Source organism: Melospiza georgiana, chromosome 4, assembly GCF_028018845.1.
Source record: "Melospiza georgiana isolate bMelGeo1 chromosome 4, bMelGeo1.pri, whole genome shotgun sequence".
Lineage (NCBI taxonomy): Eukaryota > Metazoa > Chordata > Aves > Passeriformes > Passerellidae > Melospiza > Melospiza georgiana.
In genome coordinates this window covers 60,186,688-60,330,866 of record NC_080433.1, presented here as the reverse complement: position 1 = coordinate 60,330,866, position 144,179 = coordinate 60,186,688, and positions in this window count along the sequence as shown.

Genomic DNA, 144,179 nt, shown 5'->3' with positions numbered 1-144,179 from the left:
GGAAAACAATGAGACAGACCTCTTGCCTGGACTACCTCTAATGCTGCTGCCTTCCTTGAGAATTAGAGCAGTGCTCATGATCTCATTCACTTTTTCCACTTCATCTGTTTCCACCTCTCACTTTTATCAGTTAGCTATGGTTTAAAGAATGCTTTGATCTGAGGAATTTTCAGCAAAGTGTTATTTTCTGTACAGTAGGAAAGAACATTGTGAGAAGGAGAGAGATCTTTGGCTGCTCTGTCAAACACTGAAAACCAATGGACACCAAAACTGGGGTCAGCTTTAAACCCCTATTTGTTTGAGCCAGAATATTATCAAATCTTAAGGAGCCAGTTGCCCTTAGAAATTATCAATGGTTAATATTGCCAAGTTAATTAACTCACTATATTATCTGACTTATTGAACTAATCTCTGGGTCTTCCATTTGTTGAGCAAACTAGCCCATGACAATGAAAGAATGAAATAGCTTACTAGGAAAAGCAAACCTTTTAACATTTTTCTCATGTAAAGTACAGAATTCTTTCACATCTGCCCTCCTCGTAATGACTCTGAAAAAAAGTGATAGCATGGAGACTCTGTGTTCTTTCATTTCTACTCTAGATATGATGAGAGATGAACTGAAGTCTACAAAACTATTGCAAAAATATGGGCACCATAGTCGTTAGCTTTTTTTTTATCTTCAGCTATGAAAGAAGCATGCTGGAGAAAGGAAAGGATTTGAACACTAAACAAACTAGAAGATACCTAAAATTCATTCCAGATGATTCTCTGCAGCAAAAAGCAAAGCAGTCACATCTTGCTTGAAAGGAGAGGTAGACTCAGCTAAGCCATGGAAAATAGGAAATACCATAAACCCCTGCCAGGCCTGAGGGCTCTCTTGCTTGGTCTTGAGGAGATTTCAGCTGATGTCAGTTATCAACAAAGAAGGGAAATAGGGATTTCAAGAGATTTTTCAAAGTTTGTTGGTTTCTGGGGTAAAGAGGGTAAACTGTGAATTAATCACGAGGCAGAACTTCAACTATACTAATTAGGTAATAGAAAAATTTTATTCAACATTCCTTAATATTCCATTCTCATATATCAAGAACAATTATTTAGCACCTCTAATTTTGCTTCTTAGTTTAAGTCTTTGCTAAATCAAGAGCCAGATTTCCTTTAAAAAAATCCATCTTCATGATTATACAATTAAACATCTGGACAATTTCAAGACTTTTCAAAACACCTTAATATTATTCTTTTTCTTAGTAAGCAAAGATTTTATAAGAAAGAAAGAGAGCAATAAGAGAGTAAGAAAGAAAACTTCATAAGTATGATTTGAATCACAATCACTTTTGAATTCAAAAGTATTAGGAAGTTAATTTATGAGCATTCTTTGCTGCATGGCTGATTCAAAACAGAAGGCTAACAAAATATTTTTAGTTGCTCTTTAACACACACGTGCAATAGCTGAGGTTTTTCTGCTGCCTTTTGGCTTGAGATGGCTTCTGACTCTTCATACTCTGGCTAAAACATGTAACATTTGTCAGCTGGACTTTTCAGAGCCTAAATTAAAATATGCTCCCTTAGTTTTCAGAAACCATGGGAACAAATCCTTGTGAGAATATTCAAATTTAAAGCATTAACCTTTGAGGACAAAATTGTTCTGATCAGTTGACTGATATCAGTATAATTCATTAGTGGCCATGTTTTGTGCCTAACATTGTATTGTATGTTACCAGAAGATAAAGCTATGATATATTCTTCCACCTAGTCAAAAAAACCCAGTTTTTCATAATTTTTACACCCTCTGTGGGTTTCCTGTGGACTGCTGTTTCCCTTATTCTGTTGTTACAGCAAACAAAGAAGGAGTGACAGTGTGTCATAGAAGAATGGAGGAGAAGAATGCAGGCGACAGATTTTATCACTTACTGCTTCTCAGCAAATGATTAAAAAAAGGCACATTTTAATCAGATTTTCTTACTTTAACTGAAAGTAGCTTTTGATCTACTACTATTACCCTTATTAATAATACTTTATTAATTTGCTTGTCTACAACATTCTGAAGTGTTTTGTGGATTCATTGTTGGTACAATATATCTATGAAATATTTGTCCCTCTTGTTATTTACATTGGTGATTATTTCTTGCATTGTATAAAAAAATTGTATGCATATAAAGGTTGCAATCTCCCAAGTTTCAATTTGTAAATTGCTATAGGTATAAAAAATCTGAAATTTTTCTAAAGTTCATGGAAGGATTGTGTACTGAACATATGTATGTAGCTTAACATTAAACATCTGTGATGTATACATGCAGAGAATAATTAATAATAATAATTATAGAGGCTGTTCTTGTTGAAAAAGATAAATTAATGCTTTTCTTATGTGATTAATCTAATCTATTTTAGCTATTTACTTTATAATGAGATGAATTTGTTATTTTGATTCATCTCCATTTACAGTAAGGGAACTGTAGATGACCAGCTAAGCTCTAGAAGTCAGGTGTTTTACATCAGATGAATTTCAGTCTCAAACACTGGTTTCTCCAGTTTCTGACAGGAATGCATAATTTTTTGGTGTGAATGGCTTTGAAAAATATAATTCTGCTGCCTTTATACAGTTGTCCTATAAACACTGTTTTTGATCAGATATGTAACCCGTTTTACTACAGCTAAGGTTCCATTTGCAGCATCTAATCTCCTAGAATATAAACCATGGCCTTCCCAGCGCAAAATTATCATTTTTTAGTCTTGACCTTTTCACAGCACTCCTATTTCTGTGGCAGAAACACATCCAGAGTACTAATAGCCCACATATTCCATAAATTTTCTCCTTTCTTTGTGTTTAGATTGTTTCAGGCTACCATGTGAAAAGACAGAGAGAGTAAAATTTTTCCATATTTTTACTTGCATATTTATCAACCATAAATCTCCCAAAAATGCTTTGGCTACTGTTATACCTTCTGTGGGATAAAATCATCGTATTTCCCTTTTAATTTCATACTGAACGTCATATAAAACTCACTCTGAATACCCACGTATCTTATGTGCAATACAAGTCATTTTTCTTTGCATCAATCTGGTGGCTGCCTCTTCAGAGAGTAGAGAATTAAACTTAGTTATCTTAGAGTCTATGCTGCCTTCATGACGCTGACTCATCAGCTGGCATTATCTAGTTGGGAGAGCTGTGGGAGTTAAAACATAAATGGAGAATAAAATAATGGAGAAAAAATGCAAATTTAAGATTATATTTCATAGGAAGTAATTTCATAGGACTGGAAATGGCTCTATGCTCTAAATCTGTAATAACAACTTTAAAGCCATATGCTGTGTTGAATCTATACCTCTCACATCTTGCATTAGGGCTGAAATGTGAGATGCTTGAATGTATAAAGGCTTGAAATTTGACTTTTTAAAAAGTCAACATACTTCCTTAAATTATAATTATATTATCAAGGTTCACAAAGGGCTGAGTTAGCTGAATCGTTCTGGAATACAGGGACTTGTATACTTTTTGTTCCTGACTATAATTCCTAAACAGCCAGTAAGAGTTTATAAAGCTCTTCTTCTTTTATGACCAGAAAATACCCAGAGACTAAGATCTCTGCCATTGCCTTAGTAAAGTCATAAAATGATGAACAAACAATATCATGTCACTGATAATCATCCATAAAAGAAAAAAAAGTCCACCCAAAAAGACAGCAACTCAAACAAAAAACCCCAAAACACAGTAAAAAAGGAGTTATAAAAAGAGGGAAAGAGATATACAATGTGAAATAATTTGGCTCCTCTAAGAAGTTATATTTAAAAGGAAAGAGAAGAAAGATAAGAAAAACAGTGAAAAATAGTTATGGAAAACAACAAAGTAATCACAACAAGGTGCCTTGATAATGCCTTGCAATTTCTTCACTGTGATGTTGTATCAATACAAGAGTACATAAGGTCGTGTAGGGATGACATATTGCAAATATGTTGTAATTCTCTGTGACTATTAATTGACTTAATCATCTCTTCAGCTCTTCACTGTTATATACCACTCAGTAAGGTATTCAAAGCAATGAATGTCTTCTAATATCCTTTAAAATTTCACACTCTGTGTGCTCAGTTGTTTTTCAGATCACTCTTTACAGGGCTATTTCTGGAATGAATTGCCTTGATGCTTAGGAGAAAAAAATGCAGTTCACTTCTTATTTTATAAAGCCATGATCACATGAAATTTAGGCAAGAATTGGCAGAGCAGGGAAAAAGTACTTGAAGGGAGTTTTAATTTTTTTTTTTATCTCAAGGGGCAGCTCTATTTTAATTGGAGACATTCATTAGAAAAAACTAGAATTAATGGCATTAAGCATAGCACATTCTTTAAAAATCTCTTATACTTGTTATAATTTGAATTCATGGACCTAAGAGAAAAAAATTATTCTTCTGAAGCCCACAAAACAAAACACTCATGATCAAAATTATCCATGAGAATTATTTGTATCCCATGAGCATTTAGAAATCTAGAAGTATTCCATTTGTTTCAACAAAATAAATTGGTACTGGTCTAAGTGGTGACAGATAATGGAGCCATATGCTCAACAGAGTAAGAATAACTCGGGCAGAGAATTTCCTGCCAATGACTTACCCATTCTCTCATTTGCAGTGATCTTGGTGGGAAACAGAAGCTGAGTAACATCCAAACTAACAGATGTCTCTCAAGAAGTGGCCTTTTCTATACTTAGCAGATCTACAGTTCAGAGCACAGTAATCCCTCTGCATCACAGACAAATGTGGTATTTAATCCCCTTCCTTTGCATGGATATAACAAACAGCACAACCAGGAAATATTCTTTTGTCACTAATCAATAATCCTCTTCAAAATTGCATATCATTACTATTCCAGCTTCAGAATGAGAGGAAGATTTATCATTTTCTTGTCTGCAAATACCTGTTTAAAACAGTGCTTTGCTTACATTTTGCCTTCCTAGCAGAAGACATAACTTAGCCATTGCTGCCATAAAATACTTCTCATTGATGCAAATGATATCAAGACTAAGTTTTATATTTTTGCCACAGCAGAGCTTTCTAAATTGATATTTAGTCTCCTGAAAAAAACCCCCAACTTTCAAAATTATTGATAAGCTATTAACTTGTATGGACAATATGGCTTAGATTACAGATGTACATTTAAGTGTTAATAAAAAATCATTCTTAGAAATATTTATAACAGATAGGTTAATAATTTTTGCTGTAATAGAAAAATAGGTTCCCTGGCTGAGAAGATAGTGTGGTTTCTAACGACAAGATGAATTCTCTTCCACAGAAGGAGACACAGTGTAAGCATCAAGACAGTTTAAGGGTATATATATAAATACATATATAACTATCTATCTATCTATCTATCTATCTATCTATCTATCTATCTATCTATATCAGAAACAACTTCATTTCAGTTAGACAATCTATCACGTGGCTGGAATACTGGTTTTTACATATGGAGCGAATAAACAAAGAGGGAAATTAAGTTTTTGGGAGCCCTTTACATATGTCCTATCACAGAAACTTGATATTTATTTTGTTTTTATAACCATTAAAAATGGAAAATTATAATAAACACAATTTTACAGTAGAAAATCCTTAGCAAGAAAAACTACAATGCAAATTACAGTGAAAAATCCTATCAGCTCTGCTTATCATTCAGTGTTGGTTCCTAAATCCTTTCAACAGTAATGAAAGGGTTGTACACACGTAACTGGGAGAATTCAAACCTTATAATTTGTTGATTACTTTTTTTATGGTCTTCAACATTTCTGTAAATTTTATTTGGGATGTATAATTATAAAAGCAATTTTCTCTTCAGTAGTAAATACTTCAGTGAAGCAATACTCTTACATTATGTTTCATTATTATTACAATAGAAATGCAGCAAATCCAGGCCTGTAATCTGCCAAAGTTGGTTTTAAATATGACTGAAACTGCCAAGATATATTAAATTAACTAACTTTCTGTGGATGTTTTATTTTTCCCCTTTATTATCCCCTTTATTTTTAGTTATCTGAAAAACAGGATTTTGTTTTGGTTTATATACCAAAACCTGGGGGACTCATTATCAAATTTCCTTTACACTGATTCAGAATACATCCAACTATGATACATGACTAAATGTGCACTTTCCAAAATAATCCTCCATATTTTATGTCACAGCAACTATGACTTTGTTTCTCGTGGTAAGTCATAGCACTAGGAGTTCCTGTTAGACACAAACTGTATTTTGAATGCAGAAATAGAAAATCTGTAAATTGCCTTGTCAAGACTCATAAATCATCTGCCATCCAAAGCGTGTAACTCACGTGCACTGTTCTTCCTTTGTGCTTTGAAACACACTCTGTGTTTCCTAAAAAAAAAAAAAAAAGGCAAAAAAAGGTTTAGACATAGCATCCATTTATAGAGTAGATGAAAATTATTGAGGAAGTCGTGGACAATGAAACATCAGACATAAACAAGGACAAGGGAAACTGCAGCTGACTCAACTGGTACTGTCAAGTTTAGCATCAACATGCCAGGAGCTCAAGAGAATTTTCACTGACTGTACAATGAACTTTGTCACTGTTCAATCTCTGTGTGCAACACACACCTAATTACATTTGTATGTCACTATTTTAATTGCACTCCAAGTCCACCATTCTGACAGGCAGAAATTATCAGAATGTGCGAATGTGGTAGGGACATGCTTATTTATTCTGGAAGAAGCCCTTTACCACAAAATTTGAAAGACATAACTCCCTGTGCCAATTATCAGCCCATTCTGGATCTCTTCTGTTAAAGGAGAACATTCAAGATAAAGTTAACTTCCACTGGGCTTTGGTAAAGGCAAAAGCACAGTTAAGACTGAATGGCAATTATGAATAGCATTGCCTGCCTGAGTGTGAAAACTCTGCTTACATTTGGACCACCCCATATTATTCTAATTTCAATATAAGCTGCATGATATAAAAACATTAGTGATTAACATTTACTCTGTGCAGGACACCTGGCTGCAGGAAAGACAGAGGTGAAGGGCAAAGCCTTAGGGAAATATTGTGGCACAGGAACTTAGCTGGCATCTGATTTTTACCTCGGACCAATGAAAGTGTGAATTATCAACACATACACTGTTGCATGATAATGTGCAATGATGATGTAACTGTGAGTAAAAGAACAAGATGCCAGAGAGGCACCTCATCCATATTTCTTTAGGAAATTTATCTTATGTCTGCTGTTTGTGTACATGTCAGATGTCAGTTAGGATATTGTCACCTCTCTTAGCATTTCCTTGCCAGCATTAGGGAGAACGACCCAGGTGTCTGAGCCAAAGAGTGAAATCAGAGGCAAGTGTCAAAGAAATTACAGACTTTTTAGTTCTGCTCTTGACAGAACTCCACTGAATTTGTGCAGGCTGCTCAACAAGAACACCTTAAAATCACAATCATATAACTTACTATTTTCTCCTCCCAGGTTGACCCTGCTTACCATTTTCCTTCCCTCTGAAATAATGACCAACCTCTCTTTCACTTTTCCCCATTTGCCACAGTTTTATTGACTTTATATCTTGATTTATTATTTTTTATATAGTTGTTCACAAAAACCTTTATGCTTAAAAAAAAAGGTAACTAGCACAGATTATCCAAATTGATTCAGTGAATGTTCTTAGTACAAGAACCAACAAACACCTGAGCCTTAGGCACGAACTGCTACTACGTGTAACGTTATAAAGAGCTGAGTGCAGCTCGGCTAGAACATGATGTGGTTTGAGGGAGGGGGTAGCAATCAAGTTAAAAAGGCAACTGACTTACCACTGGGTTTTGGGTATTGAGCACACGGCGCTGAGCTGCCTGGAGTAGGCAAAGTTGGCAGGAAGGAAATTGCAGTGTCCACCTGCTCAGTGAGAAATTTTTGCTGCTACAAGAGAGGCCGCCATCCCCACTGAGGGAGGCTGCCTTTAGAAAGGACTCACATTTCTCTCTGTCTGCTACGCAGAAGAGGCTTGAGAATGATTGTACAGATAAGACTGCAATGATGCTTTTCTTGGTGTGAATAGGAATAAATCCTCAGAGTAATTTTGTTTATAGAGTAACTGTAGATCATCTGTTATGAATCACACAATTTGACCTCTCCTATACTTAAATATGTAGTACTGTGAAGCAGGATAAGACTTTACTCTTAAGAGAAAGATTTAGACAACTCTAGAAAGTGATTCACCCTGTTCTAACTTGAATTTCTGAAATCAGTAACATAAATAACTCTGTGGAAGCTCATTTCTCTCTTAGTGGAGCCTTAGGTCAGATGCCTATTTATTTAGATAAAGTTTGTTAAGAGGAAACTCACCCAAAGAGTATTTTCTTTATATCACTGCAATTGTGTTTATACTAGAGCTTCATATTCTGACAATACTTAAGATATAAGTAAACATAAACTTAAACATGAATTTGAAAGATAGAGACTGTCAAAAGGAGTGATTAAAATAAGGCAAGTATTTGGGAATAGCTAAAATATGAAAACTGTAAATATAGAAAATAGTGTCCTGTGTGAAAAAAGATTGTGCTTAAAAATTACAACAAAAATTAAATTGCCTCTAATGCCTTGCTATAATTTCAGCTTGATAAGAAAATAACATTTTTTGAAGGGATGAAACTAAGATATTAAATAGCTTACATTTTGGTTGCAAAATAGAAAAGAAGCTTATACCAATACTCTCCACAAAATAAAAATATTCATTATTAGCTGCTTTTCTCATACTAGGTAGTCATTCATATTTCATGCATGATTGCATTATCATCTTCATATTGGCTGGTTCTGTCACTGTGGTATTCATGTTAAAATACATCTTGGTGTTTATTGACAACAATGGATTAAGTCGCCATCACTCCATGGTGTTGTCATAGATCAGCAGAACTTGAGGATTTAGCTTATCAGTGGAAAAGATTCCACTGAAAAGAAATATTGGGAACATCTGGATTACAATAAAATTTTAAATCTCATTTCATATATGGATATTGAAAGCTTGAAGCATTTAGTTGTTTGGTTTTTTCCTGGTCTTGAATTATTTCTTAATTGCTATTGAACATTTTCATTACTGTACTCTCTCTGTAATCGGGAAAAAACCTGACAATTTTTTGTTTTTCACCCTTATTTACACAGAAAGTACATCTGAAGCATTTTTCATTTTCTATAAGATATGAATTTCCCATATTTCAGTGAGAGCCAATTAAGATATAAATGCTACCTCATATGCATTAGTAAATTTTGATTATTACTTTTTCAGAGAAGCAGAAAATAATTGAGAAAACATAACTGTCATTGCTGATTCTTATTTTCATGTTCTTTGGCTTGAAACACATAAAGATTAATATATTTATTAAAAGAGCAGCAAATACTTTATAATGATGTTGATAGTAATAAATTTTCTTCCATTACACTTGTTTGTTGTCATTGGAGATATTTTAAGTTACATTATTGTCACTAATTATTTTGGCATAATAAGAATATAAAAGAATACTTGCAATCTGCAATGGGGTGATTTACCTTTCTAAGCCCTGCTTTGTGTTAGATGTAAATGTGTAGACATTTATTGCATCACATTTCTTTTTCCTTGAAAAGTTTCTCTTAGAAGCTCATATTCCCACTGGCTGCAAATAACACTGTCACGGGTGTCTCTCATTTATTGGCATCTGCAGAGGATTTCTCTTGAGACAAACATATGGTGAAGCAGCATCTGTTTTTCAAAGTAAGACCTTACCACTTGATTTTATTTATCCTAATTGCAGCTTTACGAAGGAAGGGAATTAAAATATTGAATGAACATGGTATGAGAAAAAAGATGTGTAAGTTCTTCCTTTTGTGCTATGTTCTATCATGAAAGTTATTATATCATGCAAGTTGTGCACAGAGCATAGAGTGCAATTTATATTGTAAATATACTGCTGTCATTATTTCCTACACTCCAAATCTGGAGTTTACTACAACATGACAATAAGATGACTGAATGAAGCCTGATATTGTTTTTGCTGCTGTGACTAAAAACTCTGGTCATTAATAAGGATATATTAACAGAGACTGAATCTGTGTTGGATTAATATTGTCTAGGCTCAGGTGCTCAAATGAGGCTAGAGTAGCGTAGTACTGATATTTAAGAGCCTACAAAACAGTGGGCAATGGACAGTCTGTGCAACTCCATTCATCTAACATCTATTTGAATTATGAGATCCATCTGACTGGTCTGTATAAAACTCTATGAACTATGCAGATAAGCATTTACAGGGTTATTGATCTTATGCTCAAGCATCAATAGGCCATGACTATCCCACTTTACATAAGGCTTGTGCCCATAAGAAAAATTCACTTGATCATTTGGCTGGGTTCGTGCAACCTTTTCTGTAGAGAAATTTTTATTCTCATTTTATTAAATTTATTGACATTGGAAATTACTTTTCTAATCAAAATCAATGTTAGGAATTCTTTAGCAAAACGAACAGCTATTACGCCTATGGTGCTGCAATGAATACAATTTTGAAGTACATAGGAGGTCAGGTTTTTTTAGGTAGATATGGGGTGGAAATTTACAGATTCAGAAAATATAGCACAAAAAGCCAAGTTTTTCTAAATTGGGTTTGAATAGCCAGGTTTTCGTAGTATGAAAGCTGCAGGGGTGGCTTCTGTGAGAAGCTGCCAGAAGCATCCCCATGTCTAACATAGTCACTGCCAGCCAGCTCCAAGACAGACCTGCCTCTGGCCAAGGTCCAGCCCATCATTGATGATGGCAGCACCTCTGGGATAACATATTTGAGAAGGGGAAAAATCCTCCAGTGCAATGGCAACAACAACTGCAGCCACAGAAGGGAGGAGCGAGAATATATGAGTGAGAGAAACAGCTCTGGAGACACCAAGGTCAGTGAAGAAAGAGGGGGAGATTCATCACCACCATCCTGCAGGCTGCGATGCAGCCCATGGTGTGGCAGCTGCACCCCTGCAGCTCATGGAGGAGAAGAGATTGCCCCTGCAGCACGTGGAGAACCCCACAACCCCCAAAGGAGACCAGGATCCTGTGGGAATCTCACGCTGGAGCAGGACCAAGGAGGGTGAAGCAGAGTGAAGGTGTTTCAGTTTTCAGTACTCTGATTTGATTGGCAATAAAGTAAACTGATTTGCCTAAGCTGAGTCCATTTCCCCCCATGCTGGTAATTAGTGAGTGATCTTTGCCCGTCTTGGTCTCAACCCACAAGCCTTTTATTATTTTATTTTATTTTTTTTATTTATTTTTATTTTAATCCTTTATTTTATTCTATTTTTTTTATTTTATCTTTTATTTTATTTTAATCTCCCCTGTACAGCTGACTAAGAGCAACTTTGGTGGGTGCTTGTCATTCTGACAGAGCCAAGCAAAGAGTTTGTCTGCAAAAATCTGTGGATTTGTTTTTTAACCCAGAATACTTAGTTGAAACAAAGATATAATTGTACATTTTCCCCCATAATGAAAAGTGTATAGGTGGTACAATATCACTAGGGGGAAAAATAATTTTTGTTAATAAATAAATAGATAAACAAAAGCAATCAAACCAGTGTGACTCCATCATCATTCCTTATCTAGTTCTCTTTTATATTTCTGTTTGAGATTTTCTTTCTTAATCTTCACTAATCTTTTTCACAGCTTCTATATTAAAAGACAGAAAGATTGGCCTATTCCTGAAACCTCCAAAGTATTTAATGTATTATTTCATTGCAAAGTAAAACGGAAGAAGATTTTTGATAATTCCTATAAGTATTACTATATATTGTGTTCTGAGATATTTGCCCTTCTATGTGTATAGGCTACATTCAGACTTGAAATTATCAATAGAATGTTTGCTTTCAGTTTCTGATTTTCTTTAATTCATAAAATTTAATTAAATTTTATTTTAAAAAATAATAAAAACAAATTCTGGTACCTTTAATAGCAAGCCCTTTCTGTACAGAGTCACATAGATTCATCTACATCTGACAAAGCACTGTTTCTCCAATCTATTCAAGAAAAGGGACATTTTCTGAAATGAAGTCTAACTTCTGCACAATTACTTCATTTAAAAATTCCTAGCATTTTCTCACTTGTTTCTTCTTCAATTATGTTTTGATGTTCACTGACTCTGTTTATCTAAAGATGTTTTTAATTCCTGTAGACTCTTTTTATCCCTTAGCTTCTTAATGGATTTTAAATAAGTCCTTGTGCTTTTCCACTTAAAATTGGCTGTGATTATGAAAAACTTCACCTGTTTATGTTACATTTTGTCTAGCAGCAGACTTTCCGAAGAGATTGGAAAATTGATCCACTGAAGACCTCACATCTTTCCTTCTAATTTTCTACTGATAAAGATGTTAGTAAATTATTGTTCTTCGCACATACTTGTCTGAAAGGCTTGTTTATACTTCTGTGTTGGTTCAATTAAGGTATTAAGTCAAGCAGCAAATGTAGAACAAGAATTTAAGTCTTTCTTTTCTGAAAAGGACAACTAGTTACTCCTTGTATGAAAAATCACCAGCATAATTTTTCTTTTCAGCCTCAGTGTTTTCCATGTCTGAAGTCAATGCAATGAAATTGCTCATGCTGAGATTAGGGTTGGTGTTTTTGTGCTACCATCTCTACTTAGCAGGAGGAGAAAGCCACACTTGGCAATGTTTTGAAGATGCGATATCACCTGTAGGATTTAAAAGCTTTTTTATTCAGAGCCATGGGAATATTGTCTAATGAATAGCTAATGTATATGCATGCTTCAAGAGGGTGGGTGGGTTTATTGTTTTGTTGGTTTTTTTTTTTTTTTGATTAATTTATTTCCTTTGACTATGAATTAATAAAGTGTCATGGTGGTTGGTGTCAGTTGTATCCTTACAGATATTATATATGGATGGTATGGCTTAAATACTTAAAATCAAGAGTTTTGGAGACTGCATGATTAAAAAAAAGCCAACTAAATAAGACCAGAAGTTTTTAGACAACTGGGCACTTAGATGTGACAAAGTGGTATTTAAAAGCTTTGTTTCTCTCATTATTATTTGTGGAGGAATTTTTTTTTTCTGAGGGGTATTTCTCCAAAGAAAAAGGTTTTCTTTTTCATAATTTTTATGACTATGCTTTTGGAATGTGAAGATGTTGAATTAATACAGTACCTCATCTTCTGGCTTCCAACAGCCTGTGGAAATCCAATATGAAATTAATTTAACCATTTTTGGTCCTCTGGCAATATTATTACCTTTTTCAATTCCTGTATAAGTGGTGCTCATCACAAAGGACATAATTTATCTAGCTGCCCATTTCTGGAAACATTCAAGGTCAGGTTGCATTGGGCCTCAGAAAATTTATCTGGTTGAAGACATTGTTGTTCATTTTGGGGGTGGGGGTTGGAGTATCTTGCATTTAAACTTCCAACCCAAAATATTCCATGGTTCAATGATTTGTCTGTTCTTCAGCAACACTGAACAGATAATAATGATGCACTTTACCACATTCTGCTTGCCACCCTATTTTATTTATATATTGCTTCATGTCTTTTTCACAAATAATTTAAATTTCTGTGATGAGTTTGGTTTTATGTGGTTTAGACTTCTTGGCTCATGGATTTAAATCCATTATTATTAGTCTTGTCAACAATACACCAACTATATGTTTATAAATCATGATTTGCTATTTCCTCAGACCATTGCTTCTTGTGCCTTGGTCATGTCCTCCTAATCTCACTTTGCAAGTATTTCAGGCCTTGCCCATGTAGTTAAAATTCAAATACTGAAGAATAAATGGGAAAGAGTTTAATGAAAAGAGTCCCAGCTGTTATCAAGAATAGCTAAATATCAGTCTTTGGCGATGATTAATAAAAATCTTAAAATTGCTGTTTTATTCACAGCAGTTTACAGTCTCAGAATTTTCAAGATTTCAAAACAGATGCTGGAGTGAAAAACATGATGGCAATCCATCCATGCTACCCCAGATGTTTGTCTATATGGATTTGACAGTTTTTACAACTAACTTGTCAATCAGAATCTGAATTTTTTTATCTCTTGTTTTATGTTTGCCTCCCCCAAGATGTACCTTTGCTTAAATGGTTGTTGTAGTAATATTCTGAAATGAATAGTGTGAGTAGGTTCCTCATCTTGCTTAAACATGAGACAGGCTAGTAGTTCAAAATGTGATATTTAGCACTGCGCTGGAATGGAGCATTCATTGATTGAATTCTGATAAATCTATCAGGAGCTCTGTTGGACTGGGTAAAGATACCATCTGGTCCCAGCATTTGGTACTTTGTGTTCCTGTTTAAATGTTGATGTTGAAAACATAATAAAGTGTCACTAGGTAACTACCCTTCTATATTTTCTTTTTTTTCATGGAGTTTAATCATCTTTACCGAGACTGGCTCTACTTTTACTTCTCTTCCAATAACAGCCCTGATAAGTATTACTTTTTTCCTCTCTTTTAATTTAGCATACTCTTATTTTTTCTGAAAAGAGTAAATATTCCTTCTTATTTTTATGTGACTGTTATGAGATGACATACTGGTTTGGGCTGGGACAGAGTTAATTTTCTTCATAGTAGCTATGGGACTGGTTTGCATTTGTGCTGGAAACTGTGTTGATAACATAGAGATGTTTTAGTTGCTGCTGAGCAGTGTGCACACATTGCCAAGGCCTTTTCTGCTTCACACACCGTTCCACCAGCAAGGAGGCTGAGGGTGCACAACAGTTTGGGAGGGGACACAGCTGGGACAGCTGTCCCCAGCTCACCCAAGGGATATTCTCTACCATATGGCATCATGCTCAGCAATAACAGCAAGGGGAAAAGGTGAGATGTTGGCAGTTACCGTGCTTGCCTTCCTCAGTCACCATGATGGGGCCCTGCCTTCCTGCGGATGCCTGAACGCCTGCCTGCCCATGGGAAGTGGTGAATGAATTCCTTGTTTTGCTTTGCTTGTGTGAGGCTTTTGCATTACATACTACTTTGTCTTTATCTCAGTCCCTGAGTTTTCTTATTTTTGCCCTTCTGGTTCTCCTCCTCATCTCCATGGAGTGAGGCAGCGGTAAGCAGACAGCTCCATGGTGCATAGCTGCCAGCTGATGTTAACCCACAAGTAGGGACTTAACTCTGATACCTTAAGTGTATTTCTTTCAAGTTTTGACTTATTTCCCTTCTCTTTTTATAATTATTCTTTTATATTTTAATTTTCTTCTCTGAAACTTATTTCCTATCAATTTAATTTATTTTTAGTGTTATTTTGTTATGCTATGTTGGGGTATTTTTCCCCTTAAATTTTGAAAGATGATAACGCATCATGACTTCTATCAGATCTAGGAACTATCCAAAGGGTACTACTCTCTATAAAGTTATACCACATAGAGTTAGTAGTCAATAATTCCTGACTAGTTCTTTGCGTTTTAACATTTCTTATTTTTTCTCTGAATTGTTCTAGAATCACTGTCATCTCTTGAAAGATTCTGGGAAAAACATTGTTTTTTCATTTCAAAGTACTTATCCATACACTGTATGGGGTTGTTTTGAAAGCTAGAGGTTCACAGTCTGTGAACACAGTCATTGCCTGGGGCAGAATTTTTAGTGTAGATTTATTGCTTGAGTTTTAATTTTCTTGTTTTTCCTTTTCCTGAGTACATTACTATATTTCCGGTTTCCTTTTTATTTTTTTGGTTGCCTGTATTGATATCCCTATGTTTGCATAAATCCAGCTATTAAGCATAGAAATTGGTTTGTTACCTTTCAATCAAATTACAATAGCTAGAAAAAAACACCTTAGTTGTCATTTATCACCGTCGAGATCTTCATGATGATGTTTGCTATCTGTTTGAATACAGAACATAAATGAAAAGATATTCTACCTTTCAATCCATCTCACTAATTATATTAATGATTGTGTTGTGTTTCTAGGTGATCTCTGTAGGGTGTCTATTATGCATCATAAGATGACATCTGAAAAGATAACAATCAAAGAAAAGGAACAAAATACCAAACACTTAAAGAAAAATGAAGAAAAATAATGTAAAATGGGGAAAAAGAAAGTAATAGAAAATTCCTGCAAGCTTAGGATAAATTTTATTGTCCTTTAAATAAAAGCTACCAAGATGCATAAGATTGTTCTTGGATTTTTTTTCTTCAGAAGTATGATGACCTTCTCTTTAAGATTTGAAAATCGTGATATATTTGGAATATCATCCATTGTATGTTTTTACAGTGAAAAACAAACTAAGAAACTGGGACTCTCAAAAATCGTGACAAAAATTTTGAAAATCAAAGTAATCCCTATGAGTTCAATAAAGCTGTTCTTAAAACTAAAAATTTAAAGAATATGAGGATAAAACTCATAGGTAATTATATTATACGATGGACTTTAGGTAATAGGAAAATTATTTAGAACTAGGATAGAGTATTGAAAGAAGAAGGATGAATAACAATTTGGTAAATGTGGCAATGATGCTGGCAGAGACTGAATAGAAAATGGTAGAGCTACAATAGAACCTAAAGACAAGAAAAGGTTTGAACCCCTTTTTAATGGAAAAGAACCTGTCAGGAAAAGGCTGAAGACAGAGCAGGATATGGGAGTGCACATGCAGAGGAAAGGAATGGAAGCATCCTAGGTGAGCCTGGTTTGTGGGTCTGAGTCCACGTTTAGATCAACACTACAGATTAATATCTAAACAGGGGGAATGGAAATCTTGCAAACTCAGATTTGACCACATTGGGCTTAAACTGAGGGGATAACAGTATCATGTTTTCTGATTAAAACAATATAAGGACCCCAAAGCCTACAGAGTGGTCAAATGGGAGCACTGAAGGTAAAGAAAAGGGTATGGGTTGTCTGTTTCATGAGGCAGAGATCACCATTATGCTGATATATTGTGACTAATACATTTGCCAATGGCAGGAGGCATAACATTTGAAATTAAATGAATTTGAATTTTAAAATCTATGTTTATATTAGTTTAAATAAAAAGCCTTACATTTATTTCAAATGTATTGGAGATACTAAAAAATTTTTCTTGTAGCCTGTGGTAAAGTCATTAAAGAACATTCTCACAGTTACTGCCTAGTGATTTTATGGAAAATTCAAAATAGGCTAATTTTTTTTTTCTCCCATTAAATCTTTGTTCTAAAAGTGCATCAATTTCACTTCTGGTATTGTTTTTACCTTTTCCTACAACCATAAGACATTGAAATACTGTAACAGAATACCAATATATCAGTACTTATGCACTCATGCAGAATGAGTGTAATCATTTCACAAACATTTTTTTGAGTTTTCTATGTTTTCTGTAAAGCTCAGATGATGTACAATGACTTGTTTTGCCACTAAAAACTCTGATCAAGAGTAGACAAAACATTCAAGACAAGCAGATGGTAGTTTCCTTGATTTAGTGGAATTTTTTTCTTTTCATTCATTCTGCCTAAAAAGAAGCTTGGCGCAGGTTACAACAGTGGTTCCTTGCACAGGTTCCCTGTCCCACAACATTCCAAGAGAAAAGTCCGGCAGGACAGCACAGCTCTTTCTAGCCTTGTGGTGCTCGTCCAGGGCCAGGGTTTTGGGTTCACTTAGGGTGTCTTTGGTTCTTTGTTTCTCTATTCTTCAGTTGCCAGGGCTATACTCTCCCTCAACACTACTCTCATACAACCCCACCCTGAATCCTGTGTCCAAATCTGGGGCTTCCAGCTGAAGGATTTGGACCTGTGGAAACAAGTCCAGAGGAGAACCACCAGAATGATTTGAGGGCTGGATCACCCATCCTGTGAAGACAGGCTAGGAGAATTGGGTTGCTCAGATTAAAGTAGAGAAGTCTTGAGGAGATTTTATAGCAGCCTTCCAGTACCTATGGTGGCCACAAGAGAGAGCTGGAAAAGGACTTTTCACAAGAGCATGCAATGAATTCCTACAGGTAAGAATATATTTTTCCTAGAGCTTATCTTCAGCCTTTTGTTGTGAAAGCCTAGGTTTATTACACACACAGGAGCACAGTTTTTTAAGTCATTCCTAAAATTAATATCAGCACACCTATTTTGTTATCCAATATATATTTCATTAAGTTTATTAAAGAGTACATTCTCTCATGTTGTATGGCTGCATTACAGCTCTATATTCTGGCATTAAATATAGTCCATGATGTTTCATATAAATAATAGGAAGAGAAGGGCAGGGAACTCAGCAAACCATCTGAAAGCTCTGAAGTTTAATTTTTTTCTGTAGAGAATTCAGATTCTGATAGGCACATTTTTTCACAGCAGAAACGAATGAAACAATCACCTGTTGGATAAACAATCTCCACATTCCCCATGTCCGCACAACAAAGGAGAAGCAAATGAGATAAGAATTTGTTTTCCTTTTTCTCTGAGGCTTCTAAGCTTCTCAGGAGAAAAATCCTGGGTGAAGGGATTTTTCTGAAAATATGAATGCCACACATTTCAGTGCGATTTTGCATAAAAATAGTTGTATTATTTGAAGAAGAAAGGAAAAAAAAACATACCATACAGTAACAGTGAAGGGTGTACAAAGATAAATTCAAGGCTGTAGTTGTTTGTTTGCAGTAAGTATATTGGGCTTTTTGCCTTTTTTTTTTCTTATTTTAGTTCCTGTTCAATATTTACTTTCAATTACTGCTGCCTACAGGAGACCAGCTTATCCTTGCCAGTAACTTCGCTGGAACAAATTGAATAATCAGTTTGAAGGGAAAGATATTGTTAGACCAAACACTTTTCCATCTCCAGAGCCTTCAGAGATGTGAACTAGAGTTTAAAAATCAGCAAAATAAAATTAAAATCTGCTGTAATTAACATTTGAAATCTGTCTAGATGAAGAGATATGTCTTTCTTCGGTATTAATGAGCTATGTAACTGTCAAACAATTGACTTATGCTAAAAGACCTGAAAAATCAAACATGCACACAAAATAGGTGATATGTTCAAATTACAGAGGAAAGCAGTGACAGGGCTCCTGAATCCAAGCCTTCTGTCCAGTGCAATGCCTTACTTGAACAAATTAACTAAAATGACACTTGTGCATAGTATCTTCCCTTTAGTACTCATCTTCTTGTCTTCATGCATTAGCTGTCATGAATAATTCCTTTTCACTGTAAATATAAAAACACTTTTTTAGAAATAGATATAGGCAAATATATAAACATAATAGAGGCAAAAAAGTATCTGACTGTAATTGAATAGACAGGTGCTCTATTATTTTTCTACCCATACATTTCTGGTGTCCACTAAGTAAGTGCAAATAAGTAAAGTTATATTAATGTTTTCAATACAGAAAGCATAGTTCTATATTTATTTTATTAATATACCTATAAATATTAGTATTTCTTGCATTTGGGTGGATCTTTTTTCACTTTGACTACTCTAGGTCACAATTTCTTTCAGTCAAGTTGAAAATTAACACAAATTATTACTTTTATCTATTATTACTGGAAGGAGTGGTTTTGTACTATGTTTATAAAATCAGATCTGATTATATTGAGGTCATAAATGGATCATGAAACCAATTTAAATGTAGCTGGTTAGTTTCATTTTATTAAAGTACTGCAACAGAAAAAAAGAAAAATATCATTTTTCGCAATGGAAACTGAGTTTCTTCGCCAGCATAAATCAAATTTTAGTCACAACTTTTCTAATCTAGCATCCCTAAATACAGTACTAACAGTCTGTCTTTTTTATTGACAATTTTTTCTCAATAAATTAAAGTTATATAACATCCATAACTATGTGGAATTATTTGTTGCAGCCTGCTGAATTACAGCTCTCCTATTTGGCGTGGCTTATTAAAGATTAATAGTAGAGGCATTTGCTCGTTTTAGACTTCAGTTCAGTAGTTAAATCATGCCAACAAAAAGGTGTTTTTAAGTAGAGGTAACATACCACTTCACATATATTTTTAGGTCAGGGTATGTTCTTGAATGAAAAGCGAATTAATTATTCATATGATCCTGATGTGAGCTCACTTCTATTTTCTACCATGGAGGTGAACTAGTTTATGGCTTGTAATGCCAGTTTCATTTATTTTGAGATTTGCCTGCTTGTGTATTTTATTTTCACTCACTATTGCAAGACTAATTCTCAAGCAAATTTGTGATTCATGAACCTCTGTGAAAGACTATGAGAGTACAAATTCCTCCAAGTAACATTTAACTCAGATTACATACATATACATGTCCACACACACACACACATGTATACCTGTTTATATGGCTATATGCAGAAAGTTCCTGAACTGTTAGCTATTGATTCGGAACCTGCATTACTTTTAAAGTGCAGCAATGTGGGCAGCTGACTCATCACAGTTGCTCAAAATTAATGGTTCTTTCTAATTAAGTATCTGCTAACTATCTAACCCAGATATTTTGTTTACTGGAATACAATGGCTCTTGGCTCAGCTTTAAAGTTCTAATGAAGAAGAATAAAAAAACTCCTCTATTTCTCTGAATCACAACTTCAGCAATTATTCAGCATTTCATTCCCATCCTTTCAGTGACTCTTCTCCTTGAGGGCTCCCTGATTAAATATTTGGAATGTATAGACTGAGATCACATTGGATCCCCAGTTACTTTTCCCCACCGTGCCTTGTCACCTGATGTCATCGAACCTACAGGATCTGTAGAGCAGTTCTGGAACTGTGGACTTGAGGGAGGAGACTTCTTGGGTTCACCTCATCAAATGTTTCTAAATAACATAATATATGCATAAATTCTTAAAAATGTGTGATAATTTTGCATGGAAGTACATAAGATTTTTCATTCAGAGCTCAAACATGATGACTGGTCTGGACCACATTGTTTTCTTTGAATAGCCAACAATCAAAATGGTGCAAGAAAAGGAGAGAGAAGACAGAAAAACAAGTAAGTGTTGAAAAAAATCACATGTGAAAATACTCAAACCCAGAGCCATTACTATGTCTAAAACATCTAAAAAGTAGCTATTTCCATGATGACTTTAGGGAAATATGGCTGTGGGTATCATGTGTAATGAAAACATGTTCATTGCACCCTTTGAACAATGAGAAGGGGATTGATCTAGGATATAACTCTTAAAAAGTAGAAGACATCTTTTTGTTGAAATAACCAGCTTCTTTCAGTGTTTTCTGCTGTATCACATCCGAGTCTTTGTGAGACTTTGAGTGACTGTACCCTATCTCTGCTCAGAATACAAACACTAATCTAAATAACAATCTGTAGGATTCACACGTGGAGTGCAGGTTAGAAACAAAGAAACATCATAGCTGGTAGTATAGAAGTAGCTGAGTAAGCAGCAATAACAAAATAAAAAGCCTGCAAAATGCAGCCATGTTGAAAAGTACAGAAAATACTAGATTGCTGTATGTTCTTTTTTAGTAATCATGAATGTCCAGATTCATGATTTCCTTTACTAATTCTGACACCTACCTGCAACCTCTGTTGTCAACCTACGGTTTGCAATTTACTTTGAACCTCCAAAACTCAATTTTGGCAATTGTTACTCTTTACAACCAAAATCCCTTTTTCTATTGTAAGTTGCTGTTGAGCTAGAGGGACACGGGGAGTTACTGTTCAAAGCCACATCCTACATCATCTGGAACACTTCAAATGCAGGGACACCCACAACAACTCTGGGCAACCTATTCCATCATCTCACTAATGCTCATTGTAATAATTTTTTGTATGTCCAAACTATAGCTACCCTCCTTCAGTTTAAAACTATTGTCCCTTGTTCTGCCACTGCAGATTTAAAAAACTGCTCTCAGTGCTGAAATGTTGCAACAAGCTTACTCCAGAATCCTCTCCAGGTGTCTCAGTCCCTCCCTGCCTTTCTAATTGGAGAAGTGTTCCAGCTCTCTGAACACTTTTGCAGCCTTCCTGTGACCAATTCTAACAGGCCTATTAGAAGCCAGAGTGAAAACAGTCCTCCACATGGGGACCCCAGATTGAAAACCGTACTCCACGTGGGGATTCACCAAATGGAATACAGGGGATAAAATCAGCTGCCTTGAACTGCTGGTCACTCTTCTCATGATGCAGCCCATGAAGCAATTGACTTCCTGGGCTGCAAGTGCACATTTTTGACTCATCCATCAGTATCCTCAAGTTCTTCTCTGCAGGCCTACTACCAATCCATTAATTTTTCAGTCTGTATTAGTGTTGGACATTCGCCCAGACTAGGTATAGGATCTTGCACTTGGCCTTGCTGAACTCTATGAGATTTCATACAGACTCATTTCTCAAACATGTCAAGATCTCTCTGACATCCTTTCCCTGAAGTGAATGAACTGCACCACTCAGCTTGGTGTCATCAGCAAACTTGCTGAGAGAGCACTCAATCCCACTGTGTCTGTCACTGCTGAAGGTGTAAGTAGTATCAGTTCAGCACCCTTGAAAGACACCACTCATATGTTTTGGCTTCAACATTGAGTCATTGACTATAACTCCTGGCATGTGGCCATCCAGCCAACTCCTTACTCACCTAATAGTTCATCCATCAAACCAATAGCTCTCCAATTTAGTGGTCAGAATGTTGTGGGGGGGGGCTATATCAAAGGCCTTACAGAAGTCCAAGTGAGTCTTCTCTTTGATGTAGTCCCTTTACTGTGGAAGGCCACTGGATGAATCAGTCACCATTTTCCCCAGTGGAGTCATGTTGGCTGTCACTGACAATCTCCCTTTTTTCCATGTGTTCTGACATATCTTCCAGGAGGATCTGTTCCATGTTCTTACTGGGCACTGACATTAGGATGACTGATCAGCAGTTCCCAGGATCCTCCTTTTAAAACTTATTAAAAAGTCATGTGATATTTCTTCTTCTCCAGTCACTTAAAAAAGCTATTTAAAAAAAAGGTCTTTTTTGGTTCCTCATGTGTGAACCCTATTTTTTTTAAATTAAATTCAGGTTTTATGTACTGGGGAAATGCATGCTGATAGCAAAGGTACAGCTTTGAATATTCACCTAGCGCAAAATGAGTGCAGTTGAGGTTGACAGGATTTCCAGCCTACTTAGCCAAAGAAAGCAGCCAGAAGACCAACACCAGTGACCACCTGATGGAGAGAGAACATAAAAAGTAGATAGAGTCTCTTACATTTTTATATCCCAAACACAGATTCTTCAGTCTGCAGACTGTTATAATTGTCTGAAAATTTCAAACCTGTCACTGTCACAGGATGTGCATGATGTTTGCAATACTCTTTACTGAGTAAAAGGAGAAAGGTATTAATATGAGACTAGTTAACTGACGAAGGTTCCTGGATAAGAGTAAGAAATCTACATTATTTTTCATACACACTAATTTTTGCAATTATCACTCAGTTAATAGCTAGCTGGCATAAAATTTAAATATGCTTCTGTGGTCCCAATACTAAAAGTAAGTGAGAAATTAAGGGGAAACTAGGGAGAAAAGTCCACAAACCAAACAACCTTTCTAATATAACCACCTAACAATTACCATCATTAAATCAATTACTTTCTTGTAGGAGGCCATAAAAGTAATTATTATTGCTTGTGTTGAAAGGGTAAAATTCTAGAAAAAAACCCAATTTGTTTGGATTGAAATAATATGCTGTGCTATCAGATATAAGCACTCCTGGCATGGTGTGGAGAAGAAAAGACAAGAAATTAAAAACCAGAAGAGAGAAGTACATTCAGAAGCTAGAAAGTGAAGAATGTAGCTTACTGCCTGAGATTTTCTCCTTCTCCCTAATCTTAAAGAAATAGAGTAGGAAGATGAAAACGGTTTGCAAGCACGATACATATTTCTGCAGAACACATAGATGGAATTTCAGTGAGTTTCTCAGGGTGCAACAAATTCAAATCTTCTTCTCTTACATTATTTTTGCTCTTATCAATGGAGTATCTCCTCCCAGGGGTCAAAAAATATCCCTAGTCTCAGGGAATATTTTCATTCATCAGCAAGATACACATATTAAAAGTGCGAATGTTACTATTAGTAGCCTACGTATAGGGGCTTTTCCTTGTAATATATGTATTTTCATGATTGAAACAAGTGTTTGGCGTGTTCAAGGACATTGTCATAATTTTATTTTCTCTGTTTCTTCAGTATGAAATGAATGTAAAACAAGTGTGGCCTTTCATCATTCTCTTCCTCCTTAAGAAATTGATGAACTCAGGAAATATTCAGTTTCTGTCTTTTATCTTAGCCATTCCAACTGAGTTGTAGTTTTTCAAAAACTGGGGTTTTTTGGAGAAATATACATCTTTTCATTATGTAGACTTTCAGTTGTATAATTCATTTTTTAAAAATAAACAACCAACCAACCCAAATATTTATGTTGTATAATCACTGGTTTGGTATCGCATGTGTGAACAGATTTTGGAGCCCATGAGAGACTTATTAATGGGAAGTGAATAACTGCAATGCTAAACCCTGTTTGCAAAGGGCACAATCTCATGACCAAGTAAAATTCTGTGATTCCCTCAGCAAATCAATAAACATAAAGTTCTCTGGCTCAGTTACTTGTACTTCTGCAGCAGCTATAGCAATGTCAGGAAATAGAAAAAGAATATGGACTAGTGTTTGCTTTAGAGTATTGAGTTTTCTGTCTGATGGAGCTTGAAACTACCCACAGGCAAGTTTATGCTACGTTCCAGGGATCAAAACTATGAAGGAGCAGTATATTGATATTACTGAAAAATAAGTAAATACACAAACACACATATATAGCAGAGCATTGAATGTGTCAGTCATTGTCTGTTTTGAGGTTACATATCATGTGTTCCTGTGTGTTAGGAACTTAATGTGTGAGTGAAATGAATACTTGTGTCTGCCCTTAACTCAGGCTGGTGGAAAGACTCAAATCTATCTGTCAGGAGAAATAGATCTAATGAGAAGTTAGATCTAGATGCTAATGAAAAGGGATCAGAGAAGACTACTTAATGCACAACAGCAAAATTGGCTGCAGAATAAAACCCCAAACCTGCTGTTCTCTTCTGGCCAGACTCCTCAGCTTTATTCAAGATAAGCAGCACTTGCTTACCTAAGTGAGTGTAATAAAGTCTATTCAGTGCAGGGCCTTAAAAGCAACAATCTTGGAAAATGAAGCGTACTAGAGTGTTAAAGGTTTGCTATTAAGGGGTTTGGAGAGAGAAGTGAATAGTAAAAGTCAGCAGGCAAGGAGAAAATCTGCAGTTGGCTGCAGCTTTATAGATAGATTACCAAGACGCTCTGAACAGCTGGCAGCAAGGATTGCTTCTGCTGGGAGAATGACTGTGTTACACACCAAAGATGTATTCCCTGCATACGTATGTTTGTTTATATCCAACAGGAATAGGAACCCAATTACTCTTTACCCAATTGTGACTGAAATAAAAGATAATTTCTTTGCTTCACAATCTGCAAGGCAGAAAACTGTTTACCCAACAAATTGCAGCTCCAAACTGCCATTTACAGTTACTTCTTCTGGTCTTTCCCAGCTTCTGATATCTAAACCACATCTTTTTGCAATTCAAATGCCTAATGTCTGCAAACAGCTAAATATGACACTTAATCAGGCTTGTAGATATGTAGAGAAGCAATATTTAGAGCATTAAATGTTGCACAGATTACACTATGCCAGCTGCATAAAACTGAACAGGCAGTGCATTGAGAAGGATGAGAGTTGTGCTGGCCATTTACTAAGAAATGGGCTTTTAAAAACATGATGCTTAGTTCTCATTTGCCCACCAAGTGTGACATAACTTTTTGTGTTTTTCATAAAGTCGCAATGTTAAAATCTAGGACAACTGGAACTAAAACAAATTAATTCATATGTCCAAAGGCTGTGTTCAAACTAACTCTGATTTGCTATTTGCCTTGGATGATTATTCTATTACTTCCAGCTATCTTTGACACATAAGAAGACTTAAATGTTCCTTTCATTCAGCCTGAAACTGTTTGACAAACCCATTAGCTTGAACAAGCTTTGTGACTCACTTACTGACAGCAATTAGGACTCCCGAAAGGTACCTGGATAAGCCAAAACCCCAAGAGTTTCCTAAGGTGAGACGAAGGCCCTGAGATTTATTTTTGCTAAAATAGGGCTTAGAATCTCCTGGAAAGAAAATCAATCTAAAATAATTAAAACTTCTGTTCTTTCACTCCAATGAAGATACGATTCTGTTGCTAGGCACCTGATTTGAACAGAGGAATTTGGAGTATATCTCCCTACTCTTTCATCTCCTTCAGGAGAAATATTCCCATTATCACTGAATTTGCATAGATTTTTTTTTTAAGTTCTCTTTAGGAGAAACAGTTACTGGTTTATTAGGTTAGATAAAGAGAAAGGAAATTGACAGTAAAGACCCTTGTCTGGACACTGTATCTGCATTCACATATTTGCTCAGAAGGAATACACAACCCATAACTTAACTCTGCTCTTTCTCTATCACTTTGAGCAGAAATCCAAAATTTTCCTCTTGAAATCTTTTAGTTACAGTATATTCGACTGTAATTTTTTTCCCTTCAAAAATATAACTAGTTTTATATAGACTGCAGAAAACTATACAGAAAAAGATAAAGTAAGAAGAAATAGCAATAAAAATATAATAAAAATATCATCATATGTAAGAGTTAAAAAGCTCAGGTAGAACCTGCTAGTAAATGGAAAGAATATTTTTATCAGGTTTATATTTTGTAGTCAGAAATAATTAACATCAGACATGCTGAATTAAACTTAGTTTTGGCTATCTGAAATTCAATTGTTTAAGTACACCTCCCAAGTCTTTCTTTGCTTTTTGACATATAAGGAAGTTGAGTAAATATTCATTGGTCTTCTAATGTGTAACCAGGTAAACTCTGTCCACAGCATAACAACCTGCATAAAATTTCTAGTTTCACACAAGATACTCACCCCTTCGAATTCTTCATCAATTTCAGCATTACTCATTTGAGACCAAATTTCATGATTTCACGGTTATTTTAAACAAAACAATGATTTAAACTATTATGCTTGGATTCCTTTCAGCTGCTTCCAAAATGCTGCAATTAAAGCAATGTGTTAGTCAGTAATTGGCTTGAAATATAAACACACACCAACTTAAAATTGCTCTAAAATAAAATCAAACAAAACTGGAAAATTAATTATAATTTATAATTCATTATTGTTGCTAATGCATCTTTTATAGGCTAGATTCTCGCTGGAGCCATTGGCAGCAAAATATCTCATTAACCACTGAACATGACCCCTGGGAACACTGGCAGTCACAGAGACACCAGCTCCTTTATGTTTTTGTTTCCACCTACAAAATCCTTTGGATATGCAAGTTGCTGCAGCTGCAGATATGTGTCACAGCCTTTGTGCCTACACTACTAGGAATTCCAAGGGCTGATCTCTTGCAACTACACCAAAAGGTGCAGGAAGTAAAGCTATTATTATTTTACAAAGATAAGCTTCAAAAGTGACAGTTGGCATGTGAGACAGAAGTCACTAAGCTTTTCATTCTCATCCAGAGGAGGCCAAACAGATTAATAAATATGGGATGACTTATTCAGCTCTAATTTTCAATAGCTGGGTACTCAGCTCATTTAGAATGGCTTTGTTTTCTTGTATAAAGACTTGCAAGAGTTAAATTGTACTGTAAGTAAACTCCATTTGCTTGAAAAGGAAACATTCTTAACTAGATACTGAGGCCTAGGGAATGACTGGTGTGAAGCAAGGCTGTTAAATAAAAGAGTCAGTCTGCCTCATCTTTCACTGACAGTGATTTCTACCCACCCCTGCTTTTTCTGTTCTCTGTACTGCAACTGTCTATCCAGTGAATTCTTCAGGGAACAGATCCAGCTGTAAACTATCCCAGCACAACCACAATGGCTATTATTCTTTGGGATCAGTCATCCTGGTGTGGTTCGCCACGAAGAAGCCCAGATCTCTCTGCTGGTGTTGATCTGAGGTCCAAAACAGTGACGTGTAAAATGCTTAAAAAGTTGTAACAAAAAAGAAGAGTAGCAAAGTTTGGTCATGATGTTACAGAAGGTATTCTGTTTAGAAAAGGGCGATTGCAATTCTATAGAAAAATAAGTAAGTCATGAAGAAAAAATTGTTAATTTTAACAATTCCCAAAACCTTAATTCTATAAAAGTGTATTGCCCTCCTTATTGCTTCAATGGGAGCATTTAAAAAAAAGTCTTGTTATTGGTATGGGGTGAAAAATAAAGCATTTATTTCAAATAAAGCAGATAGCTAACAACAACTAGGTTATAAGAAGAATAAGAAGATTTAAAAAAATGTTTTTCCATGTTGCCTTGTATGCATTTATTTTAACGTGGCTGTCACCACTCGAAACTGGAGTAGCATAAGCAGGCAAAGTGTAATTCTGCTTTTGATCCCTTAATGTTAGATTTATGATTTAGTAATAACCAAAGCAATGTTTTTGCAGTGCATGTCCCAAAGACAGTATCAGGTAAGACAAAGGTGTAATCAAAATTAACCAATATATGATGAATTTTAAATATGAAAAGTTTTGAAAAACTGCTCTAGGCTTATCTGTACTTGAAAAATTATTCATGGAAGATGTGCACTTTATATTATCTGTGAATAGATAATCTTCAAACAAAAAAAAAAAAACAAAGCAAAATCTTTCAAACAAATTAACAGTTATGAATTATTTGTTCAGTTCTAATTTTACCTTACTAATTTAACTTTATGAAAAACATGCAAGCATTTTCAATTTATAAAAGTGAATTGAACTTACAATAATAATTTATCTGATCTGAATAAATCAGATCAAGTGCTATGATGTAGGAAAATATCTTTTAACAAGAGCCATTAAAATATCAGAAGGATATCTGTGTTTTAAATTATGCTTGAATCTATTGTGTAAATTCACATTCAGCAGACACATTGAGCATACTTTTTAAGGCCCTTAGCAAAGTATTTAGACTTTTTTTTAAATGGGAAAAGCCTTCTTAACATATCAGTTGTCTGCTTTGATTCAAGAGTTTTAAAATTAGACATTTATTTCTAAGCTGATTGATATGCACTGAAAATTATTATGCATTTCCTACAGATAACCTATCACCACCTAAAAGAGGTCCCTAGGGCAGGTGAGCAGACATTATTATTTCTGTATATATTCTGAATATATATTCTGACACATATATCTGTTCTCATTCAGTAAGGCAGGGTTTTGTAGAAAAAAAAAGTAGCATAAATTCCCTGAAAGGGGAGCTGAAGGAATACTATAAAAGTCATTTACTGCCATAACATTTGAGTATATCTTATTTTAATTGTAACAGCAAGAACTGTTTTGTATATTCATCTTGTAATATACCAGATGCAGAGAATAGCTAAGTTCAAGACAAAATAGGTTAACCTGCATTTTGTATAAATTTGATCAAAGTCTGGCTTCTATTAAACAAAATAAGGCTGGGTGCAAATGTTACAGGAAAGGAAACCAAAACAGTGTTTGCATGGATGCTGCAAGGCAAAGCCAATAAATGTTTAATGACTCTGCTAAAGAATTTGTTGTCTCATAATTTCTCCAGAAGGTGACTTACTTTGAAAGGTATTCATCCTCCTCCTAGATATTTTGTGTGGATTCAAGTCCAAAAAGCACCTGCCATCCACCATGAAGAATATTATATATCTCCTCCTTTAGAAGGTTGTTTCATGCAGTGCCTCAGGAGAGTTTTTATATGAGATCAATAATATTTTTGAACTTCTGAGTGATTAAGAAATGTGTCTGAATTGCTCTCAGGGACAGATAAATATAACATTTATGGGAATAAAGAGATGACTATAATAGAGATGAAATGAAACATAACATCTAGAAGAAAACAGTGTCAAGGCTGGTATGGCTATATTTCATCTTCCAGACATTTTGTTTTATTGGAACAAAATAGTGTGCTGCATTCACCTCAACCCCCAGAACATACAGACTTACACTTTTTAATCCTTTCTTAAATAAAGTGAAAATGCAGAGGAAAATAATTCCAGGCACATGACCAGCAAGGCAGGTGAACAGACCATGAGGAATGCAGGCTGCCATACCCACAGGCTCACTGCCACCCGTATTAACCCAGCCTCCTCCATCCAGATCCAGCTAAGCAACATTCTTGAAAACAAATTAGGCAGCTTTAGGGTTTGAAAGGAGCAAAGGAACAATATTTTTGGGTATGATTTCAGGGAATCCCTTCTCCACTGCCAAGATGCTTTGTTCTTAGATAAATTGATAGATATGAAATTAAGTTGATTGAAAACAAGAACAAACAAAATGTGGTCAGGAAATGTTATCACTGAAAACATCAATAAAGGGTTTTGCCCATTCCACATGTTGGCCCCAACAGTGAATGATGTTAATAGCAAATAGATTGAAGAAGAATGTGATTCAAATTGTCCAGGAGAAAAGGGAGACAGGAAGCATCACATTGTACATGGAAGTTAGGGAAAGACGGCAAATAGATGAGGAATAGGAATTTCTGTGCCTGTCCACACTGCTCTTAATGAGATGTGAACATGGAGTGGCTTCCAGACAATACATTTTCTTTCTGTGGTCTCCAGGACATTCAAATATCCTGGTAGAAATAGTGTCTTAAAAACACACTGATAAGCCTGCCCTACCCCCAAAGGCTGACAGCTTTTGCACAATAACAATCTGAAACAAATAATTCATTTGATTTTGAAGTGACTTAATGAATGCTACTCCAAACATAATTCAAATAATTTCTCTGGGTTAAGACATGGTGTCTAAACAGTTTCTCCTTGAAAACAGTGTGGGGACAGTAGCATCTTTATATCTCAGAACACTAAATAAATTCATGTTACTTTGTGATCAAAGTTTGCTATGAGTGCTGAATGCCAATTATTTCAGGGAGTCAGTACAGTGTGATCCACCCTCATTACTGTGCCTCTCTGCAGAAACCCACGGGGCAGGGCATTAGAATTCACTTGTCTGGATTATTCCACTCTGCTTCATGATACTACCACAGCCAGGTCCCAAATTAGGAAAGTAGCAAATAAATATTCAAAAAGGAAATTTTAAAACCAAGGACAAATTATACTTTTAAATAAATTACATAGCAGAAAAATGGCTTCTGATCTTGTTGCTGTGAAAGTAGAAGACACTAAATAATTTTCCAAGTTTTTTTCTAAATTTCAACAATATCCACTTTTTCAATTTGCCATAGATTAGGTTACTATAGACACACAAAAAAGGTAGTCTTCTTTGAAGATTTCAGTTCTGCCTAATGTTTTGCTGACTAAATCCTGTTTAATGCTAAATTAAATGAGAAGCCACAGTAAATCAAGTCCAGTATTCCTGTCTTCTTCCCTACAGATATAATTACATGCCCCTTTAAGAGCTCAGTCTATCCATTGCCAAAATGGGAGATATTTAGGAGAGTGGGAAAGTGGAAGACTTCTTATACAATCACAGCATGTGGTAGCAAAATCTTAGTGGCTTAGAAGAAAAAGGGAAAATTTACTGGAGGTGGTTATGCAATTCCACCCATATAAATTCTAAATTATTCATGTGCCTGCTAGGCCTTATAAAACAATCTCTTCAGCCATATCTTTTACTCTGAATTCACTTAGGATACTGTTGGATTGGGGCAAAATCTTCAACTAGAGCAGCAGCAGATTTCTTGTGAAAGAAATGAAATAATCTCTGATACAGAGAGTCTCTTTCTTAGGAAATTAGAAGAAAAAGAAATTCTGCAGTACCAAGTGTTGTAATAAGTGATTTAGAGGTCTGTGTAAATGTAGCCACAAAGTTTCTGAGTGCAAAATGCTCCCTCCAATTAGGGGAAATTATTATAGTGCCTAGATTTTTATACTGATTTTTCTCCTATTTTCCTCCTTAACTGATTTGCTTCTGTTTGGTCTGCAACACAAATTTGAATGTTCTATACCCTTGAATAAGGAACTAACATTCAGTAGACAGATCATCATACTCTGAGTAATTATGGCAAATCTGGACAAAAAGATATTAAAAAGATATTTACCTAGAATGTTTTCTGAAAATTATGACAACTGGAGTAAATAGAAAATTGAGGGTTTCATACCTAATCTTGAATTTCTGTTTTGTGCTGATGCACTCCACAGACATTCAATAGCATGACTTGCTGCCTAGGCACAGCAGCTGCAAGCTCTTTTTGGAAACAGGAGGCCAGGAAACATGAGCTGTAAAATTATAATGGAAATAAGTTTTTAAAGGAAGAAGAAATAAAACAATTGCTATTGATTAGTACACTAAATGATAATTTGTAGCTTTAAATCCTTTCTGTCAGACTAATGCTGTGGGAAAAAAAGGAAGAAAAAGTACCCCAGATGGATGTATTTAATGATTTTGTCTGGCTAGCAGGTATTTTAATCCATCTGTAAACCTGTAGTGTGGTTTGTGTGTGTGCTTGTGTGTGCACACAAAAGAAAATATTTCTAAGTGATATATTTGAGAATAATGGAAAAGAATAAACTAAGGGACACCTTTAATGTGAAAGGGATAATACCAGCATCCCTTGGATCTCATTGTACCCCAACATAAACATGGGTTTTATGTGTCTACTCTCAGGGTAGAGAGTATATAAAGGAAGGTGGTAGCACATAGTAAAAAAACCGTAAACCAAGAACAAATAACCCACAACGAACAAATAACCCACAGCAAACAAATCTGCAATGTTTTCAAGAGTTACTAACAAAGTTAGGAGCCTGGATCCTATTTCCAAATATGACATAAATGGTGGGGAGAGGTTTACAATATGACTTAGGACTCAGAAATCCCAGTGTATTAACTTTTCTTCTGTTGTAGGGAAAATCTCAGCCTCCTGAAGACCCAAAGTGAGTGGCTAAGGAAAGCCACAAGGAAGAGATTACCCAGGCTCTTATGACATATGATTATTTGTCAATTTACCATGGCATAATTGCACATCTGAGCCCACATTTTTTCAAGTATTTCTAAAAATGTAAATTAGATTTGTAACTCTCTTAGGACACCTGAATATTTTACTCTTTTGGATTTGTGAGAAATACTGCCTCTTTTACCTTTCATACATAATACGACTATGGAATGTCACATTAGCCACCAGTTATTTCTCAAAATATAAAGATCCTGCCTAAAAAAATCCTGAAATCACATTGAAGGCCTATGGTCTTACATAAATAACAGAATTGCTGACTAATTCCTCATTCAGATTACTAATCATGGAGTTTACATATCTCCTTAAATGTGAGACTGTGTAAATGGAAGAGTGTCTTTCAATATTTATGGTTTTTCCAGAATGTCAGAGGTTCACTGTAAGTTGTTGTGGTTCACTTCACATTAGAACATCTCTGAGAAAGTCTGTTGAAAAAGCTACTTGATGTTTTGTGTAGTTCTACGAAAAAAAACCCCAAAAATCTGTTCTCTAGTTTTTTCAAAGTCCTAAGTTATAAAGCTAACACAAATCTTGACATCAAGAACAAAATTATGGACATTTTCTTTTTTTGTAGGATGTAGTTTAGCCTAATGGGGAACTTGCCTGCAATTTGCCTATATTGACTATTTCTTTTATCTTTTATCTCTGATACACGGATGGATATACATTTGTTGTGAAAAAATCAGCCATCCAGAGTACCATAAAATAGAAGAAGAATCAGATGTTATTTTAAATGGATGATACCCTATCTTGAAGTCAGTGCTAATTTTGGTGTGTTACAACACAATTAAAATATAGAGATGCAACTTTCAAAGGAATTGAAATTTATTTCCTATTGTATTATTTCCCTAATCATGAAGAAAGAAAGTTACTCTGCTGTGGGAACTCTGGGTAAATACTGCATGTGGGTAAGTGATGCCATTTTAACAGTTGCTACTGCTCCAAAATGTTTTTCATTTCTCCATGGAAGGTGCTCCCTCCTGTCAGGGATTTCTTTTTTCCCACCTATGTCTACAAGTGCAGCACTGTTATGTTTTTAATCATATGCAACTGTTCAAATGCCTGCTTCTGTATGATAAGCATAACAAATATTCAGTATAAAATGAGACCAAAAAATCCAATGAGTGTATAATTCAATCTTCATTTAATTAAAAAAAATCTTATGAAAGAGGAAGTATTTTTTAATTTTATTCTTGGTATGCAATTTTTACGTTATTTTAAGTGTACCACTCAGAAGGAGGACTTTAATAACATTAAAATTGTACTAAAATCAAACATAAATATGGAACACAAATTTTTTATCTAAGGGGGCTATAATAAAGAGTTCTCTCAAATTCAGAAATCCATCCATAAATGCTGTATCCCTTAATATCCCATTACTCAGGAAAACACCTTAAAATTTATTGTTTTTCAAAAATCCAAACTAGATAAGGCCTGGAAGAGAAAATATATCTGAGTCAAAGAGTTTGAGTGCAAAGCAAACTATTCCATAAAGTCTGTGGAAGAAGAAAAATTATCATCTTCCATTACCTCTCTCTCTAGTCTTGATATAAGTAACCACCCATCTCAATATCCTTCTTCAGTCTTTTGGCATTGTTCAGAACAACTTTGAATCTTCATATTTTTCAGCCTTGCACCTAAAAGTGACAATAAATAGTTTTGTTTTGGTCAAGCCAATGTCTTAAAACTTACTTCAAAATCAGTTGAAAGCCAGCAGGAATTACAAAAAATATTGGTTCAGAGTATTTACTCTCTGCAATTCCTTCAAATAATCTGTCCTTTAGGAAATTAGTTATCTAAGGTAAAAGCTCAGCAATTAGTCCAACATAAAAGCCAAACAATGATTTTCAATTGAGCTCTCCTTCATGGTCAGAGAAAAGACAGAAAAATGTCCAAGACAGATGGAATGGATCACCCTCTAGAGATACTGACCTTTCTTCATTAGTCATGGAGGAGTGCAAGAGACTAAATTAAAGTGCCTAAATGTTAGGAAATTGATGTTAGACAAGATGAATAAAAGTCTAAATGCAAATATTATTAAACATTTCATTTAACATAAACTTTTTCTAACAGCTTTAATGGGGACCTTTGTCATCCACCCTTTTGTGTCATCACATCTACTACCTCTACAATGAACTAACTATTTTTAAATACTATTTTTAAAATCTGATTTTTTTATAACCTTTTCTATTTTTTTTTCTTGTTTCTAAGTGCATACTTGATGGAAATGGGAAACATGAAATATGAAAATAAATAGTGATGAGATTGTTCATGTTTATTAGTTCTTCCAACTATTTTTCTTATTTGGCTCATTGATTAGTTTATTTACTTTGAATTTTCCTCCAGTCTTGCTTTGATTCTGCTCATATAACAGACTGGAATGACTTAACTATCCTAACTCCATTATTATAAGGTCTAAAATAGTTTTATGCACTGCTCAAGCAATTTTTCATACTCTCAAGGAAAGACCAGGTTAGAATGGCATGCATCAGAATGTGAGCAAGATTTCTGAGGTATCTACTCTCTGTATGTTTATTTCCATTGTTTGTGGTTAACCCACTGCAGAGCTACAACAAAAAACTGTATCACAGAATGACTCACAAGGCTGTTTTGTTAAATCATCCTAAGATTCTTGTATTGCTTCCAACATAGAATAATAACATATTTGTAAGAGTACCTTCCAACTAACACAAGATCCTTGACTTCAAGGAGATGGGGATAACTTATGTCCTCTGAGACAATCTGTATGCTTTAGCTCATCTCAGCAACTCTGGAAACAAAATTCTCATCTTGCTTTTAATGAAGCAAGGAGAGCACATTTCCTTTTATTCTGTTAACTAATCACCAAATAATTTGTAGATACAAGATGCATTTTTGTATCCAAGCAACAATTACTGTTAAGAATATGCTTTCAGTAATTTGGGAACTTATGTCATTCTTTAGCAGTTTGTCAAAGCATATTTGGAAAAAAACTTGGAGGATTATTTCAGAGGAGGCAGCACTAGACAGTTGCACATATGCAGTAAATCTATTTTTTTATTCAGCATTGCCAGATGTCTCTTATGATGACTCTTCACATTGTGAAAATGTATTTTTCTCTTAATTTTAAACTTTTAAGGGGAATGTTTACTTTTGTGGTCATAATACAAAATAATGCCTAAAGAAAAAAATGTGCTGGAAAATTTTATCCAAAATCCTGTTATTAGCAACTGGATTGAGCTATTTTTCCATTACTTTCACTAAATATGAGGTAACTGATAAGTGCACAGAATTTGACTTATAATGAATTCAAAATTCATGGTGCTTGGCCTTAAACATTGAAGAAAAAAATCCAGGTCTTGATATTTCAAATATAAATATTTAATGCACATTTGTTCATACTCCAATGTCAAAATAAAACAAATCATAGGACATGTGAAAACACACAGATTTTACTTGAAAGATTAATATGGGTTTTGAAATATAAAAGTTCTACAATAAGTAAGTGCAAGAAAAAAAGATGGCCTTCAGACATTGAGCCTGTGCAGCTTTCTTTTCTTCAGTGTTTTCATCTTTGCTGCTTCTTTCTTGTGTAAGAGACATAGCACATTTTAATGAGGTAAATGTCAACACAGCACAGTAAGGGATCAGTCCCAATAACCCATCTCTATTTAATAAAATGTAGAAACCTCCTTAAAAATTAATAATACTACAAATTTTATTAATAAATATTACATATCAATTATTTTTGTTGTAAAAGATTTTTTTCTCTTTTTTAGAGATAATATTTTATTTTGAAGTGCAGTTTTATTTTTATAGTTATTTAAGTTTTAACCATTCAAGGATTAATGTTTATAAATATGTATAATTAGACTTTAGGGATGATTAGTGTTTCACATCTGTGGTCTAAATGTTTTTTAACTCTAATTAGCCAAAAGGCAACAATATAATTCTCAGAATTTTCTTTTTCCTCCTTTGTTCCAGGAAAGTCCTGTTTTTATGAAAACAATCACAAAAAAACAAGCAAAACCAAAACAATGCCAAATTTAGTCTCAGAAAAATTATAATGGGAATAATAGTGTCCAGAAATAAGGTTATTTTTTAAAAGGGAGCTTGTTCAATATTTGATGAAAGAGGTTATACAACTCAGTATGCCCAAAATAGCAGAGATATTTCTGAGGAGACCTCACTCATTCTTAGTAGAATATTGAGAGGTGGGAGCATTAGGAAAATCAAGATGTCATCATCAGACATTGGTTTGATGGTATCCACGGAATGGTAAATTTACAGTTTCATACTTCTTTTTGAGAAAGAGAGTTTCCAATCAAAATTCTCTACTGTTTTTACTTTGATAATGTTTCAGCCTTATTAGCATGTTTTCATTTCTTTATTATGCAGTTAGAGGCATTTTTATCCATGTAAAATAAATATGAGATATGAAATAGGAAATTTCAGGGATTAAATTCTTATGACTATTTAAAGAACAGAGGTGTTCCCATCCATAATGTTCTTTTAACAAAATCTCATAGAGCACTTCACCTCAGAAACAAGCAACGCATGTCACTGATTTAGAAACGTTAAAATTGTCTTTTCAAATTTATGGTTCATAAATTCTGTAAGATTTTAAAACCAGTTGTATCCTTGGGTATCATAGTTGTTTGCATCAGTGTTAGATTAGAATGAAGCTGGGAAGTTGGATAAACTGTTGTTCTGAGAAATGCTTTGGTACAACAAATTCCTACAGCAATGCAGAACTGTTGGGGTAGCATTCCATGACATAATTTCCTGCACCATTAGTGAAGAAGTAGGTCCCACGTAGAAAAGGTTATTGCCTTACTGCTACATCCTCAGAAGGTATCAAAAAAGTACTTTTTGTTTTCCTCATGATCTTTGCTGTGTATCAAACAAAGTCGTGGAATACCCAACATTTTTTCAAATTTTGACAATTATGACTTAATGTCATCATTCCTGAGAATTAGAATTCCATCAAATTAACAGATTTGTGCTTTGAATCTCAATGTCTGCAATGAAACCTGCATGCAGACAAGTAATTTTCTTGCTTCAAGGTAAGACCAGATCTAATTAACTCTACACTGAAGTACAAGAAATATTCTCTGAGGTGTGGTGAAGTATAAAACAGGAAAAGAAAGACTAGATGTGAAAATTTTTCAGAACATCTTACTTTGGGGTACAAAGGCATATATGTAAAGTATTCAAGTCTTGTAACTGTTCAGTGAGATTCTCACTATAACAACAACAAAAAAATTGTTTGAATCATACAGCATAGGAACTGAAATTCAATTGCACTTGAAAGAAGACATTGTCACGGGTGGAGTGGAAGCTTCAGACAAAACTCATTAGAGAAGGCCTCCTGCTGGCTCATGAGGTGCAGAAAGGACCTCATTGCTTTCTAAACACCTCCTCTCAGAGGAGTCTTGGCACAGCTAGATCCAATGATTGCAGCTTTATACAACTTTGTCCTACATGATTAAGGATGGAAAACCAGATATACTTATACAAAAATGAATATTTGTATAAAAATGAAAAAATAAAATCTATTATGATACATTATTAGACTGTTGTGGTGCGCTGTGATGTCCCATTTTGGCCTTCCAGGTCACTTTCCCAGGTGTGCCTATGTCTCTCTCCCTTCCTCCTTACCCCCATGCTGAGTGAGTCCTGTCACTCAGACCTAACATTCCAGCAAGGCGTCGTGTGGTTGGTCAAGTTCAAAGGATGCCCCTCAGGCCCAGGGGTCATTGGCCTGTCTGGGTGTCATCTTCCCCTGAGACCCTGCCCCTCTCACCTGGTTGGTGGCTCACCTGTACCTCCCCTCCCCCTGTCCCTGAGCTTAAAAAGGTGATCAGACCATGTGGTTCAGATCCTGTTGGAGCAGGTCCTCATGTTCAGACCTTTGTAACCATGGAATAAACCTCTGGACATTAAACCCTCCAGCAGAATCCATCTCCTTTTCTCTTCACCATCGCCTGAAGCTATCCTCTTGAGGTAAACGGGGTCCTAACAAGCCTGGACTTGTTCAGTGCCCAGCTGCAACCACCAGCAAGCCAAGGTATCTCTGGGGTGACACACCGCAGTTGCTGCCTTTGGCCCAGCAGCGAGGGTCAGACTGGCCCAGGCACAATCTAACTGGTAATATTGGGAGCTTTTTTTTCCAATATTAGACAAAAAAGATCTTAATCATAAACTTCTACTATACAGTAGAGAAACTGAACCCACTAGTATAATTTAATGTACTGTATCAAAGTAATTGTATTTAAGCCAGCAACAAAACCCCACAATAATTAGGAAGAGATTGATGTTATTCACTCATACCAATGACCATGGGCAAATCTTTTCCACTCAGCCTCAAAGAGTAACTTGAGGGGTGTCCCCATGCAGGGAGGAATTTACACACACACACACACACACACACACACACACACACACACACACATACATACACACATACACACACACGCACACACACAGAGAAGGGATATGTTAGTAGAACCTGCAATTCGAGAGTGGAACTGAGCCTTCATACTTTGAAGTGATTGACTGTCAGATATGTGTCTCCAGATCAGCTGTGTCAGCTCAGCATTTTTAGATAAGGATATTTTACTATATCTGACACACCTTCACCTCACAACCAGAATTATTAACTTTGGGGCTGATGAGTCAGCACGATTTTTGCATAATTCAACACCAAAAGCAGCATGACACCACACCTCAGGTCACCCCTGGGTGTTTTACAAACAGGGCATTGTTTGAGTGGTTTTACTGCACTACAGCAGAACATTTTTCTAAAGGCATAAAATATGGACTCAAAAGATAAAACGTTTAAATTAATTTCTTCAAAATTTAAGCATTTATAAAATATTTAACATATAATGAACATTCATTTTAATATAGTTAAGGCAAAATATTTAAACATTAAACTGAGCTCTCTTTTTATCATTTCATCCTGATTCTTGCTCTATTCCACTGATTAATACTACCACAAAAAAAATAAAGTAAAATGGATTCACATGGGGTATCTAAGATATAAATTAGTGATGTCTTCTGCCATGGGGCAAATTAATCTCTTTCATTTCTTCCTTAGATATTGTGTAGAGGAACAGCACTGTTTTGTTGTTGCAGTGTGAATATATCATAAAAGTGTCTATAAAATCCACAGTGAGTTAGAAGTTACTACTAAATATAAATTGATATACAGTAGAGAAGTTGATTTATATCTGTTCTCATGCACTGTAGCTGCCAGTAATTTGGCTGTATTTTTTTCAGGACATTTTAAACACTATATAGAAAAATATATTTTTTGTATTGCATATGTATTGTTTGTTTGTTTGAAGATAAATCACATTTCATTGTATATTTCATTCTCTTTTTTTTTTTTTTCTTGTCAAAATGAAGTTTAAGGTCTCTTTAGTATTCCTTCACATGAGGGTCACATACTGCAGCAGAATACTTCATCATCCAAGGCTACTTCATGTTTAACAAAGCATCTTCACAGTCCTCTGAGAAGAAAGCATTTATATCCAAGGCTGACATGGACTAGATATCACAGTTTTAGGTACTAACAGATAATCTAGGATAATGACTTTTAAAAGCCTGTATTTGCATGGCTAACATCATAGGTTAGTTTAAAACCCATTGACATAGGTAGGTGAACTTCAACAGTTCATTGTTCTTGAATGTTAAAAAAAAGCCATCAGCAAATGTGAATTTACTGATGATGATGGGAAAAATAAAAAGTTTCAAGTACTTTTAAAACTATCAAAAGTGCAATCAGACAACTACAGACATCTGTTTCCAGTAATGCTGAATAAGAAACATAATAATTTTCTTTTATTATTGTGGTAGGAATTTTGTCCCCTTGAGAAAGCACAGCTAAAGAAGAAACAAGAAGCTGAGGACAGAAGGTAAAATGATGCAGTAAATCTACCTGCTGTTTTTCCCTTGCTGCTTGATGCACAGTGTTTTCTGAACTAGTCAGAATAAATAAGTTTGTGGGAAACATGAAGGATTGTGAGAATAAACAGAAACAAGCAGTAGTTTGCTCTCAATTTCTGCCCATGTAAGTTCTAGTAAAGAAATTTCAGCCGCAGAAACATTTTACATCATATTTCATGTATTTCTAAATATTCCCATTATATTTTCCCTGAGCTCTTTCAATTAAAAGTAATCTTGATTTGCTGTGAAAATAATGACTAAGAGCTGAAAAATGAAACACACTTGAGAGGAGTGTTTTTGGAAGTTTGTCATGTTTTCAGAGTGTATCTGAAAAGGGGTGGTTGGTACCTAAAGCAGAAATAGAATACTGAACTGCAGAATTAAGGAAAGTGATTTGAAAGACTCTTTTATGCAGAATTAATTGATAAGCTTCTTTAAATACAAGATATGTCACATGGCTTTTAGAACAAAAGGGTTTAGTAAACTTTCTGTAAAAAAAAAAGACATAATTTTGGCCTTGGAATGAGCAACTATATAATATTTTGTTGATAAATTACAGTATTGCAGTAGTCATTGAGCTTTGCATGTAAGCAGAAATGGCTTCACTTTTCCTAAAGTGAATGAAAAATATTTGAGTGCAGATCTTGCAGATCATTTCCACTGAGTGCTTAGAGGTCACCTTCAGAGTTATTTTTCAATAGCTTCAAGCCATAATTAAATAAACCTGTCTTTGTTTGTCATGGTTCCCTTCAATTCCTCTTTTGTTTTTTTAAGAAGGGGAAGCACCTGAGATCACACAGAAGCCTTTATTGGCTGTGATAAAGGCCATATGTTAAGCTGTACAAATCTGTTCCAGCTTTTAGCATTTGGTTCCTTGGCATATCCCCAAGGAAACCGTGTAGCAGCTTCGGAGCTGCCTGCAAAATTGTCCTATGATTTCTCTGTGAGGTATTGAATGCACTGTTTTCCTGCCTCTCTGAAAACAAGTTTATTTTAATTTACCTGATCATCATGAAAATGTAAACATTTACAGTGGCATTCATTTTATAGACTTTAGAGTGGTTTCTTTATTGTCCTAAATAAAAGGACAATAGTTTCTTTATTTGATATAATGAATGAAGAGAGGTCTATGAGAGAGTGGTTACATTGTTTCATATCAAAATTTTCATTGTACAGAGTGTTTCTTTCCCCATGTTTGTAAGAAATTTAGTTTTTTCTAAGTCCATGGTTTTAAAACTTTCAGACATAATTTTCCTTTTCAATGAGTGTTGAAGTAGTTACTTCCATTTACTACAAATTATTACAAGATATGTAACAAATTAAATTTAATACAAATTATTAAAAGAAACTTATAAAAACAGAAAAAGTTGTTCAACAAAAGGATTAAGAGATAATGAACAAATATATTGTTAATATATGAACAAACTGCAGAAAAACCCCTTGATAAAAATTCTGTTCTATACATATATTTGCTTCTTACAATGTTTGGTTTCACATTTCATCTATTGGAATCAATATGCCATATTTTAACAAAATTTTTACAGGAAGATATGGCAATAATTCCATCAGAAAAATTATCTCATCTTCTTCAGACAGTATCAGTATGTAATACAGAATTTTTCTTTAAATTTGATTTAAAGAAAAATTTTTTTTGTTATATTAGCTCTTACTGTATCATTCCTTTAAAAAAAATTTCTTGATCTACAGTAATCAATCTTCATTTTACAATCAAGGAAAAAGGAATGAGAACAAGTTAACATCATGTAAGTCCTTACAGAATAATTAAAATGAGAAAAAATAGTCATTACAATGAAGAATTGATCTTGACCCTCCCCTGAAGTTCAGAAAATTGTGAAAGATATTATACTCCTGTCATGCTTCTAAAAAATTATAAATATCTATGAATTTAGGAATGATATTTGTTTCTTTGCTTATGCCTTAATTCTTTCAGGGCTAAAGTAAGAGTGAAAATATTTTAATATAAAAAGATATATGATTCCTTTAGCATTTTGGAAGATCACCAGTTGGAAAATGGAAGCAATTTTTTCAGTAAATATTATTTCCTTTAGGTTGCACAGAGTTACCAACTTTGTGTGCTCTCCTTGCAAAGAAAGCCAGCACCAGCTGCCAGCTGATTTCAGTTTTGAAGGAGAGCAGAGGCAGCAAACACATTCTGTGTGCAATGTGCAAGTGCAATGTGGTGTCTCTGTGCTCCACTGGGCAGTGGCACAAGGGTGCACAGCACAACCAAGAAAAAACACGATTCTGCTCAGCCATCTGACTGGAAAAAGGGTTCAACCAGAGCAAAACCTGCAGGGTTCACTTCGTGTATTCATCTGTCTCTATCTTCCTTCTGTATAGACTCTTCTCTCTAAAGATTTGATTTCCTGAAAAATCAAATACACAATATCTTCAGTATGAAAAATATAAAACATTTACTGCGTTTTTGCAAAAATATTTAAATTAAAAATATTCATTCCTGAGCAAATGAAGACAGTCAGTGAACACAGAGTAACTGGATGGGAAGCGTGGTTGTTGCTGTTACTGAGTTTTGAAATTTCTCCACATAGAATTATTTTGGACTGAATTTTAGATGCCTTTGCAAAAAATCAAATTACTTTAATTTATGTCATATATTGGATATTTAATGTAAAAATAATTTTAAATGTATCACAAGGGTCAGAAATCAAATTTAAAAGATTAAAACTCTCTTAGATAAGCAAAGAAGATGATCTTAAAATTTCTAATTTCTATCTTAGATATGAGGACTTCAGTTTTGTATTTTAGAAAGTTTTTACAAAGGAAGACTATTAAGTCTTCCAGCCTGGAATCACCACATATTTATGGAAGAACCATGTAATTAGTGTGTGGATTAAATTTTTTATGTGGATACTGTATTCTTTTTCCATGTTGCTCAAGCATGTTATTTATCTTAGGCAAAGCCTTTGGTAAGTGATAGTTTACTCCTTTGTTTACAAAGAATCATCAGATGTTCCTCATGATTGATGTAGTAGACAAAGAATTTGCATACTGAATGGTAAATTCACTTTAAAATGCCACCAAGGTTTTGCATAAAATGCCACTTTGAATTAGCTGAAACTAAGATAAAACTATAACATTTTATTCCAAATTAAAGAACTAGGATATTGCCAAAATATGGTTATGTATTGAGAAGCAAGAAATGGGAAAAATGTTTCAAGACTGCAATGTAATTGCAATGTAAAATTTCTTGGTAATCTGTACATCCAGTGGATTCACTAGGATGTATTTCTGTTATAGTATTTTGTGATTGTTACTATAACTTACGTTTAAAAATGAAAAGTTATTTTGAACTGAAAAATGAAATTTAAAATAATAAAATTATTTTTAAGCTATGCATCCTGCAAAAAGAAGATATTTTGCAATTGATATTTTTGCAAGGAAATTGCAGTAATAACAAAATTCTTCAAAGTAGTTTTGGTGATTTCTTTATGCAAGCTTTTTAAATTATATCCCAGAATACAAGAAAAGTGATATTGTCTAATTATTCGTCAAGAAATGGTCTAGAAACTACGTTTCCAAAGAGGGAAGGTTTGTAGCAGTAATTAGTCCATTAAAATTAAACCACTATAAATTTCTCCTGAGTATACATTTGTGAGTCTATAGTGGGACGAATAAAAAGATTTGACTGTCTGTGGAGAGTTTTTTTCCCAAAGCATTCAGAGAGGAATGAATTACAACATGCAACTTACATGTTACTTGCTTACTTACAACATGCACACAAAAAAACCTCCAACTCTGAACATCTTTTCTGCCAACTTTGAATGGATTAATCCCATCTAATCTTATATTTCCACACATAACACCAGATTTGAAGCAACACAATCTGAATTTAATTTTCAGCCAAGAAAAAAATAACCATTTTGGACAACATCCATTGTAAGATGAGGTTGCTCACTCTCTAGAGATTTCTGGTTCTCTTTACTAAATATAAAGAACTAGCATACACACAGATGTCTTGGGTGTCTATATGGAGTATATAGATCAACTATCTGTATTTATTGTTTACATTTATTTGTGTAAATCCTAAAGAGTTAATCCTTAAGGACCAAAAATGTTCATTGATAAGTGAGTAGAGCCTTCACAGAGATCATATTGTATGTCTTGTTTTTCTGATGTGTTTCTGGTTTTATCTTGTCCAGTTTTCATGAGATCCAACTTCCATTTGATCACTGGCATAAGAATCATACACCTGCTAGTCAAGCCAATAGGAAAAACTCTTTACACATATTCTTTTTACAAAAACCCCAGAAATTATGTCTATTAAACAGTATGGTTTGGGTAAAGAACTTCTACAATATTTTTTCTTGCCTGTTATAAAAATAATTTCAGCATAAATTGAAATGCTAATGACACAGATGATTTGGAGAATAATGGGATACACTACAATGCTTAACATGTAGAGAAAATTAATGAAAATCATTCTAATTATAAAGCACTGATATTCAATCTGGTATTCAAGAGATATGGCTAGGCAGTCTAAGTGCAATCAAGCCTCCCACTAGAGTCTACTTTTGCTAAGCCCTGGCATTAGTTAAACATATGTCAGTGTCATGGGAAGATGTACTGCTTTTATATTCATTACATTAAAAAGAAAAAAAAAAAAGGTAGCAAAGATAGAAAATGGAAATTAATATTATTCTTCAGTAAATTTAAAACACTTCAAGAATATAGAATATGGATCAGTCAACTAGCCTTTACAAAAGAAGAAAATTTAGTGTTGTTATAAACAGCACTATACTCTGCCAGCATTTCTTATTTGGTGCTTTGAGTTTCAAGAGGTTCATTTTACTGTTTGAAAGGAGCTGGTCAACAATTCACATTCTTAATCTAGAATTCATAATGCATTTCAGGTTGGTGCAATCAATGAGAACAGCAGTTCTTTCAGCTTTGTCTGGTGCACTGCATAATTCACAGAGTAATTCACCTTCTGTATAAGAAAAAACAACAAAAAGCTAGTAGTACAGTAGTAGGTAGTCTGTAGATCTGATCTTTACAAAAGATTAGTGCTGGAAAAAATTAGGCAGTGTTGTAAATAAAAAATATGTAAATACGCAAATATTGTAAAATATATGCCAAAGTAACATTTAGCTTCTATGGGAAAAAATATGCCTCTCAATGAGTAGTATTGATGTACTCATGCCTGGTTTGAAGGTAGATAATACACTAACTGACACAAAATATAGAATGGATAGAATCATCAAACTGATGAATTTATGTCCTAGAGAGTTTGCTGACATCCACAAAATAAAATACCATACTCAGGCAGACACTGAAACTTATTTATGTTTCTTTTCTTCTTCTCTCCAGCTCCTTCAAAATCTGCACAAAAAGGACGTTGTGGAGAAAAAAACAAATCAACCAACCAATCAAAAAAAGCCAAAACAAAAATCCACCTGAGATTTATTCAACACCCCAAACAGCCCTTAAATAAAAATCTATTGTGAGCGTACAGGTTTGAAGGCTGGCAATACTGAAGGCTTGACCAATGAAGTCAAGCCTTTTATAAATTCCAGGAAAGGAAAGGTATTCTGCTGGTACTTCTGTTTTGTCTTTGTTAGACTATTTACTTAACTCCTTTCAAGTGTAATTCAGAACCTGCTTTGGTGTTTTGAGTGCACATAATTAGTTTTGTTGCATGGCCATTTCCCTAGATGTATTCACTTTGTTTAATGCTAATGAAACTTTTATTAAACTTGATATGCCTGAAATCATGCAAACAGTTTATCATTAGCATTTTGCAGTCTTATATTATTGAAATTCACATGTTCACACCTTCACTGCATGGTTAAAGTGGTACATCTTTGATAAGAATGTGGAAAAAACCTCTCATAATCAAAGCAGTTTATAGAATGGTAATTAAATGAAAAGGTGAGAACCTCACCCCCCTCTTCCCTCCCCAAATCAAAACCAATCATAATATGGCAAATCAGATCAGTTTGATATCCATCCCCAGCAAAGATTGCTTCATTTGCATGATATTGACTTAAGCAGCTAATGTGTGATTTTAAATTGCTCCTTAGTTCTCCTAAGAACTTCAATCACAGATGAACTTCATCTTCCACAACCAAGTGTGCAATTACTTGCAACTTCTAGGACTTTGAAAAAGGAATCATTAATAATTGCCTCTTTTGATAGCAGTTTTGGAAATTGCAAAAGCTTTGCATTATCCATTGCCCAAGCTGACACACTGTACAAAACCACGTGGAGAGAAGGAAAAAGGGAGGTTAGTGAAAGAAATCACAGACCAGGGTTCTCTAAAACTGAGTATCAAAGTTCTGGAACAAGTGGACTACCAGAAAGGTGTCTGGAAAAAGCTGGTTTTACTGACTTACAGATTAAATATGGTTGTAAATTATCTGTGTATTCAGCAGACAAATAATGGTTTGAATTATTTAAAAATAATATTTTGGATGGATTACATAGACAGAAACAATTATTAAAATAGAAAAATATGATAAAACAGTATTCATAGATAAAAGTCACCAATTTACCCTTGGAAACTCAGTGCATTTAATTTGTATTCAAAATAAATATACTAGCTGAAAAATTTTGAATGGATTTTGCTATTGTCATGGTACCATTATTGATTTAAAGCTGGGTTCATAAGGCTATGGAAGTACAGATTCTTTAAGATGATAAGACAAAAGTTCCACTAAATATGCTTTTGCATTTGCTCTAGTCTAGTGTTGATTCTTTAATCCTGTGAAAGATTGATCCAGCACGTTGTTTCAGATAGAAAAATGGCGTTGTTGTATCCAGTAACTTGACACACAAGAAAATCCAATTGTTTACAGATGCATTTTCAAGCCATTGTGATACAGAGTACAATTTGCTGTCATTTACTGAAAACCATAGGCCAGTCTGTTGTTTCTGACAATAAATTTATGATGAGAGATTTTGCCACGAAACTACCTAGGAATGAACATAAGAGTGGATTAGTATGCATTGTAATAACAAAGGAGAAGTGATGTAAGGCTTCTTGTCACACAGGGGCAGAATCTGCCACCCAATAGAAAAGATTCACGGAGGTACTGGACACAAAATACCAAGCATAAGACTTGTTCTTGTCAGCTCAACTATCAGAACTGACAAAAATATGTTATGTAAAATGCTCTGCAAATGAAAGACACAAAAGGTAATAGAAAAAGGAAATAAAAAAAAAGAAAAAAAAAAAAAGAAAGGGAACCATTTTCATGTGAGTGAAATAGGTGAAAGGAGTCTTGGTGTCTGAATAATTTCCAGAATACTTCATAATAAAATATAAAAAATATGTTCTGAACAATCAAAGAACTATTGGCTCCTGTCTTCACAGTGTATCCTCTGTAGGGACTGCCAGAATGATTTCTAGGCAAATATTCTACTCCATTTTTTTTGCACCAGATGGTTTTGGATATATATATATGACGAAGGACCTATGTCAGCAGAGTAGAGGCCTGATCTTAACTGACACCTGTTTCAGACAAAATATTTCTGCTTTCTTTTATTGTCTTATATCTATTACCTGTTGTCTATCTATAATTATTATCTGCTTGCTATCTTGTTTGATTTACTAGTTTGCTATTACGAAGAACACAAAGAAAACAACCCAGAATTCAACCTTGGGTTTTTTCCAAAGAAATGTTTATGAAATTCTGGATAAATCTAGGAAAGAACCACATATAAACTGTTAGAGCTGCATTCACTTTCATATAACAGTAACCTAATATGAGAAATTCATGACTCTGTAGGTATATTTTAATTTAATCCTGACATTTAATTGGCCTATTCAGACAGAGGAACACGTAGAAGTTGCACGTAATATTTGCTAATTGCAATGAGTTGAATTTTGCCTTAATTTCACAGACTGGAGACAACTTTTGCTTTGCTAAAACTGAGTTTCTGTGGGAAAGTTATGATTCCTGACACTTGTTTTGACAATGGATATTACAGGGACAACAGAGGCAAGATTGATGTCTCATCTCAGCTAGCCAAGAAAATATGGGACCCTAAACTTAATGTAATGTTCTATACATCAAACTGGATTCCATGGATGTGATCGCTGTTTCTTGGGGGAAAAGAAGTATTACAATGCTAATAAAAAGAACCCAAATGGGAATATTTTCACTGTATTTTGTTTTGAACAGTAATTTATTTTAAAAAAATTAAATTATTTTTAGGGCTAGTTCATTAACAATAAGTTGCATTATTTTATCTCATTTTTTGTTAGCATGGCATTCAGAATTGATATGGCAAGGATGGTTGCATATACAAGATTACTGTAAGAAAGATTTAATTAGGAAGTTGCATTGAATTAAAGAACAAAGCTCATTTTCATTTGTCTGCTTTAGATGTGTTACACAATTTTTTGTTTATGTTTTTTCTCATAGTGTAAATTTATAATTAGCCAAAAAGTTATTTAAGAAGTATCTTCTGCTTATGCAAAAATTACATCCTGTTTTGTAAAAATAAATTCGTGTTGAATGCTGCCTTTGAATGTTGAATTCCTGTCTGTTGCCTTTTAGAATAGCACAAATGACACTTCTAAACCAGTGCTTATCATGGAAAATAGAAGAAAATATTCACCTTTTCTCCTTACAAGGAAGTACACATGGCACTTGTAATATACAACACACAGAACTACAGCATAACTGCAATAACACCATTCATTCACTGAGCTTTGGGTCTTTGCCTCCTTTCTGGAAGCACATTCACATACACCAGCAGGTGAATCTTCCTTTCGAAAGAAAAAAAAACCAAACAAACTGGACTCACTGATTGCACTTGAATATAAAGAACTTTAAATTATTTTATGACTATTAGAATCTTGGTATGCCTAAACCTATTTGCTTTGAAAATTTTCACATGATTGTTAGGATGGATGTTACCAGGGTTCCTGGATTTCTGAGGTATCATGTGTATTTTTAAAATTGTTAAGCTCCTGATGGGAAGCTCGCTGAAGATTTCATCTGACAGTGAATCATGATAATAAACACAGTTACATTTGCTGGAGTGTTTTCTCCTCATTGTTTTAGTCCCTTATTTTTACTGCCTGATTTCTCCTGTCAGGCTACGCTGGCATGGTGTGTCTTCAATTCCCTTTTTCATCTGCAAAGGCTGCCATTAACCTAACCAACACTCCTTAATGTTGTGTGACATTCCTTATCTGTTGCCCTTCACTGTACCCTGAGCCAGTTCTTAGCCCTCGTGTGGACCAATCATGTTTCCTTTAGTATAGGATGACTTGTGGATTTGAAAATGCACTCCTGTGTCTCCCTCTGATCTTCAAGGGAAGCTTCCTTTTATGCTTGGTTTTTCAACTTGTTAGAGACATCAGAAAGGAAAAATGGAAATCTCAGGCAGATAACAAGTCAGAGCACGTTTTCATAACTCTGACAAACTCCTGTTTGTTCTGTCTTATTGTTTATGGTCACAAAAAGTTCCCTTTCAGAGACCACCTTCACTACGTTACAGCCTCCTTTCAGGTATTGGTAGGGAGTGATAATGCCTCCCCTGAGCCACCTCTTCTCCAGACTAAGCAACCTCAACTGCAACCTCCCTCGGCTGCTCTTGGCAGGATTTATGCTCCAGCCCCTCTGTCAGCTCTGTTGCCTTTCTCTAGGCTCACTCCAGCACCTCCACGTCCTTGTAGTGAAGGGCCAGAGCTGGACACAGCCCTGGGGTGTGACCTCACCACTGCTGAGTCGGGGGGGCAATCACTGCCCTGGCTCTGCTGGCCACACTCGTTCTGATAAAAGCAGGGATGCAACTGTACTCCTGGGCTCTCTGCTGGCTCATACAGATGCCAGTATAAAATTATTAAAAAGCAGACCAAGAAGCATTTTGAAAAACAGCTTGGTAAATACATTAAAAGTATTAGTTAAACAGGAAGACTGTCAAAAGTTCTGTAAGGTCAACAGATGACAAAGTTGGAATAGGAATATTCAAAAGAGATGAAAAAGATAAGAATAGGAAAAATAAAAGTATTATTTGCATTAGTGTCCACTGCATAGGATCTATGGGAGGTTTGTCCTGGAAATTTTCTTTTAATGAGGAAAATTAAAGAAATTGTTGCAGACTAGAATATCATTAGAAGATCTGTTAAATCAAAATGGTATGATGAACCATGAGAAACTGTCAAGTATTCATCCACTGCCCAGAAGACTAAAAAAGAAGTTAAGCTACTAATGTCGTAATTATCACTTAAATTAATTTTAGTAGAAAAAAATCTGTTAAATATAACATTTCTTTTTCCATGACTGGAAAAATATAGACCAGTCTTCTATATTAGTGAAATTAGTACAAAGCATAATAAAGAATAAAAGAAGCTGAAAGATTAATATATATGATAAAACTACTTTACAACAATGAAGATTTAAGATGGGTCATTTAAGAAGAACTTTTATTTTGCCTTGAATTTCCCAAATTTTTTTTGAAGGACACAATGATATTGAAAACATAAACGATCCCAATATTGTGGAACCATATGAAAAGATTAGTTTAGGATAAAATGAAAAGTATTTTCAGACTGTAGGATTTGGTCTTCATTGACTGTAATGGTTAATGTCACACTTCTCTCATATATTTCTGTGAATTTCTCTTTCTTAATCTATGAATTATACCCTTCAAATTTAATTTAATGTTAGTCATACTATAAACTGGGAAGTAGAACTTCTTGGATAATTGCTGTGAGTAGATTTAAAAAGAGAACATAAATCTAGGACAATATTTGTCATTGTACAATTACAGGAATAAATCCCACCCTTCTATGATATTTATAGTGTTGAATATATTAATAATGTGGGGAGGGTATCATTAGTGAAGCTGGGAATAACAATGGCACAAAAACACCCAGATGTCTAAAGATAAAGACTGACCATAAAGAGTTGATACAAAGACTTAATTGTAACTGAGCTCACAATATTGTAAGAGAGGGAAATAAAGTCATAGTTGAAATGTGAGTAGGGCATATGGCAGAAAAAAAATCAAGTAAGACACAAAGCAATCCTAAATATGTCACTTTGTGATGTAATCTAAATAGAACTACTACAGTTAAGAAGGGTTTTCTTTGACTAATTTTTGATTTTTTAATGAAAAACTGAACAACGTTCTGTGGAACAACTTTGAGATAAGATCAAGAGTTATTAACAATAAAATAGGCTATAAAGCAGAAAGCATGACACTGTGTAAATCCCTAGACTATCTGCATCTTAAATGCTTTGTACAGTTCTGCTGCTTCCCACTGAAATATTTGTCAGAAATAGAAAAAGGCATGGGAAAAGTGATAAAAGCCTTATCACTGCTGTAGATTAATTTATGTATTAGAGAAATTAATTAACATTCTTTACTTTGAAAAAAGGATGAATCATAGAATCAAATGGTAATGGCACAAAAATCACAGTTAACAAGGAGAAGTGAATATACAGTGATTATTCACAATTTCTTACAGTGATTAAGAATTCATCAAAGGAAACTATTTGGTGCAGACTAATATAAAAGTAGATATGTATGGAACTCTTTGCCTTGGGATGTTGATGAATGCCAAAAGCACAAATGGACTCAGAAGGGAATTATTCATAATAGTAAAACAGAATTCCACTGAAGGATAAACACCAAGATAAATGTAACACTTTGAATCATGGGTGGCTAGAAGCTAAGTTGTTGCTGCAAGCTTATCTGTTCAGCTCTCTTGCCAGATGTTCAATATTGGTCACTATCAGGGCCAGAGTATTTGACTGAGGGAATCTACTATTGTCATGCTTCTTATTTCTTTATCCATTACTTGAAAGAGCATGGTAATCTTAGTAGTGCTCAATTTAATCACCATATTTTTAAAATCTTAAGGCAATAGTCCATGATCTGAATTTAAAGAATCTTCAGTGCTAAGAAAGGATGATTCCTCCAGAATGAAGTTATTTACTTCTACTTTCAGTTGTCTGGAGTTTCTTTATTCAGAAATTGTCTATTGTTTTGAATTACACTCTGACAAGCTGTCTTGGCTGCTGTTGAGTTAAAAGAAAAGATTACTCTCCTCAACACACTGACAGCTGTTCAACCATGCCTTGCTGACAGAGGTTATTATTCTTGTAGGTGTGCCAAAATGAAGAGTTATTTTTTTTTCTGATTAGAATTATCCATGTCAAGAAACCCTAAGATCTCAATGTTTAAATCAGCTCAAAACACATTTGCACGACCAAAAGAGTCAGCATACACATATTGATGTTGGAGATCTGGAATATCAAGAATATAGGAGATACACACCCAGCATAACTTTTGCCTCTTTTCAAGCTGTAAAATAACATCTGCTTTGAGGAAAGGAGGGATGGAGGAAAGAAGGAAGGGAGAAAACATTGTGACACCAAATAAATAAAATGTTGTGACACAACAGCTAAATTGTTGGGTGAATTTATCTCTGTAGTTGCCTTATTGAGGTCTTGCACTATATTTCATGAAACCTCCATTAAATGGAAGTGATGGGAAAAAATTAAATGTAATCTGTAATATAGGTACACACAGTTTTCAACAGCCCCTTCTAAACCAGTATAGCTAGGTATCGTGGTTTAGGAATGGTATTGCCCAGCTCAGTGCCCCCACCAAGACTCTCCCAAAGCACACCAGCTCTGTCTCCCTTCCCCTTCCCTTTCCCACTGGCAGAATGGACCTCAGAGGCACAGAACGTGAATATTATGGGCTGAGATAAGAAAAATGTACTGGAAAGAGCAGTGAGATAAGAAAACGAGCAGTATCAGCAACAATATAAATAAGGGAAGGATACAAAAAGGGAGTGCTTCACATGCAGAAATGCTCACCCCAGAGCCCATGACAATGACCAAATAGCAGATGGATCTCCCCACTGTGTTTTCAAGACAAAAAGGAACCCCTTCCTTATGGAGAGTGGCCCAGCAATGATATTGGGTGGTATAGAACATCAGGGTCTCAGCCATTTCGCCTTCCTGGCTACTGCAAAAATTAACCCTGTCCTGGTCAGAATAAGGACATTATGTCAGTACAGCGTCAGTGCAGATCAGACCTTATTAAAAGGGAATGATGAAACCATGATTTAAAAAAAACCCCAATTATTCAAGGCATGATTAAGAAATAAAATGAATGGAGAAGAGATGATCGCACACAGGACTGTATTTTTAAACCTGCTTAAGCAAGACAGGGAGGGTAAAGTGAAAGGAAAATATATGTAATGACTTAAGCAATGCATTTCATCACAGTAAAGAGGAATCTGTGTAACTCACTGCCATATAATAAAATTGTTTTTGAAAGCTAGATAAAGCAATAAAATATAATTAATATAATAACATATTAATACTTTTTACTAATGAAAGATTACTTTAATTTTGTAAGGAGGTAAAATATTTTTTCATTTTAATGTAAAGGACAGTCAATTAAACAGTCCTCTTTGGGGAAACTGATTATTCAACATATGAGGATCTGTGAACATGTAATACAAGTTTTATTCATTGTCTTTATGTTTATGTCTTTTTACTCTCTTTTACTAAAATTCCTTTCCTCATGGAGAAAAGGAAAATTTCCAGAGAGAGAGGAAATAATCAAAGATTCATGAAATTGCATGGGGGAGACAGAAAAAGAAGGAAGGGAAATCTAAGGATTGTGTCTTTGTAGATGGAAATATCACATGCAGGTAAAGACCATGCACATATAATTCTAAAGTACATGTGACAATAATGGTCTTTATTCGTTCACCTCATGTGAAGAGGTTGAAGAAGTTAATTGCTCACACACGATTCACAAGGTCAAATATTTCTGGCAGTGCCTTAGTGATCTGTTCAAAGTGTTGGTCAGAGGAGCAGCGTGGTTCTTTTCATTCTGAGCAAATCAAAACCATTTGAATTAGGCATTTAGCAATGTTTGATGAGAACACCTCAGAATGAAAGACAGCGCCATACATAAATAATTTTAACTGGCTGGTTATTGTCTGTAGGAAATGTAGTCTGGCAGAGGTCAAAGGAGCACAAGGCCTCCCCGTGTCCTCTGTATAGACCTGGCTGAATGCAATACATTAAATAAAGACCATGATGATTTTTATATTTGAAAATAGTTATCTCAGTGCAATAAATACTAACAAAAATATTTCTAAAAAGCAATTTTAAAACAAGAAATATAAGTTTTAATTTTATGCTCTGTTTAGCAAGCAGTCTACAGTGGCAGACTTATAAATGATATAATCACATTTGCCACTGTATTCTGCATGAGATATAAACTAAAAGTAGACTGATTAATGATTCTTGTTGGAGATTTTTCCATTTCTAATATATTTAAAAAGTGGGGAAATTTGAAGTATTTTACTTTAATTTACTGGTTATTTCTTCAATATATTTCCTAAATATAAGACACTAATTCCAACTAGATCCTCAAGCATATAGAATTGTACAGCTAAAGACTAAAATTTTAAAAGTATTTACAAACCAATATTCAGCCAATCTATATCATATACCATATCAGGAAATAATACATATGACCAAGAGTAATGTCTTTAAAGTTTCTGGGCAAAAAAGACCATTGGGAAATAACTCAAAGAAAATTTGTTATCCTTATACCAAATATTCACTTGTGAGATAATAGATGTAATGAGAATACTAACTTTGAAATTATAGAGGAAGTGAAGACAATTCCAGTTTTATGGCTGTCCTATTGAGCCAACAGCAACTGTATGAAGCCAAATTATCAGCCCAGCATTTCAGAGAATATCTGCTAGTATGTTCTTGATAGCTTAGTGCAGCCTGTCAGCACATTTGTCCATAAGATAGTTACACATTCTTAACAAAATTTTAACCAATAATTGCAAAATATTGCCTTGCCCTGGTAAAAGGAAGAAATCTTAATGAATATAGTATTGATGTGGGAACTGTAATTCAAACTGAAGCTTAGTAGGGAAAAAATAGCTGTGGTGATACAGCATAAAGTTAAATCAGGGCAAAGTATTCAATGGCATCATTGAAACTGATTTCAAATACTTGACATTAATATAAAGATTACAACAATTTAAGCTATTTGTTTCCAGGAATAGATCTAAAAGTGAGTGAAATCATTGCTATGGCTTTCTAACACCTGGTTTTCTGGAGGGACTGGAAGTATAGATTCATATCAACGTTGTAAATTCAGAAATAGGAAGACAGCCATTGAAGCACTGGTAGATTACAGCTATTGTGGTAGATAAAGTATATTAGCAGCATACAAAAGCAATTTTAGTTAGTTAGAAAGACATTGTTAATTTTATCAGTCCCATTTCTTTGAAGTGATTGAAGTGAGCCAAAATCTCTTTTATTTGCACAGGCATAATTTTGACCATTAATGCTGAGCTAAAGCCAGTTACACTGACATAGCTGGGGACATAATTTAGTTTAATATTTCCTAAAGGGTAATAAGTGTGTTTAGATTTTTAAACTAATTTATTTCTTTTATTTGTACATGGTGAATAAAAGCATCTACTCAACAAATCTACATTACGGAGTTAAAGAGAAAAGATAGAAATTGCAGATTTTTAATTCAGGAATGCTGAACATTTCAGGCAGCAGTATTCTACTTTACTGTAATAAACAGTCTCTGCACCTATTTCCGTGCCAAAGTATGGAGTAGTGAAATAGTTATCAGTAGCATGTCTCCAAAGGGTTTTCATTTTTTAAAACAAGCCAAAATGTATTAAAAGCTTTCCTAGATACATTTCCATCTTTTTTTTCCTAAATTTTTTGGCTTTTGCTATGTCTCTTAATTTTCCCTTTGATGCCTTTTCCATTAGATAATAGAGTAGATTATCTAGGTTCTTAATCTTTAAGAATGTCATTATTTATATGGTACAAAAAGTAATTCTGGGGGATTTAAGTGCTTTCTGTAAAAAATTAATAGTATGAAAAGACAAAAACCCATTATCTCCAGATTCATGCAAGATTTTTATTAAATATGCTTCTTAAAAATAAACATAAAGATCTACTTTTATTTTTTGCTTTAAAAACTACATTTGATAATTTTAAAACATTACACTGAGCCAATATACCCTATAGTGAATTAGAAAAAAATAATTTATTGTCTCCCATGAAAGAACACTCTTTTAACCATCTATGGGATTTCTCTTGACTGCAGACTGCTGTATTGCACTGAGGTAACAATGTGACATAGATTAGAATATAAGTATAAACTCTCTCTTGAAACATTGAAAACAGGAGAGGATTTAGAGTACATTTAGGGTCAGAAATTTTAGTGGGAAAAGAATTCCTGCTTTGGAAGAAATATTTTCTGGATGACCTAACATGGCTCATCCCTTCTAAGATTCTGCAAAATGGCAACAAAAAGTTGTCTCTGGTGTGTAGAGTTTGTAATGCTCACACTAATGGTCTACAGATCTAGAGTCAGAGTACAATTCTGAAATATTTCAGCCACCATGATAAGTACTTTAACAACAAACCCTGGAGGAATCTAGTGTTACCCATGTAAAAACACATGCAGAGGTCTTTGAACAGCCACATCTTTGAGGTGGTGTCGGGACAACTTGAGAGACAGGTCATCTTCACAAAGCGAAGACACGTAAAATCTGTCTTTAGATTGTAAAGTTTTGAAAAACTACAGCTCTGATATGCTCGCTTCTCAGGAACACACTGCAGCCCACAGAAAATGCTATAGCTTCCCTTCCTTGGAAAGAGAGACATTCATTTAAAAGAAAAAAAAAGAGCTGGGAAGCAGAAAGCTGAAGCCATAGCTTTGGCACATGTCACTCTGCCTCAGGCGCATCTGTTCTCAAATTCACAAATTTCCCATCTCCCGGACTCGCAAATGCATTAAGCATGTGAAATAGAGTCTTTGGGGAGATAATACTGTCATTCCCCATGACCACCTTCAGCTGACTTGGAGTGCATATTTTGCCCCATAAGTGCTACAGTAGAAGCTAGACTCTCCCACTGCTTCCCGTAAATGAACTCAAATATTTGCAAAGATAGAGACATGGCATTTTATGCCAGTAACATATGCAGATTAATATATTTCCACAGTACAAAAATTGCATAACACTATGTTTTCTCATTCCTCCTTCTCAAATGATAAATTTACAGCAATTAGAACAAAGAGCAGTATATAATTTTGAGTCTAGTCTAATATAGCTTACTATTTAATTTTCTTCCAGTTTACTATATTCAAAAGTTATGCCATCCAAAAGACATTCAGAGAACAAAATATCAGATACAAATGCCTGTTTAAATATACTGAAGTCTATTTACTACATTTGCCAAAGAAAATAGAATAATAAAATATTCCCTTGGTTCTGCTCTTTGACACCTCAATCCCTTAGACTTCTGGATGCACGCAGGACTTTCATGTGACATATTCTAATTTTTAAGTCACAAGTTTAAACAACTTTGCCTGTTATCAAATCTGACATATAATCCCCCCACAATAATCTCATTTTCATGTATTCTTAGGTGCATATAAAACAGTATGACACATATGACCTATTATGACCTATTAAGATTACAGTTCTTCTGGCACTAATTAGTAAGTGCACCTTGAATTTTAAATAAATAGACATTGGAGTAGTTGCCAAAGAAGAACAGGAAAATAGAATGTGCATATGCCATTCCCTAAAGCCAAAAGAAAAGTTCAGTCTAATTTTAAGCTGCTTTAATGGACGTGAATGTCAAAAGGAATAACAAAATACCTGTACTGGAGTGTAGCTTTTCTTATCTCTTTATATATAAAAATACCAAAGACGTGCACATAATTATTTGAATAAGCCTATTGTTCTAAAAGGATTTTTTTTTAACTCTGCAGTTTACTACGCTCCATTGTGTACTTAAAATATAATACAAATTATTTGCCGTCTGTATCAGTTTGAAAGTTTAGAAGAAAAAAATCTCAAACTTAAGGGTTATGCATGAATATAACATCATGAGTCCAGGGCCTAGTGAATGAGAATTGCATAGATGAGGATTGTCTTGGTTCAATTTTGTTGTCATTTTTTTTTCTAGTGTTGAACTAGAAAAAAACTCCAGGAAAAAAGGAACCCAAAAACAAAGCAAACAGGCAAGCCAGTTCTAAAAGTCTGTTTAAGGACCAGTGATTAAGCAAGGCTCTTACATGTTTAGAACTAAAACTGAGATCCAGAAAAATCTTAGTCATCGTTGTTTGTAAAGAAGCGTGAGGCACCCATGAACTCCCCTTTTTACCTCAGCATTCTCTTTGCACCCACAGTGCTGCTCAGTGCTCACACCTGACCAGATTTGCTTAAACCCCAACCTTGTGGCTTTCCAAACTAGGCAGAAAAATATTTGCATCTTTACATTTTATTCACCTGTGAAAAATAGAAGGTACCTGATCAAGATTGCTGTAGGTCAGCCCCCAGAGTTTCCTTTACTTTACAGATGAAGACAACTGGCATTTCCATCAGTTAGTCCATGACATCTTCAAATGGCACTTTTAAAGTAGATAAGATACCCCAGAAAGGTCTTTTTCTCTCTATTGTCATCAAAGGCACTCTGGCATAATTAGTATAGAAGCAGCTGTCTAAATCTGTTGCAGGTGATTAAAAACAGCTTAAAATGTAAATGCTAACAGGCAGCAGATAATTTGGTGTGTGTGTATGGGTGAATGTCTGGAATTGAGCTTCTGCATTTTCAAGCAGAAACTTGCTAGCTGCAACCAGTATTGACTGGTCACAAATTCGGATAACGCTTGAACTGAGGAAAGGTGATACATCCCAAATCCTACAATTAATAGAGTCATGAGAGAGAAACACCTATTAGCGAGATATGCATGTACATATACACTAATTAAGTTGGAAATCTCAGGGTTTGGGCTTCTGGAAAGAAAGAACAGTGTTAAAAATAAGACCACTTGAGAACTGGCCTCAGAAAGAAAAAGAGGATCTGAAAAGATGGTGAGTGGTCTGACTCAGAGATACAGAGCCATGCTCCTGTTACATAAATACAATCACATTTCTTTTCAAAGTGTTTGTTCACATTGACAGAAGAATCATAAAATCTGGGCAAGGTAAATTCCATCTAAATTGAAGTTATGGGAAGACATTTCCTATAATAAAAGAGGTATGAACCTCTAAAGGAGGCTGAGCAACTATAGCTCAGCATTCTTTCCAGTCTGACAGCACTCCTTTTCTCAGCAAATACCAGCTACTGGGCAATTGAGTGGTGGGACACAGAATTTTTTTCTCAAGCCCATGAAAGCTGTCATCACATAACAAAGAACACAATTTTGCCAGTGACACAAAACTTCCAAAGAAGCAAAACTTCATGTGTAGGTGTTCAGATTAAAGGCCCCCATACCTAGCACTGATCTGAGAGTTTATTCAAAAACTACACAAAAGGTGTAAATAGCATTGTGGGAAGAGATAGATCTCACAGACAAGATATTACCTGGAAGGTTAACTGTAGGCCATCTTTTTCGTCAGTTTCCAAAGAAATGTGGTCTGGGAGATGAACAAGATACCTCAAATTACTGAAATAGAATTGTAGTACTTAATTTCTCAGTTATGTCATTATTCCTTTTCTGTCTAACCCACTGCTTCATTCCAAACCAGCCAAAATCTTTCATCCTTTACTTTTTTAACATTAACATTTCATTCACACCTGAAGTCCTGCTTATAAGGCTGTCAAGATATGCTTCAGCTTCCACAGTTTTAAACAGGTCCATGCCTAAAGCCTGTCAATGCCCAATGGCTATTTAGAAACCAGTTGGTCCTTGGCCATGATGTTTAATGAACTTCACATTGTGGATAATCTCAGAGTACTTTGCATACATTAAAGTCCATATCAAATGCAATCACAGTGGTCTTTGGTATCTACTTAGGGAGTTTTGGAGCAGAAGATATTGAAAGGGCCATGAGAGCATCCCCTGGATGTTCAGCTGATAAGGGTGTCTGTCAGTTAAGAGCCAGTGCACTAGAGGTTACTTCTTCCCTGTGGTCACCCAGGAGATGCTCCCAGGGGCCATGGGGTGGACATTGACAGGGAAGGTGCCTTCTATTTAGTGTCCTGCCAGAGCTCCATGTCCGGCTCCTGCTGTGGTGCACCCACGTTCCTCCTGCTCCTGCTGAGCCACAACCACCTGGAGGACAACATCCCAGCCTTGGGCCCATGGAGGTGCCCAGTGCCCTGGGACAAGGCTGCATTTACTACAAAGACTTTCTTGTGACTGCAATATAAATCACAGAAATGAAAACACAAAACCCAGATTTTGCCTTATTTGTGGCTGCAAATAATCTTAAAATTTCAGACAGAATTTAAAGCTTCTTTTTTCTTGATCATTTCACTTTTCATGGTTATATAGTTATTTCCCTTTAATTTTTTTATAGTTATATAGTTATTTCCCTTTTAATATTTTAAAGTGGTTTTTTATATGTTCATTTACTTCCTTACTATTCTATATTCACATTTTTGTGAGTATGGCTTCTTAACTTATTATCCCATAAGTTTATCCAAAAGTTTCTTGGATTCAGTAAAGAGTGTATTGTCCAAATCAGAAAAAGCAACAGATTTCCCTTAAAACTCTGGAACTACCAGTTCATATTAACTAGGGAATTTGCCTCAAATAATGGATGCTCTTCTTGGAATCCTTGTGTTACCTCCATAAATGCTTGGTTGAATGCTCTGTTCACTGAGCTGAGCCGAGTGGGTGAACAAGAACACATAAAAGAAATGTCCTTAATAGCCAGTGAAGAAATCTTTGGGGGACTTTTCTACAAATATCTTTCTCCTGAATATAGAGGAATTCTATAAAATTTAGCATCCTTTCAGTCTGTCTTGTTTTCTTTGGGACTGTTTCCTTTTGTACAAATAATTAGCTATTCCTCAGGTAACACAGAGGAGTTGCCTGGAATATTTAAATCCTTCCCTTGGTAGATTGCTTATACAGAGTAATATAGCTCCAGGAGAAGTCACTGTGGGATAACATATACAATAAAATCCACATTGGAATTGGGAGAGTCACTGGGCATAGAAGAATCTCAGGATCTTGGCATAGATTATGGATCAGACACACCTGGAACTTGAGCAGGATTACTCAAAAACAATGACAAATCTTTGTGTGAACAGTGATGGGTTGACAGGTGACAATCATTACTGAGAAATGAGATTTCTGGGTCATAACACACAGCTCCATGCAAATATCAGGTCAGAGCAAGACCAGTCAAGAAAACAAATGTAATTCTATGAATTATTATGAAAATGGCAAACAAAATAGGAAATTTCATTATGCCCTTTTTTTGTTGAAATGTGTGGTTTCATGCACATCAGATTACTGTGTATAATTCTTCCTAGCAAAAACATTATAGCAGAACTAAAAAAGGTCTGGATGTGTATGGGGAGAAGACCAAAATACAAAAGTCAGCAAGGAGTGTATGTCCTGGCTATAGTTCACCAGGGACAAACTGTCTGCACACCCAAAGAGCGGGAACAGTGCAGATATGAAGCAAAGGATTGAGCAACACAGAGGTGTTATGGTTATATGCTCCATCTAAAAAAAATGCAGCTAATGGGAACTAAGTCAGAGAATGATTTAGATGCCAATCAAAAACTGAATTTTGCTTAATTGATTTGAGAATGCAGAGTACTTTACAGGCCGCTGCTAAAGTCAGTCACACTCCATCTAAACATGAGCTGACATCAACTTTAAGGTTGTCTTTATCTCTCCCTCAAAGTTATGTGGGGAGGAATCTCGAGGAAGATTCCATCATAACTTCTGGAATTGGTCAACAACCTGAAATTCTGTTCTCCCTCCTTGGGACACTTGTGGGTAAAAACCTTAACCTGTCCACACTGACTGATTTTCTCAAACTAGTTTTCATTGGTCATCAGAGCTTGTCTGTATGTCACTTCAAGATTGCTTTTGAAATCTCTGAACAGCCCATTGCAGTCTTCTACTATCAATGTGTTTGCTAATAAAGAGTGTTATTCCATACATTGCTTTATGTGGGTCCTTTAAAGGCACTAGCAGCTGCTGGTAGAAGATAACAGAGTTGACAAAACTGACAACATTCCAAATAAAAGTGCAGGTGCATGACCCTGAGTAAATTAGTTGAACCACCCTTCAATACAATGGGCTGTTCAGTGGGGTCTGTGTAATAGGGTGCTGACAGGCTGGTTGAGCACAAGGGGCTTGTCTTCCTTGCTGTGCTGATAGATTGATCCAACCTAAAGAGCTCAAGGAAAGCTGCCTTTCACATGACAAGGTGTGTCATGAAAAATGTTTAAAACTATCAAACAGTAGAAGGGATTATTGAATACATTATAGCTTTTCAGCCCAGATAAGAGGCAAATGAAGGGGTTTTAAAAGATTTATAAATTCATGTATGTCATAAAGTAAATGCTTGGGAAATGCATATTTTAAGAACTGAATAACATCCAATAAGAGAAGATGGTAGCATATAAACAATTTATTCATCCAATGTATATTCAATACAGAATATTGTTGATGCTAAAAACCTACATTAGTTAATATGTGGACTGTGTAAATCCATAGAATCAAAGAAAAACAACCGTGGACTATTAAATCCAGATTTCCATCTCCTTCAAAACAGGCTAGCCGTTTCGTGTCATTGAGCACTGCCCATCACCAGAAACTGCAGGAAGCAGTGTTATAACCTACTTGTGTTTTCATGTTCTTTTCAATATTTCACATAAATATCTACCAATATCCATGTTGAAGATTTGGTATTTGTTCAGTTTTTGATGTTAGAAACTGAGCCTTAGAGAAAGAAGTTGAATCCTCCAAGGAAACACTCAATCAACATCAGAGATAGGCAAAGAAATAAACATCTTCTCACTGTCATCCTGGTGCTTCATGTCTGAGACAGAAAGAAAGCCTTGACCCTTTAAAGGATCTCTGAAACATGAGCAGATGCATTGTGTTTTTTAAAAACCAAATTAAAAATCACCAACAGAATCTGTATGAGATAAAATGGGTTTTTAAAAAATAATATGCTGTAGAGGGGAGAAAGTCTGACAGCAAGCATTAAGCCTCATAGGGTGTCTTGGAGTGTTGTATATTCTGCACACAAACACTGCCATGTGTTTCTCTCTTTTTGATTAGGCTCAGCTGGATGCAGTATTCTTGATCGAGGTACAATACAAAGAAATGCTCTTTTCTCTCCCTGTGAGAATAAAAGTGTCCTTCTATTTTTTTCTCTTTTCTCTTTTCAGCAGGTTCCTAAGTGGTCTGAATAAATCCAGAGGCCTTGGATCCCTACTGTCTAGAGGTATCAAGCATGTAAGAATTTATCTCAGCATACTGTGGTGTGAAAGAAGTAGTCATAAGTATTGAATAAGATCCCCCACATTTCTTCCTTTGTAAAGAGTGATTTCATATCACTCTATATAGGAGAAAAAGCCTTCTCATAAGTAACAATGTGAAGATAATGACAAGCTATTTGAATACAAACCCCTAGCTTTCATGATCTGAATTAAAATGTTTACACTTTTAAAAAATAATTTCAGTCTGCTGAGCACTGAAAGGTCTGCAGTCATGATGACATAAAAGAGAATAAAATTTTCTGGAAGTATGAAGGGAAGGAAAACATTTTACACTCATTATCCTTTTTGAACAAAGAGACTTTAGCTTCTGCTTGAGATACCACCAAGAAGGAAGATATTACAAGAAGGAAAAAAGAAGCACAATCTTCCAGAAGCATCTACTGAAATAAATAATGGAATCATAGAATAGTAAGGGTTAGAAGGGACCTTAAAGATCATCTAGTTCCAACACCCCTGCCATGGACAGGGATGCATGCCACTAGACCAGGTTGCCCAGGGCCTTGTCCTAACTGGCCTTGAACATTGCCTGGGATGGGGCATCCACACCTCTGGGAAACCTGTTCTGGTGTCTCACCATCTGCACAGTAAAGAACTTCTTCCTAATATCCAGCCTAAAATTCCCCTCTTTCAGTTCATACCCATTATTTCTTGTCCTATCACTACAGTTCCTGACAGAGTCCCTCTCTGCCTCCCCATAGGACCCCTTCGAATACTGGAAGGTTGCTATAAGGTCTCCACACAAGTTTCTCTTCTCCAAGCAGAACAGCTGTGCTGCTTCTTTTTTTTCTGGACTTTCCAGCAGTTCTATATGTCCTTGTTATGTGGGGACACCAGAACTGGATGCAATGCTGTGGGTGGGGTCTCACAAGAGCAGAGCAGAGGGGGAGAATCACTTCCTTCCACCCCCTGGCCATGCTCATGAAGGAAGCAGTCCGCACTGCCCCACTGACTTAGAATCATACTGTTGGTATTTAATGATCGTGTTTGTGTAAAAAAATGTGCTCACTTAAAATTTAGGCGAATCACTGCAATATCCCTTGTGTAACTCTGCCCATTTTACAGTGTATGTGACAATCAGTTTACAACACAAAACGCTGACCCCTTGGCATTATTGTGGCAATATCCTCAGTAAAAATCACAGAGCTTCCCTTTTCCTCCCATAATAGCACATGGAAATGTCTCCGAATGTCCTCATTATTGTTACCTTATTTGCTATATTTGCCAAGGGTATAAATCCAAGAACCTAACCTACTCTCTAAATGTTTTAATTCCATTATCTTTATGGGTTTTTTTTCAATCTGATCAGTTCTATTTGCATGGAGGTAATTCATTTAACACATTCACATTTAGCTCTTACAATCCCTCTGCTGGAAAGAAAATACTTTTCAACTACAGCTCTAGTCTTAGTTATTTACAAATATGCAGAGAGTGAAGCTAGGAAAATGCTACTGTGGTTTTGTCTACATTTTAAAAAATAAGTCTTATTGTGTTTGGGAATATTTACAACTTGTTCACTAATATAAATTCTCATCCATTCCTCTTATTCTGCTTCCATATTATATCAATCAGTTTAGAAAGATAGGCAGGAGTGAACATTTTCCTTGCATAAAAACCCCAAACATTTGGAAACCCTCAACCCTTCCCCAAATAAACTGAAACTTGGCCATGAACATAAAGTCAAAATTTCCTGAGAAAGTTAAATATACATGATATAATGAAATAGGAAATGCCTAATGCTAATTTTGTCTTTATTTTTTCATATTTATGTAATGGAAATAAAAATAATTCTCAATAAAAAGAGTAAAATATTACTTAAATAAAAAACTCAGATTTTTCCCATTGAAAAATGTTACCAAACTATGTTCCTGTTACATATTTCTACAGGAAAAAGTGCATTTGTTCAGTGAAAACCAGTTACTCTTTGTTTTTTTCCTCACTGATCTGAGAGTGAAAATACTCATGTACTTTACTACATTCAAGAGTAGCTCCTCTGAAGAGGGAAAAACAATTCTACCAATTTCTACTCTCTTTCTCTTCATTTTTAATTTAATTTCTCAATATGTATCTCAATATCTTTTCCTGTACCTTATAATTTAAACAAAAATACATAATGAATAAAGGCTGATTGCACAGACACTCATGTAATTCTCTCTCTATTTGTGTTTTTTAAAAACTACTAAAAAGTACTCTCTGTCTTCAGCTGGTCCTCAGCTATCCCTCTAGAGAGGGGCTACTCAGTGCTGAGTGTACATGAATCCCACCCTCCTTCTGTTCTGAGGTCCAATTCATCCTGCTGAAATGTACTCAGGCACTTTTTGAGTAACAGCATTACACAAGTCAGAGAGAAGGGAGCTGGTGAATAATGCATTAAATCAAAATTAGAAGAGGAATCTAGGTTGCCAGAAGACTGAGCTAACCACTGCTTGACCAGCCCTTAGGAGCAGACAGATCTTCCTGGCTTCTGAAGGAGAAATAGGAACTGCAGTAGCTGCAGTCTGGCAGCCTGGGGAAGATACTGAGAGCCAGAACTCTTGGGTCTGTTTCTTAACTGGCAAAGGGGCCTCTGCTCTTTCACACCCAAATGGATTGTGGAGACAGGGAAAAACAGTTGTGACAGATTCACTTTCATGAAAACTTACAGCATCAAAGAATATCTGATTTCTTGATGAGTTTCCAGGCAGTTCCATTTGGGAAAGACAAGTCATAGTTATATTTCCTTGTTACAGAGAAGTATTTGAAGACTTTTTTAACCTACTATATAACACTGCAGTGGCACATTATTTTCACAGTATTTCTGAACAATAACAGGCTATCTCTGAATGTCTGACTGATGCACCTTGACCTGAATTAGAACTTCTAGTCACAGATTTAAAGGCAGCATGAGGGGATTTGACTCTGATCCAAAACAATCAGTTTGAAAGAAGATGAAGTGCATGGCAGACTCACACATGAAGAAAATGAAAAGCTGGGGCAATTCTCCCCAACACATCCTCAGATGGTTGTAATCAGTCTGAAGTTTTGGCAATTTTTCTCCACTTATACTGTAAGTTGCAATACTGCAAAACAAAAATTTATGTTAAGAGGGAGTAATAACTTGATTCTACAATTTTTCACATACTTTACAATGAAGTTAGACTCCATATGAATCTAATACTTTTTGACTTGATGTCAACATTTTTATTCTTTTTGTGACATTAATACCTGCTACTATATAGAGACCAACTGCTTAGCTTAAGATATTTATCATTTTGTTGGGATTCTGAGCTCTGAATTGCTATTGCTACATGCCAAACTTTGACTCGCTTTCTGCTCTCTAACATGTAATCTTAATAATTTATCACAACGCTTTCTCTTTTAAAAACTCATCCATAAGTAAAGACATTCAATATGAACTATAAATTGCATGTCTTTATATAAATGCAAGATTAAATTAACAAAGCATTTTATTCCTCCTATCAGTATTTCTGACAGAAACGTTTTCTCATAGCAGTGATGCAGAATAACTTCATGTCCAGTGGTGAAATGAAAATGGCACAAATTCAGTCTGGGACTGAGATTTTAAGCAGTCATTTTTTCTGCCAATGCTTTTGACAGCAGCTGCCTAGCTTCACTGTGCAGACCTGATATGATCTGAGCGTGCAGAATGATTTTTTTTCCTTCCTTCTTTTTTAATTCATTGCTAAAACATAGAAGTAATTTCACTGGGATTAGTTTGAAGGATTACTGAGCTTGTAAAATTGAGGTGGACAAATAGGCTATATTGATTTCACAACTGAAAGTTAAAAATATAGAAGCGTTTACTCAAAATCAAGAGGTTTTGAAAGTAGAGCAATAGCTCATGTGTACACACAAGAATGGAAAGAAACCTCAACTCTGCAGAGGAAGAAAATTTTGTTCAATAGCAATCTCTTGTTTTCACCTTTTGCAGAGGAAATAAAACTACCACATATCTCCTAAGTGTGTGATGTGAGTGCATATATAGAAAATAATTGTGTCAGTGGATACCAGAGGAGGATTTTTCCTTACCTTGCCATTTGGCCTTCTGTTTGGTCTTCAGTAGAGATAATTAATGTTAAGTTTTGAGGCAACAAAAAGTATCACAGATAAATATAGTACAAAAAGAAATAACTAAACTAGAGAAGCAGCTGAAGTTCTTAAAATGGAGCTGTTTAATCTCAAGAAGATGGGGACAAGGTGGGTGGGGAGGTGACAACAACAGTGAAAGTGACATCTGCAAGGATGCCTGATTAGGGGGTAGCAAAGAAGGTGGAGTCAGACTTCTCTCAGTAGTACCCAATAAAAGAGCAGGAGGCAATGAGTAAGAAAACTAAATGGTGGTGGTCAAACATAATGGTTACGTAGATGTGGGGGTTTTTTTTACTTTGGATTTAGGAATCTCCTTCCTTACATCTATTTAAAACTTAACTGGATTAATGTCTCAGCAGTTTGTGAAGGGTCAGTCTTCCACTCTGAACAGAGAGGCTGGACTAGAGCATCTCCAGAGGTGCCTGCCAACATCAAGTATTCTGAGATTTCTGTGAAAACATCTTGACTATTTTTTCAAATTTCTGCCCCTAGAGAGAGTCCTTATCATGTTCAGAACCACATCGGCCTGGATTTGTTGAGAAATGCAATGAGAGAAATCTCAAGCTATTACATAGGGGCTGTTCTCCTGTGGCTTGTCTGGCTTCAATGTGGCTTTGCTTATTATATCGTTAAAGGATACCAAAGATGCAGTATTGAGATCAGTACTTGCAAGTTCATGCTAATGCTGCCCTGGAAGACTGCTTTATCGCTCCTTTTTAAAAACTCTTGTGCATTCTTCGCCTTTGAATAGGACAGCCATGCTTAATATCAAAACACTTTTCTAAATATGCACCTTTACTACCAGGTTAATGGCTTATTTATGTTAACTCATGCAGTTGAACAATGACAGCTCAAATCCTTTCTAGCTAGTGTAGATCTCAATATATATGTTAGCATTGTGCTGCATCTGTCTGTGTTCTCATGTGTATTTTATCTTACAGCTACGCATTATACTTGGAGATAGCTACCTAACTCATCACAGAGGTCTACTGCACAAACATAAGATCTTGAAAACACTGTAATGTGTTCATGTGCTCATAAAAACCAAACAAAATCACTCAGCCAAAAAAACTATGTAAATTTATTGCAAAGTATATATTACTACAAGCTATAATTCAGTGGCAATATTGCCAAGAGTTTCCTGCAGGCATTTAGTAATTCAAGGTGATGAAAGAAAGTTCACAAATATTACAAGGTTCTTTGCAATATTTTTTTTTCCATTTCATGCGTACAGGAACTAAAGTTTTTTTCATGTTTGTTAGTGTTATCCAGGTAATGACTCACAGAATCACAGAATATGCTAAGTTGAAAGAGACCCACAAGGATCATCCAGTCCAAATCCTGTCCTGCACAGCACCATTCCCAGGAGTTACACCATGTGCCCAAGAGCATTGCCCAAACACTTAACTCTGTCAGGCTGGTGCTGTGACCACTTCCCGGGGCAACAGAAGAGGCTGACTGGCTACAACCTCCTTCCAGGTATTCGTAGTGAACAATAAACCCACTTGAGCCTCCTTTTCTCCAGACTAAACAATCCCAGCTCCCTCAGCCATTCCTTATAAGGTTTGCTCTCCAGGCCCTTCACCAGTTCTGATGTCCTTCTCTGGACACACTCCAGCCCCTCAATGCCTTTTCTGTAGTGAGGGGTCCAGAACTGGATGCAGGATTCCAGGTGTGACCTCAGCAGTGCTGAGTACAGGGGGACAATCACTGCCCTGGTCCTGCTGGTATATTTCTCATACAGGTCAAGATGCCATTGGCCTTCTTGGCCACCTGGACACAATGCCAGCTGTTGACTAGTGCCCAAGGTCTCATTTGGAAGAATGAAAAATTAAACTCTCATTTCAATGCCCTAGTCATTAAATTTATAACAATTTCCCTCCAGAATATTTTTTTGGGACTCATTACATTATTTCTGGTGCATGGCCTATAGTCAACAGGAGATTGGAAGGGTTCTATCACATAGAATGGTTTGCCACTGGTGATTAAGTCTACCCTGAAAAGCAAAATATGTATGTTTTAATCCTCTTACCCTGGAAAAGCCATATTTGAAATTAATGTTGTAACAGCTAAAGCACTATATAAAAACTGGCCAGGGGCATGGTTTCTCCTATTCAGCTATGAACACAGATGAAAAGCATGAGCAGCTCAGTGAAATTGTAAAGGGACTTATTTTGAGAAAATGAGAAAGATTATGGACATTGCTGTCATGTGCATAGACAGAATCGCTTTCAAACTTATTGAAACGTTTCTGTTCTAAACACTTTTAATACATCAGTGCTGGTTAGTTCTATGATTCTTCACACACAGCAACTTTTTTTTTAACCCCTTTATTGTTCTCTGGCATTACCAACACAGCAAGTCCAAAATTTGTGATTCCATCAATGTACCAGTTGCTATAAAACATCTAAAGCATTTAGTTTACTGGTGATATGCTTCTGTGAAAGGATTTAGACAGCAATGTTTCTTCTGTATGTGTTCTAATTCATCCTCTCAGGAACTGACACCAATATTCAAGTTAAAAAAAATAATCTATAAACTTCAAAGGAAATTCAGGCAAACATTGGCAACTAGTGATTATACTGCTTCTGATCTGTACTAGGATAATATCTGACCTGGAAAACAGGCATAGGGGTTGTTGTACTCTGTCTGTTTTGTATGTTTTATGCCACAAACTTTCATTTTTCTTTGAATCAAATGTTCATTATTTGTGAATTTCCTGTTCTCTTAAAAAGTGTTTTGCTGGTCTGCATCAGTTGAACTCATACACATATCACATGAAATGTATGTTCACGGTACCTGAATATGGAAAATAGGCAGGAGATACTCTAAATAAGAATGATGTATCTATAAATGGCTAGTGAGTAGTAAACAGCAATACATATCATATATTTGAGCAGAACTGCCATTTAGCTATCAAAGAGGTGACAACGAATCTATTATCTCATACAATGATGCCTATATATGACACAGACTTTAGAAACATTTATTTTGTAAGTTTTATAAAGGTTCTTTTCTAATATGAAGGTTAATTATTTTATTTTACAGCTGCTAGGTTTCTGATTTTTCATCCAAACTAAAACATAAAAATGTGTGAGAAATGACCAAAGGAAATGTCACATCTTGAAGCAATAAAAAAGGAGGAAAAAAAAGGAAGTGGCAACTACTGAAGAAAGGGCAGATAAAGATGCTGCAGGCAGCTGTCAAACTTAGTTATCCAAGACCTTTCAAATATATCATAGCACTCCAAAATCTGATTTTCTGTACACTTGTGTGATCCTGTTATCTTGTTTGGATAACACTTTTATCTGAGCTGCACACGAGTAGGAAGGCGCGGCTCGAACGCGCCGGTGAGGCGCTGATCACAGGCAGGATCCCTGTGCCGGCAGCAGCCCCCGCAGCCACCCCTGCAGCTGCGCTGGCACAGCTCGGAGCCTCAGCCACGGGAAAACCTTCCCTGGGAACAGCCACGGCTCCTGGGACACCTCCTGCCACCCGGTGCCCTCACCTACCCCCGGGACTGGCTGGCTTTTCCTCTCCTGGGTACCTGCGAGTGATCCGTGCAGCCTTGGCATGTGCCAAATACTGTCCCACACAGTATTTGCACAGCAGCAACTGCAATATTTATTTCTTTGCTTCTTCCTATGCTAACTATCAGTGCAACAACAGGTTTTAAGATAGTAAATGTCTTTGGATATCTTAAACAGACAGCTTAGAGCAGTCATTGCAGCAGAAAAGGTCCATATTCAGTTTAATCTTCAAAACAAGTGTGATTGAGCACTCTCCCTCTACCCTTAGCTTTGTATTACAAAGGTCTGAACTTCTTCATGCAAGGAAATTTGCTGCCTGACAAGAACAGCAGGTGTAGGCTCAGCCACTGATTCTGCTGCAATACACTTCTGCTTTGCAGTACACTTCCTTTAATAGAAAAGAAAATGTGATGTTATGATAGCTCTGTGTCATTAAAGACATTCTCACACTGGAAGGAAAACACCTGTTTCATCAAAGGAAAAAAAAGGTAAATTCAGCTGCCTGTAGGATGTAATTTTAAGTGTTCTTTCAGCTATTTCAAACAGCACAAAGAGCACCTGTTCTCATGCATGTAGGACTGTACTGTATGTGAATTTGGAGTATTACAGTTCTGTTTAATAGACTGGGTCAATCTGGGCTGCCCATTTGCTGTGGTCTCATGCTTGTGTTAAGAACTCTTTTTATTTCTCTGTAGTTAGAAAACCCTATATATAGACATAACGACTTTACTGTTACAGCTTCCTCATGTTTTCTTTAGTTAGTTTCTAGTTGTGCAAAAGAATTCTAACCTTATTGTAAAAATAACTGTGCTTGTTTCTGAGAAATATGTAACTGCACACAAATCCAATAAAGGCCTTGGATGATTATAAGGTCCAAACAAAGCACTGGATGTAGAAACGCTCCCCACTTTTTTTGGAGTTGAAATGATATCTTACATCTATGTGACAGTAATAACTTTGTGCAAAAATGGACAACTTTTCTAGAAGCTATATTTACAAAGGAATAATCAAAGCTACTGTTTTGTTTCTAAAGCATTACTAGAAGAAATTTTTTCAGTGCCTTCTTTCTACTTTTTTTTTAATTACCAGATTCAGTGCAGCTTTCTTCAAACGCTCACACAGTTGGATTCCAAGTCCTTCTCACCCTCATGTCTTGGTGAGAACAGAGCATTCCAAAACTTTATAATAATAGAACAAGTTGTGTGGCATTCTTGATAAAAGTGTTGTGCTGTTTAGAAAGGAGCACAACCTCTCCCATGAGGAAAGGTTGAGAGAGCTGGGATTGTTCAGCCTGGAGAAATAGATGGCTCCAGACACCTTACTGTGGCCTTTCAGTACCAGAAGGGGACCTATAAGACATAGGGAGACAAACTTTTTTGCAGACCCTGATGTGATAGGACAAGGAGTAATGGTTTTGAAAAGAAGGAGGGTCAGTTTAGATTACATATTGTTTTTTGTAATGAGGATGGTGAAGCATTGGCACAGGTTGCCCAGAAAAGAGACAGATGCCCCAGCCTAGGAAATGCTCAGGGCCAGGTCGGGGCTCTGTGCAGTCTGATCTAGTTGAAGATGTCTCTGTTCATTGCAGGGGAGTTAGACTGGGACATTTAAAAGGTACCTTCCAACTCAAACTATTCTATGACTATGATTTATGGACTGAGAGGAACAGGCATCAGCAGAAATATCATTCTCTACCTTTCTGTGGTCATTTGGCAAAGCAGAGTAATGGTTTTTATCTCTGATACCACAATTAACTCTGATGTTTGTCTGGCAGCTGCTTAGTGCAAAATACAAGGAAAATACAGCTAATGTGCATTTCATCAGTGGCCTAATCCTAATAATGTGCATTGGAAGAACTACTAAACTGCAATACCTGTGATATAGGGAGGACCAAGTAACCAGATTATTCAGGATATAACCATTTAATGAATGTTTGGAAGCAGACCAACAAATACACTCAGCCCTTTCAATGGAGACTTGTAAATGGAAAATAATTTGGGTTTCATTTAAAACATGATATGAATTTGCATTCAAAATATGACCTTTCTTTCACTGAGTGCCTATGTATTCATTTTTTGTTTGTCTTCTACATTTTTAACCATTTTGTGTTCCATTAACAGTGATTCCATTCAGTGTCTTCTTTGTGACATTATTTATTTTTCTAAAAACCATGAAGTTCTGTAAATGAATTAGTTTTATGATGAAGACATCTGCATATATGGGTTACTGTACCTGTGATTCAGATCCTCACTTATCTAGTGTAGTCTACTTCTATTATGCAACTATTTCAACACACATCAATTTCTAATAAAATGGCTTGTTTATGTGCCTAATAAACACAGAAAACATTATGAAATCATGAAAAAGCTTATTAATTTTATGAATTCAAAGTCCTGTCTCTGCACAAGAAAGCTAATTAGTGGTTATATGGATTCCTGAATTAAACTTTCTTTTTTGGTTCATGTGGTTGTAAAGTTAAATTAAAAATATTTATAGTAATTTTCCCTTTGATAGAAAGGATGCTGGAGGTTATTATAGTCAATAAATAGCTGTATTGCCTATGCACTCAGAATCTGCTTGTATTTCATTGTCACCTATTTGTTTCACACAGTTGCAAACAATTTATTCACATTTTATTTTAGAATTACATACTAATCTCAGCTTTCTTGGGGAGGCTAAATTCAAGCACAACTCAAGTAATACTTGCCCATATTTTTGGAGCTAGGCTGTGCCTAATTTTAGGACAAAATTAGCTATGTGGGGAAGTAGGTTAGGACTCTTCATTCTCTTTGTATGGCTAATCTAGAATTATACACAACGTCTTACCTTGAACAGAACATAACCATACCACTCAGAGAAGGTGGAAAGTTTGGACAATGATAGACATTAATACTTTGAGTGACTAAGTAAGGAACAGTGAGGCCAAATTCCCATGTTCTACTGACGATAGTTGTGGCTACACATCAGTTAGTAGTGGACTGAAAGCATTTATAACAAACTGATCCATTGCAGCAAATGTTAGTGGTCCTGCTCCTTAAAAAAATGTCTGTTGCTGCTCATTTCCTGAACAAGAAGCTGTATATCAATCATTCTTTTTTCCTTTACATTTTCTTCAATAGATTAATGATAGATAAGTTTAGTGACTTTTTTTAAAAAGTGCAAGTGGTTCATGAAGAAAATGCAGTTGTTACAGCTGATAGAAATGAAAGTGGATTAGGGACTGAATGTGAATTAATTCTGTAACTACTGCAGGAAAAGGTTCTGCCACAATGGTTAGTATTAATAGAAGTGAATATACAGTACAGAAATAATTATCATGCTCTATTTCATCTCTGAAGTGAAACTTTACACTGAATCAGCAACTAGCATTGCTGTACAGGAGGAAAAAGAGTTAACAGTTTTAGAATATAAACCCCTTGAAGTAGAAAGTATAAGAAAATCAAGAATGTACTACCAAAATTATAACTGACAGGAGGTGTGATAAATATCCTTGCAAATAGTTACAGGGATGTCTCAAGAAAACTCATTAATTGGAGAACAGTAAAATAGTAGCAGGCTTAAACTGTGGACAGACAATCTTAGATTGGTTACTAGACATATTTACCAAAGTACAAGCTTACTTAAAGGAAGAACCTTCCAACATAATTAACATTATTTCATGGACCACTCACTTTTTTTTTTGTCTTACTAGTTATATTGACATACTGGGTTTTTTTTTTTTTTTGTTTGCTTGCTTTTCATTTCTTTTAGTCCTTATTTGTTTTTCATTTCATGCATTTATATAAATCACTCTGCTTTTTTACTTATTTGCTTTAACCTGAGGTTCCAGAGGCTTCTGCTTACTCCACCCAACCCCAGTCTCCATTAACACATGGGCTGGGAAGCCCAACCCAGCAGATGAGGAAGCTCATCCCAGCTGCAATATTGCTCTGCTTTTATTGATCCAACTCCTTTTCCTTCCATCTTGCTTACAGGTTTCCTTTTGCTCAGATTGAGCTGACAGCTCAAAGCCCTGCATCCATAAAAGCCTGTATAGCTCTAAACTGTCTCTAAACAAGTAAACTGCAAATGACTACAAGGGAAAAGTCAACATCCATCATCTCAGCAGAAGATCCCACAATAATTTAGGGAAACTTCTTCCGGAAGATCGGCTTCTGGGTTTTCTTCTAGGGATCTTTATAGTCAAGCCCATGGGGAGTGATAATAATTCTAAAAACACAAGAACTGCTGGGGACACTTTATTCACCAGCCCTTCTGGTGAATTGCTGTAGTGGCAGGGCTCCACACTTCTGGAAAGGGTTCGCTTAGGTACAGGCCTAGGATAGAAGAGTACTTTATATTCTTTCTCCCCCCTCTATGAGAGTACAGAGGAGAGAACAGTTACACCTATGAGTCAGAGGATGAGGGGCTAAATCTCAAAATCCAACATGAAGTTATGATTTCACATGTACTTGAGAATGTTCCACAGTTTTCTGATTGCAGAACCTCTTTCTGTAAAAAATATAATCTTGTGGGCTGCATTGTGGACATTACCAGGCTCTGCTGAACTAGAGCACAAGACCTTGGCTGTCTGAAAATAACCCAAAGAATGACAAGTTACCAAGGTGATTGGAAAAGCGAGTTTACCAATCTGGATAGCACAGAGAACCCTGAAAACTACAAGAAAGTATCACAAAGCACAGTAAATTGTTGTTAAGATCACCACTTGTTGCCATTATATTGCAAAGGTTCCATGTTGTTAGAGTTTTGTACCTCCTTGATGTTGCTCGTAGGCAGCTTCTCTAAGCACAGACTCTTCCTTCACCCCACAGTAACCAACCAACTCCCATTCCCCCTCAATCAATCAATCAATCAATCAATCAACCAACCAACCCACTCTTTTATAACACTCTGCTTTTTATTGTCTACAGCTGCAGCCTGTAAAGTCCAGCCTGTTCCTAATCTTTAATAATTAATCCATTTGCAACTCTTTCAGGGGTAAAATTACTTTCTATACTACCTTTATTTTCTTATATTGTATCCCCCTATAGTAAATAATGGTGTTTAGTGATGTCCCAGTTCTCCAATAGGCTTCTAGATTACTTAGTACCAGCATCTGCTAATACATAAAAGAATTAAACAGGCAAAGTTATAATGAAGCATGTCAACATGTTTATACAGTCTCCTTTGCTTAATGAAAGCTTATCAAGCAAACATTTTTCATCTTTCAAATCGCTTCAGTATCAAAGCTGGATGAATGTTGAGAGATATTTTTAAGTGTTATCTTTCAAGACAACCAGTATCTTTCTTCTAACTGTGAAATTATTAGGGAAGGTAGCATCTATACTGGGGCTGCTGACATGAGTGGAACAAATTGTTGCAATAGTGCACTCAGAAGAAATACGAGAAAACAGATAAAACACTAAAGGCCAATTCTTAATTGATGCTTAAAGTTTTTTCACAAGAAAATAAATTACACTAAAAGCCTTCATAGAAAAATTCTGCTATGAAAGAAGATTAATTCTCTCCTAATAAAAGCCATATTTCATTATTAATCTGTAAGTTTTAAAGAGCCTGAGTAAACTTCAGTCCTAAATGAGTTAGGAATATCCAGCATTAGAAATGAAAATCTGGGGTTTTTTTGTCATGAACATATTTACTCTCAATAAGTGTTAAAAAATTTGACATGGGACTCAACATTAGGTAATCCAGAGAAGGTCATCTCAGATGTAACACATTTCAAGATTCCATTTTAGTTTCAAGCAAGGCAGCATCAGAGCAGATACAGTGACACCAAGCACTGATAAGCCTCATCTACTCCTTGCACCCTTTGTCTCTTCACCAACAAGGTGTCTGAGGCTTCTGTATTTACTTAGAAGAAGAGTTCAAGGGGGAGAACACACAGCAATGGATTAAGATCAATTATTTGACCCATACCAATCCACATGCTGCATTCAGGGAAGCTGAGAGAAATGATTCTTGCAAGGCTACTTTCTGACAGCTTGGAAAAGGTCATGAAGATCAGCAAAGTCCAAAGGTAACTTGGGAAAGCAAATGTCGCACCTGCCTTCGAGAGATGCAGGGGATGCCATTCACCTCAATTTCAACAATGCTTTCAACACTGACTCACACAATATTCTTGTATCCAAGTTAGAGCACGACTGTCAGCATGGGTGAACAGCTGCATATGTAAAAACTGCTTAGATAAGTGTACTCAGGGGGTCATGGTTCATTGGTCACAATCCACCTGAAGGCCAGTAACAGTATGCAGAAATGCAGGGGCCTGACCTGGGAACTGCCCTGCTTAGCATCTTGATCAGTGGAGGAGGTGATGCAGCATGCTCAACAGATCTGTTGATGGCACAAAATTTGAGGAAGGGTCTGGGATGATGCCGCCCAGAGGGCCGTGTAGGAAAAGGCTAATAAGAAGCTCATGAAATTCAGGAAAGTCAGATGCAAATCACTGGACCAGGGGAGGAGGTGTCCATTGCATCATGTACAGGCTGCATCTGGACTGACTGGGGAGCAGCTCTGCCAAACATCCCCAAGGCTCTGGCAGACAATAAGCTGAACCAAGGACTAGATTTTACTCCTCTACTCAGCACACTTTGGACAGTGTCTCCAGCATTGTGTCCAGTTTTGAGCTCCTAGTCTCAGACAAATATTTAACTGGGCAGAGTTCAGTGTAGGGCCACCATAAGGGCTTGCTGTTGGAGCACCTGTCCCGTAAGGAGAGGCTGAGGAGGCTGGGCTTGTTCATTCTGGAGAAGACACCCTCAGGGGGACTGAACAGTAGTGCCCTATCACATACTGGGAAATATGTTACTTCAATGTCCACATTTAGTATGTAATTTTATCATAATATCCTTTAATAAATATTAGGATTTTTAATCTAAATGTGTTAACTTGAGAACACAATTGAGAAAGGGAAAGATAGGGGAAGAAAGTTGTAAATCTAACAGTAAATTTACTCATTCTACTAGACAAAAACAAGGTTTTGTCATATGGCAATTTATTGGACTAGAGTGTGAATGTGGTAAATAATAACGTTATTTTGACAGTGAGTGATAAGTAGATTTTGATTAAATATTTATGAGGTTGTGTTTTTTGACACCAATGATTATGATTGAATATTTTTAAGGTCACCATGACACTGAAGAATTTTGACAAGATATTTATGAAGTCATTGTGGTTCCAAAGATGGATGTAGATAAGGAAGTGATGTAAATTAGATGAATTCAAGAAAGACAAATACATCAAGGGCTATTAAGCACAAAGATATCAATTCTGACTCAAGAATTGAGACAGCTTAAAGCTGTGAGGTTGTGCCAGAGAAGTATCACTGTCTGATTTTACAGATGAAAAGGAGATATTGTATTAACTGAAATTTTGATGTGACCTAATGTGTAAAATGCAATACATAAAGTACAAAGATATCTTGTTTTGAGATAATGCAACTACCTCTAAACCTAAATGAAGAAGTGGACTAGATGATGAAGTTTGCAAAGGAGTATATACAAGTAATTATTCTACAGGCTTTGCTCTTTAAAGTTTTCCTAAAAATGTTCATTTTAAAATCTGTTAAATATTTTGTTTGGTCAAGCTGAAAACAATGGAGCTCTGGCACTGATACTAAGATTTTGTTCTGATTTTAAAGTTTTTCTTTTTCTCTTTTTTTTTTTTAATTTCACTTATAGAATTGCCTAGGTTTCCTCTCCATTTATGTGACTTCCTGTTGCGATTAAAATGCAACTGGACAGAACCTCAGCCTTAACTGTGGAAAGTACTAAATTGAAAAATTTTGAAGCAAAGCAGCTTCCTTCAGTATATACTTTAACAGAGACTTTTCACTTCTTTTAAAAACCACAGTGTCATTTATTTCATTGAAAATATTAATCTGAAGAACTCAGTTTCTAAAAATCTAAAAAATTCCAGATTGCTGGACTGACCTTTTTTTTGATGGATAGACTGACCTTTTTTAGGACTGTAAATTTTCTATTTATAATCCACTCTATTAATAATCTTTCATCACCAGTAGTTTTAAGAAAAGAAATAATAAACAAGTGATGATACTTATTGCAAAGCAAAGGGCTTGCCTCAGAGATGCCAGAACGTGGTGCTGCCAAAAGGGACACGAGGGTCCTGGTTGACAGAAATTTAAATCTCAGTCAGCCAGAAGGGCCAACCCTGTCCTGGGGTGCATCAGGCACAGCATTGCCAGCCAGGCAAGGGAGAGGATTGTCTCACTCTGCTCTGAGCTGGGGTGGCCTCACTTAGAATCCAGTGACAGTTTTGGACCACAAAGTAAAAATGTAAACTCCTGGAGAGCATCCAAAGCAGGGCAGTAAAGATGATGAAGGGCCTTGAGGGGGAGCGTGTAAGGGATGGCTGAGGTCACTTGGTCTCCTCAGAGAAGAGACTGTGGGGAAACATCATTGCAGTCTATAACTTCCTTGTGAGGGGAAGAGGAGGGACAGATGTGCATCTTTTTGTGGGGATCAGTGGCAGGACCTGAGGGAATGGCCTGAAGCTCTGTCAGGGGAGGTTTAGGTTGGATATTAGAAAAAAGGTTCTTCACCCAGGGGGTGTTTGGGCACTGAACAGGCTCCCCAGGGCAGTGGTCACAGCACCTGCCTGACAGAATTCAGGAAGTGTTTGGGCAATGCTCTCAGCACATGGTGTGATTCTTGAGGCTGGTGCTGTGCAGGATTGCAGGACTCAATCATCCTTGTGGGTCCCTTCCAACTCAGCACATTCTGTGATTCTGAAGTATAATAGTGTGCAGAATGTGAACTTTGGTCTGTGAGATGAGATTAATTAATGTGTCAGGAAACAATGGGAACGAATGTCTTTAAAAGTCCTCACTTCTAATGTGCGGTACTTTGCCTTTATGATTACTATATTTGATTTAATGTATTGACTCTTCTGAAATTAAAGTTTTCACCAATTCAAATGGATGATAGATTTTAGCTTAGTTGCCATGTCCTAGTGTCCATGCTTTGGCACAGACAACTCCTGCGTTGGCAATATGAGAGCTTGTCACAGTAGCAGAAATTTATTGCAGAGTAATGTGTTTATTCAGAGTATCCTGGGACTAAAAGAAGCCTAACTGCACTAGCACATGATTGTATCTGGGCACTGAAGCCATGCTAGGGAGGGCTATGCCAATCACATAGTCCAAAGCTAAAATATATTCTATTCATTGCTCTCCACTGCTACATTGATCTTTAAAAACTACTTAAATCTGTGTTGATTGCTGTGAAAACTGAAAATATATATATTTTTTAAAAATCCTGCCCATGCTTATATGCTTTGGCTAATATCCCACTCAGAATATAGCCTTGAAGTATCCCAGAATCACAAAATTTTGGAGGCTGGAAAGGTCCTCTGGAGATTTTCTAGTCCAATCCCTCTGCAGGTGCAGGACTTTGTTCTGCTTCACAAGGTTCATGCCAGCCCAATTCCCCAGCCTGTTAGGGTCCCTCTGAAGCAGCAGAACCATCTGGTCTCTCAGCCGTTCATCCCAGTTGTACCATTCAAAAAGCTTCTCTGGATGCTCTGTGTGCTGATTGAGGGGAAAGGTAATTGATGAAGATGTCACACATGCCTGGAGCCAGTAACAGCACACTGTTATTCTCTTGCCTCCCCCTGGGCCTTGTGCTCCTGACCACAACGCCATCAGACTGGCAGTTCAGCCAGGTTTCAGTCCAACTGACTGTACACTACTCTAGCCTGTACTTCCTCCCTTTGTCCGTGATGAGGATGCTACAGAAGAAGGTATCAAAACTCTGTCTGATATGAAGATAAGCAGTCTCTCCTACTCCTTCCCCTTTGACCAAATTAATCATTTTGTTACAGGAAACTTCCAGGCTAGTCGAGCATGACTTCCCCTTTGCAAATCAGCGCTAACTACTCCAGATCACTTGTTTCTGCTGAAAACATTTGGAAATCACTCTCAGGTCAATTTGCTGTATTGGTTTCCCCAAGAGTGGAATGAAGTTTACTAACATACTTTCTCTGGTACTCCTCTTTTTCTTGCAGACAGGATTGAACAAAGGAATTTGAGATGAGAATTTAAGGACAAGAATGTGCCATTACCCCAAAATATAGAGTAGATTTCAAGTTAAATAGCATGTGACTAAACCTGAAGGTTCTGCTTCTCTTTTTCAATTGTGAAGTATTACTTATTTTACCTGTATAATGTCAACATGAATGGCACCTATAACCTACCATTTCAAATATTTTAAATTGAATGAACAATCCAACAAATTTTAAACATATCTATTATATATACAAATATCTTTTTTTTTTGTTTTGAAAATTGTAGGAGTAATTTAACATCAACAAGAATAGCCTTATGATTATTACTAAGTTCTTTCTTTAAAGAGATTAAATTCTCTCCTAGTAGAATATACCCCACAGTTAGAGAAGATACATGAATCCTGGACTATTATTCCCCTATGGCAAGAATTCGTATTTCAAAGAAATACTTTGATAATGAAGACAAAGGCAAACATTCTAAGATAATATATATAGAGTATAAATATCAAAACATTTGTGCCATACTGGGAGCAACCAGCCACCAGGGATGGATAACAAGACAATACAGGGACCACAACCACTCAAAAGATAAATCTTATCCAGCTTTAGGCAGCTAAAACTTGGTGTATTGTCTAGCAAACTTTCTAGGCTTTAGATGCAGGAAAATTTCCCCCATCACAAGCCTATCTGTTTTAGAGTGGCATCAATCACCTTCTAGAAAAAGTTAGAAGATTTGAATTGCAACCTTCTTGTGCAAATTTAGGGAACTCTCTGGTATTTCCTTACATTAGATTTAGAGTTACTCAGGCAGGAAAATAAACATTTTTTTTTTAAAGATTAGGTAAAAATATTTTAAAATGTATGAGGTACTAGTATAAATATGCTTTCAGGAAGAAATGAAAGCTCTTGTTAATACAATCCTGGAGAAGTCATTGAGTATGTGACAGCAGATCCAAATACAGGAACAAAGTTAATACCAGAGGATGTAATGGTACCAGCTGTGCTTTCAACACTTCTGTATTTACACACAAACAAACTGAGAGAACTCTGCTAAGGTGAAAAATAAACCCATATGTCCACAACAGGCCACCAAGGGCTTAGACTGCCTAAGGAAATATGAAGTTGAAGGACGACGTAGATTTTTATGGCAGATAAATTGTTTGCATTTATATTCTAGATTATGTTTCCTAGGTAAATGAGTACTGCCCTTGACTTGTCCCATCAATCCTGTCAGTGTGATTGAACTGGCCATATCGGGGACTAACTTGGGGAAATTTTAAAGCCACAAACAGGTTGTGCTCTGAGATAAATGACTCGTATTGAGTTGTTCCAGTTGCTTTTGTGGAAAGAACTTTGCCAAGAAGGAAGTTTTATATTAACTGTACATGAAGATATGCCCATGTCTTCTGTCTACCTTTTCAGTATGCGATATAATCAGTAATGTAACTGAGTAGACTGCTAGAAATCCTGAGTCTGAGAAAATGTGGATATGGTGCATACTAGTGATTCTTTTGCACCTTCTTTGATCTCAGTGCCCTTTTGAATTCAATTTTAGCAGGATACATGTGCTAGAAATCTGAAGGAAGGCACCTTCTAGAGCCACCTTTTCAGTAATATATTTCTAGGTGCATCATATATTCACTCTTACAGAAGATATGAAAAAAAAAATCCAAGTATATAAAAAAATCAAAGCTAAATTATACATCAAATATCCCCCCCAATAGCTGCATTTGACCAGCTGAAGCGCTAGAATGGCATTGCTTAACCACAACTTTTGGAGACGTCTGCAAATATTGTTAGTATGACCGGGTTCAAAAGGCAAGACAACACACAGTGGAATTCAAAAAGCTTGTGAGTCAGCTTTCCTAGCCACCTGAATTTCACAAAGAAATTAAAAAATTGATTCAAAAAGTTGGTTCAAAGTCCTTTCTATTTATAAAGTACATTTCTAATCACTTCATCCTGACATGTTATTTCAATTTTTAACTAGCTTTCTCCCCAGGAAGATAAATTTTGGTTTGCAGTGGAATATTTCTATGCTCTTTAAGAAGTCCCTGAGATTACATTTTTAATCTTTTATCAATAGTTCTGCAAATCGAAAAATTAAAAGAAATGCTCTTTAAGAAGTCCCTGAGATTACATTTTTAATCTTTTATCAATAGTTCTGCAAATCGAAAAATTAAAAGAAAAGGCCTCATATGTGTTCCAAAGCAAACACAAAATTTGTTTCCTTTTACAGCATCTCAGATCAGCCTCTTTCTCTCTCCTAACTTCTTCCAATTTTATTTTTCTGCTGGAATTTCTTTTCCATTGTTGCCTTTGTAAGCATCAGCAGCTAAATCAGCTCTTAGCAGATGTACAAAGCATCAGACTAGTTGGAAAAAGGAGAAACTATAGACCAAGTAGATAAATTCTCTTGGAGCCCAAGTACATTACCATTATCGGTTCTCAAATGAGTAGCTCGCTAGACATCCATATTTCCAGCATCAAACATTTTCTCCATTTTGAGTAACTGCCATGATGAATTCTATTAACTTCCTTTCTTTTGGTGACATGAATAGAAAAAAAATCCTTCATTCTGTATGATGGAGTTTATCTTATGTCTTTTTGTGCATTTTGTGGCCCCTGAACGCAGGTTTGTGTTCCATACATTTTCATATATGTGTATGGGCTTACATGGCAAGGTTTAGGTAGTGGAGGGTCTGCAGGTGTGGTTTCAGTGAGAAGACACCAGAAGCTGCCCCCATGTCCAACAGAAACAGTTCCAATTGGCTTCAATAGGGGCCTGCTGTTGGCCAATGCTGAGCCCACCAGTGATGCTGGTAGCAATCTCTCTGACAATTCATTTAAGGAAAGTTAAATCTGCTGCACAGCAGCATCTGGGGGAGAGGTGTGAGAAAATGTGAGAAACAGCTCTGAAGGCACCAAGGTCAGTGTAGTAGGAGGGCAAGGAGGTCCTCCAGGCACCAAAACAAAGCTTTTCCTGCAGACTCTGTAGAAAGATTGTGACACAAGATATCCCTGCGGGCCCACAGGGAAGGACAAATTCACCTGCAGCCTGTGAAGGGACCCACACTGGAGCAGCCAGATAAAGCCTTGAAGGAACTGCGGCCTGTAAAGAGCCTGAACTGTAGCAAGTTTCTGGTAGGACCCCATGGGGAAGAGCCCACACAGAAACATGTTTTCTGTAAGGAAATGCGGTCCTGTGAGGGAGCAAAGCTGGAGCAGTCTGATCCTGAGGGACTGCACCCCATACAGAGAAACCACAATGGGCCAAGTTTTTTATGTACCCACACTGGAGAAGTCTATGAAGGGATATCCCATGGGAGGCACACCATACTAGAGCAAGGGAAGAGTGTGGAAGGGAAGAAGCAGCAGAGACAATGTGTGAAGAACAGACCGCAATCCCCATTCCCCATTCCCCTGGGCTGCTCGGGGAATGGAGTGGAAGAAGTGGAGAGGGAAGCTGAGTCTGGAAGTAAGGGAGGGGTGTGTGAAAGATGGGTTAGGTTTTTTTTCCTCTTTCTCATTATCCTGCTCTGCTTAATTTGCAATAAATTAAACTAATTTCCCTGTGCCAAGTCTATGTTGCCTGTGATGGTGATTAGTAAGTGAGCTCCCCATCCTCATCACAATCTACAAGTTTTTCGCTATGTCTTCTGCCCCTGTTCTTGTTGAGGAGGGGAGTGATACAGCTGCTTTGGCACCTGGAGTCCAAAAAGGTCAATCAAAATATACTAAGAGTTAAAAATGCTTTATGGCTACTGATGTTCCTGAGTGGAAAAGAAAAGGTGATTTTACGTGAATTAACCTGTATCACACAATCAGAGAACCAAAGAATGTTTGAAATTGAGAGGGATCTCTGGACATCATGTGGTCCAACCCCTCTGCTTCAGCAGGGTCACCTGCAGCTAGTTGCTCAAGACCATGTCCAGATGGCTTTCATGTATGTCTAAGGATGGAGACTCCATCCACAACTCTGCTGGGCAAATTATGCCAGTTCTCAGTCACTCTTACAGTAAAAACATTTTTCCTGGTGTTCATAAGGAACATGGTGTTTCAGATTGTACCCATCAGCTCTTGTCCATCACTGGGTATCACTGAAAAGAGTCTGGCTCCATCTTCATTACACCTGCCCTTCAGACATTAGTACATATTTATGAGATGCCCCTAAACCTTCTCTTCTCTATGCTAAACATCTCCAGTTCTCACAACTTTCCCTTACATAACTGATGCCCCAATCCTTTAGTCACTATAATGGGCCTTCATTGGAATCTCTTGTGTGGTTCAATAATCTCTCAATTTTTTATGCTGCCATTAAATATTACAGAAATTTTCATCTTTTTGGTCCCCAAGCTCTGAAAGGAGGGAAAAAAAGTCCTCTAAAGAAACCATTGCCTTCATGACCTGATGGTTTGAATCAATAAAAGGCGAGAAGAAATCTTTAGTCTCTTGGGGAACACTGTCCCATGCGTCCACATTAAAAAGTGTATATTACAGTTAAGCAATACATGTCATATAACTCTTGGTTATTACTATTTTCTGTGCAATTTATATTTACAGTCTGACTTTAAGTATGAGATGCATTTTCATTTCTCCTTTTATTTTTCTTTCCTTCTCTTATTTTTGTATCTGTCCCTATCAATACTAGGCCCTTTCCACTACCTGACTGTTTAAAATACCCCTTTTCTCAATTTACACATTCATCTCATAATATCTACCATCTGCAACATCACTCTTTGTCTTCATTTGCTGTAAGCATCTTCCCTGAATTACATTTTTCAAATGTAAACACATTTTTCCTCTCCTGAAACTCAGACAATCTATGTAATTCTTCAGGATTTATTCTTTGACTCTTAACAGCCAGGATGCTAAATAAGGACAAATCAATAAGGGGAATCATTGTGTCATAGAATCCTCATCATGAAAACTGATATAGATGGTAATTTTTGTCTGATCATTAAATAGTTGACTCAAGATCCATCTGAATCTTCAAAAGAAAACCTAAATAAAGAACATTTTAGATGTCTTCCATTAAATTAAAGTTAAATCAAAATTCCAAGACTTGAGGTGATTATATGACCACTTGGTACTCTTTTGAGAAGTCAGAGTTTATAAACTAATGAATGAGACCTAAATACCATATACTAGTTTAATCTGTAGCAATTAATCTTCCTCCAATTTTTTTCATGCTCTTTAATAGGAAACTGTATCATATTATTAAGTCTGAATCCTTAAAGTTCAGAAGCATTTCACAGCATGATTAAACTGTGAAATGTATTTGAAACTAATTGCTTCTGACAACTGCCATTAGACACATATTTGCAAATACGTTTTCTAATTCCTTAATAGCAAGAAGTTCTTGTTATCTTTTGAACTTTTGGGCTGTCTTGTGAGCAACATGCTAAAAATCCACTTTTTCTTTAACTGTTTAAGCACCATGTAAAAGAACAAGCCACAATTATAAACTACTGGTGCCAAAAGAAGCAGCATAGCTGATGCAGAGTGTGCTGGTTGATGCTGTATATTGATGCCTAGTACACTGCAAGATGTAGGACGAAATGAAATCTATATTTTTAAAAGAGGTTTGTTAAGGACTGACTCAATAAACAAGTCTAGTAATTTCATTTTTAATACTGAAAATGTAAGATAAACTGTTTTGCTTTTTTGCTACTATTTAGGAAACTAATAATTGAGAATAAGTTATATTCTGATTATTATAAACTTTTTATCACACCATGCAGCAGACCATAGAATGCTTTATGGTAAACATGCAATGCAATGAAATTGCTCAATGCTATTGTTCAAATTAATCAATCATACCCATAATTTTTAAAAGAGGATTTTTGTATTTTCCTAATCTGCTAAATTGATGCTGTGGAAAACCGAGAGTGCAGTTACTTTATGAAATCTGCATATTTACCAGTTAATTTTTGATATATAGTATAAAACATTGACAAGATGCTGACAGTCATCTCTCCACAAAGTTTAAAATTCTTAACTAGCAAAAGAAGATGAAGCTAGAAAATGGGGGGAATGATCATTCTTATTTAACTTCTTTGAACTAAAGTTGGGTACATTAAATGGCAAGATTTGATATAGAAATAATGTACCCCCTTTTTCAGGTGCTTTTCTCTCTTCCTTAACTCTGGACAACCTTGATTAGATGCGTTACTTTTCGATAGTAGTCATTAAGTGGGATGCATATCACTGGGTGGTTTCCCCTAAATCACTAAGTTTTTTAGCAAGACTTGGTTTAATATCTGATGCAATCTAATTCCTTACTCATGAGATTCTGAGTCCTACTTTCTTGCTATACAGTAATGAAGAAATGGAATGTACTATATCACAATTCCTGCTAAATCTAAACTACAGAGGGAGTAAACTTTATTATGTAAAGGGTAATAGTGCCAAAAGAAAGCAAAGTGAACACCTTTGTCAATATGCAATTTTTAATCCAGTTATAATAAAAGGAGTATCCTTGCTTATCCTTGCTTCCTGATTTTCAGAGAATTTTAATTAGGCCATGTGAAGGCTAATTTTGTTCAAAACACACAAAGATAACCCCCAATACGAAGAAACAGTTTTATCTAGACTATTCAAATTTCAGCAGGAAAGATTTATCTCCCCTCCTCTGCACAAAGAATTATTTTAGTAGCAACTGTAATGAACTTAATGAAGACATATTTCATATCCCCATTATACCTTCATTTTCTATGGCTTTCCATTTTTTATATAGAGGAACATAATGTTAACATAAGGCTAACTCTAAAACCAGAATCTACTTTAAACCACTTTTCAGTTTTAGACTTTCATCAAATAAGCCATTAACATTTTGGATAAAATGTAAATGTCATCACTACTAAAATGTTTTGTCCTACATAAATCTGAATTTATTGTGTTTATGTATGAATTTTCCAAATGACTTATCACTGATCATTGATTCTAGAGAGTTTCCTCTGGGTACTGGAACACATAAAGCTCAAATTATTTATTTAGCTTCTTATTGAATTGCAATATCCACACGCTTCTTTCCTAAGATTTTTTCTAAACATCTGATTTATTCTCACATGGTATTTCCATACTACATTGCTTCAACCTAGATCGTATTCCTGACTATGTTAACTTATCTCACTTCCATGTGTGACAATAACCTAAAATTGCCCTTTCTCCTTTCATCACAGCCTTTCTTATGTCACAACTCCATTTAACCTAGCAGTTTTCCTGTGTTATGTTGTTTGTGTGACAGACAGGCATATATCCCAGCTGACAAAGACATTCTTCTTATATTATCTCAGAAGACAGCGAAGTTCCTTAAAACAAACAGTGTTTGACTTAGTCAAAACACCTCAGAAATCCACTACCATATGTTTGTAAAGATATGATTCTTAAAGGGTTTATTCCCAGGTTCTCAAGATTTCTTAGAAGCTGGCTTGTGTTGTTCTATTTCTTTCTCTTATTTGTGCTGCATAGGTCTCTGTTCTCGTTTAGGGCAAATCTGGGTGAAAACCTTCAAAGAGGGCCCCTCCAGAAAGCAAACCCACACAACCCCTCTCCCCAACCAGTTCAGGAGGAATTCCTCAGAGAGAAGTGGGAAGAACCTGTTTATTTACCAGGCACAGCATCCCCCAGCACGCAAAATGAACAATACCATATGACAACACTCTTTCACCGCTCTGAAAAAGATGACAAATTCAGAAAGTCTCTCTTGGGGGTGGTCGCTCTGTTATCAGTCCCTCTGGCTCTGGGGCAGCTGCTGCAGCCGCAAGGTGCAAACTCTCAGCGTTCCCAGGTCCCAGTCCAGAGCAGGTTCAAGTGGTTCCAAAAAAGAGAAAGGAGAAACAGTCCAGGGAAAATTTGGACTGCCTAGTTAAACTAACTAGCAAGCAGAAGCAGAAGCAAGAGCAAATCAGGAGCAAAGCAGGAGCAAGAGCAAAGCAAACATAATATCCAGCATACACAGAACAATGACTGGGGATACAAGCATCATAACATTACCCTAGGACAGTCTCCTTCACACAGACAATTAATAGTCTTTTCTTATTACAAAAATAAAAGAATATCTGCTTTCTTTCCTCAGTTACTAATAACCATCTATAAACCACAACTGTCCTATAAATCAATAAACATAAGAAAATTGACCTATTTATATTGTTCCACACAGTATGACTCTACATTTTTTTCAGACTTGATCACTAGAAAAGACCTAATAGTAAACCAAATGCAATCCAGAACAGATGATTGCTACCAAAATAATTTTTTCTAGTTCAGAAGCTCCTGACTGGAAAAGCATGGTAGCAGTTTGTGACAGTGAGGAACTCTCTTCAAAAGATGTTCTATTACAAACACAGTGGTTTCAAAATATATACTTGTACAAGAGGAAATGAATGATTAGAGAGATGGAGTGAAGGGGAATGATTCAGAGGGATGGAACACTTCTCCTTTTAAGTAAGGCTGAGATAGTTGGAGCTGCTCAGCCTGGACAAGAAGGGATTCCAGGAAGATCTTATTATGGCCTTTCAGTATTTAAGGCTAATATTAAAAGCATAATACTTTTTACCAAGGCCCATAACGACAGGACAAGAGGAAACGGTCTTAAACTTAAAAGAGAATAAGTCTAGACTGGACATAAAGAAAGGATTTTCTATGAGAAGGGTGAAAAGAGACTGGAACAGGTTGTGCAGAGAAGTGGAGAGTGCCCTGTTACTGGAAGTGTTCAGGGGTGGGCAGGGCTTTGAGCAATCTGATCTAGAGAAGTCCCTGCCCATGGCAGGGGAATTGGCCTTTGAAGGGCCTTTTGAACCCAAACCATTCTATGATTCTGCGACAACATTTTTTGGGTTTGTTCTATGTTGGAGAATTTTGCTCAGAAATGGCTTAAAAGGCAGCTGTGAGGAGCAAATTCTCACAGCCTTTTTCTGTAAACAGCTAAGTTCTCAAGCCTGTCTTCAATAACATGGAGGCCTTGAGAACTTTCATAACAGGGTGAGAAAATAAATCTTGGATTCAATAACAAACCACAGGTATTGAAAACAAAAGGAGGGGTTAGTGTTTGATTTGTGGCCTATGGTGAGCTCAAATTTTGCAATATGTATGAACTTAATTAACACGGTTATAAAAACATGACTTTTGGATCAATAAGTGGAGTTCGATGCTGATCAAGGATGGGTTGTCTCCCTTCGCTTTCAACAGTTCTATTTGTTTGTTTGTTTTGTTATTTTTGATAAGTAGAGCCTGTTGCTAGAGCTAGTATAAGTTCAAAGCACGCTTAAGTGTATACAGTACTCACGTAAATGTCATCAAACTTTTGTGAGTTCTTGTGACTTCTTAAAACAGAATTTTCCTCCTAATTCTTACTTATTTTAGCTTTATCTACTTAATATTCTTGATATAGCAAGCTACCACTGCAGTTTGTTTTATGGCATCTTTAAAAGTAGAACTGATCTATTCTTTATTTATTACTTATAACAGGTTATAAAATTTTGCATTACATTTAGCAAATATAATGAAGATATTTTCATACTTCTTTACTGGTCAACTGAAACAATTAAGCCTCAGAATTATTTCCTGCATTTAGGCAGCTAACAAAATAAAAGAGTCAGTTAAAACTACAAGGATCACATCTGTTATTATTGGGCAAAATCTTTCTTAAACCTTTTGGTCTTTTATGAAAGCCAGAGTACGAGAAGAAAGCATTTAGATGGGGGAGTCTATCATAAATGGTTCTTTAAATTGATCACCAATGAAGTCTTACACTTGAATTAATTAAATGGTACTATTTGTATTGAAGATAAGAAGAACAATGGTCTCTTTAATAGGACCAAAGTTGAATAGCTGTGTTTTTTAATTTTAGCTTTTACTCTCTTTATTTTGGGGTCAGCAGTTGTAGTAAAGTAAGCCAGGTTGCTGATGCATCACCTCTGAAGACTTCTGAAATTTCATTAAATACTCTTTTATTGCTATACTGTACAGTAAAACTGACAATGGAAGAATAAATAAAAATCATAGAATTTGGAGAAAATAAAAGAGAAAGCAATGAGCATGAAAAGATTTCCAAAGTCTGTGCTGCAAAGTCCATTTCAATCTCTAATTGAATTGTGTTCTCAGCCCAGCCTATGGCAATGGGAATTTGTACTTGTTCTGTAATCTGTAGTCTTGTACATGTATCTACACTTATCTGTCACAAAATTTTGAAGCAGGTATTTGCTGTTTAGCCAGAAATAGGAATTTGAGAAATTAACACCCCACAAAAGAAAGGAACAAAACCAAACCAAACCAACCAACCACACAACAACTACAAAACAAATAAAAAACCCCAAACAAAACCAGAAACAAAACAAAAAACCCAACCCAAACCAAACAAATACCAAAAATAACCCCACAAACAAACAAAAACCCAGCAGAAAAATTGAGGTAGAATTAAAAAAAAACCAAAAAAACTGTTCTAGTACCTAAATTGAATTTTCAAATGCTATACAATAATTTATTAGATAGCACTTTAGGTATCCAATTATCCTAAGATGTCTTAAAATGCAATCAAAAAAAACAGCTACAAAAATACAACTTAGCTTTTGGGGAAATTGCAGACAAAACTTCAGGCCAAATTAGCCATGTGAGAAAGTGATTTTGAAGATTTCTTAAGTAGATCAAAATCCAGCTTTGAGAAGTAAAGGACGCCTTGCAAAGGACTTTTGAGAGGCACTTATGTCAAGACATGCCAGTATGTAGCATATGTAGATGGAAATACTGGTCTAATAGACATAATGCATGGCAAGCCATAAAGGCATTCCACAAAATTCAAAAATCAACCTGAAAACTAGTTAGGAGACAAAAATGCAATATGGTACCACCCTGATTAGTCAACCATTGTTTACTGAGAGTCTCTGTTCTCAAAAATCAAAGCATTATCAAGTCTCAGCCTGCACTGAGTGTGTTTGGGTTTTTTTCTTATGTGTCAGATATAAACACCTAAAATATTCCTGAGGTCTTTAATCTTAATATTGCAAAAACACAACCAGTCAATAAATAACTGCTTTTTGGAGACTAACTGTTATCTCAGCTAACAGGTGGATGAGTGACTTGCCTGGATAATTGCTGCATTTAAGTAGTAAAAAAAAGTTAAATAAAAATAATAATTAATTTTTTGGATGGATGATGGATGGATTGGTTTTAAAATTTAAAAGTTAGTCTTAAATAAAAAGGATATAATTTAAAAGGATGACTGTTTTTTTTTAAATTCTGTCACCACCTACTTTGTTCTATTGCCTGCTATGATTGAATAGAAAAGTTTTCTGACTTTAAACATAAAATTTTCATTGCTTGAAACAATAAGTATTAATTCTGTACAAACTGGAAAGCAGTCTCTGTCTTCTGCTTATGGTCATATTGTATAATTCTGAAGATAAAACACATTAAAAATTTAAAACAATATGCCCCATTGTTATTGATGCAGCTAGTTCTATGTGAGCATTTTTGAACTATATTATTTTATATCTGTTGTAACAGAAGGAAAATAGCATCACATGATGACCTTATGAAAGTATTTATCAAGTTTATAAAGTTCATTAATCCCCCACATTCTCTTTGAATTCCCTCTGTAAATTAATTTATTAGACATTGTGGAAATGGCCACATATACTAAACTCTGTTGTCGCAGATGCTTCCATTACTTAGTCTGACAGCTGGCTTTTGTCATAACGTGACCTTTCTCCAAAGAACCAAAGCATGCTAATTGGACTTTTGGAAATCCTGAATTTAAAAGCTGATATTTTTATCGCCACAAACTTAATAAAGCCTATCTTGTGTATTCTTGTTAGCTATGTAGCATATGCCTCATGACTTTTATTCAAAATGTTTTTTATCCATCAGTTAAAAATATGTTGGTTTTGTCTAAAACCCTGTTGCACATATTTTACTTCACTCATGATTCTGTATATGACTTTTTGAAATTATTTTATTTTTCCTTTTACACAAAAAATGTCTGAAACAGCTAATATTAATGAATTTGCAATAAACTAGCTTGAAATGACAACTTAATAGCCTGTAATTGGCATCTCTAAATGCCTTCTTCAGGAGCAGCAATTTCTACAAGCCTGTGGTATTGATCATTAGCACAATGATCCATGTCACAAGCACCTTAGTTTATCATAAACTCATTTCCTTAATGACATAATAAGCATTTAAATTCAGGAGATGTTTCAATAAATCAGCACAATGCTGCATCTGAATGCTATCAGAAAGAACATTACTCTGTTGTATGAAAAGGTAAAATATTTTCAGCCAACGCTATAAGAACAGGGGAAAACTCTGTCATGGCCTTGATACCACAGTAACTAAGTAAACTCTGAGTTACCTACCCCAAACAAGGACTTCAGGAAATTTCCCTGATAGTGCAACCCAAAGTCTGTAGGATTTTTATTCTTGCTTATTTTTTCATTCTTCAGAAAACTTAGAGCTTATAAATGTTTGTATTTAATTAACAACAGAACTGTGCATAAATAAATGTTTTTCTTCAAAAACTGCTGTTCAGACAATCCCTTTGTATATTGGCTCTAAGTATTCAGTGACAAAAAGAATTGGGTGCAGATAAGCTGTCACCAAGCATCAAGAACAGTGAAAAATAATAGCTGCAGAAGGGGAAATCCCTCTGCTGTGAGTCACTACACACTATAAGTATAATATGAGGTAAAAAGTTGTATTTATGGTCAGATGTTGAGAAAAGAAACAACAGTCAGAGTCTGACAACACAGATGTGTACCCAGAGGTGCATGACTGATCTAAGTGAAGGTTTTACACTATTGATGCTCTGAAAATATCCATCATCCAAGAGATTCAAAACATGAGCCCTCCCTATAGGGAATATTCAGGCTGAAAAGAGACAAGATAAGAGATGGCATGAGAGAGTGAAAACCACTGCAAGGATGATAGACATGACTGGGGCGAAAATTACCCAAAGAGCAGGTCAGAGAGAATTCTTTTCCTGTCAGAAAGTGATGATTCTCACTAAACACTCACATAAGTGTAGAGATTTTGAGATTGTATCTTTCAGAAAGTAAAACCAATCAAAAATATTATCAAGAGAAAAAAAAAAAAAAACAAAAAAAAAAACCAACTAACCTTTTTCCAGCCCTTTGAAACAATATTACCATCAGTTTAACCTTTTATTTTGTATTTTTTGTCTGATACAATAATATGATAATTTTTTTCTTTTTTTCCCTATCATATTGAGAAAAGAGAAAGAGAAAATTGTTGGATCTCAAGCAATTTTTCTGTTCTTCTTCACCAGCTCCAATATTTTTTTGAAATTGTAAATTGTTTACATAAGAACAGAAATAAACAAGTAAACCACCTTTTCCAGGCAGTCCTATATCATCTGATCACTGCTGCTGTTAGTATCACCAAAGAACTCAAGAATTTTTAAGAGAACCTTAAGATATTTTGTATGTTTCTCTTGCTTGAAAAAATATTAAACCTTGGCTTCAGAATCAAAATCAGAGCATATGTATTAGATCCTTCTGCCATTGATGTCAAATGCCAATTTCCAAACTGCAGGTGAAATCTTGACTTGAAGTGTTGTCGACCAGTCGAGATCAAAATTTTACGAGAGGATCTTTTAGAGATAATCTTCTTGGTGTGGATATCTCAGCAGGGGAGCCAAATACAGCTGAAAACTTTCATACAATAAGGTTATGGACCAGTTAAACATAACACACTTGATGGCATTAAGCATGACAAGTTGTGGACAGCTGAAAGTCTATTCATTGTATTATTCCAAATGGAAAGGTCAGTAAGTTCATCATAAGGACTCTCTATCAACAACAAGAAAAATCTTTGTGAAGCACATTTTGGGAAGGAGACACGGTTTGTAGACTTGCACAGCTGAGAACACAGATTTTCAATTTTATCAATTATACTAACTTCTCTCCTTCGAGTACAATTTGCATTTAGGCTGGCCCAATTCATGTGCACCAACTGATGCTTAGAAAATGGAATTTTAATAAAGGAGTCCAGACATGCTTTCCTTGCTATTGATCACTGTGCACTTTGGTATTCGGACTTAGAGAGGAGCTACCCATCCTCCAGAGCGATTTGGAGATTTTGGTGCTTTGCTCTAAGTTTTTGTAAAACTAAAAAACACAAATCTATGTGCTTAATAGCTTGACAGAAATTACTTAACCTGAAGAGAGAACAATTTATTCCTCAAAATCTATGAAAAAATATCTTAAGTACATACTTTAAATTCCTGAGGGAAAAAAAACTTGGAAAACTATTAAAGTGGCACTTGTTTTAAAATGAAACTATACATGTGAGATCTTTATTTTCAAATGAGAATATTTTAAAGAGTTAGCTTTTTTCTCTGTGCAGTTGCTTTTTAGCCAACTTGACAAAAGATCAATTCAATAAATTAAAGAAAATATTGTTTACAACCACAACCTTGTCTTGGAATCTTTAGTGCAGGGATGTTCCCTTAAAAAAGGAAAAACAAAGGGAGAGGCAGAGAAACAAATGTGAAGAGTTTGCAATGCTGATGTATGGAATAATAATAGCCAGGCAAATAAAACAGGTAGAAATATTCATAAATAGGTAACATAAGACATGAGATCCTTCACCCCTACTCTGTCTTCCCCTGTAATTAGTCACTGACAGTTATTGCTGGAGATATAAGAACAATCTGGTTTTGCAATTGGTAATACATCTGAGTCAAGATAGGAGACTTTGTTCTAGGATAATAATTTGAAAGTCAGTGGGACTTTAAGATAAGTTTATCTTTCTAATCCACTTGGCTTGAAACCTGTTTTTACATTATACTACCCAAAAATTGTAGGTAAGAAGTGTTCTTTATGAAATGGGATTATAGTGGATTATTCTAGGTGGAAAATGTTGAGTATCTTCAGGATTTAATATATTGCTTTTAGTGTTGGATTCCAGATTTTCATTTTTGAAGTGAATGTTTCTAATAATTTCTCAGATAGTTAGTTAATTGTTTTGATTATGGAAATTTTATTTAGCAAAGTTATGAAAAAGGAAAGGACTGAGTTAATGTCTGAGGATTCTGCTTGTCAAGACATAAACAATGCTACAAAGTAACAGGATGCTTTTAAATCTTCCAATTTAAGTGGGATGAAGCAAATTGACCTGGTTAAAATTCAGGTATTTTGCAGTAAAAGCCAGAAGACTTCCATTCATTACTTGCTTTATTTTAATTTCTTGGACTTCTGTCTGGGGTTATCAGAAGTGAAACATATGTTTATCCAATAAAACAGTAGTGAGGAAAGAAGAACTTAAGGCATCTTTGTACTAAGACAGTTCAGGTATGATATAATACCCAACAGGAATGACCACAATCAACCATCTGGTGTTTTTCTGGACATCTACAAGCAACACACTGTAAGTGCTATTTGGCATTGCAGAACTATTTACAAGATCTTCACAGCAAACTCTAATGAGTGAGAATGAGGTCAAGAAAAAAAATGAGTTTGAGTAGAAAGTTAAAATCAGTTAGTGTAGAACAAAATTATTATCTAGGAATCCTTTTCTTGGTCAATGAGCCACATATTGAAGAAGTGATGTGCCACTGTCTGTGCCACATTTCTCTCTTTCTTTCCCAGTTTTAACTTCATTTCTTGTGCCAACAACTGTGTCAGAAAGTCTCAAAGGCAGCAGTTCCATAATTAACTAGAAAGTTCTCACTAAGAAGCAGCCTGTTCTCTTTATTTTTGGCAGAAGTAGACAGAATTGCACTGACTCTTTTCCAAGTGTCATTAAAGGAATGGGCAAACAAAACAATTTTGATCAAGAAGTGTAGAAGCTCAGAATACATCAGCCACACTGTAGGAACCATGTGCACTTACAGTAAAATAGGTAATGGAAAAAGGAGTTTTCTGCTTCATTGGCATTCCAGAACACCATTACAATCTGTTACTGTAGGCTACCTATAATGCAAATTTTATAATTGTATCTAAGAAATTTTTTAAATCTGCATGTTGTAATAACTTTTCTGTTTTTTAAAACATAAGATGTTATGGCTTAATCTTGCATGGTTTGAATGAGTGAATGTGAATACAGTAAATTCATGCAAAGCTAGGTAGGTTTACAATCTGAAAATGAAGTGGAAGTGGGTTGGGCTATGGATGAAAATATGGCTGGAGTTAAGAAAACACCTTCAGGAAAGAACAAATACTTGCTTGTTGTCAGAAGGCAAACTTACAGTAACTGTTTATTCCTGAGTCTAATGCTGTTTGTCTATATCCAGCTCCTGAGAAGCATCATCTCTGGCATCTTTGTGAATATGCTGATTCTACCTGAGTTCGTATTGCTTGGTGTCTCATTTCCTAACCAAACAGAAATCACTTAGCAAATATCTGATATTTGATCTAAACAGAAATGAAATTATATTTTATAACTCTTTGAACTGCACAGTTATTGGGCTCTCAACTAGAGATAAATATCTTTTAAGAATATTACTGCCAATCTCAGTTATAAGAATCAAAGCAATGCAAATAGATAGCTATTAGACTCCTAAGTACTCTATACTGAAATAACAGCCTCAGGAGATGGGCCTTACTTAATGAAAACAAACAAACCCATTTTATTTTATTTTATTTTATTTTATTTTATTTTATTTTATTTTATTTTATTTTATTTTATTTTATTTTATTTTATTTTATTTTATTTTATTTTTATGTCTTTTTGTTGCTCTTTGAAATAACTGTATCATCTCTCAAAAGTATAAGGGATATTTCTACCGTATTTACAGAAATCAAAATTAATTAGATTTTCTAAATACATGGTATTGTCAAGAAGGTTTCCTAAATGATAGAGAGGTTAAAATAGAAAAAATGAAATAGAAAACAAATAAAAGAAAACTCCTAGTATCCATTGTAGAACGAATTTTAAGCAGAATTTCATTGCATTGCCAAAGCACTGCATATACTGTCTAATTCTCAATGAACAAAGTTCCATTTGCACTGTAGTAGCTCTTGGCAGTTCAGCCACATAGTCACAAGGTCCTGCTCCTGTGCGCACTCAAGAAAATTAATTTATGCAGGAATTCCCCAAGCATGTCTTGGATATTGTGCTCTGCACAGAATTCAGTAGGATATTCTAATTTTTTTTCACAGTATAAGTGAAAGAATCTCTGTTTTTCTTTCTAAATAGCTGAAATCATATAGCTCATAGTGAAAGTGTTGGGAATGCATACTGAAATAAGTTCTTTATGCTAAGGTCCTTGAAACCATATGTTTTTATTTTACAGAAGTGTCCAAGCTAAACTCTCATGCTGAGAGACCCATTATAACTGCATGTAATCTTAAAACAATTTATCTGGCAGAGATTAATATAAAATACATAACAGTCCTGAAAGTTGGAGGTAGATCTAGTAAATATTAAATAACTATTGTAAGTAAAAGGGTTTATCTGTTGTCCCAGCTGGCCCTCTGCAGTAACACAATGCAGAGAAACCTTGGGGACCCTCAGGAGGAAAAGGGGTGGCTGAGATAGATGGGTGCTGTCGGCTGCATGCAAACCTCTCTGTGTGCATGTGCATCTGTGTGTGCAAGCCAGCCATCTGAGATTTGTCACCAAAGGATGTTTAGAAATTTGCAAGTCTGTATCAATGTTGCAAGTATACAATAGTTCAGTTTATATTTTAAATTTTTCTCCTTAGTACATAGTTTTTTGATTACCTGTTAATTAATAAATCAATACAGCACTTCAGCATGGAAGGATTGCAGGATATAAACAATATAATTTCTCTATGCAAGAACCAACTTGTACAGCCCAGAGACACTAGTGAGGGCAGCAAACTACAGAACTCCCTAGTTGCCTATCTGTGGAGCAGTGGTTTAAATATACATATTTTCAGAAAAAATATTTAAAGAAAAGCTTATTTAAAGAAAACAGTGATGTTTGTTTCACTTTTGAAAGCAAATTAATACCATAAAATATGAGTCCTGTATGATTTTGAGCAACCAATCGTAGTCTCAACATGACAGGATTGCTTTGTGCCAATATCAAATTCAAGCTTCCCACACGTAAGCCAGACATTTTGGGCATCAGTTTTGAAGCATTCTTTTTATTTTTCCATGAAAATCTTGACACTGATGCATTGATCAGTGTGCACTGTGAAGAGAAATTTTAGATAGCTGTTACATCTCATTTCTGTTCCTAGTTGTCTCATGTAAGCCCAACGGCAGTAGGGTAACAAGAAGTTTTTGTATTTCTCAAGATCTAAAACAACCTTAAAATCAGGAACTCTTTTCCTCTTTATTTCATTGTAGGAACTTGGACATTCCTATTTTTGTTCTCTGTACATTTTATTTGTATTCAGTGAACAAGAGACCTTGCATTAATTTTTATTAAATATTTGTGCTGACTAACAAGAATTACATGAGCAAAATTTACCTCAAGAAATGAAAATTTACCTTTTGATAGAAAAATTTATCTAAGTGATTAAAAAAAAATAGATTAAATGACAGCCAAGTTGAAAAACAATATTACCAAATATAATTAACTGATTTTGACATGCTTAATAGGAAAAGACAGTCTGAATTGACACTTTACAAGCACTTTGCAAGCCTAGTTCTACTAGAATATCTGCTTGAAATGCATTTGGTCATATTTTTCTTGCATAAAAAACTGCACAATTCTGACAGGTTTGGCCACATGCTGCTATTAGAATCTATTTTCCTTCTACCCTCTTGTAATTTTTGAATTAATCTAATTTTTTTGATCAAGAACTTACTGTCCCTATAAAAAATATTAATTAAGATATTTTACTTTTCCTTTGGTGAACTTCTTTGGAGATAAGCGGCTTTTGTAATTTTTCTTTCCTAATCTCCTATATCATATTTCTGAACTCGCACCACAAAGTGCAGTTAGTGCTTGTTTTTTATTTGATATCAGCTCTTGCATACATTTCCTTGCTTAGACCCTTGACCTGTAATTTATTCCATAATTTATAGCAGTAAACATTCTTTGCAATTTACATATTTCAGTAGCTTTAAAATCTTTCCAGAATTTTTAAAAATCTTTAACAAAGCAAGAGGCTTCTTTTGTGAAATTTCTCCTACAATTAGTAGGAGAAATTTCTTTTTTTTTTCCCACCTGAAGATGATCCCATATGCTTTCATAATATACATACACAGCTAAAAATATTTTCTTTTCTGTTGACTACTTCTCCTGAGAACAAATGGTGGGGCTTTGTTTTTGGGGTTTTTTTAAAATGTTATTAGAAACTACAAACACCAACTGGAGAAAATCAAGAAAACTTAAATGACATCCTTTGCTGGATTATTATTATTTTCTTGATCGTATATATATATTTTTATGTTTTATAAAGTTTCATACTAACTTATCCACATCAATCCCATTTTTTTTTTCATGAACATCAAGTTGCTAAAAACTTGCAAAAACCTATGTAGCAGATTTTAAAATTATATATTATTTTTATTGGTAAGAAGCTGCCTAATATGGTTAAATTTCTCTTTTGTCCTTTAGAATATGGATTAATTTGTTACCATAAAGTCAGAAAATATCTAGAAAATTTTTGATGCATTTTCTTGTATGTAGAACTCTTCCATAACTTTGTTAAAGGACAATTTTGTTTATTTCTTTGTATGTGTAAAGAGAATCTAATCTATGCAGCCTTAAAAGATTAAAATTCTCGTTAACATCCAAGATGCAGAGGTTATGTCAATTAGTGCAGTTAGGATTGTTTTAACCATTTCATTCTGATGAAAAAAATCTCTTTACAACAACATTAGGAAGATCTCTGCCTCTCTGTGTGCCTTGGGTTCTCACTCACAGCAATAAAGACATTGCAGGCATGCTGTACTTCTGGCTTCATCTTAAGTGTGAAGTGTTTGAAATTTTGTTTGAGGGTCAGTGACAATTTTTTATATTCTCTTTAAGAAGGAAAAATAAAATGTTATATTATGTCCTAATTTTTTTTTTTTATCCTGTGAGCTGAAGTCCTATTATGTTATTTCAGTAATACCCTCCATCCGACTGCACAATAAGAGCATCATGAGGTACAGGATTGTTGGAATGTTTTCCTTTGAATTAATGACACATGTCTGCTTAGTTGAGATAATAAAAGTGTTTGCATTAGCAGCAAAATCAGTTTCTGGCTGACAGTCTAGTATCAGCTACTTTCTTCTTTTTTTTTTTTTTTTTTTTTTTAACAAGTGGATCCATTTCTTCCAGAACTGCAGCAATCCCATTCCTGTATGGATAGTTAAGCAAACCTGCCTTTCTGCTATTAGCATTATGCAAATTAGGCTAAAATTCTTAATGCAATGGCACTTTGGCTATAAAATGTGCTGTGGAGGGAAGAAAGTTGATAATGAAACAAGCATATTCTCAGAAAAGAGAGAGAAGCAGCTAACTTCCCATTTATTTTTGCACACTTTATAACCATTCCACATGAACTTACAAACAGGTCTTTGAAGTTATGCATTAGCATAATTATACTATAATATGTTTTCAGATGGTTTTTGTTTTCTTTAATTTCTTATTGTCTTCCAAAAAGTTGAGCTACATTGGAAGTATGCATTTTGCTTAGGGCTAGTCCTCCTCCTTACTCCTCATACTCACATAAAAAAAAAAATTTAGTTCAAACAATGGGCCATAAGAATAGTATGTACAGAAGGATCCTTCCTTCCTTCCTTCCTTCCTTCCTTCCTTCCTTCCTTCCTTCCTTCCTTCCTTCCTTCCTTCCTTCCTTCCTTCCTTCCTTCCTTCCTTCCTTCCTTCCTTCCTTCCTTCCTTCCTTCCTTCCTTCCTTCCTTCCTTCCTTCCTTCCTTCCTTCCTTCCTTCCTTCCTTCCTTCCTTCCTTCCTTCCTTCCTTCCTTCCTTCCTTCCTTCCTTCCTTCCTTCCTTCCTTCCTTCCTTCCTTCCTTCCTTCCTTCCTTTCCCCTGCAGGATTACATGTGCTAGCTGTGCCAGCTGACTCCCTGCAGGTCCTGCTGCAGATCCCATGCTGGAGGAGAGCTCTGCAAAGCTTCCATGACGTAGTAGTGTTAGGGAGTCTGTGCAGTGCTGCCACAAGAATGAATCAAGTCCCAGTTTCCTGCTAGAAATAAAGCACAAAGAATTTCTCACTGCTTTTATATCATTAATCCCATTAGTGCCATTGCCCAGACAAAACTAGCTTTTACTGTAATATAATTTTATGGAACAATTTTACCCTTATCAATCTGGGGCCTTTATACTCTCACTATAAAGCAGTGAATATAGGATAATAAGAATTAGTCAAGCACAGCATGTGGTATTATCCTGTGTGCTGACTGACCAGCCATGCTGTTCAGATGCACTTTGGCCCTTTATGAACCTTTATAAGTAAAAGATATTTAGATTTTGCTCTACCTTCGAGCTTCTTCCTATTTGTGTATTACCTGCACTGGATTGACCAAAATACAGCATCAGTCCCTCTATGTGTTGTCTCAACTCCTGTAAATGGAGCTTAGGGGACTGCTGGCTCTCCTTGGTGCCAGATCACTGCTTGCTGTCTGCCAGAGCTGCTTGCCAGTCTTCAGTCCTCTGTGTCACCTCAAGGAGCTCCTCCTGCCCAGGTATAACATTTTTAATTTGTCCTTGTACTTTGTGAGATTCCTTGTGGCCCATTCTTCCAGGCTGTGTAGGTCCCTTTGCCCTACCCCCAAGCACATGGGCTAGTTACCCCAGTGTGGAGTCCTTTGCAAGCTGGATGATACTGCACTCTGTCACCTCATCAATTACAAACTTCTTACACAACACTGGTCCCACGGGGTAGATTTCTGCATTACACCACTTGCTACTGGACTCTGGGTAGAGGGCAACTCATTAACCACTACCCTCTGAGCCCATTAATCCAAAGAGATGGTTGTGTAGTCTCTGCTCCATCAATCTGAACCTTGATTGGGCTTTACTAACATGGAACAACATTATTATAGGAGCCAGTGTTGAAAGAGCAACAAAGCTGGGGTAAATGATACCCCTTACTTTCTCTTCAGTCACATAATGTAAATTATATCCTCTTCTCACTCTTCAATCACATTTCCAACCTGTTTATGGTAAAAGACAATCAGGGTAATCAGAGGCAATTTAGTGCTGGACCGAATAAAACAGAGTACTCTCTGATTTCCCAGATTGGTGAGTTTGCCCCTTTTATCAATATGGAGGAAGCATTTGCCTTTCTTCAGTTAGCACAGACATGTTCTTTCAAAAATATGGAATGCTTTTGCAAGGACCATGTTCAATTCCCTCAGTTTGCTTAGTTGCAGCCCATCAAGTCCCCTACACCTGTAAGTCTCCATGTGAATCTGTACACCAAAGCATTTACAAAACCATTTACTATAATATTAAAGTGGAAATATTCTTCTGAATATTTTCTCAGAATTGTTAAATCATATCACTTTTCTCAGTAACGGCAGAAATAAATATTAGCCTGTGAAGCTTTGCCTTTTGGTTTTTTGGTTTTTGGGGGGTTTTGGGGATTTTTTTTTTTTTTTTTTTTTGTTTTTTTTTTTTTTTGCAGTAGAGCTTGAATCGAACCCCAGAATGGAGCAATGGCTATGGATTACTATATTGTTTTCCTTGCTAACAGACAGTATATAAATAACCCTTAATATGAAATTCATATTTTATTTTCTGTACTCACTGTTATTTTATAATTTTTGTTTACAAGTATCAAAGTATAGATAGTTCTTTGTATCCCAAGACAATCCATGGCATAAAAGACTGGTTTCACTGAACCATGAACTGGTGTTCTGGAAATGAGTGCTCTCAGTAAGTGTCATCACATGTAGCAGAGAGCTTGGCAGAAAAAGAACTTATAAACCTCAAACTTTTTTTTTATTCCATTTTGGAATGGCCAAAAATGTTCTTTTGACACTGGAATTCTGTCAAAAATTGATTTTTTTCCAAATAATACTTGAGGTTTTTAATTCATCTCTTTTCCTCACTCTTTCTCATTAGAGATGACCAGGAAGCTCTTGACTGCAGAAAACTTTCCTTGGAAAAATTCATTGAAACCAATGCTCCTCTCAGGAAACATTTTGGCTTTTATAAAATTACTTTTAGTCACAGCTGTTCCAGGCAGGTTTGATATTGTAAGAATAATTATAATACAGAAGACCTGCCTAGACCTTTTAGCATAAAGATGGAACTCTTATTTATAATTTGAGTGTCTCAGATAAATAAAAGAAATAAAAGAAGTAAGCACAGTAAGAAAAGTAGCTGGACTAAAATTGATATCTGTTTTCTAACATTAGAGAAAGAAAAGGAAACAATTATTTTATTATTATTTGGTAGGATTTTGGGGGGCTAAATCTATGGGTCAGGTCAAAAAAACATCTTCCAGACTGCATTCACAGGGACACTACTAGCAGAGATAAAGTTGTTATCTTTCACTCAGATCTTTTCAGGCCTCATCTGGAGTATTGTGTTCAGTTCTGGCTTTCACAAATTGAAGAAGAACACAGACAGGCTGGAGAGTGTCCAAAGGAGAGTCACAAAGATAATCAGAGCTGGAGAACCTGACCCATAGGAAATACTGAAGGACTTAGATCTCATCTCAATGGAGAAGGCTCATGAGGGATGTCAGCTCAGTGTTCCAGGACTCAAAGGGCAGCTACAAAGAGAAGAGTCTCTCTTCACAAGGACCCAGGCAAAGAAGACAAAGTCCAAGTTGCATTGGAAGAGGCTTTTTATAGGAGGAACAATCATTCATTCGAACAATCTCCACAGGAGGTGCTGCAAGAGCTCTTCTAGTGTCCCTTTCCCACAAAAGATTGGAGCAGATATTTTAGAAGCCTTCCAACCTGAGCTACTTGTGCGATTATATTAACAGATTTGTATAATCCAAGTTGATTTTTTCCTGGTGTGTTGCAACTCTAAAGCTCTCTCAGCTCTAAAGATTTTGCTCTGTTTTATAAATTAAAAAAAAATTAAAAGGTGAGAAACAATGTGTCTACAAGCTCCTTCATAAAACTGATAACAGCATTTTAACTGTTAGTCAATCTGTTGCATATTGAGACTTATACACAAAAATACCTGTACTATTCATGATCATGTGTATAAAGTTATTTGAACATTCTTACCAAGGCATATCATGTTATCACAGTATGTTGATTGTATCACAGGGAGTCTACTGTTTTATGTGTGGGTTCAAGTATAAATTAAAATTATTTTCCTCTTCCTTTCTTCCTTTATTGTGACTTTCTATAGTCACATTAAAAAAAAAAAAAATCAAATACAATCCATTTCCAGGTTAATGCTGTTTTGAGAAACATAATTTTGGGGGGTTATTTTATTTATTTGTGGGGTTTTTCTGGTGATAATACCAAATTTTATTTGTTAGAAACAACATTTTAAGAAATATTCTCTCTCTATAATAAGCTTATATAGTCTCAGCTCTGACAGTAAAAAACAGTGGTGGGCTGATAAGATATTCTTTTGTAGACCTTAGTACTTGCTTGTTAAAGATTTTTGGCACAATTGCTTTTTGTTAGGAGATTTCTTTTGTGAGAAATAAATGTTTGATCAAATCCACTTCCAACTATGTGCTAGTCAGTTAACTTAGAGGGTGAAATACGTGTTAACACAACTTGGAAATAACATCAAACATCTGGGCTATTGTATCTGTGGTTCTATAATTTTTAACAAGTCCGAATTGCTACTGAGGTTTGAATTGTCAGTAACACTATTGAAACCACAGTGTAGTATGACATGCTATGCTAACCAAAGTAAAAATATATTTAGTGTAATTTCTCCATATTTTCAGTTCTGATTCTCTCAAATCTATGCATCATAAAACATTACTTTTTTAGGAAAGAGGTTGTCTTCCCTGTTACTCTCTGGCAGACCCTGCAGTAAGGAGACAGTAAAATGATGAAATATTTATCTTGCAATATTCCTAAGAAAATCACCCGTCCATTAGTAAACAGAAAAAATTTCCCTTTTTCCACCTCATTTCTATCAGTTGCTAATTGGTAGAAATCACAGAATCATTTAGGATGGAAAAGACTTCCAACGTCACTGAATCCAACCTTTGACCAATCACCTCCACGTCAAATAGACATGGAATACAGTCCTTTGCTGCTTGCTGTCCCCCAGGACCCCATCTGCAGAGCTGCTCTGGTGCATGCCTGGCTTGGAGAGTGAAGCAGCTGGGCTGTTTCTGGACCAGTAAAAACCACAGGGACCGCTTGCTTCAGTCTTGGTCACTGGAGTCAGCCAGGTTAGCACCAACGTTGAGCATTGTCCATGTCTTGGGAAGTCTTGTAGGTCCAAACTAAGAAGGATTGTGCAATGTGTCTTCTTGTGGCTTACAGTGTTGTTATCTCATCATATTTCATATTTCTAAAGTCCCATAATGTCACAATCATATTTCTAAAGTCTCGTACCTTCTCAGCAATATTTATTGAGGGCAGTTCTTCACAGCACAGACTTCTGCTTGTTGCTGCTTCTTAGTCAGAACTCCTTCCAGACCCTCCCTGACTAGCCAAGCCCACCCCCTTTTATCACAGTTATCTTCACTAGCTACAACTGCAGCCCAATTAAGGACATGGCAGCTGCAGCCCATCAAGAACAACTGTGGCTTATCAGGGCAAGGCCTATATACAGATATTCAAATACAATACAGATCTTTTACTAGGACTCCTACTATATTACAGTTTAATTTCTGTGTCAGTGCTGGCATGTTTCCATTCCTTGAAAATGACTCATAGATAAAGTTAAGTTTGGATAGTTTGTGGATTGATCCTTTCTTAAACCTTCCTGTTCAGGGCACTTCTGTATCTGTGTGACTCCATGGTGGAGAAAGTAGCCAAAGCTACTTCATGTAGATTTACCCTTGACTTCTTGCTGGAAATAGGCCGTCCAGGTTTCCCTTTAATGCAAACTCTTTAATACTGCTTCTGAACTCCCATTCCCAGAGAGCATTTAGCCCAAAGAATAAAACAGGCCCCCTACTCCCTTCCAGCCACAGCCATGGGTACTTGGGTGGGAGGAGTTTCAGCTGCTGCTGTCAGAGAGGGACTGAGAGTAGGGCCTAAAGAATGGCCAAGAGCATTTGGATGCAGAAGCACCAGCAGGAGCAGCTGCTGAGTATAGAATTTGGACACCCCTGCCCCAGTGCTTGGAAGTGGAAAGCAGGGAAAGCAGGAGGGAAACATCTTCTGTTGCAGCAGTTAAAAATGATTGAAATCATGATACACATCCCAAAATTGAAAGTGCCTGGCTGTTTATTGCAAGTGAAAGCGGTCAGACTGTTGCAGGAGCTGCAGGGCACCTGCTGTGTAGTGTGGCAGCAGGGCTGGCCAGGTGCTCCCTCGTGCTCAGTGGTGTTCCCTCATGAGAAGTGCTGGCTGCAGCAGCCTGCTGAGAAGTGGCATCGAAGGGCCCCACAGCTACTGGATCCCTCTGTTCTCAGTCTGTCCCCACAATCTCCTTCTCCCCGTGGAGGGCTGGGTATCAGCACGCCTGCGACTCGGGTTGTAGCGCCGCTGTGGGGATCTGCTCCGCATCCTGGCTGCCTTTCTTTGGCGGCGGGCAGACCAGCCAGCCACGCGTTCCTCGAGGTTGTTGTCCACTGTCACAGCGCGCAGCAGCTGCTTGAAGGGCTGCTTGCACAGTGGGCAGGTCTCTGTCAGTTTGGCCCATTCCCAGATACAGATGAAGCAAAAGCGATGCTGACAAACCTCCACATAGGTGGCATTTTCAAGGTGACCCAGGCAGATGGGGCATAGGCCATCTGCTGCTGCCATTTCCGATGGCCCTGCTGGTGGCAGCTGGCTCATGCTGTCCCTTGCAGCAGAGTCTCTCCTCTAGGGCTTCCTCACCCGGTCCTGGAGAGGGAGACACGCAAAGTGTCTGGCTTTCTCTGGGGCTCAAAGGGGAAAGACAAAGAAAGCCCAAGAAAGCTGTGGGATAGGGAAGGTAAGAGTTTCCCAAAGGGGTCACTTTCTGGGCTTCAAGGCAGCAGCAATAGCAACAGCAGCAGGTGCCCTGTGGGCGAGCTAGCCTGAGGACAGCCCCACACACCCGTGCCTTCTGCACTTACTGTCTGTAGGTAGGCAACCATCACTGAACATTGAGGTGCTGGGGAAACCTGTCTGTGCATCAGGGAAAGGCAGGCATGAAGAGCTCATGTGGCCCTAGGTTGGAAAGGCTCCCACTGGGACCTGGAAGGAGGTTGGACAGACCCTCTGGAGGTCTGCTCCTTGGCAAGAGGTAGAGAAGGAGCAAGAACAGGAAGAGACGGCCTGGTGACCACTTCTCCCCAGAGCTCAGGCTAGATGGCTGAGAACCCTGGGGCAGGCTCTGTTGTCAGGAGGCCCTGGGGAAAGACCTGCTGTGTCCTACCCTCTGAAGACCTCATAAAGTCTCCCAGACATTACTGTATTTAGCGCAGGGTACCTGAAGGCTTCAGCAGGGAAAGGCCGAGAGCCTTCAGTGCTGGAAAGCCCCAGCACCCTCCCAGCACTCCCAGCTCTGGGACAGCTCCTGTGCAGGACCCACAGCCCCTCACAACTGCACAGACGGGAGAGGAGATTGGAAGAGGCTGCATTTGCTCCAGTGCCTGCAGCTGCTGCTATCCAACAAGCCAAAGCTTAAAGAGCAAGACCCTGGTCCTTCCGGAGCCTGCTTACCTTGCGTGTGTGCCTGCAGGAGTCCTGGACAGAGTGCCAGGGGACAGAGCCCGTGGCTTCTGAAAAGCAGCAAGGTTGGGGTGATGTCACAGTGACACCCGTGTTCCAAAGAACTGTTCACTGTTTGCCACCCAGCCAGGAAAGCAGATGCCCCAAAGAGGGAAAGCCTGCTGTGCAAGAGGTTTTGTTATCATCCCATGGCCTTGCAGGTGAGTTTTCACTTTTGCCTTATCACTGAAGCCAAGGCAACATATCTCCTGCAATGGGCTTATCTTTTCCCTGGTCCTTGCCACTTAAACATTTAGAGAAGCTCTTGTTGGCATCCCTCAGCAGATTCAGCTCCAAGCAATCTTTCAAGTCTTTCTGCCCAGACCCTTCCTTATGCAGTCCATCACACCCTTGGACTGCTTTACGAAAGGGTGACTTGTGCTGGCTCATGTTCACCTCACACTGTCCACCCTTCCTTGCTGGACCAGACAGAACCAGACAGGGGTGTCTCCAGACAGCCCCAGTGCAGCACCCACAGGTTCTTGCAACTGGACAGGTGGGAGAAAGCTGTGGGAGAGAGGAGGTAAAGTTTTTCTGAAGGAAAACCTGCTGGGCTGCAACCCGCTGTTGTTCACCCAGTACAGATGCATTTGGTCTCAAGGCCTTGAAGGTGTTTTTTCACCCCTAATTTACCAGTTCCTGTCATGAAAAAGCAGTGCCCTGTGAACAAGGGCCTGGCTATAAGCAGCCCAACAATGAGGATGTGGGAGTGGGTGATGGTTCATGAATAGTAGTCAAGTGAGGTAGAAGAAGAAAGGAAAATGAAGAAGGCAAATGCACTGCTGAATACCCTGGCCTTTGATTAAAACTGTTCGTGTATGTCAGAATGGTTTGGGTTAGAAGACTCATATGAAGATGGCCCTTTGCCTCAAACAGGGTCGCCTGGACACTGCTGCCTTGTCCCTTTCAACAATAGGCTCCAGCTCATATATTGTTGTCAGGAAATATCAACATTAGATTTCTCATCTTCTAGAAGTGGATGTTAATGTGCAAAGCATTCAATAGATATTAGTGACTATAGAGTTGTTTTATAAGGAGTAACAGCTAAACACCTTAGAGATCACACTGTCAAACTTCAAGAATTACCCATTGGTTCATTCTATTTAGATACAGTGAACTATCTTTATTCATTTTTTTTACTATTATAATAAAGTGGCATTATAAAATGATATGACATCATTGGTTTGAATTTCTCCCTTATTCCTACAGAGAAAAACCTCCTAAACACCCAACACCTTTGTTGTCTTACATTGCACACATGAAAACAAAGCAGGGAGCAGAGTAACTTCTGTGTCACTGAGTGTAAAGTGTGATCAGGAAATAACATGATAGGACTTATTTGAATAATAAGATTTCACGGTGAGAGAAAATCTCTTCCAATGAGCATTCTACCTTAACACTTCCCATGGAAGATTTTGTTGCAAGAATCATTCTGAATAATAAAAAAAGCTGCAGACACAGACCTAATAAGATTTTTCCATACACCAGTTTTACTGATTTAGTCATTAGTTGAATATTTGACAAAAGTTTTTGAATAGTAGATGAAATTTTAAATTATTCATTGATGAGAACTTCTTAATATCTGCATTTTTTAATTGTGAATATATCACAAAGCCCTTGATGCAAGTCAGATTTCACAAGAGTATTGAACATGGTGGTTACATTTCCACCCAAATAATACTTTCCTTTTCAATTATTAATCAATATTTCAATTTCTTGGTTTAAGTGATACACACTTTACCCATCAAGACACTATTTAAATTGTTTTGGTAGAAATTAAATCAACTGGCTGTCCCTAAGTGTTAAAAGAGGCACTTTTTTGTCTTTTATTTCTTTTCTTCTCTAAGTGTATAATACAGTATAATGCCCTGCACATTCTGTGCTTTTCTAGCAAATAAATTTGAAATTTTAATGCTCTCTAAAAGCCATAAGAGGCCTTTTTTTATTATCAAGAAATATTAGAATAATACATTATTTTTTATTTTGAGTAGGTTTCAAGGGAAAATTTGGTCTCAAATTCCTTCCACCTCTCTGACATATAGGATATTACAATCTGCAATAAACAATTTTACCATTTCTGGACTTCAAACACAGCAGAGTAGTGTGGGTGAGTAAATCAGAACTCAAGATCAAATTTATAAATAAAATAAAATAGTCTTAACTTGCAAACAAATGTATAAAACCTTTCTGGCCTTCAAGTCACTCTCTCATCTAAAAAACCAGAAAGATCATTTGAGGTTTTATATTTTTAAAAGCCATCTCTTCATGGTTGAAGTTCTTACTGTGACAAATCATGTTTAGTACAGACTGAGTTGAAAAGAGAAAGGTGCTAACAGCAGTTTCCTCAAGGGCTTCAGATCTCTTTTCTGAAAATATCTAAAATGCATTAATTTAAAATTCTTGCTAAGCTTTCATTGTGACTTTCTTTAAACATGTTTAATTATTTTCCATGGACACAGTTAAAAAATCTGTCCCACTTATCTGGAATATTTTTCAACTTCACAGGAATAAGCTATCCAGAAATTTAAGTAATTCTCCTATTTAATACCCTATTTAATAACCCTAATTATTAAAGTTCTTTTTTTTTTTTTTTTTAATAAACACAAGTGAATATCACTATTCCTGAAATCCTTGTTTGCTGAAGGATGACCTTCTGCAGAGAGCAGTGTCTCTAGGAATGCTAATAAGGCCTGCCACCCTGCAAGGCCAGTCTTCTTCTAGATACACATGAAAATGTGTCAATGGTGTCTGGTCATGCTCAGCTGGTAGTAAATCTCAGCACATAATCTTCATTTATACCACAGCAGCTAGTTTAATGGGCAGCACTGCTCATCTGATGTGAGGAAGGGGGTATACCAGCATTGAATATAACTCACTACATAATTGATTTGATAGATGATACATGATGTGTCAATGGAAAAAGTGAACGAAAATAAATTGTTAAATACTTCATTAGACGCATCTTTGTGTAACAACTTCTGACTGTGATAGTAAGTAGGTGAACAAGGTGCTTAGTGAAAAAAAATTGCAAAATATGGTTTCTTGGTTTCTGTGTAACTATATTATGTGGAACATTTCTTTCAAGAATATTCAGCATGAAGAAAGCTGGTGCTAGACACCCTTTCCACTGAATTGACAGATAAGCATCTGTATGGCTTGGGTTTTGCAGTTCAAATGTCAATGCTTGCTGGGAGAAATCAGCAAATAGGTCATAACCTTTACTCAACTTTAGCATTAGCTTGTTATAAAACCAGTGTCTTCGTGTTACATAGTTGTCCATAGTGGTATATGCAGAGAACTTAAAAAAAAAGAAATCCTAGATAAAAAAAAATCAAAGATGGTTCCTTCAAACAAGCTTGTTAAATTGTGGATTATAAAACAACTGGTGTTCTCTGTGGTAAAGGTAACAGAAAAATTCTCAGCATTAATATGCTATAGGAAAGAGGAATGCAAATACAAACTTTTTATTTTTTTGTGAACCACTTAATTATTAATCCTTAAAACGAGCTAGCAACAAAACAGGAAATTGCACAGAAAAACAATGGTCAAGTCACATATCAGAATATGCAGGGTTCCCCTTCCCTCCCATGAGACTACCTTTTTGAGCACAATAGTGTCTATATTATCAATCTTAGTATAAAATGTGGCTTTGTATTTGTATCTGACTTTTTATTTAAAATTTGCTATCTAATCTCACCGATGTCTTAATTTATCCTAATTAGGGGGGGTGGGGGATATTGAGTCACCTCCCAGCTTTACAGAGACACTTTGAAGACACATGCAGTAGTTCTTGTTTCTGTGACGAGGAAAAAAAATCCAAAAGGTTTTCTGAAACAATGCTTTGACAAGCCTGCTTCTGACATCTACAAATGTTCAGCATCTGCAAAAAAATCCATCCATCTGTCTAAAGGAAATGAAAATCATTCTTCTTAGAACAATCATTGTCATAGTTTGCTCTCAACTACATCTTGGAAGATAACTGTTAGACAGATTCTAAATTGCTGAACTGATGAATGTGCAGAAAATGCCTCACACAGAAGTCTGTGATTTCATTCTAAGCACAGTACAGGAAAATTGCTGTGATTCTTTTTCACGTCTGCATATCCAAGAAAAATGCTGTGAGTATAATCAAGACCTAGATACAGATTTGATCTCATTAAAGCTTCAGTCAGTCAAAATATTTCAAGGGTACTGCTCCTTAAATTGGACTGCAATAACCATGACAATTTCATTGCTTCTCTTTATGCAGAAATGAAGGTTCATGTTCTCAATCACAGAGATATTTTTAAAGAACTTCTGCTGTACCAAATTAAGTTAAAGATGGTATGTGTTGACCCCCTTAATTTTTCCATAAGCACTCATTAGTATATTTAAAGGTATTGATTTTGACATCTCTACTGGAATACAAAGTTGACAGATCTTAAACTTGCAATATGTAGAAAGCTATTTAGAGCACAAAGAAAAATAACACAGAGGTTCAGTATAGACTCTGAGGACTTAGGTTAGCTTTACAAATTGGATGCTGTTGCTTTCTTCTGTTCACACTTGAACACTCCACTCCATCCTTTTTTTGCTGACTGCAGATAATGTTTGAATATGTTTTTCTTTAACCTAATTTATTTCAAATGTAGTAACATAAGAGGCAGTGCTTATGGCACCATGGAAGGTTTGTGAACAAGACTATTATTTACCACAATGTTATTGGCATCGCTTAACTCTACATCTACAAGATTGGGACCATGTATTGTCAGTATAAGAAATACAAAAACCCTTGCAGTCCATGTGGTCTGCATTTTTCAGGAACTGGATAGTCGGTGGCATGACATAATATTCAGCATTCGACAACTTTCATATACCTTAGATGAAAACCAAAATTTCATTTTTCTATCTATGCTAATGGGTGCTTTTTTTCTTTATAACTTGAGTAAAACTAAGCTCCTGTTAACTTGAGGTAATGCAGACATTGTGTGCTGCAACTGCCCTCCCTGTCAACAGCTGATGTTCACGAAATATGGTAGATAATGTCAGAGGGAGTTAACCTGCTTTGAACAGCAGGAAAAAACAATGACTGAAGATTTCAATGTAAAGAAATGCAGCCAAGTCTTCAGTGTCACTGAATCATAGAACCATGGAATGCTTGGGATTGAAAGGGACCTTCAGCGTGATCTAGTTCCAGCCATTCTGTCATGGGCAGGGACATCTTTCTCTAGGCCAGGTTGCTTAAAGCCCGAATCAGCCTAGCTCTGAACACTTCCAGGGAATCCAGAACTTCTCTGGGCAACCTGTTACGCTGCTTCACCACCCTCACAGAAAAAAAAAATTCTTTATATCTATGTTTTTATTTTAAAATATCAATAAAACAGAAAAGTGAAAGCAGATGTGTTTCTTATTGTGCAAATGCAGATACAGAACATGAATTCCATTGCAGGCTTGGATTCTTTTATTATTTATATTTTCTTAAACAGATTTATTTTACTATTCATTTGTAGTTATAAATTACACGGCTATTGCTTTTTCTACTTGTACATTAAGCTTTACCTTATTATGCTTTAATGCTTTGCCTTTTGTTTTTACACACAATTTTATCCACTTTCTGCTTGCTTTCATATGTAGCTTTTTGGAATATTATACAGATGAAGATTATTAATCTTTTATCTCTTTCAAAAGATGAGACATTTATGGATGTATAAGACAAGAAATATTTCACCAGCACATCTTTGTACAAAAAATGCTTATTCATGAGATTCATGAGAAAAAAAACCTTTTTTTTTTTTTTTTTCCTGTAAGAATCCATCTGCTTTGGTGAATATATTGATTACTTAGGACTGAATTTTTAAGTAAATCAGAGTCAATGTTGAAAGGTTGAAAGGGCCAAGATAGTTTCAAGACCTTTCTGTATTTGACTGACATCTTGATGTGAAATGATGAATATTTACTTCATTTGGAATACTAGAAGAGATAAACTAATATTGTGGTTTTAAAAGAAAAAAGAAGAAGAACAAAGTTAAAATAATCTCAGGATATGTAAAAATCACAAAACTTCTATGGCATCAAAATAATCATCTGAGAACTTACAAATAAAAGTACTCTGAGTATCATGGGTTTCTACAGAAGAGAAAGATAAGCAAATCAAAGAATATGCTGCTCACTAATTTAGTGTCAATGTGCTAATATGAGCTAGAAAAAATTTTCCCTCTTCTTAGACATATACATTCATTATATGCATCAGTGAGTGCAGCAAAGGGGACTTTAAAAGGTCAGAAGGTTTCCAGTACATCATTTTTTTCTCTGTAAATGTCAATTTTTCAAACCCCAAATAATTTGTAATGAATTATTTATTTTTGTGAATTCTATATTTTAGTTTTTTTCTTAAATTAATTTTGAAAGGCTGAAGTATCACATCTTCTCTGTTTGATATAGCAAGAGTTTTGGGTTTGGATCATATGGCTATTTAAAATTCTATCTTATTTTTAGTGAAGATGAATAAAATGAAAACATATCAATTTGCTTTGAAATTAATAAAGCAAATGTTTTCACCTATCTGAAAGGATGAGAGAAGCTTTTCCACAAAAAGGTGGAACTAAATAATGACTTGAAGCATAGTGGAAAAAATTTGATGCAATGGGAACAACGTTTCATTTAGTCTATGGTGAACAAAAAAAAAAATCACCACTTGATGTGATTGCTGCCTGAGGTTTGGATTAGACCTAGAGAGTGGAGAACTAACAGAAATTCAATTAGTTGATTTATTTATTATCGATATACTGATGTTTTTTAAAAGGCATAAATGAATGAAGATCAGGGGTCAGTTCACTACATACAAGAAATCTATGAGCCTTGTAAATAATGAATGAGATCTGCCCATGCAATTTTCCTTTGTGCAGCTGTTCACCATGCTCTAGTTATTAATTTCAAACACCTTTTCCACACAGATCTGTACAAATCATATACAAGTTTCCAGGACCTAAGCTTGCTAGCACCTGGATCAATTGTTGCAAATGACAAGAGTAGGAGGAAAAGTACAATGCACTTCCTAACTTAGATGTTTAACAACTGGTTATCTGCATCCAAGCTAGTCATCATCATGGCCAGGGAGGGAAATGCTTGAGTTTCAGGAGTGACACCTGTCTTCTGAAAACAGACATGGAAGAGCCATTTGAAAAGTTATTAAAAAAAATGGGGGGAAGGGTTTAACTTTTGAAGGAAAGCAAATAGCTAATTAATTTTAAATGTCTTACGTTTCTGATATTAATTTAAAATACCTGAAGTCAAATTTATTTATGAAAATTTGGTCCTCACTATAGAGAATAAACTTGTTAACTATATTTAAAAGTTTTACCTGGCTACCTCTTTTGTATCTGCTCATGCTACCTTGCTATTCATATAGTTATAATTACCTCCTCCATAATTTCTGAATATATTCAGGCTGACCTGCCTGAACTCAATTCCAGTGCGCTAATGAAAATGATACTGACAAAAAAGTGTTCCCTTTGACTACATCTCATACTTTAGCTTTCTATTGAAGGAAAATAGTTGATACCACATTTATCTATTTCAAATGTGTGATGCTTTGACCCAAGTAAAAATTTTCCTCAGAAATGTTAATGAAATGTAAAATTAGTTATAACACTTTCATAGTTTAATCAGAGACATTTGTGGGCATCCACAGCTCTTTGGGGGAGGAGCTTTGAAGGGGAAACTGCTGTTGATAATGCAGAATTTTATAGTAAAATATCTCTGGGAATTAAAAAAAATAGTAAATTTTAACTTAAAATTACAAATAGGATCATGGGTTTTTTTCTATGAATACATATTTACTTATGTATTTTCTATATTATTCCAATGCAGTTTCATGGTATCTCTCAATATGTTGCTAACTGCATTCTATCTTTTTTTAAATAAACAAAATAAATAATAAATGGCAACTCCTGTGGGGTAATGATTGAGTATATTAGGTTCCCTACGGCAGACAGATTTTAATGTTTGATATAATTAAACAGTTTCACCATTTATAAAACAAGAAATAATATTTTTGGTTTTTCTAATTACCATATTTTTCATAGAACACAATAAAAATTATTTGAGACAGGAAGAATATTTGAATTGCTATTCAAAAATGGTTGTCCTTCCATTATTTTTAAAGGATCAGATCTATATTCTATGATTAAGTAATTATCAGTGAACTAAGATATTTTATCCCTAACCAAAAGGCCAAAGAAGACTATTTTTTCTTTACGTGGAAAAGAAACATATTTATATATAAACTCACAGATAAATTTCTCCATTTTTTTCTTTTTCCCAGTTGATTTAATAAGCAAATAAAATTAAGAAGTCTGCACACATTCCCCAATGACTGGCAAAAGGAAGATATTTTAGCAGAAGAACATTTGAATGCTTACCAAACTTACCAGCAGCTTTCTGCTTTGGCGACCTTTACAAAATATGGTATGCAATGTAGTTCAAGGACTTTATAATCAGGGTCTCCACCAAATGCATTAGTAATAGGGATAAAGAACACTCAGACACACAGCACAAAGCATAAGCCAGGCACTTCTGGATTTTTCAAATACTCATAAATAAAACTGTTTTTACATTAGTATCCAATTAGCTTAAAAAAAAAATAAACCAAGGGTGATGTAAACTTTGAATCTGGCCATTAATTAGCCCTGGATCTAATCACTTAACATGAAAGAAATTACTGTGGTCATCATGCTCTATTTACATGTTTTAATGTCCATGCAAAGTAAAACATTAATTTAACTGCAATAGGAGCTATGCCTGTAAATGATATCACAAATTACAGTTGCCTGCATTTAGAAACTCTAATTTGATGCATCTTATTGCACTAGTTAGGAGCGAGGAGGCAGCTTAATTTACAGTTACCATGAAGGAGAGCTATAGTCTCAAGCAGTCATGTTTGGTGCACAAATTCTAAAGACTCATGAATTTTATTAGTCATCTGAACTTGTTGTGAGCTGAGACTTCTTAATTTTATGCAAGAGGCTAATCCATCATTATGCCAATACTGACACAGTCTTCTTAGTAATTTTGGTAAAAATATATTGTCTTCCTATTTTATTGTATATATCCCTGATAATATTATTAGCATTAAATTTAGTGTTCAAGTACAACCAGAGATATTTTCTAAAGGAAAAGGAAGTTCTATGCCTAATCATAACATATAAGATATATAATCACATTATTATGAAAAGTTTATACACCTGCAAATATACACATCTATCCCAGAAAAAGACTTTGCAAACATTCATGTCTACCATTTCCTTCATTCCTGAAATTTTATGAGGGAATTTGAGAAGAAAAAAAAAATTAGGAGATGAAAATACAATTAAAAATAAAAACCTCAAAAGATTGAAACTACTGTTTTAAAAGGAGGGCATTTGTATTTGCAATTGCATCTCCCCAGTTACACATAAAAGACATGGCCATAGTAATGAAATCCATTTTATAGTCTACTTTGCCAGTGTATTGCTTTATCATTTGTTCAATGAGATCATCAAAATAGAGTTTGTACACTTTAAAATACTCCAATGAGTTATTCAAACAGAATATTTGGAGGACCATTCATTCAAATAAGTTTGTAGTGCCCCTAAACAATGTACAAAGAATACTGCTCTTCATATAAGATATAAAGGAACATGAATTTATCCATGTCAAGGAAGAGAAAACTTTCACTTTACAACACAAAATGTCTTATTTTAAAGGTTGAAAAAAGTGAAAAATTTTTAAACTCTCTATATATCAGAGTACTTCAGTTGCAGCATGGGTGTATTTCCTACAAAATATTCTGACAGAGTTTTTAAATTAGAGGAAGAATTAGTAACTTTGTTTTAAAGTAGCCCTGTAACATCTTGTGTACTTGGGGAGGAGTATTGAAGGCAACAGGATTGTAATTTCTACAGCTCTGCAGAGTAAAAACTGGTCAAAAGCACTGATGAGAAGGATGGAGGCAAAGACAACTAGTCAAGAAGAAAAGAACAGGCAGTACTGTGGTTTTCAAAAGGCTTAGTTGGCCTCCCATGGACTTACCCTTCAGGTGCTTTCTCTTACCTCTATGCAAATTACCTGTATTTCTCACCAAGGAGTTACCCCTAAAAGGTGGAGCTGCTGGGTGACATGAGACCTTTGCTGGTCTCATGTTTGAGCCATGGGGTTAGTCATCAGGGTCACAACTGAGCAGCTGGCTCTGATTCTCAGCTCAGCTCTCTTGCAGTTCATCAAATCCTCATTTCAGGCATGAGCTCAGATTGCAGATATTACTGCTTCTTCCTAGACAAAAAGGACAGATGAATGAATGGTGCTTGATTTTTTTTGTGTTTTTTTCCATTTTTCTTCTTTCTTTTAAGAATAGCCAGGATGTTCATTGTTGTAAAAGAGTTATACAAAGCCTTAAATATCCCATTGGTGAAAATTAGAGTTTATAAATATATTTCTGTATATTTTTGGTACATATAAATTTTAAACACATTCTTAATTCAAATTTCTCTGTGCAAGTAGAGCCTCATTTGTTCTTATTCTGCATTTCCTAGGTATAGTAAAACAACTTGATGAAAATCAGCATTTAGATTTATTTCAGATGTAGGAGAGGTACTGTGACTTGCTGTTCAAGAACTTTGCTAGTTTTCCACTTACTCTGCTAATTATCTCAGCCATCTCATACAGTTTAGCTGTCTTAAGTCAGAAATCTTGCATGTTTGTGCATAGAAGAGGAAGCAAAAACAAGAGGCAGACATACATTTGTTCAGAGTGGGGGACCATAGTTTCTTTCTTGAGCTCCATTCACTCGGAAAGCACAATATCATTATGCTGATATTGTAGCAGATGACCTAAATGTGTTTTCTTTTCTGCCCCTTGCCCCTTAACCCTGTTGAGAATTAATTATGTCTATGAAGGAATAAAGTCAAATTTGAATTAGGATTTTTGGTTGTTTGCATATATTTTAATCTTCAGTGGAATGGTCTGTTTTTATAATTTAAAAGCTCATGTCATTGTACAACACTAATTTACTTCTTCATAAATGCTTCTACAGGGTGGTTCAGGAACCCGTCCGGGTAGGTGGGGAATGTTGCACCAAGTGTCACACAAAAAAGAGAAGACCTTGATGCCTGAGTCTCTCTGGGCTGCAAACATCTCTTGCTGTGGCAAAGGCTTTCTAGATATGTCAGGTGAAGTAGGAGCCATTCAGAATTATTTACTGTCATCTGAAAAGCCAGTTTTTGTATCTCGGCCACTCTGCTATGAGATCCTTTAAGGGATGAAGAAAAAATATGTTTCTAAAGCTATTTTGCCTACTGAAAGAAAACAAAATCTGTAGCATCGTAATCAGCAGAGCTGTGTGTGATGGTGAGACCTGCAGTTTATCAGCTCTGCTCACAGGAATAAGTATCACTTCAGTCAATGGGAATTCTTATAAAGGCAATCTGCAGGTTTGGAGATAAATCAAGCAGCTAAAGAGGCATTAAAAATGTGCAAGGATGGCAGAAAGATACAAGCAGTTTAGAATATATTTAGCTAGCATATAAAAGAACAGAGCTTGAAGCTGAGGTGGTTTTTATATAATGAATGCTACAAGCTTCCCTCTTATACCATCACCTCAGTGAGATAGACAGGGAGATTTAAAAAATGGTGTTGAAAATGAAAAGCTTTAGATTTTTTTATTTGGTATTGAGTCTGCTCTTGTCATTTATGAGATGGCAGGTAAATCACAGGGAGCTATTAAAAATAGAAACAAGTCTTGTCCTTTTGAAATGGAGTTGGATTTTGACAGCAGTGTCACTGTTGGAAGTGAATAAGAACTGTGATTTTGTTACAGGTATAAACAGTAAAAATAAACCACACAAAATAAAAGTTTTGGTTTCCTGTATATTCCAGTGAGAATATTTAAAATATATTTAATTATAATGTATCACATGAATACTTTACCTGTATCATTTTTTTCATGCACAGCTTAGTGTATTTGATAATTTCTTGGGTTTTTAGGTAAAAAACGAGCTAATCAATGGAATTATTGCTCCTGTATTCCCAGTATGTTCTTACATTTTAACTAGAAGGGAAATATAAACCTCAAAGATGAGGGGAACTTTATTTTCCACAGTAAACTTCATCTGGTTGGGAACTGTGACCAGACCCAAAGTGAGGGATCTGAGTGGACGGTAGACAGTTCAGACATGGGATGAATGTCTTTCCAAACCTTGAAAGCGTAAATGTCACAGCTGACTAAAGGCATTAGAGAATGCTAGTATGAAAAACAGTTAACAAAAGTTATTGTTTAGTGTGCAAGTCAGCATTGTTGAACGTCATAGAGAAATAAAATAGGCTAGTTAGCCATATAAATTCCTAGTGCAGCTGTAGTGCCTTTTGACAGTTGAACCAGGATTATATTTTCCCAGTTGCCATCTTGGGAAAAAAGAGGTTTTATTTTACTTGTAGGAAACACAACAGAGACATATATTAAGACAAGTATCTAGAGGGAAACTTCCAAAGATTTAGCTGTGAACCATGCTGCTAGGCCATGCCTAAAAAATCACAGAACTGATATCCAAACAGAAATGTAAAAACCCCCCAAAGTAGTTTAGACAGATGAGCAGCTTACTGCATGAGCAGAATATGGTTTTTAATTTGCTTTTACTGAGTCTTTCAACTCTGTCTTTCATAACCTCATCATGAAAAAACAGGTGTAGAGATTAGGTAAGTGAAAAGTGCAGTCAATTGACTGAAAGCTGGTTGAACAGGCAGGCTAAGAGAGCTGTGATTTGTGGCACCAGGTCAGTCAGAGGTAAGCTGCTAGTTGCATCACCAGAGATCCATATTGGGACCATTGTTGAATGACAGCTTCATTAACTGCTTGGATGATGGTACAGGAATGTTGGACCTAGTTGATCCTAAAGGCCACATTTAACCCAAACTGTTATATTATCCTGTGATTTTATGATTCTGTAATCTAATGATTCTATGATTGCTTCTGTGATTCTCTGAATTGTGATGTCGAGGCAAAGAGGGCCAGCAATTTTCTCAGGTACACTGGAAAAGGTGTTACCAGCAGGTCAAAGGAGGTAATCCTTCCATTCTATCTCAGAGTTTGCTCAGAGAATCTTGGGGGTCTGAATCTATGGAACTATTCAGAACATATCTGGATATGGTCTTGAGCAACCTGATCTACCTGACCTGGCTTTAACAGAGGATTGAAGACGAGAATCACCAGAGGTCCCTGCTGACCTCAACATTTCTGTGATTCTATGTCCACTGACAGAAAAACTCTTTCTTCTAGCACATTCTTCCCTGTGACCAGAATGCCTTTAATATGCTTGCAATGTGTTAAGGCCACAGGAGTTTAATACCAGGTTTATTGCACAGGATTTTTTTTTAATCACAACAGCTCACTCATTACCAAGACTTTCAAATAATAATAAATACAATAAAATCAGTCTTTTAGGGATGAGCACTTCCTTCTGGTATTAGTGATAAATTTTTTCTAGTTGTAAACATCACTCTTCTGTGCAGTAGAGGGGGTTAATAGATGTATCTCCAGCCCTAGAGGCCCAGGAGCTGTTCTTTCCCCTGCCTCTGGGCAGAATCACACTGAACAGGATGATGAAGACGTATGACTCCTCACTATTACTGTCACATTTCAGAGAGAGTAGCTTCTGTCTGCAGTGTCCTCTAAGCTATCAATTCAAATAAGGTTTGCTGAGGACAAATTTTAGACAAAAATTAGTGAACACTGATAAGTGAAGAGCCACTAAGAGGATGAAGAGGTGCTGAGAAGTACTTCATAAGTATGCTGTAAAGACAAATGGACTTACTTGAGAAGATGTGAAGTTTTCTATTCCTATAATCATTAAATGAAATCAAACCTGAGAATCTATATTATCTTTGATTCCTGTGCTTGGGAAAGGAAAATAAATTCCCTCATAAATGTTGATTAATTTTAAAAAAATTAATGCTTTTACTATTTAGGTAATATAGTTTCTCTACACATGGACAAAAGTTGAATATATCAGTGTATTCCTACAATAAAGCCTGTTACAAAGGAAACAATAGTATAAAATATTCTAAAATATTATAATATGAATATTTTGTGTGTGTGCCAGTGGGCAAATGCAATGCAACTTGGTTACATATGCATTATTTCAGATTTTCTATGCCAAACTGATAGAAAGATAAAAGTCTGTTAACAAGACAAAATGTCTTGATTTAATTGCACTCAGAGATCAATAAAATCCACTAGAACACCACAGTATTTTTGCTTTCAAAATATTTCCTTTTTTGTGTCTTTATAAAAACAAAGGTATCACATAAAAGTCCAGAAGAATAAAAAATGAGCCTTCAGTGAGGTGGAATTCAACACAACAAACCAAAGCAACTTTCTGACTTTTGCTTGCCCCTAACTAAATTTATATTTATTACACTTTTGACTTTGGCCCATATTCCACTTCTTTTTTAAGTGTTCCTTTAGCACAAGATAAATTATTATCATGGTATATTAAAAGTACAGTAAAAATTAATTTTTCAATGTTTAAACTATTCATTGCAATAGCAGAAAACAAGAAGTTTCCCTTGATACTAGAAAATAATTATTGCATGCAGCTTAAAAAAATTGATTTTGTCATACTCCATTGTAAGTCTGGGAGCTTATTTTACATAAAATGAGAATATATAGGAATTTAGAAGTTTATCCAGAATTAATTGAAATAAAACTTCAGTCACCAACATGTATAAGATAAGTGCCTACTTCAGGAATTTTTTTAAAAATTGGGATGACCATTAGGTTGTAAGTTATGTTAACAATACAAATGAATGGTTTTGCACTGATCTTGCAGGAATGAAAGAGAAAAGAAAGGTCAATTTGTTGACGCTATTTCAAGCATATCACAGAATTCAGATTCAATAGGATTACAAGACAAGTAGTTGATAAAAGATGAAACACATATGACAACAAAGCATGTACATAGGAGCCTAGGCTTCCATTTGGCCCATGTTTTCTTCTCCCCTCCAAAATGAATTAAGACTTACTGGGGATATGTTGTTATTTCAGTGAGCTGCTTGTCTTGTGTCATGTAAGAGGAGGGAAAACCATTTATTTCCACCCCTCTCATTTCAAATTTAATCAGTGTAAGTTCGAATAGCATGTTTGTGCCATCAAGAAAATTGTAAATATTAAGTCCAAAATGGCAGTTTCCGAAGCACAGCTGGTTTTTATCATCTATCATCTTCTATCTTACCTCTTCCCATTCACAAATTTTCGACTTTTCTTTCTTTTGTCCACAATTTTACCCAAGAAATGCAGCATCCACCTACTCCCTCAATTGTGTTAGAATTCAGCAACAACATGCATGAGATATGTGACCTTGTATTATTAAAAGTGGAAAGGCTAAATGCTGCCTGTGTTATCACACATAATCTATTTGATTGCCACTCCTTCTTCACTTCATATGTTTGCTAGCCTCTGTGTGTCACCATTTGTATTTCATTCTCCAGAAGAAGAAGTATTAACGATAAAAGTCATTAATTTAACCTTTCACAACATCGAGAGAGGATCATATATACAATTGTTGCAAAACTAATAAGCTTTTGGTCAGGAAAGCTCCAGGCGTCTGAGCAGCAGGTCCCAGGACTATCTCCTGTTCCCCAGCTGGGTTGTTCTCCTTGGGAAATTGAGATCTCCCTGGGAGACTTTATTTCATATTGGACACAGTGTCTCAAGTTGTTGCCAAGGCTTTCTCTTCCTGCACTGCCAGTTTTGGATGCTGCAGTCTTTAAACTGTACGAAATCCCTGTTTACTTTCCTGTCTCTTGGAACAAAGCTCAATATGGACACTTGCATAAAGGAATGGTAGGAACTGACCATAATTTAGGTATTCCCTAAATTTCACATAGTCACCATATTCAGAAATGCCTATACTCCTCTGAGTAAGATGAAATCTGAGGAATGTCCTCCCCTTTCTTCCTCTCCACAGCTGCTTCTGTCCTCCAGGGAATGGCATGTCAGCCTCATGCAGGCTCTTTTCCAGCAGCCACTCAGCTGCTGCTTCCCCTGCTCCCTAATGAACATCTTTCTCAATTTCTACAGCAGCCAATTCCAACCTTATCCCTGAACAGCTGAGTGAAAATCACAGCAGGGCAAAGCTGAAGCCAGCTGCTGCTGGCATCAAGGCCATCCGGGCAATGGGACATGGAGAAATATGGAAAATACTGTCCGTGTTTAGGGCAGCTGCTCCTTGCTGGCGTGCAGTATGGTAGGACCAGGCCATGCTGTACGCTGTGATGACTATGGGAAACTCAGTCTATCCCAGCCACACCAGCCCTTTTACAGCTGGTTACAGCACTGTTATAATGGTTTGGTTTTTTTCAGCCTGTGAATAAAGTTAAAGGATGTTAACTTTATTCAGCTAGCCAAGACTGTGTTTTACTGTCATGTAGAAGGAAACCTCCTGACTTTTAACAGTGGACAACCCATTTTCTAATGAACTCCAAAACCTACAACTCCCCATCCCCATATTCCAACTCATTTGTTGCATGTATTCCATCTTAAAACCTCCTCCTCGAGCAGGGTTGGCCTATATAGCTCTCAATTTTTATATTGGGACTGGATGTTCTAATCCAAAATACTTCCGTGAAGGTTATTAGACTCAGGAAGTTTATGAGTAATTTCTTATCTTATTTACATACACTTCTTTACATCTCTGTGGGGATAAAAGCATTTCAGTATAACCACTTGGTCAAAATGGAAAACCACTTGGAAAGTAAAATTCTTTATATATACATATATAGATATAGATATAGCTATTGAATATCCATGCAGCAATAAAAACCAAGGTAAAAGAAATACAGATAATCACAGAATCAGAGAATGGTTGGGGCTGTAAGGAACCTCTGGAGATCATCTAGTCCAACCTCCTCTAAAACAGGTTCACACAGAGTAGTTTGAATGGGATCATGTCCAGGCAGGTTGTGAATATTTCCAGAGTAGACTCTGAAACCTCTTTGGGCAGCCTGTTCCAGTTCTCTTGTTATGGGTTGGAGACAGACACATGAAACAACACCAAGAGTCCTCAGCAGACAGCCCCAAGTTTATTATGGCTGCCCTTTTTATAAGAGCTTTGGATTTCCTAGATGCAGCTGGTTGGATGGACCCTCCTGTGTTTCAGTTTGTTCCCACTGTGCCTTGTTCTGTCAGTAGTCACCATGGAAAAGAGCCTGTCTCCATCATCCTGACACCTGCCCTGAAGATATTTGTATGCACTGTTGAGGACCCCACTCAGTTTTCTCTTCTCCAGACTGAGCAAGCCCAGCTCTCTCAGCCTTTCCTCATAAAAGACGCTCTCCAATGCCCTGCCCATCTTTAAAGCCCTTCATTGGAGCCTCTCCATCAGTTCCTTGTCTCTTTTGAACTGATGAGCCCAGAACTGGCTACAGTATTCCAGACATGTCCTAATTCAGGCAGAGCGGCAGGATCTCCTAAGCTTGTTGGCCACAGTCTTTCTCATGAACCCCAGGGTATCACTGGCCTTCTTAGCCACCAGGGCATGCTGTTGGATCATGGTTAACTTCTCTTCCGCTAGGACTCCCTGTTCCTAGTGGAACAGAATGCTTTCCAGAAGGTCAATCTGTACTGGTGCAGGAGTTTTTTGGGTTTTTTTTCCCCTAGATACAGGGCCCTGCATTTGTGCTCCTTGAACTTTACTGTGTACCTCTCCACCAAGGTCTCCAGCCTGTCACATCTCTCTGAATGGAAGCCTATTGGTCTACCAGCTACTCCTCCCAGTTTTGCATCACCAGCAAACTTCCTGGGGGTCCACTTCATCCAGGTCATTGATGAATAATTTGCATAAGACTAGTTCCAGAACTGGCCCTGGGAAACACCACTGGCTACCAGATTCCAGCTGGAGTCTGCACAAATGATCACAGCCCTCTGAGCTGTGCTATTCAGCCAGTTACCAATCCACCTTTCTGTCCACCCAGCCAATCCTCACTCACTGAGCTTGCCTATGAAGATGTTATGGGCGACTGTCAGAAGTCTTGCAGATGTCCAGGTAGACCATGTACACTGCTGTCCCTTCACCTACCCAGAGTGTTACGCCCTCTCATGCCTGATAGAAGACTGTCAGATTCCTCACAAATGATTTCTCCTTGGTGGATCCATGTTGAATGCTCCCAAAATCCTTTTCTCCAACACACTTAAAGATGACATCCACAATGAGTTTTTCTATCACCTTTCCAGGGATTGTGGTGAGGCTGACTACTCTATATTTTCCTGGGTCCTCCTTCTCTCCCTTTTTGAAGACTGAAGTGACATTAGCTTTCCTCCAGTTCTCAGGCAAGTCCTCTGTGCTCCATGACCTTTCAAAGATGATGGAATGTGGTTTAGCAATAACATTTGCCATCTTCCTCAGCACTTGTGGGTGAATCCCATCAGAACCCATGGATTTGTTGGTGTCAATTTGCACAAATGATCTCAAATCCATCATCCTTGACCAAGGGAAAGTCTTCCTTTCTCCAGATTTTCTTGTCTCCAGGGTCTTGGATTCCAGACAGTTGGCCTTGCAGTAAAGTGAAGAAAAGAAGGCATTCATTAACTGCACCTTCTCTGTATCCTACATCATCACAGCACCCATCTCATTCATCAGCAGGCCATTATTTTCCCATCTTCCTTTTGCTAATGTTGCACTTGAAGAAGCCCTTTCTGTTGTCCTTTACATAGCCTGAAAAAATTAATTCCAAATAGCTTTGCACATTACATCCCTGACAACATTCTTGTAATCCTCCCAAGTGGCCTGTCCTCTTTTCCACATTCACTATATGTCATAATACATAAACTTCATAAATGCATAAGAACAGAAAAAATAACTGTCAGGGTTTAACCCAGCAAAAAATTAAATGCCACCCAGCCACTCCTCCACTCTCCCCCAGTCAAGCTGGAGAGAGAATTTGAGGAAAAAGTGTGAAAACCCATGAATTGAGATAGAGTTTAATAGGTAAAGCAAAAGCCACACACACAAACCAAGGAATTCATTCACCAGGCCCCACAGGCAGACAGCTGTTCTGCCATCTCCAGGAAAGCAGGGCTCCATCATGTGCACTGGTTACTTGGGAAGACAATCCCCATCACCCTGAACATCCTGCCATCCTTCTCCTTCCCCCACCTTTATATGCCATATGGTCTGAAATATCCCTTGGATCAGTTGGGGTCAGGCTGTGTCCCCTCATAACTCCTTGTGCACCCCCAGTCTCCCTGCTGGTGGAGTTGGGTGAGCAGCAGAAAAGGCCTGGGTAAGCACAGCTCAGATAACATGAAAATATCCCTGTGCTACAAACACTGTTTTGGTCACAGATCCAAACCAGATCCCATACTAGCTGATAAAAAATTAACTTGAAAAATTAACTTTTTAAAGTTTGTTTTAACAATTAGCTTTGTTTCAAAGTTAATTTCAAATTAATTTTGAAAATTAACTTTATCACAGCCACAACCAGGGCAATAACAAACACACTGTTTGGATCAAGTGAAGAATGCTTTACAACAGTGTTTTTGATATATTAAGTAAGAATAATAAAAAGGTGGGAATTAAGATATAAAGCATAAATTTAAAATATATATGTTGCATTCGTTTATGCTATTGAATGCGTGTAACGGTACAAAGGTGCAGATCCTATTCCAAACAGACATTCTTTGATTTATGAGTCTGAAAGAGAATAGTACTGAGCACAAATAAAAAACACTGAAATCTGATAAAATTCAGTTTAGTCTCTTACACTTCTTGAAGTTTAATCTCATATCTTAGGGTTAAGCATCAAAAAGATGTGAATGTCTCCAGACATAAACTGGGAATTTCTGGAGTTTTTGCAGGTGATAAACATTGGTCACAATTATTCCTGCTTCCCTTAAAATCTTAGAGTTACTTTGAATAAGCATTGCTTTTGTGCTGCATTGTCTGTCTGTGCTATCAGGAGCTGGAGGAAAGGTGAAGTAGAAACAATAGACATATTTAGGGAAATCTGGCTGATTATGAGAAGAAAATATAGTACAAAAAATAGAGGTAAAAAAATAAACAATATGTTCTACTGCAGCACATTAGATAAATTTCTCTGAAAACAGAAATATTTCTTGCAATATTTTAGCATTCAATAAATTGTTTTTAACAAATGCTAAATTGTGTGTGAGCTACAACATGACTCATTATCACATGAAGTTGTGAAGCTTTTTTTTTCCACAAAGGCTGTAGTCTAGCCTTTAAATCAGAAATGTTGCAGGAAAGTAGTCAGCTATAGTCAATCTGTTGGGAGACTAGTGTCTATTGGAGAATCTCTGGGGATGAGTCCCAAGCCTTTTTTGACACCTCCAAAAGTGACTAATGAGAGGGGAAAATGTAACATTAATGAATTAACAGACAACATTGAATAGGGAGGAGTTTTGAATATCAACAAAGGGAAAAAGGTACACAAAAAAATGTAGGACTTCTGGTACTGTGCTTGTCTCACTGAGTCTTGATATTTGCTGCAAAATGCTGCCAAGAGAATGGATAAGAGAGGACAAAAAACTACAAGAACCACAGAAACAGACATATGCATAGAGAAAGGATGATATAGATGGGAGTAAAATAATTTTTGGACGCAATCACTTAAGGTAAGAAATGCTCTGAACAAATCATGTGCTAGATGTGTGGATTGGATGCAACACAAGGACAAATAGACTCTGTTAAAATATGTTCGTGCCCTTTCTCTCTCCCACTCTACCATCCATCAGGTTTTACAGGAGGCAGCGTTCATTAAAGTCTCTGCAAGGAAACACAAATAGATAAAAACTAGTTTTGCTATATTGTTGATTATGGATAGAGGGATAAAGAGATGGGCACACAGAGGTTGTGTAAGAGATTTTAGATGGCTGCGTCATGTAGTAGTGGGAGCTTCACTAGCAGGAACCCAAACAAATTGTGTAATACAAAAGCATATTGACTATGAATCAGCAATGTATTCACTGCAATTTAGGAGTGAATCGACTTCTTTTCTCCCTGTTGCAGCTGAAAGCAGCAGGGCAAACTGCCATCTGATTTGTTAGGGCTTAATTAATACCTGTGAAGCAAAATGGAGTCAGCAACTTTCAGCAGCTTTGGAGGAAGTCATTTAATGAAGCCACAAGCAGACAAAACAGAGGCTCCGGACAAAAATTCGTTATCTGTTGAATGCTATGCAACCTCCCCTTGAACTCAGCTAATTTCCCTCAGGTTTGTGCTGCAAACTTGGCAGTTTTCACATCTATCAGCCAGCACACTGTGCCTTTCCATGGCAGTATCATAATGTCAGCTCCTTTATCAGTCTGTTAGATTATGAAGTTATCTACTCCCAAAATTACTACACCTAAGAAAAATATCTGTTTTCGTTCTTGTATAATTTCCTATCTGGTAATTGTGGTCATAGTCATATGAATCACTTCTCATTCTTTTCATATACTACATTTTTGCATTCATTTTAGTGATTCTATAACTAAATACAATACTTCTATATAAAAAATTCTAGAATTTTATTAATTTCTCAATTCTTAATGAAGTTATTTCTATTTCTCATTCCTAGATTAGTTTTTCAAAACTGTTTTGTTAAAAACAAAAGTAACTCCTGCAAACTGGATACTATTTATAAGTAAAATTAAAGCTATATAGATCAACTGAAGCTATATAGATGCTTCCAATTTTAAGACTTTTTCTGAATAAAAATACTAGGACACTAAAAAAAGCAAATTCTCTGAGGATCTCAAGGGATCCTCTCTGAGAAAAGTAGGATAAGTGTGAAAAGTAGCCTATGCAAAGAGGACTGCTCTGATGCTCATGAAAGCAATTCATGTTTCATCTCCCAAAGCGGTAGAAACAACTTTCTCCTGAATATCCTCAAAAAAGCCTCATGGCCAACTCAGCTACTCTTGAATCTGAGCTTTGCACTGCCTCCCTTAGTGCTGGACTTTTTGCCTCCAATTAATCACCTGGCTGTAGAACAGAGAATTAAGGTCACCAATATGTGGCTTCATGGTTTGTGGTTTAGCACATAAGTGGCTAATTCATGGTTTGATAGTTTACCAGGAAATAACTGGAAAATAAATTTCCTGGGGTTCATCACCTAATATGGTTTTACATGAAGGAATTACAGTGCCACCAAGAAGACAAACTAAAATACTAGAGAAATTATAAATGATGCAAAGAGCTGAAATAGAATGTCTCAGATTTTTCACTAGGCATGCTTATCCTACCAAAAAAGATCCTTTTTGAAAATGCCAGTTTTGTGGAGTGGGAAAAGATATTAACTTTTCAAGACAGGAAAGAAAATACAAAAATTGATTTTGTGCAGGGGAGAATCCATGTGAGTACCCTGAAACTACTTCCCTCTAAGGCTGTTGGTTAAGAAAATCCTACATTTCTAGCAATTGTTCTGCAAATCTAGCAGCTGAGGAATAACTCTGCCACTGTTTCCAATCCAGCAAATAGAGCTGAGATCTGTAGGATCTATAACAGACTAGACTATAATCACCAAAGTAATTATTGATAAAGAGAGGTGCATTATTATTTTCTAAATGAAAACACTTCCAAGGAAAAAAATATCTCATTAACTATTTTAATTTTTTTTTGATTAATGATGAAAATAAATTTTAAGTGGAGTTGTTTTTCTTTTTTTCAGTTTAAAGAAGAAAAAAAAAATTCAAAGAAAGAGCAAATAAAAAAATTAGTACTCCATGTTTCTTTTATTTTGACTTGGCTCAAAGATTTGCAACTGAGCTTCCATAATCTGATGAATTTTTAGCTGCATTTTGCACATCACTTTTTATTATTTTATATTTTAGAATTTTTTTTTCAGATAAAAGGTATTGTTTAGTGTAAGAGTAACATTTCAGACTGCAGGAACCAAATCAAATTTAACTAGATCAAACTTAAACTGGCCTTTGATTAAACAGTTAACTAAAAATTTATCATTACTGAAGTCTAAGTTTTTTCCATATAGCTATAAATATCCTTCTTCTCTTAGACTGTAGCCAGTGAATCTAGAAAAAAGTGCATTAGTATTATCAAATTATTACCTTTATTAAAACCCAACTCACAATGCAATCATATGCCAGCTGCCTGTATTTCAAAGTGCCAACTCATCATACCTAAACATTCTCAACTAAGACGTTTACACCACAAATGTATGTGCTGGTCTGTTTAATTTTATAAACTTGTTTGAACTAATTATATCAGCAAAAGGTAGCTTTGCAAAAAAAAGACAAGGCTTAAGCATCCTACAACAAATGAAACATACAAATGTAACTCTGCCCCCCCACACCCTCATCTTCCCAGTAAAAGTTAGATAATTTTCTTTGGCTGCCAGACAAAAAGCTAAACTAAAATTCATCATATTCGAGATGTAAAGCAATAAAGCTTTATTAGTATTGAAATATATGTGATACAACCATAATAATAGACTAGGAAAAGAAAACTGCAACAGTGGACTTCAATTTCATTCGTTTGAAATGTTAGTGCATTGAAGAATGAAAATAAGGTAGATTCTTATACGAATAATAATACTCCACTTTTGAACAAGTCCAATTTTAGATGATTTGACGAGATGATTTATAAATCCAGTTTCCAAACCAATTTCCTTTAAATTGTGACTATATTAAATTCATGACTAAAAGAAAAGATTTTCACTCAGACCTCATTGAATTAAAGTGCAGCATTTGTCAAAAAGTGAGTCATCAACAGACAGCAGACACAAAGAACTTACGTTAAAAAAAAATTAATAATAAATCTTGTGCTCTATGGTTCCAACCGATCTCTGGTTTCTAAAGGCAGAAGCTTATGCCCTTCTGTGTGATCTGATAATGGCTATTGTCACTGGGAAAAGAAATATTCTGAACTAGATGGATCTGGGATTTGGTCTTTATGATAATTCCTGGGATTAGGTTTTTTAGCTTCCATTTGTATGCATTTTTTTCACTATGAAGCCAAGACCTTAAATATAGATAACCAGTCACTAAATTAGAGAGTTCAAAACAGTCATTTAAATGCACAAAGAAAGGTTCAGGGTTCTGTGAACAGAATAGGTGTTATATACCAGACCACTGTAATTTGTTGATTAAAAAACGTGCACTCAGAGGCAGCACCCTCCTTTGTGTATTCCATGGAGGTAGATGTGTGAATGGAGGAATGGAGACACAAAGCAAAACGAGCAATAAGGACTAGGGCTGCTGTTTCTCTATTTGTCAGGTATGCATTCTTACATAATCATGCACACAACTGGATTAACCAGCCTAGGAAGTTTTTATTATTCCACATACCTTGCTGCCAACAGCTTTTCTGCCAATATATTTACTATAACACAAATGCTCCCACATTAGCTCTGTGTTTCATCGCTGAGATTTGGTGCAAGGGAAAGAGATGAACATTATCAGACATGACTGTGTGTTCTCAGATGAACAGAGATGTGACTTCGGTTTGCATTTGTAAACTTAACACACCTGAGCAGAGTTCTCTGAAAAGGTAAATTAATTTTAGGTGTTTCATAAGTATGTTTGTAGCCAAAACACAGACTTACACCTTTAGCACCATGTCACTGGACAGTCTGTCCCTGACTTCAAGTAGTGTTACACTAGGGGATTTGAACACAAACAAGACTCATTTAAGCCTTAAGTGATGTAACTGAAAAAGCTCATTGAAGCTTTTCCTCCATTAGTGAACAGAGCAAACGGTGTTCCTTGCACTACATCGGGAAAAAGCCACATTCCTGTGGCACTCTCCACTATTTCAGAATAGATACAAGAGCACCTGAAGACTGTACCCATGGAAACCCTACCACAATATAAGGGAAGATCATTTAATTTATTTTTTTCTGATCTTTCTTGGGATTTTTTGACTTTTAGTTGGGTACAGCAATGTTTTAAGGAATGTAGTAGGTTTTATTTCTGTCATAAATGAATATTTTGAGGATTGTAAATGTATTACAATACTGTAAAGGGGTAAGGATTTTTAATATGCTATTGCTGCCTTTTGCCCAACTTGGAAATGAAACTCAAGAAAAATTTAGTAAGGAGGTAATATAAAAGAGGATTTTTAATGAAGGCCTTCAGGGGCAGTTATGGAAAGATGCCCACAAAAGCCCACTCTTGCAAGGATGAGTACACATTTATAGGTTTTGGGAAATTAGCATAATTGACAAAATCATCAATTAAGAGGACAAGTGGTGATGCAATTTCCCCCCAGGTCAAGTCCCTTCTCTGGAGCCCCCCTTCAGCACTAGCTGTACTTTGTTCATGAAATGTATCTCCAAGAGTTGTTCTCAGCCTTGGTTCCCAGGAAAAACCAAGATAGCACAGAGTCTTGTACCTCCCAGTGCTTAGGGCTCTGGAATTTGTTTTGTCTTGGGCAAAGGCCATGGGAAAGTACTGGGAAAACTAGCTACAAATACAATAGTGAACAGAGCTACAAATACTTGGGTGGAGAATCCAGAGAACATGCAAAAGGAAAAAAAAAAAAGCAAAAACCAAACAGCATCACTATACATAAAGTTGAATTTAAGATTCCATTTTAGACTATTTATTCAAATACATAAAACTGCTCATTCTGTTCAACTTCTTTTTAAAATACCTTCTTTGGTGTATAGAAGAAAATCAGTGGTTTAAGAGTTGTAACTGTTCAAAGTCCATAGAAACAGAATTTTTTCAGCCTTGGAGCTCAGAAAAATACTTGCTACATGAAGTCTCAAATTCACAAAGTATTTTTTACTTCAGTTCCTAAAGAATGCACCAGGAAAGCTAAAAATAAAAAAAAAAAGAAGGAAAAAAATAAAAAAGCTAATCCTGCTAGGCCTTAGGCACTCCTCAAGCCAAATAACCTGGATGGAGGAGATTAAAAGTGGTTGGTTATTAAAAAGTTCACAGGAAACAAGAATTGCTGAAATGAATGTTGCCCAAAGCACTGTTAAACTGTGATGCTTTATATGTGCATGCAGCCTAAGACAAGATCAAAACTTCTGAGACTAACTTTTAGGTAACCAGCACTGACAGCCTAGCACAGCAGACCTCAGATTCAAAGCCAGCTTTTGAAGCTGTGAAAATAGCTCTCTGCTGAGGTTGGCTCTGCCATGGAAACACACTAGGAAATCCACTATTAGGATTTCACACAGCCAGGTTAAACCTGTTTTAGATACACCTAGAAAAGACTTAATCAAATCTTTAGTAGATCATAAATAAACCATTTATCTGAAATAACATTTCACTAGAGAGGAATAACATTAGCTAACTTAAAATGTTTCTGCAGTAAATCTTTGTGCTTTTATTAGCTACCTGATGTTGAATTTGTAGTCATGTCTAGACAAATAGGGATAATTAATCCAGATTATTTTAGAAGTCTGCTTTAGAATGAAAAGGCACTTTCAGAGTCACAACCCTGAAAGTGCCTTTTCCTTTCTATTTCCTCATCAGCTGTGTCTGCATGTGGTTCAATTACTTCCATCTACACTATCCAGGAGCTGCAAACAGCCAGACCATAAGAGAGAATACAAAGAACTAATAAAATACAGATTTGGATGTATTTTTCACCTAATATTTTTTGACAGATACATTTTGCTCTGTCTCCTAAATAAGTACACAGAGAATCCACAGCCAGATTGATGTATGGTGCAATCTAACATAATTACTGTTTTGAATGGTATTTGTACATTGATTTTCAAATTCATTCTCTAACCTGACCTGACCATCTTGATGTCCCCTTCAATCAAAAGTAAGAACTAAGTGCAATTGGAAGTTACTCCCACAGATGTTAGACATGTTTCTAAAAGTCACTGCTCTCTGTAGAGAGCTTAGTCATATATCCCATATCAGAATATCATATTTTAGATAACTATCTTTGGGGAAGAATAATTTCTCCACTGTTTTTTTGATTGGTTTTGTTCATTTGTTCTGGGGTACTGCTGTTTATTTGTTGGGGTTTTTTGGTGTGTTGTTTTTTTTTTTATGGTTTCTATTTTTGTCATCTCAGAATCACAGAATCACAAAATCACAAAATCATTTGAGTTGGATCTCTAAGATCCTCCAGCCCAGCCTTTGACTGACCCCCACTTTGTCAGCTAAACCATAGCAGTAAGCACCACACTCTGTTGTCTCTTGAACACTTCCAGGAGCAGTGACTCCACCACGTCCTTGAGCAGTCCACTCCAATGTTTAGCATTCCTTTTCATGAAGAAATTCCTGCCAGTGTCCAACCTGAAGCTCCCCTGGTGCAGCTTGAGGCCTTTTCCTGTTGTCCTGTCACTTTTTGCCTTGAAGAAGAGGCTGACATCCACCCTACTAAAACCTCCTTTCAGGGAGTTGTAGAGAGCAATAAGGTCTGCAGTTCTTGGGATATGGAGCATACCAATTCCTTAGGCAAACACAGTGACAAAGAAAGAATTTGCTTGTTAGCAGCAATCCTTCAAGAGTTTTATGAATTTATCAGCCTTCCTCATTCAAATATGTGGACTATATTTTGTATCTGTAAACCTTTTGTTCTTGTTGTCAGTAATGCAACAGCAAATTTGAACATTCTCTGTCCTTTAGAACCTTGTATTAGCACTTGAGCACTGAAAAAGAAAATATCTGATCATTAACATTCCAGTGTTCAAGGACCTAGGAAGCCTGCAGAGAGCTCTGATTGTGCTTTTCTCATTTTTCTTGAGGCTGATCACTGTCTCTGGTTGGAGGGGGAAAAAAAGGAGTGAAAGGGCTTCAAGGCATTAAACAAAGGTGATGAAATGATTTATTGCTCTGCTTATTTGTACCACATCAGCTTCCTACCCAAAAAGCAGATAATGGCTCAACATCAAGAGATTCAACAAGGATATAAATGCTTGAGCTTCAGTGACTGTGAAAAGCAAAGAACATTAAATGGGAAAACAACAAGCTGTATTGAAGTTAACATTTCAAACATCCTGCTAAGATTATTGGTTAATAAGAGTTCTGCAGCAGCAAGCCTAATGGCTAAAATAGCCAAAGCAAGCTGTTTCTGGCACTATAAAAGGACTTTACAAATTGCTATTCACGCTATCTATCTGTTTTTTCTTTACGTTGGTTTTTCATTATGTTAATTTAAACTGTAAGAAAGAACATTGTTTAGCAGTGCGCAATTACAAAGAAAATTTAATTACAAAGAAATGCCTTAAAGCATTACACATGAGAAATAAGCAGACAGGATTTAGAAGTTTGAATCAAAATAATTTTTTCAAAACATGTGCCAAATATTTAGACAAATTCATTTATGCTAATGAAACTTCATTTGACTAAAATAATGTGAATGAAGTACTGTAAAAACATCAAAATATTATCCATTCATATTTATGGAATGAAATGTTTCTGTCTAAAAAATAGAAAACTGAGAACTCTAGGAATTAATAATTTTTCTGTCTTATATTAAACACCTACTTTAGAACAAAATGGGTGAAGCCTCAGAGAGGCCTGCTTTTTACCAAAAATTACAGAAGCACAATAGATGAAACAGTCAGAAGAATGTACTTATCATTGGCTAGGTGATTGTCTCATTTTGGGTGTTCTACAACACTGCTTGGTTTGGGATTTTTTATGTTACTTAGAGAAGCATCCAAAGAAAAATTTGTCTTCTAGAAATCATAACCTTGTAGAGATCAAATGAAGAAGTTCAAAATTGAAATTTGAAAAATACAGAATTGATCATTTTCACACTGCACTAATTCCTAATTTCTGCTTGTGCAAAAAGAACATGAAAATATTAGGGAATATTTTTAGTACCTTGTCAAACCTGCAGCAAATTTGTCCTTCTGTGAACTTTTAAAAATAAACTCATATCCTTTAGTTGTGTCTGGAATTTTCTCTAGATGATCCATGTATTTATTCTAATGTATATCCATTGTTTACTGATAACAGGGAGTGAAATAAAGTCTGATGTTATCTGCATGTGTATTAAGAGTTCTTGAGATTATTATGCTATATATTAATGCCCAATTTTAGATAAAGTGGATATTTTGAAAATCACCTCTAGACTCCTTTCAGGAACTAGTCAATGAAGATTCATAAAGAGAAAGAAAAATTGGAAAGGGAAAGTACAAAGTACAAAGTACAGTAAATTGTTAAGAGAGAAAGTGATTGCAGCAGTAATCCACAGCAGAAATATATTCAAACAAGCAATTTGCAAAATTTATGCTGTATATCAACATAATTTATTCTCTTTATTCACACTTATCCAGGAACTTTTGGTGTACATTTTGATCTTGAAAAGTTGCCTCAGATACTTTCATTTAATATCATCTCTGTGCTTTATCCACTTTCTCAAATCTTTTCCAATTTATCAATGAGCATATTAAATGAAGATCAGAATTCTGGCCTCTAGAGTCAGCACAAGATACCGCCGATCTACATATATAATTGTTAATTTCCATTACTCTTTGGTACAGACTTTTTGACAGATTTCAGTCCACTGAACATGCTCTCTACAGAATAATTTATAGGAATTTTTCAAGTGAAATGTGATGGTGTCAGTGTCTCTTTAATTGCATGTGTTTATATATCTGAAAGCTCTTCTAAGATCAAGAGATATTAGGAAATTAAATTCAGTGTGTCAAATGGTTCATTTGGATGTTAAAGAAAATAATATATGCACAAGATTTCAAAACTTGTAACACATTTTTAAAATTTGACAAAATACCTGTCTAATTCATGTGAGTTGATTGCTCTCCAGACATTGGTCCTGCATATACTGAAATTCTTCAGCCTGAATTGGCTTCCATAAAATTGAAAGTGCTAAGTACTGTGCAATATTGAGCTTTCCATATTTGACTCCTTTTCTTTTGTATTTTAATGCAGGAAAACACTTAATCACATATGAAATGAAAGAACCACCCAAGCACTCTCAATAAAGTTGAGATTCCACTTTCAAGTATTGAGTTACACATATGGGTTAAGGTTCTGATCTTCACCTAAGATATATCATGCTTTCTTTTAATTCAACACAATAAGGCCAGTTCAGCTCATGTAATAATGTGTGAACTCAGACTTTTTTACTAAGGATATGAGCTCAACTTAAGATATTTGACTTTGACATTAATTCTATTTGTCTTTTCCAGAAATGAGGTCATACATTTGAAAGTTTCTGCCATTTTAAAAATTATTCCTTTTATTTGAGTTTTTTTTTTGGTTTTTTTTAGCCTTTGTAAGTACAATATCATATAATAAATGTTTACTTCCTAATAAATAATTATGCATATTAATAATTTCTGTAACATTCTACCAGAGTGTTGTGCTTAGTTTGCCTACACAGTGGGCAGATTGGATCTGATCCTGACAAACAGCATGTGTCACTTAGGCCATAATGTAGGACTTTGACCTGGATAACACCCTAACAAAATTGGGGCACATAAATACAAGAGTGTGATCAGATGGGAAGGGATTTACCATTCAGCTGCTGGTTGTGCTTCCATGGCCACACCATTGCTTCTCCTCCACCTTCTTTCCCAATGTGAAGTGAAAGGTATTCTTTCACTCAACTGATAGTTTAACTAATAAAAGGTGTTAAGCTGGAAAATTTAATTTTGGATGGGAATAGGAAAAAACTCACAAGTAGTACTACACTTGACATGCTAATTTAGATAGTGTGACCCAGCCATATGTGCTAGTATTTTGACATCTTTTGTTAAAACCCAAAGTGAAATAGGTCAGTTTAATACCTGCTTTAGCTCATTGATGGAATTTTTGCATGGAGAGAAGAAGGGTTCACTACCACCCCTCTTGGAAGGCATGACAGGACCAGGAGCATTATCTTGTTGTCTTGCTCTGAGAAGTTTTTCCAGATACTTGGTAGTTGCACAGCTTGAGGACCCAAATGAAAATCAGGGTTAAGGACATTAAATATGTGAATGAATACTGAATTTGAGTACTGATTCAGGCTTAAATAGCTGATTGCTGTTGGTAAGTGACAAATAAATAGAAAATCTCAAACTAAAAATTTCCTTCATCACCTTTGTTTTTGAGTAAAGTATTTAGGTTGCAATTTGCCTTAGTAGTTTATTCTTGCTTGATTTACACTACAGGAGGGTGGATGACTTAAAAAACTGCCAAAAAATGGAGAAGAAACCCTCTTTAACTCATAAAGTTATTTCCTGCTTTTTACACTCTGCCTCTCCTTTAACTAGTGATCTTCAGATCATTGGTACCAGAGCAGTACTCAAGTTGTTGTAGAAAATGTTCCAAACTTATGTACCCATATATTTTGAAATTCTCACATATATTTCTACAGCCCACAGAAATTTATTGGTACATCTGCATGAAGACTGAGGACAATCATCCAAAAACTAGAATGTCAGGAGAACGAAAGTAAATCTTATGGAATTGTTTTGATTTATTCTATGCCAAGAAGTCAACTCCAAACTTCACAGAATTAGAACTAATTCAAAGAAAAGAGTTTCATTGCTACATGAAGTTGATTAATGTTGTTTACCCTGTGTGTTATGATTTATAGATAGCATGTATAGATTTTAAGAGTTGAATTTACATTGTTGAAAAGAATCATAGCCGAGAAGGGAAATCAAGTAAGGCTACAAACCAACAAAATTACTGTGAAACAATAATGTCTGTGTAACATAGAAACCATAAAGCAAAATCTTCAGCTTTGCTCTAGGAATTGCCAGTCTTTAAAAGCACCAAGACAAACATATTCACACATAGGAGAGAGAAGGAAAGGGATTACTTCTAGTGTTCACTGTTCACATCTAATACTTATTCTGCCTTTTACACACTGCCTTGAGATTTATTTTTTTCTTGGTTTGCATGACAGCAAATGTTTGGGCATATGCAATTCCATGGAACATTTACCCATCAACAAGCCTTATTTTCATCCATTTACAAAGAATGGATATTGCTGTAAGAGCACTAAAGGCAATGCAAAAGAGGTTAAATGAAAATTGTTTTTCTGAAGCCACAAAAACTGCTCCCTGGTGTCCAGTAGCTTTTATGAGCCTTTGACAATAGGTGCCAGGACTGTTAATAGACTATGATGATACAAGAAACATGTTGTAAAATACACTAATTTTATGTTAAAGCAATAACATTATTCATTTTAATAATGAAACATAATAGACTGTTAATTGATAGTACACCAGTTTTTATAGGAAATGCAAGTGATGAGAACAAATCAAGTGTATGCTATTCTGTTGTATGGTAACTTCTGCTAGGGACATGATAGGGAAGTCTATAAAAGAAGGCTTTCAATTACAGTAAAAGCATCAATATGGCTCCTGTAAAGGTTGTGAAATGTGAAATAACTTTTCAGGTCATTGCTTTTGTCATATTTAAGGAAGAAATACTGTTAATTCTGAAGTTCTTTGAATACTTTCATAGTTATCATAAATAGACATTCTCTCAGTTTTAAACTGGGAACAGTTTTAAACTGTTTAAACTCTCAGTTTTAAACTGTTAACAAGACCATGTGTTCAAAAGGAGGACTTTTCAGTAATGTAGACTGGTATAACATACAGACAAAACCTTTTTAAATTGAGGTTAATGGCAGCAAGTCTCTTGAAGCAGCCCAAAGTCTAGCAAAATGACAGATTGGTTTGAGTTAACCCCTTCTGAAGTACCAACTTACCTTTCACATTTAAGTTTTTATAACCAAGTAAAATAAATACATATGTAGAAAAAATTAACAAAGATTATGAAATTCAAATTGCAGATGCCATTATAGCTACATAAACCAATCTTGCAGATCTTGCAAGGTAATATTTCTAAAATAGAGTCTGTGATTTCATGCTTTCCCTTTCTTCAGGATTGAAAAGAGTGAGGGCACTGGGAAATGAAGGCTCCCTGGTTCTGCAACAACTTGTTCTTTTCTCAAGTTATCAAAATTTATATGTGTCCTTTCACATTATAGGATCTCTTTAACCTAACACACTTGCTGATTTTATGCACTATGATTCCTTTCATAGAACTGTATGGCACTAATGACTGTAGAATCTGAACGTGTTTAGCAGTTGAATACATTAAGCCTGTTCTCTCGCACAAAGTAGGGAAATGCCATGATAGCCATTAAAAACCCAAAGATATTCATCAGAGAGAGAAGGACAGGCTAAAGAAGGACTTTTAGCATAGCTCTGCCATGCAGAGATCACCTGTGTGATTCAGTCAGTCGCAGCACTGCACTCCACCAGCTCCTAGTTCAGGGATGGCAATGGACAGACCCTGTGGCATTGCCTCTGCACCCACCACTGCAGATGTTTGCAAAAATCTAACGTAAGGGAGACTGCTGGGTACAACTGTAGGTATAAACCTATAGCATATAATGCAGTAAATATATAGTTAATCAAACCCATCTAAAGCTGAAAAAGTACTTGCTGGTTAATCTCTCCTTTCACCTGGATCTCCTTCCTGTTACTCTGGCATATAATCTTTCTTTGCAAACTTAGCTTCATTTCTCCTCTGTTTCTTACACTGCAGTAGTGTGTTATTTTGTTTCAGTTAAAAAGCCTTATATTTCAGCTTTACTATACTGAATAGAGTAAAGCATTGATAAGGTTAGTCTGCAAGGGTAGTTGAGTGTTTGCCCACTACGGTCACAATAATTACTCAGGAGTAATTTTGCCTCTTATTTTTCTGCCTACTGAAAATACAGAAGCAGTTCTATGGGCTAAGGTAAAAATAAGATGTCTGTTGGTATGACATAGCAGATAAACTGGGATTTTCAGGGTTACAGCTTCTTATTTAAACATTTCATATCTATCTAAGACCCAGTTTACCAGTCTGATTTTTTTTTTAATCTAGCCCTAGGAGAGATTATAATATACAGCTTGCAAGAAATTTAGTGTAGTTATTGATGGGCATAGGTTGCTAATTTTCCTTGACATAATCCTGTTGCTCAACATCAAAGGCAGCAAATAAATGAAAAAGTTGGGGGAAAAGAAGATGAATGAGGAAGTCACTACATCAATCTTGTTTGCAGCCAACTGAGCTCCACACAGACAGGAAAACTCATTTTAGGATTTGGCTTATGCAACCTATATATTCATCTAGATCTCACATAAGAACTTGCAATTTGCTGCTTCATCTGATTTGGAGTTTTTGGAAATGATTATATTTTCCTGACCCTTCCTGTCAGATCTTAATTGTATGGTTGTTAGAGGGATGAATGTTAATTAGGAATGCTGTCTGCTGGCCTCATTTCCCTCTTCCCCTCATCGTGTTCTGCTTAATCAAATTTTAACTCTAGTTTAATTATTGCTTTACCATTTGGCACTGCTTCATTCTCAAAAAAAAAACCAAAAAAAACCCCAAAAAAACCCAAAAACCTGAAAAAGCAAACCACAAAAAACCTCAAACTCGCACCTTTTCTAAATAAATCAGACTTAACCTTAGTCAAGGTTTTCCATTTTACTTTCCTTTTTTTTCTTTGGCAGAACTTTGTGTCTCACCTTCCCACACTCAATACACCAAGTATAGCTCAGCCATCTGTGTGTGCCAGCAGGTGCAGTCCCTTGCAGGGCCACCAGGTTTGAATGGCCTGCTTTATAAAACATTCATGCCATTGGGGCAACTGAGTCCTTGCATGCTAAGACATTAGCAGGCCTTCAGGGAGTCTGGTAAATCATTTTGCTGCATGATTTGATGAAGTAAAACCCAACAGTACAGTTATAAAGAGTAGCTGCGAGTTCTGATTTCAAGAATAAGGCCACATTGTTTGCTGTGTATTTGCTGTGTAAAGAAAAAGACTGAACAAATCTAAAGCTAGGATGGGAAGACTGAGCTTCCACATGACCAGCCAAGTTAGAGCTGACAGGAAGCAAGGCACAGCTTTCTGAAACAAAAC